Source organism: Passer domesticus, chromosome 6 (genome assembly GCF_036417665.1).
Source record: "Passer domesticus isolate bPasDom1 chromosome 6, bPasDom1.hap1, whole genome shotgun sequence".
Lineage (NCBI taxonomy): Eukaryota > Metazoa > Chordata > Aves > Passeriformes > Passeridae > Passer > Passer domesticus.
Window position 1 is genome coordinate 24,978,634 of NC_087479.1, and position 114,542 is coordinate 25,093,175.

The window sequence follows — 114,542 nt, forward strand, 5'->3', positions numbered from 1 at the left end:
ACAGCGCTGCAAAGACACGAAACTCTGTGTGAATGATGCTAGATAAGAACTGAAGCACCGGTGGTAAAGCATCCTAATTACAAACCTGCGGTGCAGGCGGAATAATGGACAGAGTGGCAGCTCTTGTAGCTGTGTAAAAAGGAGTGGAAGTTTGCATTTTTGTGGCTGTATCTTGAATTGAAAAAGGGGGGAAGGTGAAAGAGAGAGAGAGTAAGAGACTGTATGTGTGTGTGTGTGTGTGTGTGTGTGTGTGTGTGTGTGTAAAGAACTGTTTTTGGGTCATCATCTTACGCTCTTTGTGATGCACATTCTAATTTAGGCAAAAGGGATGCATCTTTCAAATGCAGATCATGTTTGCATTAGAAGAGCAATGAGAACACTTGTCACTTTCAGAACATTTATGTGCTAGAAGTACTGTTAGCAGAAGAGCAGTTTAGATAAATTCAAGACTTTTTTTTGCTGATCACAAACATTAAGCTTCACACCTGAAACCCTCAACCCCCTGCTGTGCTCTAATCCTAGCACCATTCACCCTTAGAGACTCAAAGTGCTGTGCCACTGCTCTCAAACATTTGATTGCCCTTACTTTGAATGCCACCACCTGCAAAAATGCCTTTTTATTCCCTTTGAGCCTCTTGAGAAGGAAGTAAAAATGATAATTCATGACAAACATTAATTAATTGTTTACAAGATGATCTTTTCTTTTTCTAACTTCTGTTCAGCAGACATGTTGAGCTGCAAGACTCCACGCTTGATGCCAGAGCTTGTCAAGAGGTCTGCATTGTTGTTTATCACTCAGGCATAGGATAGACTGCAGGTCATTGTTTCTGCAGTTCAAGTAGGACTGTCTAGCTCTTGTTTGAAGAATGGAAGTGCCATGCATGAGTTACCCAGTATAAAAGAACTACCGGTTCTAAGGAGGAACGGGGATTTAGCTTCCACTGCAGAGTAAATAAACATTTTTCACCATCTCTCGCTCCATGTGATTTTGGAAAGGTCAAGAGGTGCCATTACAGTATTTTAAAAGCTTCAAATTATGTTTAAATAACGTATCACTAAACTCGGAGAAATCTTATCAGAATTTAGGAACCTATTGTCGTACTTTTAGTTCTTGAATTCACCATCAGAGGAAGACGTGTTTTGAAAGGAATGTGCTGTTGTTAGGCAGGCTGAGATTACTCAAGGCTTGGACATAGCTTCTCCCCCAAGCTAAGGCATAAACCCTTCCCCCCCAGCAATGATTTAACTGAGTCCTGAAATTCAAGGTTTAGATTGACCAAAGATGCTACAGTTTTAATAACTGACATGAGTATCCAAACAACAGACTAAAAGAAAAAAAAATACAGTCACTTAAAGTTATTAAAAAATTTAAAACAATGCCACCAAAATATTGAAATCTGGGCAGCAAAATTTCTTCCACAGAATTATACTTATGCTGCTAAAGGTGAGCAAACAGGTTTGGAAAAGAACTAAGCTGCCACAACCTGGCTGAATTAATTATAAAGTGTGGTGACCAGCACCTTTACAGATCAAACCTTTTATTTTTTTTTTTAACATATATAAACATATGTTTATTTACGCACATGTAAGCACACATCTTGAAAATGTTGCTCTAATCCTCTTGAAAAAAAAGCCAATTCCAAGAACTTTAAACCACATCAAAAGTCTGGCAAAAAAAGGTAAAGAGAGTGAAAGGTCTTACTTGTAGGAAGTGTACAGTAATACAGCTTCTCGCTGAACTCTGGTTTCCACATTCCAAATTAGGAGCCCTTAGATCACGGCTGCAAGGCTAAAAATCAATGATATTTTCTGAGTCAATACTAAGGGTTGCACTTAACAGACGTGGAGACTAATAAGGTATGCAGAAGGAGTAAAAGCAGTGCACAAAAAATTCAGGCCTTCGTCTTGGCGATGATCCAGCACAATGATGTTTCAACCAGATTTGAAAAAAAAATAAAAAAAATCAATAACATCTGTGGTATAATGGTTAATTAAAGAAGCTCTTCAGCAAAGCTCAAGATGAGAGGCTCGGCCTGAAATTCAGACAGCTGAAGCTTGATTATCAGGAAAGAATGCTTTTTTAGCTATGAGTGGATAGGCCAAAAGCTGCAATGTGTGGAAATGGGGGAAAAATTGCTTTTATTTTAACTTTCTTTAAGTAATCAATACATGATTTTCACCTGCATTAGGAGCTGTTCAGAGCAAAAGCCTCTTTCTATACATCTATATAAATATAATGCATTCCCTTTAGAATCTATAGCTTTAAAAAAACCCAGCAAAGATAAGCAGATTGTCTGCCCGATCCTAATTCACAAATTCTCCACTTTCCTTCCCCAGCCTCAGCGCTTGTGGCTGTGCGTTATGTACAAAATCTATCTTATGGCAGATCCCTTCAGCTACATTATTTTTTGATTTAGTTTAATTTTAAAGGCCTGAGCCTTTTAAAGATGAGTCCTGAAAGAATACAAAGACCGAATATTAAAGCATAAAATCTGCAGTAACCAGATAATTCTACTGTCAACTTCTGCATCATTCTTTCCTCTTCTTTTTTTTTTGTCATATCTATCTAAAATATATATGCACAGATTTACAGCCAGAAAGGACTCTCTTAATCCATGCCCTGTGTGATACTGGACAGAGGTTTTCAGCTGGTAATTCCTGTGGATATTCTTAGAGAATCTCTTGGTTAGAGATTTCACATTACAGCAAATCTACTCTATCTCTTGGCAAGTTGTTCTGAAAGTTAATTAGCATTATCATAAAACCACCTTTTTGTGGCCTGAATATTTCCTATGTACTGGTGTCTTGGTCTGCAAAGTTCAAGAGTCCTGGGCTATTAGAAATCATTTCTCTGTAGAAATTACAGATTACAGTCATGCCTGGTCTTCATCTTCTTCTGGTAAACTGGAAAAGATGGTACCTCTCACTCTCACAGTAGACAGACTTTCTTAATGTAGACAGATTTCACAGATTTTTTCTTGTGACTCCTTTTAACTTCAGTCTCTTTTTCAAGGGCAAATAGACAAAAACCCTCTCTTCTTTCAGTAGCAATGTCACCAATGCTTAACATCAGGGCTCCGCCTTCTACTTAGTTCTTTCCCATCGATCCATCCAAAAACTTCCCAGCTGTGAACTCCCTCACTAAGAGTTCAATTATTTTAGCTGCAATTATATCTTTTCTCCAAAATGCATGTCACTTCCTTAAAAACATGAGCAACATTCCTTCTTCCACAGGGTGAAATTAACTTGTATTTGACCATGTTATAACAAAACCTGTTAGAGCACAGCACTGAAAATACAGCAACTCTTTCATTCTGCAATGCTAAGCAAAACCTCTCCCACATATTACGACTATTAGGAACATAATTTTCTGTTTTTCAGGAAATTACAAAAAACAATTCAAACAGATGGCAAAAATGTTTTAACTTATCCAACAGATGAAGTTTCAGGCAGAAAAATTTTGTTGCATAAAAATTATTTCTTTGAATAATTTAAACATCTAACTCAAATTTTTATGTTAAAGCAATGAGGTGTCTATTTATGAACTGCTTCTTAAAATGCACATAAATTTAACTATCAAGACCCATTCCAAAACATTTTAAAAAGTTATTTCAACACTAGCACAGGGTTTCCTTTCTTTTTGCGATCTCTTGAAAGTATTACTCTCTCCAGTCTTTACAAATCTAAGGGAAGCAACATCGTTCATTAAAAAATATTATAATAAATTAGCTTAATTCATAATAGTAAGGATCTAAGAAGGCAGGTCATTCTTTTTGAATTTTAAGGCACAATGTAAGCATAAAAATAAAACCAGTAGTTCTGATAACTCAGAATTTTCAGGGCAGGGCTTCCCAAAACAATCAGGATCAATTTACTTACACATCCATTTAAATCAATGTTAGCTTTATGGCTGTTTTCAAAGGGAGCAGACCGAAGTCAAGAGAGAGTGCAAAGTAAAATCCTGCCCCCTTAAACTTTCTGTCAGAATTCTTCAGATTCCTCTGGAGTTCAAGTGGAATTTTCCTCAGCAAACAGCATACCCAGTGCAAAGATCTTTTATGTCATCAGCACTGGAGAAATGAAAACATCAGCAAGTACATATTTGGAAATGTAACTGCATTCACAGTCAAGACCAAAGGAGACAAACATCATTAAAAAATGGCTGCACCTGATTTACTCCATGTAAGATAATGTCCATCGGTGCATTTTGTTGTATGTGCCCAACTTATTTTAGCATGCAAATTCTTCCTGAATTAAGTTTTATTTGATATCTATATATGACATCCAAAAACCATATAATATTATTTTCCTTTTGGGCAAGAAGTTCCCCATCCCCTCAAGACATATTGCAAAGCATCACATTAACTGTTCTCTGCCATGATTACAAGCTCCTGCAGGCACTGGACCAATTCCAATTGCCCTGTCTCACACAAGGTGAGAAGAGCACTGGTGAAGCCTCCTTGTTCTCCCACAGCCTCCAAAAGAGCCAAACACTCCATTAATAAAATAGTTCTGCCTTGTAGACCTCCTCACATGAATTGACAGCTCTCCAATCTACAGCAGCCCCCAGTGAGATCCCTTGCAAGGGTCGTCTGGGCAGGCAGTCTGCCAAGAGATGACACACTGAAATGGTGTCATTTTTAAACCCAGCTTTAATAATGATCTGGCATTCAGCTAGGTCCATCAGCCCTACTTCCCACACTTCCATTTAGGTAATCAAGTAGCTCATTATTATTTGGCATGTGCCGTGCATACTCATTGTTCCAGGCAGAATTCCTCCCAAAAGGATCAGGGCCCTCAGCCAGATGAATGGTGGCTGTGAGGGCTGCAAGAGCAGGCAGTGGGCCCAGCACTGGGTAGGGATTTGAGGCAGCCACATTAGCATTGGTCTTGCCAGTCGTGCTCTCAGGATCATGGAGAAGGCCCAGGAGCCAGATATCCAGCTGAGAAACTGAGTTGGCATAAAGTGTGTATGTCATCACACTGACTGAAGTGTGTCAATAGACAGCCTTGAACTTCCCTGACCTTTGTGCACTCTCCAACAGGACCTCAACACCAAAGTGCCTTTTCCCTCCTTTCTCTCAGAAGGTGCCAGTGGACTTGGTCTACTCAGTACACAGAAAGCATCATCTCCCTCTCACCTTGTAGGAGCCTCTGTGAATCTGAGTCCCATAAATGTCTTTCCTATGATTTGACATCTATGTCTGGCCCAAAACTTAATCAAAGGTAACCTTTGTAAATCTTGGCCCATAAAATCAGAATATTATTCCCTTTTCCCTAAAACTTGTTCCCTCATGAAGGTTTCTGAAATCCACTGGGCATGCAGACACCAGGGGTAGGATGTGCAAAACCTTGGACATGAGACCTGTGCCTAAATTACTGTGTCTGTCCTGCTGGTCCAAACACAGGACTGATATGATTTGGATCTGGTCACAGCACCAGGTTAAACACTTTGCATAGCATTGTTATGCAATGAGTAAACAGACTGTAACCATGCTTCAAATCTGCTCAATTACAATGCCCAGGAGTACAGAGGAAAGCTGAACTGCATTTAACCATAATTTCTGTAGTTCCTTCAGACCACTGAGACCAAACAGGAGCTTGCAGAATGTTCTTGCACCCCTAGGAACCTCAAAAAGACCAATGATATTCTTGACATATGTCTGGGTAAGATACTGAGATAAGGAAAGTCACTTAAATGCCGGCTTTAATGGATCCAGTAATAAGATTTCTAGTAACTTGTTTAATTTGGGGGATTTTTCATCCCTGTCTCTCCTAGAAGGTTGGTTTATAATGTGAAGTGGCAATCTTTGAAACATGGGAAACATACATACTGGAAAACAAGTAGATCACCCGTGTAACTCACATTCTTTAGCCTACAAAAGAGATACCAAAGGTATCTTTGAGTTGTTGCAGAACTGGGGCAGTGATGTAGAAATGTGAAGCCCCATATTTAATGCCTAACTTCTCTGAGACCAAAGAGTAACTACAAATGTGCATTGCAGTGGCTGGCCGAGCCTTCAGGCAGAGATTGCTCTCCTTTGCCTGCTTTGGTCTGAGCAAAGACACGCCTGTGTTTCCTCTTCCTTCTTTGAGCTGCAGATACCACCACAGACTGTTGTATCAAAAGAGGAAATAACTGGCATAGGATGATCATGAAATTCCAATGTGTTGCTGGCTTGATGTTTTTCTCCTGTATGCTAAGGGCAGGTGTGCCAAAGGAACACTTCTCATTGGAATTAACAAAAGAGATCAATTTCAATTACACTCTGCGGTTCAGCCTCTGATGTCTTACCAGCAAAACATGATTCAGTGTGAGATACTCCCACACTGCTTCAAACATGCACACATTGATATGAACACACTTCTGCAAAGTCTGGAGCAACAGAGCAGCTGGCAAAATCAAGAATTAACAGACAAACTGCATTCCAAAAGAGCTCTTGCTCAACAGCCTCTCTAAAAGTACCAAGAGGCACATGCCACACTGATAAAAGATACCTATTTCTTCCTGTTGTTTTCTTACCTCTGTTTTGAATTCTGCAGGTTTTCATGCTTCAGTGTTTTGGAGAAGATTGTACAGTCTGCAGTGCAAAAAGTGACAGGTAAAAGCTGATAGAGGTGATAGAGTTTGAATAAGGTCTACCTGAGTCAGAAGAGCAGTCAAGTAATGGATCTCTTTAAACAAATGAATCCAAAAGGCAGAAGTTTCAGTTTAGAGAATGTCTGATTCATCTATGCACCAATTCATACATCCAGATTTATGATGTCACCCCCCACCAGAGAATAAATACCACAAGAGGCAGATCTCTGGTATCTTTGCAGAAATTCGCTCTTTAAACTTCTGGGAGTTACTCTGGGTTTACAATTAAATAAATGAGAGCAGAATCTAGCCCATGAAACCATAAACTCAGCTGCTATCAGGCAGAGTCTTAGAATTCACTATTAATATCAGCACTGAGAGCTATTCTGATTACAATTGCAAAAGAATATTTTATATCCACTTTTACTATCTTATTCAAATACAGGAAATGAGTCAATCTCCAGCTAACAGAAAAACCAGTCAGAAGAATTGAAGAGTCATATTATTCAGCATCCAGCTTTGAAGTGAAGGAAAGGAAAACTGATTCCTGCAAATAGTCTGCAAGTGGAACTGTTAACATATGCAAAAGGTCATGCCCACAGACTCTCTCGATACAGTGGTTTCAGTTGTTCTCTTCAAAGCACACACTGCCATGTGGATACCCTACTTCACTAAATGCCAAATGAGAGCAAAAAGTACTGAACAAAAAATGTCTATCAAAGTCTTCCTGAGGTAATTCACCATGAAGTAACTTGGATGAAGAAAATTGAAGTTAATACCTGCAGTTTGTGTTCTTAAGTATTTCTGTCCAATGCTAACTATAGTTCTCCTAAATTTGTGATTTTTGAGCACTAGTATGTCTTGTATAGTTCCCACTTAAAGATGCATTTTCTGTAATAAACAGCTAGACCAAATACACTTGTTTCTCACTATAAACAAAGTGTTAAAAATAGAAACCAAATTACTTGTCCTTCCTTGATGTCAAGGCTTGAGCTGGCTTTTCTCTTGGAGCTCAGACTCTCTTCTCCTTTCATGGAGTATTACAGCCAAAAAAAAAACCCCAAAAAAACAAAAAAAAAACCACCAAAAAAAAGAGGCACCAGCTAATTGTACTTTTGTCCCTTTTTAAAATTAAAAGCTAAAAGCATGTGCCTTCTAATGCTTTTAAGAAGTTTAGTTCTTCATATCTACATTATGTCCTAGCTTTCATGAATGAGAGAGTGAAGCCATGGAGGAACAAAACAGACTAAGGACAGGCTGTACAAGAGTATCCAGGACTTTGAATATGAATGTGGGTGCTTGGTTCACTACATGCTTGTAGTGCAATCCACGCAGAGTTTAAATTACTTGAGATACTTGTATAGAACAGCCACAGCATTAAAAGGAAGGGATGCACGAGGCAGGAAATGACAAAGAAAGTCCAAGGAATCATCAGGAAATAACCTTAGTGAAGTTCTAGCTGAGAAATCAGGAACTGTGAAGAGGAGCTCTTCCTCTAGCATTCAGAAATTGCCACAGCAAGGAAAAAAACAAGTTGCCTTACTTGATCATTCACTGTTCTATTTTCTTACAATGACTGCCCTGGGGACATCCCAGGGAGTCAAGTATCTTACCTGTCCTCTGAAAGAGCAATGTTCTTGCTCATTGGACTTATAGAAAGCCATGCTGCCATCTCCCTTCCAGCCAGGCACAGGAAGGCTGCTTCATGAGTTGAGAGTGACGGTGCAGCAGAGCCAAGGTCCCGAGCAAGGTCAGGCACAAAGCTGTGAGCTTCCCATTGGAAAGAGGGGACAAGACTTAAAGGGTGGTCTTTATAAGAGAGAATTTAAGTTGTAGATATTCCATAATGGATAGGAATATTATTTCTAACATATGATTTCATATATTTTAAAGCATTGTCATACGGTATTTTGAGACACTTCAGAAATCCTTTGAAAAAGTGTAAATTACAAACTTGAATTATTCCTCCTAAACATCAATGTTGCAGTTATAGTAGGCTGTGTCTGGGTCCCTTCTGTAGGTCTCACAAATATTTTACTTTTAACAGCAAGAAGACTTAAAAATAACTAACAAATCAAATGAATAGAAAGCATCAACAATGTGTATTGAACAGCCCCCATAGGTAAATTATAAAATCATTTAGTATGTTAATTGTTTTCAAATGACATCTCAAACTCCAATTATTGAAGTCTGCTTTGTCTCAACAAAGCCAGGTTACCAAGGTCATGTTAACTACAGAGATCTTCTGATGCCTGAAGTCATTGAGTGGTGGGTGGGACATATGTCTCCCTTCCTCTTTTTCAATTTTCTTTCTATTTTCTTGTTCAGGATTTGGACATTTTTAACCTAATGGACAATAAAAGCTTTCCTGGTCCATGGGCAGACAGAAGCCCAAACAAGCTCAGGGCTGTTGCAGCTCTTGAGCAGAGATAGGATCATGATTCAGCAGGGGAGGGGAAAGGGACAGGGGGCACCGCCCAGACTAAAGCAGCGAGCATGTGCATCCTCCTTACCCTCTGGAAGCACAGGGCACACCGTGCCTGTGGGCTGGACAGGGGGGAACCTGTGCTTCACCCCTTCAAAGCAGTGACACTGCAGGAGGGCTGAGACTCAAATACCTTCGTCTGGGGGCTGGGTGGGACCTTCACAGTTCTGTCTCCAGAAGCCTTTGGTTAGCCTACACAGAGACACTCAGGAAAGCTGAATTAACTGAAGAGAGAGATTTAAAGAAAATTCATTAAGCTACAAGAGCTCTGCTCTTGTCTGTTTTAATAGTAAAGAAGTGTCTTCTGTTTGTTTTCCATTAAACTTAGATTGTCCAGTAAAGGATATTGCTTCTTCCTTAAAACCTTCCCTGCCTTCTTCACTTCAGCCCTAAGACTCCTTTGTTTATTAATGAATTAGCTCTAGTGTACCTGTATCAAGGCAATGACACAGAATTCACTTTGTAGCAAAATAGGAATATATCATTACCTTAATAGACAAGGATTTTGAATTGTGTATCTCTTTGGCTAAATTAAACCCTTGTTTCTAATAGAATTTAATAGCACATTGATTAGCTATTGCATAAAGCTGAACCCACAAACTGTCTGTGTTGCAGCTGAATTACAGCAAACTTGATCTGGCACACAGGGAGTTGTGTCAGTGCTCTGTGGCTCTGCAGGAGGGGGGTGCTTTCACACAGCAGCCCATCTTCCTGTGCATGTGTGAGGGATCCTCAGTGCAGCGTGTGTTCACCCACACAGCTGGAGGGGTTCGGATCTTTTGCAGCAAGCAACTGATGTGCTGCACACGTGGTCTGAGCACAGCTCGGCTCCCTGAGTTCCCTACCCTTCATCTGTTTATGTCACTGCCCTATTGTCAAAGCCTTTTTTGTTTGCTGATTATTAGTTTATGTGGGGAGGTAAAGGAAATGGGTCTCTGGTTTATTAACATTTTTGAGTCTTTGTTTAAGCATATCCTCTAAAGTTATGGCCTCTCTTTGAAGGTAAATTATATATTTTCCAATTTTAATTAACAGTTCATGAGTGGATAAGCTAAATAGCCATTTAGAACTATGGAAATGTAATTGCTCCACCATCTGGTCAGCTGTAATATTTTATGATGACTATATGAAGGAACAATATTATATTTTTACTACCACAGTAAACCACCATGATGCTTTCAGAGCACAGTTGTGCTGATCTGCATCCTGCCCCAAGGCCATCCTTGAATTAGAAGACCAGCTTCCTGGATGTCATGGCTGATGGCCAGGTAAAGTATTATTTATACTTTCCTTCACTTATTTTGAAGTTAATGCTTTCAGATGCTTTGGTTTAGCTTTGACCTTTGTTATGTTAGCAGGAACACTGAATGAGGTATATGACATTTTAATTTTTTCATATGCAATTCTGATTTCTTCTGCAGTTATACAGAGCAAAGGCAAAGGAGTTGCCATTCCAAGACCAATGTGATATTCTTTGTATTTACTCTGCTACTTCAAAGGGAAGAAAGAAAAATGTCATTACCATAACAATGCAGAATTCATGTGTCACAACTATAATAGAACTCTATTAACTTGCTGGCTACTGAGTCTTGGCAATTTAAATGTAGCAACACAGTTTTGCTGCAAATGTCTGGTCACAGAGGCCATTCCTTAGATGCTATTGTGGAAAGGGTCTACAGCACTGGAAATGCATTTTTTATTTCTGAAAGGAAGGACAATGGTGAGAAAAACAGGAACATTATCTGCAGAAATTGACTTTTTTCTTTTAAGTGGATGACTGAAAAATATGTAGACCATAATAATAAGAATGTGAATTTCAGACACAGCTTTGGCAGATTTAAAACTTTGATGAGGTCTTAGGTAGGGACAAATAGTGAAGGGGTGCCATATGCAGAAATTGATATGGCCAAAATTCTGTGAAAGTCCGTAGGAGCTTCACCAGTGACTTGAAGGATTCCAGACTTCATCCTATACTGGAAAGATCTTAGCAGTATTCAACAATTTGAACCCAGGTTGTTATTTGGAAGTGCAGTGAAACACATTAACAAGAACACTAGACACAGTAACAGGATCAACAGAGGGCTCATATCGTGAACAAACTGCTAGTGAGACACATATGTGAGCTACACAGGTTGTCAAATAATTCGTTCACATAAAGAGTCAAGATATTGAACTCTGAAATGTCATTAAATTTTATGTAGTGAGAGGTAGCACAAAGAAGATATACAACATGGAGTCTGGTGGAATGAACTCCCTTGTGAACTTTCATTCAAGATTTTTTTAATAGCACAGAGAGGATCTTCCTGGTGATTTGCATATGGAATACATACATTCTCTTGCCCATCTGAGGAAAGAATCAGCACTTTCAGAACATTTAATTTTTTATCAGCACTAACAGAAATATCAGATTTTACTGAAGTGTTATGGAGCTGCACCCTGAGCCTCCCATGAAACATGACCCTGTGCAAACAACTGGAAGCGATGCAGAACAAGAGGCCCATGGTTATCTAGGCTCCTAATGCCATGTCTGTGTTAGCATTTGGGTCTGGAGGAGCCCTGAGGTTTTGAAGGCAGTCATCCCCACCTACCGTGTGTTGGTTCAGACAACAGGACAGTTTTGGTGCACACTGGCTGGATTCCCTCCCTTATCACATCCATTGCTACTCAGAGCTTCCTGATGCTGCTAGGCTTTGGGTTTGTCTCCCCATTTCAGACTCTTTTCAGGATGTTTTTTCCTTTCATGAGCAGTGCAGTCCTATGCCACAGCTGGGATCAGTTCCAGGGCTGTGCACTAGAGGGCAATTACAGTCATACATTCGCCCTGCTTCATTACAATAATATTCTTGCAGTAATGCAGAATATGCTGATGCAGATATCCTCAATTACCTGCAGGATCCTGATGACTACAAATCACTCTCTGCAGGCTAGCAAATGGTACTTTTTAGCTGTCTCCATTGTATAAGATAGCTTTGCATTCTGAAAATTACCTGAATATCTTATTTTTATCCACCTAAGAGAGGAGTCTCCTTAAATAATCCCATTTTCCACTGATATCCATTTAGGTATTACTTCTTTATCTATCTTTTTTAACTTCAATTTAAGAACGCAACACAAGTGACTATATGTCTCTGTCGCCAGATATTGGAAAACAATTCAGAGTTAAAATCGCTGTTTTGTTCCATGAGATTTTATTTAAGGTTTTATACATTTCTGAGAGAAATACTCCCAGCTCTGCAGTGAGTAAAGAGATATCTTCTGTAAGAGCCTGATTTAAAACCATTGCTCTCAGTGCATTTTGTTACTTAGTTCAATGAAAACAGAGGAAACTCCAAATGTTGTTTGTTGTTGCCAAGACATTAATCAACTTTTAGTTTCTACAAAAAAAGAAGGGGCGGAGGGGTTCTTTGTTTTGGTTGGTTTGTTTGTTTTATTCCTTCAGATGGTGACCACGTACAGCTTAGGAGTTTGTATGTCACCTGCTTGTGGTGACACTGTGAGTCACCCCTCCCTAGCATTATGAGCCACGGCAGCCTGCGGGCAGCTGTGATGGGAGCACCTTTGATGTGCGTCAGGAGAACACCTGCCTGTGGGGCAGGAGCAAAAGGGGCTAACACTACACTTGGTGAGGCCTCAAGGAAAAGTCTGACTGAGAACAAATCTTCATGTGAATTACTGGAGACTTGGGTAAATGACTGCTGCTGGAGCTGAAGGAGGAGGCAATTGCTAATGGCAGAAAAAGGGCAATAACACAGTTTTCCAGGATTTGGTCAAGCAGAAATCACGTGAGCTTTTAGTGAGGGTGTGAGGACTGAAGATAGATTAGAAGATCTTGAATGAACTAAGAGGCAAGAAAGCAGTTTCTGCTCTGCTATTATTCGAGTAAAGCACTATAATGTCTAAAACAACCAATGTCTGTTCCAGAATCACTGGACCCATGTTTTCCAAAAAAAAAAAAAAAAAAAGAAGCAGATTTACAACTGTGGCCATAATATATATACCTACTTCACCGGAATTAGAACTAGAACAAAAATAAGTGCTGGCCAAAATCCTTATCTCACATACCTCTTCTCACATGAAGATGACATGAAGATGTGAACTAAGCTGTTTCTCACTCAAGGCCCAGCCTACTTGCTGAGCTTCTCCTACCAGAAACTCACCAAGCCTGCAGACTCACACCATGGTCCTGGGGACCACAGCATCACCCTTGTGTCTTTAGGTGATCTTTTTTATGGTGAAATATGTACTTAGTACTGCTAAGAGAAGTCTGGGGACTGTGTTCTGCTCTAGCTTTTAGCTTCCCCACAGCTCAGAGCTCACCTCTAAAGACCAACCCTTAAGCAGCCCACTCCTCTGTTCTGAGCAGGTGTCAGAGGAACCATTCCTGCTGCTGTCTTTTCTAGGAAGTGTGCAATTTGATGCCTCTAGGCCCTGAAGGAGCAGGGTACTCTCCTGTTTCTGTTGGTACTATTCTGTCTGAGCTGAAAATCATCCATCTTTTTCCTTTATACTTAGAGAGCGCTAGAAAAAAGTCTGTGTAAAGTTTTCAGCCTGCTGTTCTTACTGTTGCATTTCCAGCACTTCTCAGATTCAGGGTTGAGCTGCTTGTCAGCTTTCCTTGTGCTGCTTAAGACTATTGTTTTGTCTTTTCTCCAGAAAACAGAACTTTATTTATAGGCACGTTAGTTACAAGAGGCTCAATGGAAAGAAAAGTGAGGGCCTTGAACAAGGCAGAGAAGATGATGGGTGACCAGGACAGGACAAGGAGAAAATGTAAAAGTGGCATAAAGTTTAAAAAACCCAAACAACCAAACACTGAAAATGCAATGCAATATTCAGCCAAATACCAGCAGATGAACACAGACTTATATGGTGCTCCAGATGCTGCAAATACCCCTGCCAGCTGCACTTTGGTGAGTTCCCCTTGCATTTTGCCCTAATAATGGAAATGGCATGGGACAGTACAAAAGAAGGAAATCCTCCCTGGGTCATTATGCTTCTGTGGGGGACAGAGAACAGAGGGGAGTAGAGTGGGGACAAGAAAGACCTTTGCTGTTCTCCAAATGGCTCTGGGTGCAGACTGCTTTCCTGCTAAAAATGTACTAAAATGTGCATAAAAAAAACCCTTGAACAATTTGTGGTGAAGGGGAATACATTAATTTCTAAAGATTATTAGAGCAATATTAATTATGGATGGGAAAGTCAAACATGATAAGCCCAAACACGCAACTCAGATCAGAATATGGCTACTATATGGAAAGAATAAACACAAGAAGCAGGAAGGAAAAATTCAAGTGAAAGAATAAATATACTGTGTAAACATTACCATTTGTTTCACTAACACACCTATCAACCTCCTATTTCTAACTTAAACCAAATGTTTCTTCTTGAGTTCACAAAAGTTCTCAGTTATCATGATTTCTAAATACCAGGGAAAGAGAAATTAAAAAGAAGTGAGATATTTGAACCCCACAAGCCTCCACAGCAATTTAAAGATGACACTCTCCTAAAAAAAACCCACTTTGTTAAAAATGCTCAGTTAAAATCAAGTGTGATGAAGAAGTATGTTTTGAAAACCTCTTATTTGCAATATATCAAAGAGAAAGCAAATATTTTCATGATTTTTGAAGCAATGGGAAGACCAAAGTCAGAGTTTTACCTGGTATGTTTTTTCCAAAGGAAGTAGAAACTATCTATCAAAATGTTGTCTCTTCTCAAGAATAAAAAAGAGAAGAAAGAACAAAGAAAAGAGAATGAGGTTTAAAATAATATCTGTATTGTCCCCAAATGAAATTATTATTTTACCTTAGGTTTCACCCTGGATAATGATGTAGAAGCTGGGAACAAAAGCAACTTTAATAATGAAGAAAGTATCCAGAAATATTTAGAATAAAATTTTATATCTTAACTGGTAGGAGAATTAAAAGAACTAAATATGTTGAAGGAAGGTACACCAGATAACCTTCTTCCCAGACTACTGAAAGGACTGACATAGGAAATTTTGATCCCTATAGAAAGGAGTTAAAATAAAAATCTATCAAGTCAGAGAGGGATTGTGTGAGTGAAAAACAGTAAGCATAACACCTGCATCCAAAAGAGAAAAAAAAAGAAGACATGGGCTAGACCAGTTCTAGCCTGACCTCAGTAGCACAAAAAGGTTACCAGTGTATAAATTATATAAATTATATACCCCCTCCTTTTTTTTTTTTTTTTCCTATGGAACATCCCCCTTGGGTTGTGCATAAGTGCAAGCAAACAAAGTGCTTGTTTATTTGAAGTAAATAGGCCAAAAGACAGGCTTCTGTAATAAATGTCCTCTTTACAACCTTCTGGGAATATTCCTTCCCTGTTCCTTATTTCTGTCTTTGCCAGGCTCTGACCCCTCTTCCCATATTGTTGTCTTCTACCCAGGACCTCCCTTCCCCTCCCTTCCCTTCCTTTCCTTTCCTCTTTGGCTTACAAAAGCAGTTGATGCTGTGTTTTCAACTATATGAACTGACATATTACTTATGGGATTGCATTACCTGGGCACCAGTGTTGAAGCACAACATTTTAAAAAGCTGACATATGGGTCATCCCCGTGAAAAGACAGTAGTTAGATGTATGACATTTAAAAACATTTGAAACCACAACTTTATTAATAATAGGCCATATCTTCTATTTTTTACTAATAATTCCCTTCTGTATAGCATAAGTGGATAAAGTAAAAATGCGACTGCATTATTCAAAAAGCTTTTGGGCTGGCTGCACGTTATTGACCGAATTCCTCCAGAAATAGCACTTCAAGTATTACATGTAATTTTTCCTTTAATGATGTGTGAAATCCAAAGAATCAGTCATGCTCTGCAGAGCTAATAAAGTTAATTTTTGGCATAAGTGGCACATGGAACCAGCACAGCACACCCACACAGCCCACTCCCTCCCCACTCCCTTCTTCACTGGGACTGGCAGGGAAACAGACCAGACCAGGGATCTGTTTACATGTCTGTGGGGGAGGAAAAGGACAGTATTTCCACCTCAAGAGCAGATGTATTACAGTGTTAGCCCCCACACTCAGCATCAGCATGGCAGCAGCCACCTCTATCAGCTCCTGATTTATCTTTTGCTTTCTCAGGGATTTGCAAGGGGACCATAAGTCTGGTTTGCTCCTTCCAAATGCCTTCAATTCTTTTATTTGTGACAGCTCTCTTATTCTTCTGATTTGATGTATCAGCACATATTTTTATGTCCTCTTTAAATTTTTTTTAAAAAAACCTCAACACATCTTGGGGACTTCTTCTGTGAGCCACACATCTCCTGAGCAGGCACCTGCCTCTGCCTTTACAGTTCTCCTAAAGATTCAGAGTTTCAAATTCAATAGGCCACCTTAAGCATACACCAGCCTGCACAAACAGATGGAGGCTTTGCTGTCCCATTTCTAGTGGAAAGAAGCCCCACTTCCATATGAGGGATCTTCTTTCTGTGCCTCCCCTTACAGGTGCCTGAGGATATTTCATGGGCTGGAGAGTCTGAAGAAGAGCAAGGAGGCATGACCTTTCATGAAAAGCAAAAAAATTAAAGAAGAAGACAAACCCCAGATCCTCTAGTGTACTCAATAGGCAAGCAGGAGAAAGCCAGGTACAGAAACAACAGTACAGGTATAAGAGAAGGGGACAGATCCAAGGTCAACAGGATGCCAAGGCAAGCATGGTAGCTTGCTGTACAAGCCTGATGATGGCCCCAGCCTTGCTCCAGCATCCTCTGGATTAATGTGTTCTCTCTCCCCAGTCTCCAGGCTATGTAGGGCTGACCTGAGTTTGTCTTCAACACAATCTCTATACTCTTAATCTCTGCAGTTTCCCCCTTTCTATCTTACTCCTAAAGTTTCTGCTAAGATTTACTGCTATCACCCAGATTAATTCTAATCTCTCCAACACCCCACTCAATTTAATCTAAATGGTGTCCAGCAAACAATCTAGCCTAATTTGCCTCTATGCCTCTTTGTAGCACTGATATCTACAGCTCCAAGATGAGTATGATGGGCTTTAATGCTTTTATGTTGAGATATGAGCTCATTACCAGTCTGGGAACTTTATTTCCAAAAAGCCTGAGCTCAACTGCACTGCAGGTGTTTTTGGTGGTGGTGGCAGGTTTTAGATGACTGCACAAAAGAGATGGTCAGCACGAGTATCTGAATAAAATGCAATCATCTCAGAGAGCAAGAAGCAAAGAGTTTTGTACATGTACAAAACAAGAAGCATATGGGTTAAGGATCGCTATCTCTAGCTGAGTGCAGAGTTCTGATATGAAGCTGGTGCTCAGAATCTGGTGGGCAAGTGGCAGAGTAGTAGAAGTTAACAGCCTAAAACCTCTTGTACTGCTAACATAGGGAGATGATGCCAGCATGTGATGATCACTGCATGTAAAGCCCTGCTCAGCTTTGCTGTTAGCTTGTGTTCTAACCCAATGTACTGTGCATGGCCTGTGCCAGGCATGCAGCAATCTCTCTGCCGTGTGTGGTGGAGGACCTGTAAGGAACACTGATGGCTGTGCCAAGCGAAGATTTGCAGCTGGTAGGAAAACCCCTGGCTTTCATGTTTGCAATGGCTTAAGGCTCCTTTATACAAGTTCAAAGGGCTTCAAGGAAGGGCAGGGGCTTGCCTAATCATTTTTTAGACAGTGATTTTAATTGTGCAATAAAAAACTAATAATTCCACATGACATCTTATCTAAAGTTGTCTGCAAGATTTCCCCAGAAGTCATCAAGGGCATGAAGGCATGACAGAGTATAAAGGCAGTTTTGGCTACAGCAGTGGGTAGTATAGAAAGGACTGGCCAAATGACTCAGCTCTACAGCATCACTATCAGATAAACCACCTGGAAACATTCAGGGTTTTGTGCTCACTGCTGTTTTCAAACTGTTAAAATGCCTCCTGGCTATCCCCAAATACCTCAGCATTTTAAAACAGCAGCTTCTCTTCATCCCAGTGCCTAAAACCATAAACTGCTCTCAACAGTAGAAATCACAGACTCATTTGTCAGCAACTGCAGCCAAAGTTTTCTTCATCCCTTTCCTATAAAGGAAATACCAGAACTTCTGCCATGTAATTGGGAGCTTATACGAGGAGGCTATTAGCAGAATGCTAAATTTGGGGATTTCAGAGAAGTGTATCGTTATGTCTGTCGCTTGATTTGTGGCACATGTACAGTTGCAGTTCAAGTTTCCCTGGAACTGGAATAGAAGTCTGCATAAAATGCCATGATAAATTTTAGAGTGATTACTAATATACAGAAGGCGTTGGTTTAAAAACAACAAGCCATGACTTCTAATCAATGCTTGACATGTGTCCAGTTTCCTAAAATTGAAGTGAAAGGTGAGGCTGGTTATTCATAACACAATCCAGTCTTATTTATTTGCATCCACGCATTTGAAAATCCAAGTTTACATTTTTAAAGCTAAATAAAGTTGCCTTGTGACACTCATATTGTATCTATTACATATTTCACTTCAAAACCTCATCTCTCCTAAAGCCTCTTCAGTGTGCTTGAAGTAGCACAGCAAAAGAAAAGGAATTTTCAGTTTAACTAGAGCACTGACATTCTGTTACACAATTCGATCTTGTCTATTTACCAGCTCTCAAAAAACAGAAGACACTAAACAAAACAAAACAAAAAAATAATGCTGAATACATCCAGCCAGCAGTGCCATAGGTGTCTGAATGCATCTGTAGCTTCCCTCTCACTCATCAGTGTAATTGTTGTCATCTTATTCCATTTTTTGATTAGGCTGGTCCGCCAAGCTCCCAGCTTTTCCTGGCCAAACGTTCTTCTGCTGGTTGTCATGGTGACTGCATTGTTAGCGGGGAGAAAGGCTCTGTTGTCTGCCATTGTTCTGTTGTGCTTTAGGTAATGCACGAGGCATCACAAGTGAAGTGGATGGACCTTTTTTGCTCGGCATCATTGCCGAGTATTGAAAATCTCACATAAAAAAGGAGCAAATAGGCCCTGACCAAAGAAATAACCAACTTCTTTTTTTTTTTCTTTTTTTTTTTTTTTAAAGAAAGCACGCATTATTATAAAGAGGTAAAACAGCACTGGCGGTTAACTGAATAATCAAAGAAAATGCTATAGAAATCATATTTATTAGAAGAACAATTGCCATGATTTGGATGTTACTATACAAGAGTAACCATTTGGCAATTTAGCTTGAATATAGTTTTTAAATATTCATTTCTCCAGCTTGCAATGTCATTTAACCTCAGATTCCATTTAGGTTAAAACACCACACTCTAGGAGTTGAATGCAATAATTTGGTTTTGTAAATTTTAATCCACAAATAGCTACTTTCAAAGTAAGCTACCACAGTTTATTCCATTGTCAGAGTCTGTAGTCACTGGTTTTCTTTTTTTCCCCGGAAAATGAGGTTTTACTCCAATTTTAATTAAATTGTCTGAAAAACAAATTATAATATCAGGCACTACTCATAGGTTTGACTTTGACACTCAGAAAATTTCTTTAAGAGACAGAGAAATTACATAAAAAGCTTGCAGAAAGTTCTTCAAAGAACCTTATTTAAATGGATTGCCAGACAAGATTGTGCCTTGATACTGTGATTAATTAACATATTTTCAACAACAAATACACATTAAATATTGAAAAGACTAATGCAAATCCCAACTGCAAGTATATGGTTTAGGAGCCTGATTTCCAGCCTCTGTCCAAATTCATTTGCTGATCCCATTAAGGGAAATCAGCAGGGCACCAGCATTTCTCTCCCATCATTCCAGTAGACAAAACACCTTCCAGCAGAACCTGTCACTGGATGTCACCAAAGTTCCATGAATTTGCAGGAAAAACAGCACTATTTTATCAGAAACACTCAAGAGTCATAAAGAAGGCAAGTGGAAATAAGTATGACAGCCAACCCAGCTTACCTGCAAAGCTGGCAAGGCCAGAGCCTGCGCTCCAGCAGCTGTGGATGTGCTCCCTGTCTCTAGTGGAGCCCCTGAGGCTCACATGCTGGGGCTTTCAGCTGCCCAATACCTCACACACCTGCAGTGACAAGTGGTTTACAGCTGCAGGCACATGCAGCTGAAAAAGTGCCCAGAGCGGCTTAATTTGGGTTGTAATACATACTGACATACATTTTTCCCCCTTCAAGTCTGTAAAGTGAGAATGATGTTTTTCCTTTTCTTCCTTATTTAGTGAGGTTTTTTTCCTGATGGGTTTTTGAGACCAGCAGACTGGAGCCATTGCATATCCCATGTGTCTCTTGTACTGGGGATTGCTGATGGAATGCACAGCACCTAAAGGAAGTTTTTGCCTCTCAGGTGCTCAGCTCATCCATGTGTCAGATTGAGAATCTAAAAAGAAATGGTAGGACATGCAGATTGCCTTGCAGGGGAAGCAATACAAACATATAATCTAAAGATTAGTTCTTTGACTAATGCTAAAATAATTGAGTCAAAGATGAAAAAAAATATTTGCCATGAATATCAAACTTTTTAATAACTACTATGTGTTTCAGGGAAATGGTGTGTCCTTTAGGGAAAAAAAAAAAAAGTTGTCATATCACAAAGTTTTTCTGTTTTTAAACCTCAAGAGTGGGGATTCCAGAATAACAAAATTACTTGGGCATCTATGCCACAATGACTTCCCATGAGTACTACCTCCCCAAATCCCCTGTCATTTCTAGTTTTCTAAGAAATTACTTTTTAAAGCTAGAGAAATTGGCAGCCTTCATACAAGATGCCAAGGAACATCAAAGTACAGTGACTCTTACTTTGAGTTTGCTGTGGACTCAAGCTGGCCCCAGAGCTTGCTGGACACAGCAGCAATCCTGCTGTCCTCACTGCTCTGCTCCAGGATGCTCTGGACATGTGCCCAGGACCATGCACACAAACCCCTCTGAGACTGGGCAGCATTTCTCATGCTCGCATACATGCACACAGATTATTCACTTGCACAGCAGCAGCAGGTCTGTACACAGCCTTGCATCAGCTAATGCCAGCTTCATCTATGGCAGAGGTATAATTCCTGCTGAATTCCTAATTCTCTTTTAATTCTATGAAATCACTATATAGCCCAGTTCATTTTACCCTTATTAAATTCAGAAGGGCTTTTCCATAAGGGATAGCTTCAGAAACACTAATATAGGACAATTGCTGTTTTTTGGAGAGCTCTATTGCAAGTGTATTGCCTTCTCAGCTGGAAAGGATGATTACTGATGTCTGAAAAAGGTACTTACAGCTTAGTACACAGTAAACATGTATTCTGTTTTTCTTTTGCTCTGTTAAACAATATAATACATAGCAAAAATCTACAGAAAAAGCAATCAAAACAGACACACTTAAAGAAGAATCCCAAAGCTTCTTAATTTGTACTTCATTCTTTCCGTCAGCATTTCCACCCGCACTCATCACTGAATATTCATTCCTACTTCTGTCTTTGGGTTGAGTGTGGCAGCAGCCCAGCAGAGTCACACAGGTATTTCCGTGAGAAGGGTGACAAGACATCCCTCCCCCATTGCTGCTGCATCGCAGGAGGGTCCCCAGCCCCTCGCTGGTTTGGGAGAGCGGAGCTCCCCATCCACCCCCTTTCCCCCGCCTGATGCGCTGAGAGCTCCCCCTCCTGTTACAGCCAATCTTAACTGCAGTCGACAGATTAATATTATTACCTCATTTTAATTAATTCCTCTCCTCAATTCAAAAAAGCACATCTGGTGCTTTTCAGAGCCAGACAAAGCTTCTTTCCTCCCATCCTCTCCTGAACATCAATTAATAACTTGGCAACAAAAAGAAAAGAAGGGTTTGTTCTCTGTACCTAACAGTCACAAGTGACAGAGAGAAAGAAAAGGGACTTGCTACAGACAGAGGTCAAGGGAAATGACAGAACTGCCAAATCTTCTGTGTTTCTGCAACTCAGCAGAGCTTATTAGTGACACAGCTACTGTGGCTGTGCAGTTTCCAGACCAGGAATTGTCTCACATCTCTCCAACTTGAAGTGCACGAAAAATGATGTGTAACTGGTCTCACCAATTGAGGCAAGTGGTTAACCATCGGCTCCCAGGCAACTGCTCAAGCCCAGAAGGTGATTTCAGACCTCACTGAAAACATTTCAACTCTCAAATCTACAGTTCAATTTATAAATAGAAGAGATTCCCCTTCCAGAATTTCTCAAATCTCTAAAATCTCCTAATACAAGTAGAAGACACACAGCATCCTGAGCCCCTAGTCATACACAGCTCTGTGCCTTGCAAACACAACACAGTAACCAGTGGCACAGAAGACAGTGAGGATGAAAACCAATTCCCAGTTCTCCAGAGCAGGTGGAGTTCTCTTTGACTGGGGAGATAAAAATAAGAGATGTTACCATTAAAAAAAGAAAGAAAAAAAAAAAGGTAGGAATTTGGTAAAAGAAAGGGCAAAAGTTTGTTACAACCATTTGTGCAACATTAAGAGAAGCAGCACTAAACTCTGATGCTGGGTATGTCCTCACTGGCCTATGGTCTCCCACAAGACCAGATCTGCAAGCAGGGAGATGTCAAGCCCCGAGCTGAGCCCAGGATGAGCCCATCTGGCTGGCAGGGTGGGTCATCCATAGTGTGGGCAACCACTGGTGCTCTGCACGTCTGGTGGCCATCAAAGCCTGCTCACCTCAAAGTCACCATTGGACACACATTCAAACACAGCTCTGCGTTTGCCTCTGAATTTTGTGAGTGTTTCCTCTTTTCCAGCCTGACCTCAAGAAAGATACTTGACGCCAAAAAAAGCACATGAAACTTTCCAGGATGATAAACATGCATCATAACTAAGGAGAAATGTCACTGATGTGACAAAATTGGAGGTAGGAATTAAAGGAATAATTCATTAGTTTTTCACAAGGAAACTGGTGTCATATTGTTCTGTTGCTGTCTACAAGCAACTCCAGACTCTCAGTTTTTCAGTTCTCATTGCAGAGATAGGCTTTGAAGTTACTGTCCACACTGGCTTTCTTCTTTCAAACTCAGCATTATTGCTTAACTCGGTAATTGAGGTTTGTGACTTGTTTTGGAGCTTGGCTTTAGCTTGGAATTTCGTTTTGTTGATGCCTTTATCCCAGCTTTGTAGGAGCTACTTTCTTCCTTTCCTCCTCCTTTTTATTTTATCTTCTTTTTTTAACCACTCAAGGACATTTAGTGTGCATCACTGTCATGTGATTTCAGTTCCTCTTGGGAATCTGATTTTTAATGCCCAAATACCTTGGGTACTACTTAAAGTGCTAGCACACGAAGTTACACATATTGAAAATTCAAATAAGCATGAAAACAAGATAAAAACTGTATTTATGCATAGTTTATATCAAACACAAATATGCATTTTGTATCAGATGAAATGTCTTCTCACAGGCTGGAATTTTATTAGATATGGGGTGAATTTTATTACAACTAAAAAAAAAATCCCCCCCAAAAAAAGGTGGGGGGGGGGAATAGCCAACTGCTGATAAACACAAATTTTAAAAATGCAAAATTTAAATCAACTGTACTGAAACATAAGTTTCAGCATACTAGCAGTATGCTCACTGTTAAAACATGCTTTAAAATTTCTGTTTTATTTTTATTATAGAACTGACTCCCACACAAAACAGGATAAGGGAAGGAGCTGTGTTAGCTAATCTGCTGTAATCCTTTCAAATCTCTGAAAGAACAACAAGCGCTTGATAAGCAGGGTCAGGCTGGGGCAGGATTTTGATAGGAGACATCTAAGGAATGTCTAGGTGCTCCAGGAAGGGGATGTGGGCGATTTAGCAAGATGGCTAAATCAGCAAGCCTTCTCCCCCTCCACTTTGGTAAGGAGAAAAGGGAGCAGACCATGTGCTGCAGGCAGAGCCTTTCAGGGGAGACAGGTGTAATACAAGAAATCCCATCGAGGTATTATTTTATCAGGCAGTGGTTCTAACAGACACCAGTTCAGGTAAGTACATTTTGCCTTGTTACTGATGGATAAACTATTTCCCACATCCAGTCCTAAAAATTGCAGGGTGTTGTCAGGTGCTGTTAAGCCGTGCCATAAACCATGCTGTTCACCCATTGTCTCGAGCCACTTCTCTCTTACACACTTTGTACATGTTAAAAATGTGTTTCTGCAAAGTGCTTATAAATTGCAGGAATGCCAGCTGCGCCCATTACAGCTATCACCCATAGCAGTTCTAGTGTTGGTTTTAACAGCTGATTATATGTACAATCACCAAAAGCAGATGATATGAAATACCAGAAAATATTTTTAATTAACTCCCCACAAAGTTCTCATCTGAACCAGAAAAATAAATAAGGTAGAATTATTTTAGAAGGACGTACCTTGCACTTCTGAAATATTATACAGGCTGTGCTGGCAAAAACAACTGCTCTCCAAAAAAAATACTTGATTGAAAAGTCAGTACCTGTGACTTACTGAAAGAAATGCAGCAGTTTCAATGAAAAGAGTAAAAACCTCTCAGACCTCATTTTATGCTTTTTTGTTTCCACTGAGCATATTTTAAGACTAATCAGCCTTATAAAAGGTACCACTGTTAATCTACTGTTTGTCTTCATCTTCACTGCAGCTGCTTAGGAGATAGAGAGCAAACAAAACCAGAATAAAGGTCATTCCATTTAAATCCTTCAGAGTGGAAGACAAGGACTAAATTATTGCTGAGAATTACATCAAGGAAAGCCCAGGATAAGATACATATTGTTTATTATTTGCCAGACCCATAGTGGTACTGCATTTACGTATTTGTGGAGGGATTACATTAACATTTTATGAGATTAACTGGGATAGCATGGGGAGATTCTCTGATATAATGTCCACACAAATTAAAAGTACAGACTGTATGTGATATATATGGATAGATAGAAATAACCCAAACTTTCCAGCTACCAATCAGTTGTAATGCATGAAATATAATTACATTTTTTTCACATTAAAAAAGTAAAGAATTTTATTATTTCTTATCATGTAGAACACGTCTGAATCACACAGGATCATTAAGGCAAAAACCTTAATGATTCATTTTGTTTCCTTTCATAAGACACCTTAAACTCATACTTTGACATTTTTAAGGCAGACGGAGCAATAGCACAAAAGATCACTTTTATGCTAATAATAGGAAATAATTTCACAGTAGTCAAATATGACTAGAAAACCCACAAGCTTTTTCTTCAAATTAAGAAATATTCCCTGCAAGTTACTCTATAAATAATACATGGTAGGTTTAGTGTAATCTTTAGTATGAGAACATGCGTTCTTTAGAGCCAACAGTAACACCACTTCAAGAAGGAAATGCTGTGTGAAGAGAGGATCTTGCAGCTCTCTCCCACTTTAAAATCAAGTACACCGGCTCCAGAATATCGGCAGCTCCCAGGAGCCTGATGGCTACAAGGTGTGAGCCAGCCCCACCACTCCGAGCTCTCAAGTGCCAGAGGAATGTCCCGGCTTGGTTCCCTGGCTGCCTCGGGCTTCCCGCGCCTCCGGAGGCTCGCTCACACCGAGCCTGGGCAGAAATCAAATATTAGCAGTAGACATCCACAAAGGAAAAAAAGAGAAGAGGAGCATTTCAGGAGCTTGAAAAGGACCTCGGCTCCCATGCGATGCAGGTGGCAGTGAGATGCTCACGGTGTTGTGATCTGCCCTGGGGAACGGGCTCTGGTGAGGGGTACCCACTCACACCAACACAAAGTTTGTATCCTTCTTTTTTCAAACAACAATTTTCACAGGAGGTAAGTCTCAAACACCAAATCACTACAGATTTACAGACAGCCTCAAAAAAATCCTCTTTTCCCCCATCCCTTTTTCCCTCTCTCCTTTTTCCTCACTATACATGAGATTTTTTTTTTGCTTATCCTGTTTCATTTGGTTTCCCAAAACTCCTTCACCCTTTCAAGCTGAGTACAGTGCAAAGATCCTTTAACCACAGCCATGCATTGGCTGTGTCTGGGTTCTGTGAGAGGTGACAGCAGGGACCCAGACCAGGGACGTGCCCCCCCTCCAGGGGACAGGAGTGATTCCTTCAGCTTGTAAGGAGCCAGCAAACCTTTGTGAGGGAGTTTTGCCCCAGTCCCTCAGATATCTTAGCAGCACACTGAGTCAACTGGATCATGTTCTTTTGGTCACATCCCTTCTTCTAACAATTCACCTGCATGTGTTTAATTTTATGTGGCTCTCGTGGGCTTCTGTATCATGAACTGGATGAATTACAAAAGCAAATGAAAAGCTGGTGGGTCATAAATCTCTCAAGTGTCAATCACTAGCAGAAGAATTTCTAGGAATATCCACAAACAGAAGATTCAGGGTGAGGCAAGACTAAGTGTGGGGTTTTTTTCTCCCCTTTTTAAGGAGTACAAAATAAAAAACACTGCTTTATGTTCTACTCTTTGTAGAGTATGGCTGTTTGCATTGGGGAACCCAACGTGGGTCTGCATTCCACATACAAAACACTCTTCATTTATCCATTTAGGACATACATCGCTTTAGTGTCATAGTGCTAAGGACCTTCACTAAGGAAATAATGGCTATATGCAGTCAGCTATTGGGTACAATAATACTGAAGATAACAGTCATTACTAGAGCCACTGAAGAAACACATAAAATTCTAAAACTGCCAGAGGTGATATCTGCAAATTATGTCACTTGCACTCTTACATCTGTGAAATGTCTTGAAACACTTACACAAAAATGTCACTAACATAATTCACCACAGAAGTGTTACAAGGATGACAAGGAAGACAGGGTTATATAAGAAAATTGTTAGAAATACTTAATATAAGGAAAACATTTTTCTTTATGTGCATGTAGAAAAGGGGGGGAAAGGATGCTTAGTCACATGCTGACATGCTGAAAGCAGTCTGAATTTACCTTAGCGTGAAAAAAAAAACCCAAGTCCCCAAACATGTATTTTTTTTTAGACCATTGGAAATCTAACTAGAGCTCAGGATTTAACACCCTCTGTATCTGGAAACACATGAACACATGTGTGTGTATTTTCTTGTATGCACATGAGGTCAGAAATCCTTTCCTCCTCATTCCCTGTTCTTTCTGTGAAATGCTGCTACTATTTTGTTTATTGTCATAATCATCTGCAATCACTACATTTATGTGTCATTTCAAGTACTAGAATAATAAGAAGACACAGAGGTCTGTGGAGAAAAACAAAAAGTCCTAGGAGGCACAAATGGAGAATGTTGCTTCTAGCCCTCATTTGCTGGAAATTCTAGCCCTCAATTGTTGGAAAGCAATTATCAAGAAACAAGTCACCAACGGACATATGTCATTTAATGCATCCACATGCATTTCCATCAGTATGACACCTGCCAGTGGTGCTCCTATAAGCTTGAACTTTAATTCTTGGATGATGGCAGACTAAGTTGATAGCATATAGCATTAACAGCAAATTTGGGAAACCTATGTAACACCACACAAGAGCTGTTTGTTTTGATGACATTTTCAAAAAAATACATTGTATGGCAACACATCAAAAATGGCTTTATGTATTTGTAAAACACTCTTTAATGTTTCTTTAAAGTTTACCTAGTAGTTGGGATAAAAAAAAAAAAAGAAAGGAAGAAAAGGATGGTATTCAGCTTGTAATTATAATTACGGAACTAAAAAGTTATTTATTTGCAAATGTTAGTCTCTTGAAAGGAAGTTTCATAGAGATTGAATTAAATAATTTATCTAACAAAGAAGGCATTATATTTTTAACATGTAAATATTGACTGACTTAGCTAATGAGTGCCTGTGTATAAACAGACTCCCTTTTTTTATTTCCACTGGAGTCTAGAGCAGACAGCTTTGTATATTTTACAGTCTCTTGTACCTGAGCCAACAATTGATAGTGGAAGAGATCAAAGCCTTGATACAGAGATGCCAAGCAATTTGTGTATAAATGTGCTCCTTAAAAAAATGATAAGAACACAAAAGAAGTTTTAAGATACTTTTGTCATGGTTTAAATGGTAAATAGCTAATTACTGATGAGTTGTGTTAAAGTTGTATACAGTGTACCAACAGGATAGAAGTTTAAAAAAAGCTTTCTATTTTCTCCAGGTTTGTAAATAAGAAGATATTTTACATTAAAACAACCATGACACTTTCTCTTCTCAAAATTAATATTTCTTTTGACCACCCAATTATTTCTTCAGAGTTTATGCAACAGGCTAGGATGTAATTTTTTTCTGCATAATTTAACTAAGGTATTTAAGGAGACAACAAGGAAAAAAATACCTTCAGTGTCCATAAGACACTCACTAATAATGTCTGCTCAATTAAAGTAGTTTTTAACACATTAAAGTATATACTGGCACATAGATTGAGAATGGTCAGTTCAAGACTTGAGCCTCTTCATGGTTTCTATTAAAGTTAGGCTGCCTAATTTATGAGCAGGCTGAGCATGTTACGCTTCCATAAATTGTTGTGTAAAGAAAAGTCAGTTAAAAGTATAACAGCAACAAGATATATTTCACAACCAGCTTGCTGAGATTGTAGAACTATTGAGAGTACTACAATGTACTACAATTGTACTACAATGCCTTCAATAATTTGAAAAACTCCATGCATTATGCTTTGGTTCCTATATATTGTTTGAAGGGTTAAATTGTGGGCACAAGTATTTTGTACTTATATAACAAAGTACTTGGCTTCTTCACTTTTTATTATGCAATAGAAGATAACAAGTCAGAAGTAAAAATGTAACACTTAACTATGGCTCTTGGAAATGAACATTATAACCCTATCTCTTGAGTTGTTTTCTCACACTGTATCAACAAAATTGGCTAGAACAAAAGGGAAAGGTGAATAATATCTGAACAACAGACACTTATTTACTGCTGTGTAGTACTAGGAGACACGCCGACTGGAGAGGAACTGAGAGAGAAAGGCACCTCTCCATGCAGATGTGTTTTAAAAAGAAAAACAAGAAAATGCTCTGAGTGCAGTGTGTGTATGTGTGCACATGTGTGTTTGTGTATGTCTGCAGAGCAACAGGGAGGGAGTGTAGGAGTGACTGGAAATACACCCACTCCAGCCTTAAACCAGCCAGCTCCAGCATCAAAACACCGTGAGCATGCAGTCCAGGAACCACAACACGTCCCAGCCTCTGTGATCTGAGCAGCCCTGCAGGAGCTGTGCTTGAGCTCCTGCTGCCTCCAAGACAGACTGACCTTCTGCAGCAGCAGCTTCCCAAGCATGGGCAGAAACCTTCAACACTGCAGCCACCGCCTCCCTCTTGTCTCACACCTTTCCTTTTTCTGTGCTTTGGGGGAAATCTGAACAGGGATTTCTCTCTCCAGCCACCGCTTATTTTACCTAGGTGTAAAGATACAGGCCTAGAAAGCTAATTTTAATATTTTTTACTCCATTTGCTCTAATTAAAAAAGTTGCAGAAGTTGAAAATAAATACTGAGTGGGACTAAGTCCCTTTACTGTTATATACATAAATAGCTGTGCTCATACTTACTGTACTGCAATCCAATCCCAGGCCAGCAACAGATGAAAAATAAACACCATCAATCATAAAACTAACAGTAAGGTAGAACTGGGGGCTTGCTGCCGGTTAAACCTTGGTTTGACAAGCGACCCTGGTAAGGCACTCTGAGATTTCCAGATGGAAATATAGAAGTTGGGCATGAGTTGAGCAGCCATGTTGCTGCTACAGGACTATTTTCATCTCTCACCAAGGGAAGAGAAAGCCCTAACATAACAGTGGGAATGGGACAGGGGTCCCACACCACAGTGTGGGTACCACAGCTGGGATGTGGGATACTCTCCACTGCCAGGGGATGTCTACCCGCTGAGAGGACATATTGCACAGGGCATTCCCAATTCCATTCAACCTCCATCTCCAACACAGCAGAAGCAAACCTGACACTGAATGCAGATCCAAGGCAGTGGTTTTGTTCTTCCTTGCCACTGCTGCAGGGCCAGATTTAACTCTCCCCTAGTATCAGCTCCTATTCCCCATTCCTCTGCCTTGACACAGCTCTGGGAACATGAGTGGAGCCAGCACTGCTGAAGGATTCAGGAGAGCAACCCCCACAAATACAAATACACAAATACAGCAAGTCTCTCCTGCTGCATCAAGATGAGCATGTTTTCTTTTATGCAGTCTATCTCCTAGTTTCCTGTGCAAGCCCTTAATTTCTGATGGAGAGTTGTAATGTCCTTCTCTCATCTCGAAGAGAAAAGGAGACCCGATAAGTCAAAAATAATAACAGTAATATAACAATTAAAATAAATAAATCTATTAACATCTCAAATTCAGGGTGTATTCAGTTCTGGCCTCAACAGTGTCTGCACATTCAGACGCACTCAGAAAATCCCCCAATAAAATAAAAGTGAATAATAGAGGGAGGCTCCTTGGATCTCTGTGGGCCCGCCCCTAGGTGGGATGGCCCACCCTGGCCAAACAGAGGATGGGCTAGCTCCACCCAGTGTGTGATTGATGGGTGGCTCTGCCAATCAAGTGCTGGGTTAGCCCCACCCAGTGTGTGATTGATGGGTGGCTCTGCCAATCAAGTGCTGGGTTGATCCCACCCATGTGTGATTGATGGCCGGGCTGGCAGTGGGGGCGGGGCTGTGCCTCAGCAGGCAGCGAGGCCTGGCCAGGCCACAGCCGCCGCTCGGCGTTGTCTGGGGACGCCGAACACCTTCAGCCCCTGACAGGCCTTGAGTACCGAACTTCATAGGGTTCCTGGAAACCACCCAGACCACTGTCTTCACAGCATTATTTTCCCATTGTCAATATTTGGTCACTTTATTTTACCCGTTTCCAAAAGTATTGCTGCATAGAAGAAGTAATGATTTTTGTTCGCCATTGCCGTGTTCTCTGAGGCCTCTGACATCAGGCACCTTTCTCATTTACATAATGATTGCAGGTTCTTTCCTAGTTGTTATGGTTGATACATTTGTCACATGTAAAGTTCATCCCTTATCAGATTTTAAACCCGATCCCGAAGTGCTGTTACCTCTGTAACTTCGTGAATGTCTTGGAAATACATTGAAATGCCAGGTACTATGAGAGTTTCCCAGTTCATTTAGAAGTTGCCAATCTAGAGAAATAAAAATCCTTCTTGCAGGGTATCACCCAAAGCTGGATTTATCACCAACTGTGATTGAGAAATCTAATAATTTATCGTTTAAATACTGAATCAGAACCATAGCAAGTTTTAAAAACCTAAACAAACTATACTTTCAAAAAATTTACTTGAGTTTGTGATCCTTCTCCTTATGGATTCTAGCTTCTTAGAAGCTGCTGATATCTTTCTCCAGGTTAATTGTTCTCCAAACTTTGGCAGGCAAACCTTGGAAATTTCTCAACTTTGTAGATATCCTGGGTTTTACTGTTTAGGATTATCACAACTATTTCAAGCAGGTTCCCCAAAAAATGCTTATTCCATCCTTTGTATTCCTGTTCATCAGTATCTCATTTTCTGTGGTTAGTCCTGGGAAATCATCTGGACATGCAGAGGCTTAAATAATTTTAAATGATTTCTCCATTCTCAGGCTATCTGCATAGATTCCTATCAGTGGATAGGACTTAGACTTAGAATGCAAAATCTCTGGTTTAGCACAGCACACCACAACCTTAAAGGTGGAATGGCAAAATGTGGTGTTGTAGAGCAGTTCACATGTATGTTCAACACCACAGAAAACAAAAAGCAAAACACCTGTAGATGATGAAGGTGCTTGGTTTGGGATCTTCCTCTCCTGTTAATGAAAGGACATGTCTGCACGGGGTGTTACACACCCCCTGTGTCCCCTGTGCCCCAGCTAACCCCCCTGCAGCCAGCCTGGCTTGTTCATGGACCTGACTGCAGCACCAGCTCACAGCCCATTCCGAAGAGGAATTCAGCCGTGCTTTCACTACAGGTCACTCTGTCTGTGCCCTGCACACACTAAGCCTGGTGTTGGCTTCTCCCAGCAAAAGACAGAGGAGACAGAATGGGCACAAACATTTCTGTATCTATGCCTGAAGGGCCAGAGGCCACCCCTGTCCTTGAGCAGTCTTTTCCATCTTGATAAGGTAAGTCCACAATTCTTGAAAAACTGCTTTTTCACTATTAGAAAGACTGAAATTATTTATTGTTTGCCCAACAATTACAGTTTATGCAGATTGAAGGCCAGAAGGTGTTTCTGCTAGGATTTCACCATTATCCAAGTCTGCAGATTTGATGATGTGGTTGAGTTACATTAGCTTTGAAATTATTGACCTGTTCATTACCCAGGTAGTAATTTACATCCCATGAAAATTCACAGACGCCAAGTTTCCTCTCACTTTCAATTTCTCAAAGATATGAAAGCAAGTCAAATCTAACTTGACGTCTGCTCCTGATGTCACATCTTATTAGTCCAAGACAGAGTTATTCCTGAAACTATCATGCACTTATTTTCAGGCTAATATCTCATTTTCCTTAAGCAATTTTCTATTGAAAAGCCTATATGTCAATGTGTGACACTGCACACGCAAACAACAGGATGTAGATTCATCTGTATTAGATATTGGAGGATAACGTGGTTTCTTTCTGAGCACCTGAACAGCTGATCTGTTTCTGTATTTGTATCTATATGTCTCACTGCATAGAACTCCAAAATTATTAAAATAATGTGAAAATATATACATTAAGGATCTCGTGCCCATCACCATTATCAGAGAGTCTCCTATTTCTTTAAGTGTAAGACTTAAAGTAGTTTGGTTTTTTCTTTTTTTTTTTTCTTTTTTTTTTTGCATAGCAAACTTATGGGTTTTTTAGACTGCTGTTTGTGGTGTTCCAGTATGGGGAACAGCGATGAGTTCTAATGGATGGTCAGGAATGAAATTAAGCCAAACAAGGTAAACGTTGTATCTAAGAACTGTTTATTGGTAATGAAAATGAGAAGAAAAAGGAGTTGCCCAGATAAAAGAGGCCTCGAAGAGACAGAAGAGAAGGAGGGAAAATGGAAATGTATTATTATTATTCCTGCACCAAATAGGGAATATGAAAATAAGATCAAAGAATCACACTTTAAAATTTAAGGACACTCAGTTAACCCTGAATTTTTGCAAAAGGTGAATTTCCATACTGTTACATAATTCTACAGGTTGTCAATAGTCCTTGCAATCGGATTACTTACATAACTGCCTGGGGAGTAAATGTCTCTCTTCTAATTTCCTTGCAAAATTAAAGGGAGGAAGATAATTAGAAAATTCAAACTAAACACTGATACCGATACCAATTTTTAAATTTCTAACCACAGTGAAATAGGCTGTGTTTTACCATGTAAGGCATAGAAGCAACATGCAATGATTTGACATTTTAAAATAAATATTTTCAAAGAAAAATGCTAAAAATAGCTCTTTCTGTATTTAAAGGTTCAATTCAACCATAGATAACCACTAAAACATAAATTCCAATTGCAATCCAGTTACAATGCGCACCAAGCACAAAAGCCCTCTAATGATCTTTGATTAGTTCTTTATTAAATTCATCAAGGGAGCAAAGAAAATTTAATAGTCTTCACCATTTCTCATCTTTCTGATTACAGTTTTGATTAGAACTTTCAGCTCTTTTTTTCTTCTTTCCTAGGCATGGCTATTACTGTGATAGCGCTTCTTTCCTCTAGTTTAAGAAGTATGAGATAGGACAAATGGAACACATTTGTAATTAAATTTTAAAAATATATATGTATTTAACTAGGTGTGTTAATGCCCCAAAAAAAGCCTAGTTAAGAATATAAGATCTCAAAAATGCAAATAGTCCTTAATAGAATGTTTCTACATTCACACCATAAAAATTTTCATAGTCTCAGGTAAGTAGTATCTTGCTTAATTAATCAAATACCAAGAAAAATTTTTTCCACATTTGAAGAGTAATTTTAAATTTTTAGAAACATTTTAAATTGTGTTCTACTGTTTTGGTATTCAGTGTTAGGATTCACTCATTCAATACAAACAAAGAGTTGGTTTATTTGCATTAGTGATACCTCTATAATAAAAAATTGGAATGAAACAAATTGAAATGTTCTTAATAGATGAAACAATTTTCACAAAACTAAGCACTATGTCAGTAAAAAATGTGTGCATTTCAATCTCTGTTACAAATGTTGAAACTTTTATATTCCCAATGCAATTCCTGCTCTGTCACCTGCTGTATGAAGCAGGCCCTGGTTGACCGTGAATGGTGAAGGGAGTTACAGTTTTCTTATTTACAAGTATTACTGAAACAAAACCTTCAGCAGCAAGTATGGTTTCATCAACATGCAAAGGACACATTAAATAGTCACTGGGTAAAATCCTGAAACACTCCTGAACCAAGGGATAAAATCAGGAAGCCCACCTTTAGCCCGAGGAGGTCCCAAGCACTGGGCTGAAGAGCCATTATTTCTCTCCATTCTTATATCCGCAGACCAGGGAATCTTTAGATCTTAGATCTGAATATCTCAGAAGAGCCAGAAGGTTTGAGCTGTTCCCCACCCCTTGTATAGCCTGGTATCTTTGCATTTTCAGGATGGTTTTTAACATTGTGTCATAATAGGAACTGCTCTACAAAACCAAAATGCTTGTGATATGTATAATTTGACTTATTGCAATTCCACTGAATATTAAGCTCTGTATTTTCCAAATCTCTGCATTTCCAAGTGCATAAGTGAGAACTTCCACTAGCTAAATCAGAGCTCTTTTTCTTCCTCCCTGGCTGTTTACAATCTTATATTACCCAAACAATCAGGTGATACTGCAAATGCAAGATGTTATTTTGGAGCATTTCCTTGTGTATTGTGGTGTATTTGTCATGTGGGCCCAAAGGCAGGAGTCATTTGTTTGTATCACATTTGGCTTAATAGTCGTAGCAAGGGGAAAAATTAGGAGAAAGGCTAGAAATAATGGAAGCATTTAACATTGGTGTTTACAGTAAAATTGGTACATCTTCAGTGCAGAAGATTCATGATGTGACTTTGTCACTAGGATATCAAAGGCTTCATTGTAAAATAAAGCTTTTTGGTCATGAAAAAGCATAATCTTAGCACACAGAGCTTGCAGAGAGCCAGAAGTGGTAAAATCTGCAGAGGGGCTGATAGCATCATTGAGAAGTCAGTTTTACACCTCCTAACTGTTCTTTATTAGAAAATGATTTATTCATTATAAAATAGGGTTTCAAAATGATGATGGGATTAATCAATATGTTAGAAGAGAAAGTATTGAAATAACTTCACGGTTGGCACAGCCAGTTGTCGGATCAGCTCTCCCTTTCATAGGCACTTGTTATAACAGGCAGGGGGCTAACCCTCTCAGACATGGAGCTAATCAGTCCTTGAAAGTCACTTCATCCAGTGGAGTGGAATAATGTACTCTAGCATCGTTTGTCCACCTCTACCATTTGGAACAATGTTATTTAGACTGTCCATTTTTGCCTCATCAGCTTCCATTTAAAAGAATTTTTTTTTCCCACTGTCATCTTTTATCAGAACATCAGGTTAAATGTATTGTCTCCTACTATCCCCTTTGTAGTGGGCATTGTAAAGACCAATCTGTGAATATATAGCAAGATAAAGAAAAAGCAGCTGCATAGCTGGAATGGGTATTCTTTAAGCTTGATTAAGTTCTCACAGAAAAGAAAAAAATCTGGGCAAGAAGTAAGATCACAATTAATGATCAAAAACAATATTTCCAGCAAAAAGTAAACTTAATCAGCTTGCTGAACTGCAGGGTCCATTTAGAATTACCATACAGATGCGGGTAGCTTTCATCCTTCAGGCAGCGCACGTGCCTGCCCACCCTCTGCAAACAGATGTTCTTTGTCTCATTTTGCAATATTTGTTTCTGCCTTCCTCACCACAGCTGGCTGCTTGCCCTGCCTGCAAGAATTGGTTCTTTTCCCGAGTCTGGGCTGGGCCTAATTGAACATGAATAGATTCCCTGGCCCCAAACAGGATCACTGAACTTGAAGAAGACAAAAGCTGATGGACAAGGACAACAGAATCAACTTTTCTTCACAACCAGCTATTCCTCACTGTCACTCAGTGTGTTACCAGTAAATTAAATGTTCACAAGGAAAGTTTTTTTATAAAAGAGGTATGTCTTTTTCCTAATATTTGGATATTCCTCCTTGGGAAGTTCCAGGAAATTAATAAAAGTAGGACTAGATGAAACTATGTTGACAATATGATTATATTATACGCAGAATTCACCTCTCACGGAAATCTTCTTAGTGTGTTAATTCTACTATTTTATTACATTTATTTTGTTTATAAGGCAAATGTGTTTTGCTCTTGTTATACTACTGTCATTTTAGAAGATCTTTTCTCATGTCTGGAGGAAGCTGGTATCAGCAAGGAAATAGACATCTTTTGACATTTGTTCATCCAAATTGATTCCTAAAATGAGCACTTAGATGTTTCCTCTTTGTAATGCAGTAACAGCATGCAAGTGGCTACTTCGAAACATTTCTTACTCAATGGCCACCACAGGGCTTCTGGTGACTCCAGCTGTGTCCCTGTGTCTTCCAGTGTTTCCCATTATGTGTTATAGGTATAAAAGATCACGAAAATCAATTTTATTTTGCATAAATGATTGCCACTTAAATATCAATAACACAAAATATGGTGCATGGATTTAAGAGTTAGCACTACCTTCCCTGAGCTGGGAAGAGTCTTGCTGTCATGCAGAGGGGAATATTGATGCCAGCAGGATGTTTTCAAGAGGTTTCTGTGTTTGGGCCACAGAGTAAAATCTTGCTCAATTAGCTTTTTCTTTTTTCAATGTCACTGTGTTCGTAATCACAGTGCATAATATACTTATTCCTGACCAAACAGTTGGAACAGAAAGGAAGCTAATTTGAAAACAATGGCAATTAATTGTGCATTTTTTTAATTAAAGGGTTTGTTTTTTAAAATTAAAAAAAATGGTCTTGTATTGAAAAGCAGTGAGCTTTATTTTAAGAAGACAAATAAAATTAAAAAATCAACAATCCCCTCTCACCTTTTCCTGTATAAGCAGAAATTTTTCCATGGACTTTTTATAACTGAATCTATTTTTTTTTTTACTTTTATGATATTTAATTCACTTATTTCATCACAGTGTAGGTAACACATCTGCTAGAGCTTCATACAGAGCTTGGTTCTCTGCTGTCCTCCCAGCCAGTTAAGTGTAAGCAAAAGTCATTACACTAAAATTAAAACAAAATGGGGAGGAGGAAGAGGAAGAAAGATAACCATCCCGAGTCACATTTGCTGCTTCCCTCCAGGAATGGTTCCTGATACCACTCATTTGAATAGAAAAATGAATCGTGTTTTTTGCTGACCTTTTCCATCTAGTTACAAATGGTGTTACTTGAAAGGCTAACTCAAGTCTTTTGCACTGTGAGAGTAATAATGTATAATGGTACTTATGTGTTATAAATTAGGCCCTTGCCAATAAACATCCTTTTTAACCAGATACTTATTTTCTTGAATTTCATAATACAGAAAAAATAACCTGTGTGAAACAGGAAATAATCTATGTGGAACAGAAAAATTAAGTTAAGGAAAAGTAACTTTGCTATTCAGCAAAAATTATTGGGTAGTAATCAGCTTGATTCAACATAACTTTCTAAATCAGAACTGGGAAAATAGAGTAAATTAATTTAAATAGTCTTCACATCACAAATCACAATGATGATAAAGAAGATATGTGCAGATAATGAGATGTGTTGCTTTCAAATATGCCACGTGATATTTATATACAGCTAATGTTCTTTGTTTATCCCTTTGTTATGATTCTGCCAGATTTTCGTTTTCTATCTTGTCTGCTATGGTTCTTCATCATTATATGTATTTCTCTCACATGAGAAATCCTGCTAAAATCATTAGTGCTTCTGCATTTGAGTCTGTAAGCAACTGTTCACTGAATCATCTACTTTACATCTACATGGAAGAACAAATTGATGCTTAATTGTTTTATGGGAGTAATTGATGCTTCAAAGGAGAGCGGGGGACATTTCTGCAACTCTCCTGTAAAAATTGTTTAAAAGCATTCTAAATTCAATATCTTGATAATTTCTGCCTTAATACATCAGGTGAGATCTTAATAAGTCAGTGGAAGTTGTAAGATGAAATAAATCCTGATAATAGCTGAACACTAAATTGAATGTATTGCATATTACCTGTAATTTTTATTAAAATTAATGAAATTGTTTAAATTAACAAAGTATATTTAGAAAAGGAAAGCACAGTTATCTTTCCAAAATGGATATGGCATCCTGAGACTTGGCTCTTGAAGGAGGGACACAGACCAGTGCCCACCAACTGCCTGTGCTTCAGTGCTCTTCTGCAGTGCTTGCAGTGTCCTGAGGGAACAGACACTACTCCCTTGCTGTCTTTGCCTACAAATAGCAAATCTCTCCAGTGTCCTCTCCTGTGACTCCCCATCCTAAATGCACTGTATTTCAAATCCTAGTACAATTATGGGTAGCTTCATGCCACATTACCTGCTAAGATAGGTGCTTCATGCTGAAGTTGGGGGATATCTGGCTGTCACTATTTTTCTGCAGTCTAACATTACAGTGCAATTGGAGCAATGCTTCTGAAAGAGCAGTTCAGTACATTAGCTCTCAAATATGAAAAAATACACTTTCATCATGGAAATTATTCACTTATAGCAGCACTTCAGCAAAACATTGTCCACACTGACCTTGCAATTATATCACATCTAGTGTGTACTGATTTACATACTGTATGCTTTTCCACCTGTAATTGAGGCTATTAAGCAGAATGCAGAGGCTGAGCTCCACCCTCTGTATCTACCAGATTACATAGAAGGTGCAAACTCAACAAAACGTGCTGGGGATGCTGCTGAAGCTGCAGCACGAGGGTTCATTGCCCAGCACAGGAACACTCCTGCCTGGCAGGTGCCTCTCAGAATCTTTTGTTCAGTAAAGGTTATTCCATTCCCAGTGCAAATCACACATGCTCTTTAGTAAAAATCATTCTAAAACAAACTAATCTGGAAAAAAAGGAGACACAGTGATGAGGCAGTCTCATTTTTAGAATTAGACTGGAATCAAAATTTTAGATTAGATCAGAATTTTTTCAGTAATTTTAATGCTGCTGTTTGAATTGCTCCTTGGAAAAGTATTTCTTTGTATTTTTGGTGTTTCATCAACTGAGTGAGGAACTTCTAAAAATGCTGAATTTTTAGACACCAAATTCCTTTTAGATTTAAATAATCATTTGCCCACAAACTTTTCAGGATTTGGGAATTAATATGTCAGGTTCATCTGGCTCCTGAAAATACCATCAAATTAAATCATTACTTTCATTCATATAAAAATACCTTTAAATATTTTATTTTACAACACTTTTTGTTTTGCACACTGTTTGGTTATTAATGTACTGTGAGCTGAGAATAGTAATGGCCTAATTTGCTTCTGAAACGTGAAAAATGTCTAAATCAGAAATGTCCTGAGGGGAAGGCCCAGGGGAAATAATAATATAAATGTAAAGCCATCTTGAGATCTTAATCTGGAATAGTATTTTACATTGTTCTTGCCATATAAAGTAATTATGGGATCAACTATTAGAAGATGTTGAATTAGAGCCTTGGATGGCACCAAAAATCACTGTTGTGAAGGACGGGACAGGACATTTGCATGTGAAAGGATTGTGAATAGTATCTGTAAAGAACTGTGAAATTACTTCCATATTTATTATTATAATTTTGTATCATCACAGTCTCATTTCAGCATGACCTGCAAGAATAGATTAAATTAATGTCATTTTCTCTTCTTGTTAACATCTTTATCACAAGAGCAAGCTGTCACAATTTTAGTGTCTAGAATAGTCTGCGAATTACGGAGGGCAGGAGCAGGACCATTTCCCCATTCTGCGCCTTGGTTTGCTCACCTCTCCCAGTTCCTTCTTCCTTCCCCACCACGCAGAGTGACAATCAACATAAAAGCTCTTTGTATTCTCCCCTCCAGTAATAAACAGAAGACAGCATTCACTATTTTAAACCTCAAGGTAAGTTAAAAATATAGAAGAACAGAACTGAATGAAAAAAAGAGTGAAGAAAGAGGAGATTTGAATGGAGGCAAAGTTTAGAATGGATTGCACAAGAAAATAAAAGCAAGTGTATACATATATCTTTAATGTACATACAACACACATAGCTAGAACACACACTGTCAAAATAATTGTTTTTGCAATGATGACAAGAGAAAAATCTGTCTCTAGAACTTCACTGACAGTTTTCATTAGCAAGTATTTTGAACCTTTAAAAGACCAAATTTCATAAGGAAAAGAAAAAGGGCTTTGGAAATGTTGTCTTTTTATATAAGCATATTGTGAGAAATGAGAAGTTACAGTTGGTAAGTTTTGTCTTATTTTTGCTTTCCATTTGCCCCATTTCCTTTTTCTTCATCAAATTCAAGTAAATGGACAGGAAAGGAATTTCACATCAAGGAATGGACATCAAGGAATTTCAGAATTGAAATTCTGAGACATTTTCAGAATATTTTCCAAAAAATGAAAAAATCTTTCATTTGGATACCCATTGAACAAAGGGTTCGGGGCTTTGAAGCTAGTCAGTGAACAACTGTGTGGAAATGAACATGGATTCAGGAGAAGCAGTATGAGCCACATCTGGTTATTTAAATCTACTCAACATTCAAGGCTTTTGGAAGACCCCATGTCTGCTCCCTTTACTTTTATTCTGCTTGATAATGAGCAGTAAGGTGAAACCAATGATTTAAACAAGCAGACAAATTGTTTTAACTGCTAGTGAATGGACTGGGGGTGGCAGTGTGCCTTCTTCACCTAAACATGGTTTTCAGTGCTGACAGTGCAGATGATCTCCCTTTCTGACTGTTCATGTAACCATTCCTTAACCTCAATCTGCCAAGCTGTCTTGGTTAAAAAGAATACCACAATTTAATACCAAGAGAGCAGCTGAACAACAAAGCTGACAGAACTGGGAGTACAGTGATGAAGTTTTGGGCAACCTGCTGTTCCTGCTTAGCAGCAAATAAAGTGGTCTGGAGTATTATTTGCATGCATAATTCAGAAGGGTGCTTCTTAGAGGAAAGTAAAACCAAACCTTTGTGGAGTTCCAAAATAATCTCTAATTTCTCTTTGATATGCTGAATATGGTTGATTTTTATTAGAGATTCTTGGTCTACGAATGTCCAAGGGTTATAACTGCAGACTAGTTTCCAGAAGGATTAGAAGAATAAAGCATGATTTGATGTAGGTCATGTTGTTGTCAAATGATGGCCTTTTAACATGGTATATTTATATACTAATTCCATTGTATATAAAGGGTGATTACTTATTTAATGAAGAGTCTTCACTGGAACAGAGTTTTGTCACAAGATAATGGTCTCATGCTGTTAACTAAATGGGAAATCATTTACTGTAAAATATATACACTCTAATTTATGAGATTACCTTGTACAAGCAAAGATCCAGCAATGGGATGTGGGCAAACATAAGAAAATACATTATGAGAGAAAGAGTATTTGCTTGTCCATAAAACAAATATAGTAACACACAAAACCCCCCCTACTTTGTTTTATCCTTGTCTCCAAATACATATACATGTCAAAAGCTAGTTAAATCAATGCACGTTATATGTATTTGTGGAAAAAAAATCCCTCAATGGTGAGGGATTGCTACAGAACTGCAGAATTCAACCCTTCTGCCACTTGACACTGATAAATAACAAAAGGTTATTTTCCATGAGTTTCTATGCCTCTTGGCGTAGGTACCTTCCACCCCTAAGTACACATGTTCTGCATTCAGCACGTGTTCAAGGAGTGCTCCCAACTCCTCTTTAAGTTCCTCTGTTTCTATTATCAATATAAATTAATTTGCATATGGGAGTTTCCTAATATTCCTGAATGTGGTGTTAATATACAGCTATAAACTCAAAGTGTTAATCAGGACTAGTGAGACAAATAATCTCCTCTAAGGGGAAAGTGTCAGTTACATAATCAGAATACATTAAAATCTGGTAAACTGCATGTTTTTAATAAAAAAGAACAAAATGAAGGGCTGAATTTATAGCCAGCAGACAAAGGTCCCTTAAAAATAGACCTATTAATGCTTCCTGCAAGGTCAGATCAAGGATGATGAAATGAGAATTGACCAAACACAAGAGCAATTCCCAGCTAAATAAAAAGCCAGATATTATTTTCTTCACTGACAACAGAAAATGAACATAGAGACAAGAAAGGTTGATCACTGATGCCAAAAATGTGTTTTCCATTCTCTGAGCTTTCTAAAGTCTCTTCTTTTATCCATTTTCTATTTTTCATCATATTGCCATTCTCCCTTTTTTGTCAATGACCTTTCTTCTGTCCAACTCGGCTTCTGTCTAATGACCTGAAGAGGCCTTCTTCACAGCCTGGAAAGCTTTATATTTAAGATCCCCCTCCTTCATTAGAGTGAAAAGTGAACAGCCTCTATGTGCTGGGTGTTAATGAATGTGAAGAAAGATTTTTTTTGTATGTGTTTTACACATTATGTTCTTGACTCCTTGAGGTGCTACAATAAATTGCTGCGCTTCATTTACAAGGAGTGATAACAGAAGCAAAATGAGGATCTGGCAGCAAATTACTTCTCAGTTCACCCTGGGTCAGGCTGCTGGGGCTAATGAGAAGAGGTGCTCTAATTTTAAACTCCTCCTCAACCAAGCTATTCTTGCATTAATGTTCACTGCTATAAATTGTAAAGTCAAATGAAGGAGCACTGTTGAAAATTAACCAGTATTTTTATCTTTTGAGTACCCAATAGAACATATTTTGGCTTCTAAGCCTGGTGGTTATCAAAAGCAGCACAGCTACACCAGCCGCTCCCGCCTCACCACGGCAGGATGCTCCCCGCACACACACACACCACTGTTTCTGCCTTTTCTTTACTTGAGAGGCAGAAATGGTATGGCTTTACAACCAGATTATAATTTAACTCAAAGAAGAAGGTGTTTAAAGCCAGCCTTTTTGTGTTGCTTTAACAGGACACTGCACACAGACATTAAAATCATGCAGAATTACTCCATCCATTTAATGCTGCCACATGTTTAATGAATTGTAATTGTGTATATGGAAAGACCTTGTAAATCACTGACCCATTTATGTCTATGAACTCCTTGTTGCTATAACCCAGAGCAGGATTTGAGTAGCTAATGAGAAACTAATGCAGCACCTGCTTCTCTCATGAAATATCTTCCTAAGCCTGTATTTTGTCAATTCGATAAAATCAAATACAATACAAATAGGAAAAAATAAATAAACAGAATAAACCCCCAAACAAATAAACCCCAAACCAAAACCATAGTGCAGGGTTCATAGTCAGGGAGTTATGCATCTTTGAAGAACATGATTCCCGATTTTCATCACTACATTTTTATTGATAACTTGGCACTGACTACAATGACATTAATATATTTGAAATATATATCAATGGTATGGCATTCATTTTTTGTGAGATGTGTCTGTCCTGGTACATTCTTCCATGAAATTACTACATAACATACAAATTAACCACACTACCCTACTCTAATCATTGTAATCAGTTATGTTTTCATGTGTACATTACTAATATATAAGGTTGTTGTAGTTCTTGTGTGTGGTTTAATTGCTTGTTTTTGCATATCTTGTGTGATTGATGATGTTCTAGAAATCTTTTCCCCGAAAGGAGACTTTCTAAATTACTTTGTTTAGATGCTAATGATTGTATTTCATTAGTGGCCCTCTCATCCAGAATCATCTTTAAATGAATGAATATGCCATAATTAAAAATCTGAATTATGAATTACTTTGAAAGGAGACAACATTGTCCCGATTTCCCACTGCGACTCAGTGTTATTTCAATTATGTAAATATGTTTAATCATTCCCCTTTTGTTTTTCTAATTATTTAATATTAATGTTGCTTTACCCCTTTATTGCTACAAGAAGGGATATGGCATCTTAAATGAGAGTACTTAGACAAGTGATACACAGATGACTAGATTCAAGCAGACATTTACCAGAATGCATAACCCATTTCAAAAACAAACATGCTATTAACATTCATACTAATATAGCAACACTAGCAGTAATTGCCCTTCATGCATGTTTTGTCTTTATAAACCTAATGTATTCACAATGTACAATCTCCAATCAATTTTCCTATCAAACTTAAAATCCATTTGTACAACTTCAAATTCTCTTGAAGTGCAGATTTTAAGTAATGAGATTTCTCTGCCCACAGGCTGCACTTTTTCAGTAATTTAAAAAACAGATATAAATGATGAAGCAGCTGGACATAAGGCCTTCTTTTCTCACTGAAAAAGGCCATTGTATTTTATAGGATAAGCAAGCAGATTATTTCCTGTGAATCTAAGCAACCCGAAAAAGTTAATGTTCCTGAAAATTATGCATAACACTGCATTTCTACTGAAATTCACAAAAGGAAAGGACTGTGAGGTTAATATCTGTAAAACTGTCAAAATCATAAATCCACATTAGTCATTACACATGCTACATAACATAAAATGGAAATTAATTATAAATATTTACACATCATGGAAATGTTATATGAGTTTCTAAATAGAAAATAGTGTCTAAAATAGAATAATTTGGCATTTGCTTTGAAACATCCTGAAGTAGAATTCCTAGAAATAAAGGTATCTCACTCCTCAGTAAGAGTAGCAACACAAGTTCAGAGCATCGTTTAAAGTATCTAGTTTTAAATAATTTGATGTATATAACCAGAATAGGAGACAGAGAGAAATGTGAGTTTTATTTCTATATTCTTTAAACAACACCACACTGCTGTGAAAAAGTGAGAACTCATTAGTGGAAGCTAATGCATCTGTTGCAGTTTTTATCAATAATAACTTTTTTAATATTTAAAAAATCTTTCTTTTTAATCATAGGTCTTACATTTTGCCAGCGACCAGGGGTCAAAAAGGGTAATGAAATGTGCATGAGTATTATCAGTGAAATCATTCTGCCACTTCCAGTATGAGTTTATTATTCTCTGCTTTGCAGTTTTTGCAGAGAGAATACTTCCAATTAGCACTGCTGCTCTTTTAGCCTCTGAATTACCCTTGGATTATTCAATACAAAGGAAAAAATTGCTAACACATTCTTGTTTGGATTCTTTAAAAATAAAATGTTCCATAGGCAAGGATAGGGTAGTCATTTTCCATGGACTTCCCTGTATTGATACAGCCAAAGTGGTGAACTTTATTCATCACATCACCCTTGCCATTGGATGGAGGTCTGCCTGCAAGCAGGTCTGTGCATTTGGTCAAAAACACACACGTGTACAACCAGTTCGGCAAGCACTATTACAACATGTATTTTTACGTAGATGTATTTTTTGGCAGTAATTCTTCCAGAGTCATCTTTAGTGGTGCTGACATTTTCAACCAAAAAAATGGCACAAGGTAGCAGCTGCAATTTCTATTCTATTACTATTTTGTGTGTGTGTGTGTTTGTGAAACACTTAATTCCTCTAACTAATTAAAAAAAATAATTATAGAAGCAATCCCTTGGTATTTCTGCGTTAGAGTTCCAGTGAACTACCTTTTCTTTGCAGACCACATCTCTTGAGAGACAATGCTTTGTAAAAACAGTCAGAGGAGAAGAGAGAAGCAGATATAAAACTTTAATGGCCTGGTATGTTAAAAATGAAGAAAGCAAACAGCAGGAAGCTTAGCCTAGCAGGATCCATTTTATATGTTACATTTTTCACAAGCCAGTTTCATTACAAAAATTAGGAATGGTAATTGCTACATATAAATGTAAAGTGTCTCTCTCGGCCCAGCACAGGGGATAAAAACCCCCAACCAAATCCCAAACTATAATGCCACTCTCTGTTCTCAGGATTCTTAAGTATGCAAATAGTTTTTCCACTTAAGATCTCCCAGACACAGATCTGGTCAAAGCAAATTACCCAAACAGTTTGCATTCATCAGAGAGGAAAAGAGATGATAAGGCAGATAAAACCAATGATTGTAGACATTTTGATCAAAAGCCTGCCATTTTACAGGGGAGATTATCTTGTACTCTAATTCTCTAGTTATATTAGTAGCAGAATCTTATTTTCATATTATAAGATAATGTGAGGTGAAATGGTAGATAAAACCTGCCTTCACTGAAGTGAATGACAAGATTTTAATTGACACAAACTGAGTACTTTTGTTCCAGGGGCTTTATGCCATGTGCAATTTCTTCAGTGTTTTTTTGTGCAAATATTAGCCTTTCTAACCGAGTTCTTTAGCATTCAGTATTATTTGTGCAGCCTGTGTTTCGCCTGCTACCATGGAATTATTCATCTCAAAAAAAAAAATCATCTAGCAAATCAGCTGTAATTCAACTTTCTCATATTAATTTTGTGAATAAAATGTTCTTTTTCTTTTATATTTTAGGTAAGATGGCCATAATGCATGGAATTATGATGCGGAATGTTACTCCATGAAATGTTATGTATGACTTATCTTCTAACAAAATACAAAGGTACATAAGAACTTACTTTTTGTATAAATGCTTACAATCCTTGTCCCATGGATGTCCCTTAAAATCTATGACTTTATTACAAACTTCTTTTTGTGAAATCTCTCACTGCTTAACATTTAGGACCAGTTCTTCTGTACCTCTTGAGCACCCATGCTCTGCACAGCAGGATGTTGAGCATGCACCTCTTCTCAGCAGAATACAAGGAGTAAGAATGATGGTGCCATGAAGCTCTGGTTCACGTGTTAAACCACCATCCACCATGCAGTGACCAGTTTTAGTGCCATCCCAAAACAGACATAATGGCACAGTTGTCAGTTATCTGGGTGAGTCTAAAAAAATTTTATAACATGTCTTAGGTGAGAACAAATACTCATATTAGGAACAACAGTACAAATACTTGATGAAATTATAAATAATGCTGTTTTTTACAAAAGTAAGGAAGATTAAACAGTAAGACCATAAAATAACATTATTAACACAACACACAGAAGCTGAAAAATCAGGTAAATTTATTGTAAATAGTGTTTGGGTTATGCTTCAGGCTTCTGGATTTATACAAATATTAGTGACCCATTTGAAGAAAACCCAATAAATTCCTTGTCCTCCCTGCAGGGGACATAAGGAATAATGGATTATTATCCTCTTCATAACCATTTGAGACATACTGAAAGAGTTGTGTCCTGTTCCCTTTTGTATTTCCCATAAATTGATATAGACACATCATTCTTTCCATACAGTTTAGCAAATATTTAGCAAATTCTTTATAAATTTTGTGGCTCCTCTCTCCAGAGACCTGCTTTATTCTGGAAGTGCCATGTCCAAAGCCGGACACAGCACTAAACAGGAATATCCATCTCTCACATCCATAACCTCAAGCTCCCATTAACACCTCTCAGAATGAAGTCTGCCTCTTTTTCTGCAAGAATTCCTCCAAATCTTTTCTAGTTCTGATGCTTTTTACAATCTTTCCTTAATGATCACCACTGGGATCACTTCTGATGCAGTGGATAAAGCTAGTCTGACTCTTACTTGTAAATGGATTTTTCTCAGATCAAAGTCTTAGATTAACCTTTACGAAAAAATGAGATATTTGTAATCTCTAGTTCATGTTAGAACAAACTAATTATTCCAGACCATAACGAGTGACTGGCAGTGTCATTAGTAAAGACTGCCACCACTAGCAAAGCCCATTTTATGACAAAAAGCACTTTATGACAAAAAGCATAAAAACTGAACATTATCACAAAGTTCTTTTTACCTGGTTCTGAAATAAAAACATTAACAGGCATCTAAGAGGTTTTAGTGGAATCAGTTTTTAATTGCTTACAGATTTTTCAACAGCAGATGAGAATATTAAACTCATCAAAACAACAAAATCTATAATTTGAATAACACAAAAGATCTAATTTAACTTTACTTGTCTCCCCAGAGCAAGTGCTTACATCACCAAAATAGTTCTGGATATGTCCCCATAATTGCACAAAACACTTAAAGAAGCAGAATCAGAAACAGTTTTATTTTAAGTAAAAGAGTTGGAGGAAACACTTCCTTAACTGAAGCCATAGGTCAGGGAAAATCAGAGAATCCCAGGACAAACAGAAAGCAGATGCCAGGTCAAGGAAGGGCTCCCCTTGTCCAGGCTTGGGGTGGTCTGGTCATGGCAATGATGAGCCAGGAGCCCAGAAAATGAATCACAGAACTGTTAGGGTTGGAAGGTACCTCTGGAGATCACCTTGTGCATTTGTGGACATGGCTTCTTGTCCTGTCACTGAGCACCACTGAAAAGACTCTGACACCATCCTACTGACATCCATCTTTGAAATATTTATATGCATTGATGAAATTCCCTCTCAGGCTTTTCCTCCTTCTCCTCTCTAGACTGATGAGACCTCACCTATGCTGGCTAAGCTCCTGCCAGGCTGGTGACAAAGGCAGAGACCAAGTGCCAAGCTGGTACAGCCTCACTATTGATTTTAGAGGGTTGAATGTCAGAAGGAATAACCACTAGACATCTAAAATTGCTAGACTCACCATTTCAGATGGTAAGAAATGCTTGCTAGGTTGCACATTGTTTTCAGGGGCAGGAGAACCTGATTCAGACTACCAAAAAGAATTGTGATTTTCTAGTTCAATGGCTGAACTGAAACATGGGGGGAAGTTTTTACATTTTGTTTTTAAAAGCCTGCCTCTTCAAATCTCTTTTTTAAACCCACTTCCAGGTTCAGCATCTTGACTCTGAAATCAATTTTAAAATGAGACAATGAATTATTTACTTTCTAAAATATTGAAAGAATTTCAACTTCTTTTGTCTTTTCTTTGTTCTAACTCATCACCAATTTGGGGCTAATTTTGTAGAAAGTTTTGATTCCTTTCAAGACTATTCCAATTGAAAAGCCATACTTATATATATGTGTGTGTGTGTGTGTGTGTGTGTGTGTGTGTGTGTGTTTATTCTATTGTTTCCTCTTCTAGCAATAAGACAATGTCTAGTAATAAGACAATTTTTGAGACTTGCTGAACTGTTACAATTATGTGGTGAAGCCTGTGATCTGAGGCAGGTATTTCTTTGCTACAGCTGTTTATTTACACAAAGAATCTACATTAAATTCGTTTTCCCAGAATCCAGCAGGAACAGACAAGAAACAGTTCATCTGGGCATGCTTCCAAGCCTGTCTTTTCAGACACCAATCTGCTCAAAAAGAAGCTTGGTCTTGGCTTCTTCTAAGGGGAAATGCTACTCCAAGTTCTCCTGCCTCTTCTGCTGCACCTCTTGTTTTTCTGCTTCCACATCTGTGTTCCACCCACTGCCTGAGCTCTGCATTACCAAACAATGGTAATTTCCACCATCCCCCAAAAATCATCATCTTAGTCTCTCTATATTTCTAGCTATTTTCTGCTTTGGACACAGACTTCTCTTTTTTCCTTGTTCACTTTCATAAAGGAGCTTGACTGCCTTCTTTTATTCAGTTGAAATTAAGTGAAACAGTGTGCCAAATAGCTTGTCTATGATTGCCAAAAATAAGCTTGCTGGAAGCCATTCCTTTCGATGCCATAGACCTGTCCATTGTTCAAGTGGAATACAGAGCAGAGATCTCTTGTGGAACATGTCTCTGATTCATCCCCACTTAACTAACAGTGCTTAGCTGCTTCTTATCCCAAATATGCTCTTAGCCATGACACTGTGCCTTGAATCATATTTCATCTTCCAATGATGCCTTTGAAACCAAAATAAGTCTGAAAACCCCAATATTTTTCAAGATACAAAATCCAGGAAATTTTACCATTGCTTGTAGAAGCTTTTAACAAGACAGCTGAGCAATGGAAGACATATAAATTAAGCTTTTTCTTCAACAAGCCTGAGGAAGAGAAAAGGACAATCCACCACAGTAACTGGTGATGTTGCTGTGAGGGGTTTTGAAAGGTCTTGTAGCATGAGGAAGGCAAAGAGATGCCTTGGCAGAGAAGAAATAGCCCTAAGAATGCTGAGCACCCCTCTGGGGTAGCATGGAGAAGCCAATAGCTTTCAAGGTAGTTGAGATGCTGAAGCAACAACAAAATAATAAAAAGGAGCTTGTTTAAAAACAACCTAAAATGGTGTTCTCTTGTCTTCTATATTTGTACCCATGGTCATAGACCCCAAATTATTTATTTCTTAAGAGATGAAGTAAAGTTACTTTTTTTAAACTGAAATGTTGTGATAAAGCAGGCACATGCTCAGAGGCACATGCATACCTTTCCAAGAATGTGTGTGATGCTCCTGCAAGAACTGAGTCCTGATTTTGCAGATAAAAAAAAAATTTGCTGTCCAAGTTTCCCAAGGAGCTGCTAGCAAGCATTGGAAAAATTAGTGAGATACAATATTTTAGTGACTAAAATGTTTCCAGATTGCTTGAGAAACTCTGCCTAGGATGAAACACTTTGAAGCTTTCTCTCAACAGCTTCTTACCTTAATTAAAAGGGAAAACTAATAGTAAGGAGATCTTTCTCCCCCTTCATCATGAATATCACTCCTATGCACTGGTTGGAGCCACTACTAATGTGCTAAGACAAGACTAGGGTCTTTTATTCTGGGAATATATCTAGTCTGCAGAGGAGAAAATGTATGCCAAGTGTGGAGATAAAGGGAGGTACTGTCCCACTACTCTGCTGAGTAACAGGCACAGGTGAACCAAATTTAAAGACAATAACCATTTTCAGTAACCCCTCAAACCACCATATGAAGTAGGAAATGCAATCACATACCACCTATCACAGAGCAAACAGCAGACATGATCTCATTAAACCCTGATTTGATATTATGCAAATTTTTCTTTTGTACATTTCCATCTAGACTTTGTTAATACAAGTCTGTGTTAGCTCCAAGTGAGAGACACAACTAGGTGGCATTGAGAAGGACAATGCTTTCTGGCAGTAGTGCTAAGAACAACGCCTTCATCAGAAGAGAGCAGCTCAAAGGCCGCAGCAATCTCTGACAACCAGTGTTTTTAATATGAGTCCCTGATCTAGCCCTTCAGATAGGATGGCCTTGACCCCTGACCCTGAGATGTTGTGAAACATCTACAGGCCACACATAGATTTGCAGAGAGAGGGCAAAGAAGCCTCCAGGTCCCTGTGTGCTCTCACACCTTGCTGCTCCAGCCTGGGCAGCTAGGCAGCTTTCAGGTTCAAACTTAAAGTACAATAATTAAACCTGTTGCTTTTTCTGAACTCTGTTCAGAAACAATGTTTCTTCTGTGTTGTATTGGCGACAATAGAATCTGTTTTGCTATCACACAGGAGTGTAGAACCCAGGACATGGCACAGAATGGTAACATGGACAGCAGTGTTAGAGCAATAGTCAAAACTGCTTTTGCCCTGCTTTTGCAAACAATATGCCATGTATAACTGTATTTCACAAGACTTTGCCATTTATGGTGGAGGCATTATTTCTTCTCATCTTTTAAGTAGTTTTGTTATTTTGCTTTTCTTTCAGAGCGATGTCATTTATAGGAATAATTTTCAGAATAATTGAGATCTGGCAATTTGAGCACTTTTCATCAGTGTTAGCAACAGTACAGAAAAATTAAACTTTGGGATAACACCATACTCAGCTTGTTATAACTAAGCTCATGCTATACAGAATCAGCTGCTTAAAATACATGAATAAACAACTAACTAAATCTATGCATTTCAGTATCTTCAAGACATTCTTTGTGGAAATCTACATAGTAGGTTACTTAAAGAGCTTTCATAAGGACAGTGACTGTCATGGCGGGCAGACTAGTTATTTTCTAATGTATAACAGCCTCCAACCAAGCAGAGCTTTCTTAATGGTTGGAAAAATTTTATTAACTGCAAAGGACATTATTACACTAGAGTTGAGAAAGAGAGAGACAATGATCCTAAACCACAAGAAAAAAATAATATTGTTTCTCTCTTATAAAAATGTATAATTATTGTGAGAAGGATAATGGGTAAACTCCCACAAAATATTTGAATAAAACATTTGCATGAAATGCTGGCAATGTTATGCAAATACTGTGATGATTAAATGTCTAATTTATTGTTGTTATTATTATTATTATTATTATTATTATTATTATTATTATTATTATTATTATTATTATTATTATTATTATTATTATTTCCATTACATCCATATTTGAACACTCTAATTAAAGCACAGTTCTGCTGAGTTCAATACTATACAAATATGTCAAGGGAGAATCTCCGTTTCCTTGGTGGATCCAAATAGCAAATGCAAAGTCAAAAGAGAAAGAAATTTAGAGTGACTTATCCATCTAGAACATATAGTAAGTCACTGTCAAGAATGATGGGAAAAAGAAATTCAAAGCAACAAAAACATTCCACCAGTCTTATGATATCAGACCACACTCTCTCAATTTAAATCATGAAACATGAAAGCATGTACTGCTCTGTTCATTCAAAACCACATCTTCATTATCCTTTCCCTATTACATGTCTCTGTCTGTGAGGTTGACTTGGGGGGGAGTGGGTTGGAGACAAAGAGACCACTCACTGTGATGTTCATATGGTGAACAGAGTTCATTCTCAAGCCCTTCCTTATAAAGGAGATTTGAAAAACCTGGTCTGGATACTTTCATTGGTCTGATCTCTACGCCCTTTCAGGTTCTGGCCAGTGAAATGCCTGCAGCCTTGGGAGAGATGTGACTGGGCAAGGCCCCTTTCAGTCAACCCAGGGGCTGCTTAGTTTGCCTAGCACAAACCAGCTAGTATGTGGCAACATCTGTGCCTATTTACAACTGAACCCTCTGAACATAACCAGACATCTGAAAGGCACAGATATGCCTTTCCTACATCACAACATAAACTGGAAGTTTAGCCCTTCCCACACTATGTATGGGACAATATAATTTGTAAACTTCACACACATAAGCCAAAATCAAACAAACCCCAGTAGATCAGGTCAAGCACTCACTGAAAAATACCAAAGGATGAGGTGGGCAAAGATCCCTCAAGCAGAAGAGAGCAATCCTGCAATGATGTTTGAAGAAAAGGCGTTCTTACTAAACGACACTCCCAGATCCAAGGAGGAGCTGATCCTTCCACAAAGCTGGGCTGGTGTTTAAAACAAAGAGCAGAAACAGCCAGCCTCAAAAACAGCCTAAGTAGAAAGACTTTGCCTTTGAGAAATACAATTGTATAAACTGGATCCTCCAAAACTTCTCAGCAGTTCTGTCTTTTTTTATGGTGCTACAAGAGAGCAGCTCTCAGGTTGTGGAACCTTGCACTGGGTCAGTGGTACATGCTGGTTCCAGCTGCAGCATCCTGCTGGTCCCACAGCTCCCAGGCAATTGGCACAGAGCAGCAGCAGCCTGCAGCCAGAGTAGAGTACATCACAACCACGTTTCTAGTGTCTCTACACATTCCTCTACTTTTTAATTCAAGAAGACAGACATTTTAGCTGCATTTATTTTGATAGAGACTGGGAAGCAGAAAGATCCACTAGAACAGCAGGATGAGAAAAAATGAACTTGTGTAGCTGTATTTTCACTAGTGCACTTTTTCAATTTTAATGGAAGAGTAAAAAAGAAACTTTGGTTAAATACTTCTGGCTAAATACAGAAAATTCTGTTTTGGAAATGTTGCCTTTATGACTTGTGTTGCCACCCACCATGGTGGACAAACCTTCCCAAGCTCAATACAAGGTGGTTTCCTTTCCAGCCTTGATAATGTGTGCCCTACAAAATCATCCTTGTATTGGAGTCCAGCTCAGAGAAAAAAGTAGACAAACAAACCACAATTTCCAGGTGGGAATTACTGGGTACATAATTTTGGTGGTAAGCTATGGTTTTTGTTCAACCAATGCTTCAATCTCCTACTTATTTTGGAGGTTTGTTCAACTCCAGCCCCAACAACTTCAGTCAGTAAAAAGGCAACCCTTTCAAACCCCTCATGTGGGTTTGAAATTTCAACATTGTTAAGGAAAGCCTATATTATGAAAAGCGGGGGGAGAAAGGACATAAATTAGTCATTTTCTGCCTTTGCTGATGTTGAAGAAATTTTTCAGGCAGAAGTTTTCAGCCAATCTTATAATGAACATTTATTTCTACTCACTCTGTAATTCACAATTCACATTTATATTTGTACCCAATTGCAGAATTCATGACCCAACCTCTGCAACTGTATTTAGAGATATTTTAAATATGAAACAGAACCCCCCAAGAAACAGCACCTTCTTCTTCCATTTCTTCCCCTCCTGCTGGAACACACCTCAGAAGTCTTTTAAAAGATTGTGTAATAACTTGCAATCAATCCCAACACTAGTTTTACTGCAGTTACAGCCAGGCTATGCTCAGGACCATATCAAGGGATAAGAAAAAGGTAATTTTCTGTCAGCTTTGTTATCCATTCTCATTTCTCACACAGTAAAAAGCAATGAGCTAGTTAAGTTGTCAGGACAATTTAGAGGAGTCTTTCTGAATTAGTTATCTGCAAGGAGCCTCAGACAGCTGTCCCACCAATGGCAGAACTCCACAGTGAAGAAGCAGAATGAAATCACCTCTTCCCACCACAGGACTTCAAATGCAGAAGAAAGCTGGAAAAAAAAAAAAAAGACTAGTGCAATGTCACCACATACAGGACTGGAAATGGTATAAAATCCTGCATAAAGTGTCAAAGATACGCCTAAAACTTCTGAGAAGATCAGACTCCTGTTTCTCTGTGTAATAGGCTATCTGTTACGACTTTTGATCCTCAGACCACTACAATGTTATCTTGAGGATAAACAGTAGGACTTTGCTATTTCTATAGGAAAATGGATATCTGCTGGGATCTGAGGTTCCTCCTCGCTGCCCCTGGTAACGACACCTTCTCCTGCTTATTTGTGACCCCAGCCAACCATTGAAGCTTCCTACAACATTCCAGAAAGCATGAGAGGACAGCAGCAGAAAGGTGAAGCAGTGACTAGCACTTGCAAAAAGCTCTGAAGAGCCCAGAAGTGTTGCAGATCACAGCACACCACAGAGCTGCCCAAGCTCAGCAAAACCTGTCCTACAGCTGATTGCCTCCACAGCCAGAAGGAGGGCTCAAAGCTGAAGTAACAATTCAAGTACCTTGGAAACATCTTGATGGTCCCATGGACTTTATGACTATTAATGACACCAGAAGCAGGGAAGCTGAATCTGTGGTACCCTATTTGGATAAATGCATTAGCTGTGGTCAGTGTGACAATCTAGGAGGAGCTGAGCAGGCAGCAGCCAAGATACAGATCCTTTCCTGACTGGCTTAATCACATGTGTACAACTCTGAAGGGATAAATATCTTAGCAGCTTTTCTGGTAAAGGGCAATTACCAATTCAGCAGCACCAACCGGTTAATGAGGAACTGAATTAAAAGACCTGACAAGAGCTCAGTTCCTCCACACTTCTTAGATTATTTTGACTAGGAAAAGACAGCAGCATATATCCAATACATGAAGGTGTGCACTAGACCCACTTAATCTTGCTGCCCAATTTCCATCCCCTTAAACACCACAAGTCCCATGAGATTTTGCACCTATAAGACATGGAATTTGTTCTACTATAAGTATGATTTAAGTAATTTAAACTTGAATAAAGTATATTATCCAGTTCATAATCTAAATTTTAATGCTGTATGTTAACCAAAGCTAAATTAATCAAAACTACTCCACAAAAAGCCAGATAGAAGAATGGGCACTTTAAGTATGGTTTTAAGCAATTGGTCTCCTTTATCACAACCTGGGGTTTTGCAATCATTATTTCATCTTCTTTGTGCCTGAAGCTGTCGTTCTCCACAATGGTTTGATCCTTTTTGCCAAGCCTCTTCAGCTGTAGAAAGCTTTGGTTTGCTTTCCAGTTCAGGTTCCTGTCTGCTGCTTCTAATCCTCATTTTCATTCTTGCCAGTTAGTCATCTGGTTTCTTTGATCCTTTGTAGCAAACCTTGAACTCTGTTCTTATTCAGATTAGAATACAGCACTGAGAAGTAATGTTTTCTTTTCCTTGTAGTTTTGCAGCCTCTAGCTTGTTAGATCTTATTTTTTTCCAAATCTTCAGCTGCTGTAGTTGAATTTTCTGTGGTTTCAGGCCATGTTTCTGACCTACATGCAGCATCTGTGACAACAGTTATCAGCCTCTAACAATCGCAAGGGGTGAACATCTTCTATGTCTTCTCTCTTTTTCAGTTGTTTATTCTAAATGTTGTTTAGGCAGTATGGCTGGTGTACAGTACTGGGAGAGCAATAAGTTACCCAGCTGTAACAGGCACTGCTTGGACTCTCACAGCCTTGCAGGTGTGTAGGACAATGAGATCTTTCCAGGTCTTTCATTCACTGAGGTGGGGGAAGCACTCTGAGGATCTCCACTGTTGTACAGGAAGTGCCTAAAAACCCTTGAGAACTTAGGGTGTCCAGGCTGGCATCTGAAAGCACCAGCACAGCATAAATGGCAGCTCCACGAGTGTGGCAGAGACAGCCCACTACCGGTGACCAACAAACACAATTAATCCAGCTCATGCAAAAGAGGATGGCACTTGAGTGCAGCACAGGTCGTCTGGATGAAGGTGTTGGTGGACAGTAGGATCCCTTCCTCGGTGTGCCATAATGATCATGACTTCTCAGTAGCCAGAATGGTCATGTGAAACATCATTCCACTGTGATCCAACTGAATTTTCCTGAAGGTTCCTGTCCACAAAGAGGGAGGAAGATTTTTCAGTTGAAACCAGTGGAAGCAGTAAGTTGAGTTGGGTAGCTGAGTTGTGGTCTTATGAGGTGACTCAACTGCTACAAACATCAGTGTTAACTGCTAATTCCTTGTAGAGGGCATTGGTGGACAAGGTGTTTAATCCTCTATTTGGATACACCACTGCTGTTCCTTCAGTATGGCCAGTGCTGTTGCAATTAGAACAAAGGTTCCCTTTGCATAAATCACCTGGCAGTGTATTCTGCATCTCCATGCCTGGGGCAAGAGAGGACATCGAGTCTTTAGCTCTGGAGCAATACAATGTTCTTAGGCCTCTTTTTGAAGAATCCCATGAGGATTTTTGGAACCATGTTTAGTTTTCTCCCTCCTGGAGACTTCAATGCCATGAGTTTAGGAATTTTTCAGACATTGTTAGTACAGCAGTTCTTAGAATTACATGAGATGGTTAGTGTTAAGGATGTTAAACCATGAATATCCAAACTTTTGCATTCTCAGACAGACATAAACATGCCGAACACGTCTCTGGGGCTTGTCTTTGTCTAAGTAGAACAAAACATCATGGATGCAAAACAGTTTGAACAGGCCTTGCAGATATAGACTTTGAAAAAATATTAATTTCAAATAAGAAAAGGAAAAAAGCTCTTCACACCTTTGCAAAAAGGTTTACAGATTTTAAAGTTTGCAAAATGATGAGCTGAGCAGTCACTGGGTTGCATCTGAAGAGTGCTGGGAAGAGCCATTAATTCTGTGTTCTTTATACTCATGCATGGAAGCATGAAAGTCAGAGTTTATATACATGTTCTTGAAAGATCCTGCTATTCAGATTTCTGATTTCTCACACGCATGAAACAAGAGTCCAAACAAACAGTCAACATGAAATAATGCCAAGAAGCCATGAATATATTGATTTAAAACACAAATTTTAAGAACTGCCAAGATAAACAAGATAAACAAGAAATTAAAAGCCAAGGGATCATTGTAGAAGTCCTTCTGAATGGAGCTTTTCTATAGGAGGATCAGTCACCTGTTTGTCCAGTAAGAGCCATTATTTGTCCAATAAACAGCAGTTTATCTTTTTTTTTTTTTTTTTTTTATCATATGTGTGGGAAAAACTGGAGCATTGACTGATTCCTTGACCTCTTTGCTCTGATGTTCTGACCAGCAATGTAACTAAGCATTCATTCTTTACAGTTTTCATGATACACCTGAGACACTGCAGATACAAACCCTGAGTGGGAAAGAGATGTTGCATGAAGTTTTTTTAGTAATTACCCTAAGCAGAGATGATTTTTTGTCTCTTGAACTTACCTATCAGGCATGTCTCTTGATCTTACCTATCAGGCATGGTTCCCTACAGCTGCAGAGTTTTCTTTTCCTAAGCCTCTTTCTCTTCCAAATACATTTCATGCATTTCTTACCTGTATAGAGCTACTGAGCCCTTTGTTGCCATAGTTTCCTTAATTGTTCCCATGTCTGTCCTCTCCCATTTTCCACAACATACAATTCAAAAACTTTTGCCATCCAGGATCTTAATTACTGACACAAATCACCTAAGTTAACAAGAGAGCTGTTAAAGAGGCCTTTAACACTGTGATATTTGCAGTTTATGATTTTGATTTAGCCATTTGCTGAGACTTAACAGAAAATAATTTTCTGTCTTCTAAAGCTTTACTTCATTGTAACCCATAAACAGTGTGAAATAAGAAAGAAGCATTCAAAAGGTAAAACCTACAAATATAAAAGCAAGCTTCACCAAATTCTTAAAACAGTTTTTCAAACAGCTTGTATAACTATGGTCTTCCATGTCCCAATGCTATCTTCACCTCCCCTGGGATCATCATGCTGCTTAGCAAAGTAGGTAAAGCATTTTGTCCAGATGGTAATTTGTGCCCAAAAAATGCATGACTCATAAGGATAGTCAAAGAAGATGCTAAATAAAAAACAAAGGGGTAAAAGTTCATGGTACTTTTCTTCCATCTATTCACACTATGTTCTGGTTCCAAGGCTGGTGGCTGGGGGACAAGCTGGAATAGCCACATTTGCTTGAGTTTCTCTGTCATTGAATTTCACAGATATTTATGCATACATACAAGTCAAATAGTTATTAATTCATAAAAGAAGCAAAGCCAAAACCAAAACACCAAACAACTTGTGATTTATTTGACTCATAACCAGAAGTTACTTCTGACATCTTGTAAAGAGAAAGCATATGAAGGACTAGCAATTCAGTAGCAGCATTCTGGGCAGGAAATTTCACCAATAGATAACGATATCTTTAACAATGACTACAAGATTTAATTTTCATGGAACTTGTGGAAGAAGTACCACATGAGCAATGGGACACGGGGTGCGTGCAGAGGTGTCGCCCGGTGAGCACACCTCACACACCTCCTGCTCCTACATTTCCCACTGATGCACCACCAGCCACACTGACAAGTGTTCCGTACTTTCGGAACGAAAAGCCGAGTGCCTGGGCTGCGAGAAATCGCGGAAGAGAAACGGAGGGTATTTACGCCGCTGCCGGTTTGGAGACACACCGCCACCCCACGTGGCAGCGGCGGGCTGTCCGGGGGGACACCCGCTCCCTCAGCGCGGCCCCGCTCCCTCAGCCCGGCCCCGCTCCCTCAGCCCGGCCCCGCTCCCTCAGCGCGGCCCCGCTCCCTCAGCCCGGCCCCGCTCCCTCAGCCCGGCCCCGCTCCCTCAGCGCGGCCCCGCTCCCTCAGCCCGGCCCCGCTCCCTCAGCCCGGCCCCGCTCCCTCAGGGCGGCCCCGCTCCCGCCGCCGTGTCCCTTGTGCAAGGGCGCCATCTGGCGGGAGCGGCGGGTGCCGCCGCCTGGGCCCCTGTCCCTCCGCCGTATAACCCCCGGCGAGCGGGTGGCCCCGAGAAGCTGGGGAGCCCCGGGTGGCCCCGAGAAGCTGGGGAGCCCCGGGCGGCCCACGGAAGATGGGGAGCCCCGAGCAGCCCATGGAAGCTGGGCTTCCCCGCGGGCAGCCCCGCGGCCTCGGCTCCGCCAGCAGCGCGGCCTTTGAGGCGTCCGGCACCTTAACGGGCCCAAAGCGCAGGAAAGGCGCTGAGGGTGACTCGGCAGCGTATCGCTGGAAATGCCAGGGCTAAGGCAGGAGAAAAGCCTATTTTTTAAAATATTAGTATTTTTTTCTTCAGGGGAAAGAGTAATTTCGAAAGGATTTAGTCAGAAGATACCAGTTTGTCATAATAGACCAGTTATTCCATCGTCAGGGTCGCGCTGGTCTTCCCAAGAATAAAACACAGGGCGCAAGAGGAGGGAGCCGGGCAGGGGCCGGTTTGTGCGAGCCGGGAGTTGGCGGCTTCCAAGTCTCAGCTACTGAAATAACACTTCAGGGACAAATTTAAATGTCCGTATAATCATTCACACTCATGAAAAACATTCAGGGAAAAATTCTTATCAGAGGCTGGCGCTTAAGTGAAGTGTTTTGGGGGCTGGCCTCCCCCTTATTTTCGTCACAGGGATGCTGAATTCCTGTTCCTCTAAGGGGTTTGTTTAAAACGCTCCTCAAAGATTTTATGCCTGAATGTTCATGTTTCATGTTTCTCTGCAGCAAAAATAGAAACATACTTTTCACCTCTTTTTTTTTTTTTTAAGTGCAACCTGCACACACACACAAAAAAAACCCAAACCCAAAAAAACCCACAAAAACTGACCACGTTCTTGGCGAGTCAGAATTTGTAGTAATTTGCAACCCTCTCCTTCAGAACTGCTGCCTCTGAATTTTAAAATTACTCATCTCAAGAGAAATTGGTATGCTGGCAGAAGAATAAATCTCAATAGCTGTATAAGAATCTGTATTCATTCAATCTCTTGTTGAGGACTTTGCTTTGTAAGACAGTATTTTGTAATATGTCAAGTTTTGCTTCTCTGGTTCTTTGTTGCTTAAACTGACGAGCAATAAGCTACCTTTTCTTTTTATTCTCCATCACTAAAAAGTTAGCAATTTTCCACAACAATAGATGGAGCATAGTAAAAAATGTAAAAACTTACAGTGAAAAATGCTTGGAAAAAAATCTTGAAAAATCATACCTACTCTTGTTTGTAATGTGTGAAATTATTACAAGTATGTTCACTATGAGGACTATTGATAGATTACTCACAATTTAGCTAAATTCAATGAACCACATACTGTGCCCATCTCAGTAGGTGACTCATGCATTTTGTATTTCAAGTATCAAATGTTTGCCAAAAACAGTATTTAAAAAAGTAGGAAAATTGTTCAAAAGGGCTTGTGAATAGGTTGGGACTACCCACAGGCAGCTCTTACTTATGTTCTGACCACTTACGTAGGATTTCATGGCACTGCTGTAGTATTCTGCTAGAAGTAGTGCTTAGCCACAGCAGCCCCACCTTATGCACTTCATGTCTTTTTCTCACATATATTGTACATTCTTTAAATACACACACATTAGAATTAATGTGATGCTTTAAAGCAGTTGTGTTCTAAAGAGAAAAGCCTGCAGAGTAAACATTTTCCCTACGGAGTTACTGCTCTGTAATTTTATACACATTTCCTAATTTTCCTAGCACCATGCTTTGCCCTTCTAAATTTCAATGTAAAAAAAAAGAAAACAAATCAGCAATGTCAAAAGAATAATTTAGCTGATCCCTGAATAATGCATAATACTATTTTAAATCAAATATTTCAATGTAAAGCTCCAGAATCAGGTTCACAAGAAGGAATAGGCTTCAGTCTTCCTGGTGTTGACACCTTTTCACAGTTTCAACACCTGCAGTGTGACAAAGGAGGCCACTACATGTTGAAGACTTGGTAGGTTAGCTTAGATTTGGGCAGTTTTCCAAACCCATTCATACAGACCTCAGAATGCATCTGCATCTAATTTTTACCTTCAAGTAAGAGTTACCTGATCCCAGAATATTGTGCATTGCATATGCACAACATCCGTGTATTATAAACACCTTTGTGAAAGCTGACAATCATGTGCCTTCATGGCGTAGGATGAGAGAGGACACGTTTTTTTCACCAGGGCCTGTGAATTGTACACATTTATAGAGGGTGGGCCTTTCAGTGTCTGTTTTCTGGATGCCTTAAAACAGGTGAAATACTTGGTGAAATATTTTTGCATGTTTGGTGACTCCTTTAATTCATCACTGATCATCTCTGCATCTTCTTTCCCAGCATTCCTTTGGCACTTTCCCCTCATGAACTGGCTCTGTTGTACAGAGTCCTTTCTGATCCCTGGAGGAAGCCAGCACAGTGTCATCTAAAAAGTGATCAACCTAGAGTTCACAGAATCGTGGAATGATTTCAGTTGGAAGGGCCCTAGAAGATCACTGATTTCCAACACCCCTGCCATGAGCAGGGACCCCTGCCACTGAACCAGGGTGCCCAGGGCCCCTTCCAGCTGGCCTTGAGTACGCAGGGGGATGGGGCATCCACTGCTTCTCTGGGTAACCCGCTCCAGCATCTTATATCCAGTTCCTAATAGCTAATCTAATCCACCCTCTCTTGCTTTAAAGCCATTACTCCCTTGTCCAATCACTGTGTCTTGGAAAAAGTCTCTCTCCAGCTCTCTGGGAGGGGTCCAGGGAGGCTGCTGTGAGGTCTCTGTGGAGCCTTCTGTACTCTGGCTGAACAGCCCCAACTGTCTCAACCTCTCTTCAGCACCTCTTGAGAGCTGCTCACTCCTTCTGATCATCTTTATGGCCTCCTCCTCCTCCATGGGTTCATGTTGACCAGGGATATATTAAGCTGATGGAGTCACAATTTCCGTATATATGCAGAAGTGCTACAATTAAGCATAATATTGGCCCCTGAACTTTAATAAATTAAAAACCTAGCATGAAGCATGTTTTATTCATTGCTTTGTCAACAACTTCACATTTGTACCCCGTTTTTCTTGCAAAAATTGTCAAAAGAACACACGTGAAAAGTATTGTGGGAAAATATTTTATTTATTTTAGATTCATTTAATGAGATTTAGCAACCAGACAGCAAGTAGGAAAAACGACATCAGTATGCCCAGACAATTCCCTAAAGGCCTTTACCAACTGTTTTGTAGGAGGATCATTAGCATCCTGCCTATGAAATTACCAAAATTGATTTCTTCATATTGACGTGGGTGAAAGTAATGATACTTGAAGGAAACATGAAATTTTAAGCAGAGAATGTGTACGTATTTTGCTGGTAGTATAAACTTGTCAAAGTGTTCTGCATTGGGAGTGAATGCATGCACAATATGGAAAATCTCAAACAACATACAGATTGTATTTTTTAATACTCCAAGATTAAGGCATTGCTCCACTTGGGAAATCATGTTAATTGTTAAATGATGACAGCTGTAATATTAACATTTTTAACAAGGGGCCAGATTATTGCTTTACTATCCATGCATCATGCTAGAAATGCTTTTTAACATCAGAGAGTCAATATTTATCAAGAGAATTTGATTTAGTAATAACCAGTATAACAGTACTCCACAGTTTCCATTAGTTTGATTGAATGTTATATCTGTCTAAGCAAACCAAGCATTAGGCGCTTCAGTGAAAGTCACTTGTCATAGAGAAAAATATAATGCATGAATATTTCATTAGTAGATGAATACCCATAAAAACTTTACTTGAAATGCTTGAAAGCACCTACTGAATGCTTGCCAGTTATCTCATAAAACAGAGATGGTAGTAATGCTGCTGTTGAAACAGGAAAAAATCTATTAGATCATTTAACATACTAAAACAATTATGGTATAATTATAAGGAACATAATTATATGTTCTTGATGTCTTTAACAGTGCAAGCCTCACTAATTAACATTAGAAATTCAATCAAAACAAATTATGCTTTAAAATTTAAGGATGAACTTAAAGAGAAAGATCACGTTTACCAAGTCAAACAAGTCTAACTTTAAATTCCACCTATAGTAGGCAAACTCTTCATATGTATGTTTGCAGTCTCTCTCTCTTTCCATCTTCTAAATGTTACTTAGTGTTTTGGAGATATATTGAGAGAGAAAGAGAGAGAGAGAGAGCGAGAGACTTATACATACACTCAAATTACTTACTATTATAGAGAGCTATAGTGTCAGTTTTGCCTGAGACAAAATCCAATTGGGATTCTTGTGGCCTTTAGTTTAAACTTTAAGGGAAGGGATTCATACTGTTCCTAGTGTATTTGGGTGTTCTCTGCATATACCTCCATTGTGTATAACCTTACCATAACATTTTAATCTCCAATTCTCCTTGGTTTCTATTTTACTGTTCTCTGTTGCTTTTCACGTCTCAGGACTATGAGACTTTTTATAGAACAAAAAACCCACCAGTTTTTGGAGAAAACATTCCGTTCTTTTTAAAAGTTTAGATGTGTCGTGTCATTAGGACAACAAAGAAGATCTGCCCAGACCTTTCCCTGTATTAACTATTCTCTTTGAAAACATCTGTTTTGCAGAACTGGAATTAACCTAACTGCTTCAGTCCTGTGTCATTCTCAGTTTTCCACTGGAAAGGATTTCTCTGAGGCTCAGACTGGTTCCAGTCAAAATATACAGGTTGGGTTTTTTTTTTGTTTCTTCATAAACAAACATTGTGTTTCACATCTAGGCATCTATGCCTCTGTCTCAGTTACCACTGTGCTTCACAGGAGGGATGGGCACTTGCTTGTAGCCCCTGCATCCCTTCAGAGAGGGGACTTCCAGCCAGCTGGGCTGCATTTCTCTGGAGATGTCCAGTGAAGCCCAGCTCTGTGAGCAGCACAGCCAGGCAAGGTGTACAGAGCAGGAGCACTTGAAAACTTTGGAAATATATAGAGTAATATTTAAACCAAAAGAAACAACCATCATTTTTATATTTAGTATTAGAGTGTTAGATACAAAAACAAATTTCAAAACATCTGAATTTCTTATGGAGTGGAAATTACCCAATTTTGGCTAGCTCTTTTCCTAGACTGCTACTGATAGTCTAATAAGCTTTTCTATTTGTTTAATAATCTCACCAATTCAACAAAATACCTACAGGGTATTTTCCTCTCAGACTGTGGAGATTAAAAGGAAAAAGAGGTTCAGTTATTGACATTACATTAAACAGGTGAATGTAAGAAACCTCATGAACAAAAAAAAAAAAAAAAACAAACAAAAAACAAACAAAAAACAAACAAACAAAAAAAACCCACAAAAAAAAAACCAACCAAAATTTTCCATAAAACATAGAGCACTGAAATACTATTCAACATATTTATATTATATTTGTACTGGTACTGGACCCTAGCAGAAATACTTCAAATATGTTCCTGTCCCTTGCATCGAAAAGCTCAGAATGTCAGCATCATTCATAAGAATAGAAAAATGGAATCCTGCAAGACTTGGTTTCTCTCTTTAAAAAAAAAGTAGCATATGGAATAAGCCCTGCATGTACTCCTCTTTCTATATTTTTGCTTTCCATTCATTTTCTCAAATTAACTAAAGCAGAACTATTATCTAATTAATATTTTAGCCATTTTCTGTGCTCCTTTAAGTGGACAGACACATTCAAAAGTCTGATTATGAGTAGTGCTGAACACTGTGGGCACCAGCCAGTTCCCTAAATGTGAGAGAGCAGTGCTGATTGAGAGACCTTCAGATAGCCCAGTCAGTCATCCCAGGGCAGGCAGATGGGGGTGTTTGCACCTTTTGGCACCCCCAGCACCTCCTCTAGGTGACTCCTCAGTCAGCTGGTCCTCACCCATGTCTCTCCAGGTCTGCCAAGCTCCAGTCAAAGGTAGCACCACTTTGGTTAGCTTAACTCCCTGCTCCTGGCTGGCTTGGCACTCCGGGGTGCAAACTCCAACACAGTGTAAGATATCAAAAATACTACAAGAGTTGACATGATTATAGCTTATTTCAGGTTAATCCTCAAGAAAATCTTGGTGTGAGGACTATGAGATTTCAAATTCTTATTGATCATTAAAAAAGCTGGTACTCTAGACCCAAGTATATTCCCAGAAACACTGGACTTTATCAGAGCACATCAGCTACAGCAGTGATCAGTGCCAGTGAAATTGTGCAAATTTTTCACTGAATAATTACATTGGAGCATTTGAATTCTAAGAAGAAAATTCAGACAACTCCTTGCATAATTTGATTAATCAACACCTCCTCAGTGAATAAAGAGTCTCTCATGCTATTAGAGGTTGAATGGATTCAAGAGCTATGCTGGAGAATGACAGCAAAAATTAACTGAATAACACAGAAACAAACTTGTCAAGTCCCCCACATATAAGACTGCTTTCTATTTCAGGTTCTGTTCCATTCTTCCACAGAACTAAAGATGATAGGAAGTCTTGATCCTCCATATAAGCCCTTTAAATATAGCAGTGTAATACTTTTGTTGTTAGATGACAAAATATCCCTGTTGTGGTAGGGCTGCCTGCTCTGGTTTAACCCCTTCTCCACACAGTGTTTCTCAGTGCAGCTGGAGTATGCAGAAACCCTGTACAATTTTACCTAACAATTTCTATACTACACTACACTTCCTTCTGTGAACTGGAGTTTTCAAAACAATTTTATTCACGTTTGATTTTCATATGGTCAGCTGTGCAATACACTTAATAGGCTTCTGTTATTTGGTTTAGTTTGCAAATGTAAGGCTTATAGTAAAATATTTTCCAATGCCTACCCTCATCTTTCCTCTTCTGAAAAACCACCAAAATACCTCTGTGGCTCTGGCATGCATTTTGCTGGTATTTGAAATGGCAGCACACAGTGACAAATAAATAAATTAAAAAATAGTAATAAAGAAAAAAATGTTACATTTATTTCTCTTTGGAACAAATTATTACAAAGCAGCTGATTACAACTGAAGAGAAGATGTAGAAAGGTAAAATGCTAGTAGTATCAATTGGAGTGAATTAACTCAGGGGTATTCAGGCACAGTCTCAAGAAATATACTAATTTCTGATAAATTTTGTTTTAGAAAGGTTTTTTTTTAAACACTTTTGGAAGAAAATAACACTCGTTGATTTGCTTATTTCACAAATAAAGGGAGTAGTAGAAAAACCATTTTGGATGCTGCAGGACACTCAGATTGAATTTCTCATGGAGTTTTCTTTTCCCAATTTTATCTAGCTATTTCAGTAATTTAAAAGGTTAAAATTTTTAACAGAACACATGTACTAGTAATTTTAATTTTTTCGCTTGTGCTCACAGCCTGTTGTGGCGTTAGTTACAGTTGCTTCAATAACTTCCCTTAACATCTTCAGCCATATCACCAAGTTAAATACATCTTGACCAGGTCCAGGAAGGATTTCTGTGGGAATGTGAGGGAGATTTCTTAATCTGCTCTTTTGAAATAGTCTGACTTTCATTTTCAGACTTGAAAATGTTAAACTGTTTTTTTTTTTTCCCAGGGTTACCTGAGATGCACATGTACTGCCCATTTCTTCAGTATTTTAAATCTGTTATTAAATGGGTTTAGCAAACAGAAAATTAGTATAGAAGGTGAATATCCTGGCCTTGAGACCTATACTCTGAACCCATGTCAATTTTTATTTCAGTGCTTCAAATATAGCTGTACCTTTGTCTTAGATGCAAGGATTTCAACACCTTGTCAAAGTATTCTACCACAGCAGAATTAATATTCTTTACCATATTTTATCCAGTGATCAGGAAAAACAAAAAGTAAACTCCCTCCAAAATAAGTTTACTGCATTCATAAATTGTGTCTTATTGCTAAATAGATTTTAATCAATATTATCCATTCAGAAAAATTAGCAGTGTGATGCATAACAAGAACATAATTTGCTGTACTGGGACAGTGACAAAGCAGAGTACTTACTTACCCTGTAAAGGCCATTCACAGCAGAAAAGAAAAGGGGAGGCACACCAAACTGATTAACACACCTCAGCACTCTGACCTCATGACCAGGATCTTGGAAAAGTGGGTGCTAAATTTTCACAGCTGTTAATTCTCACTGTAAGATAACACCAATGAAATGGGGGCAGAGTCAATACTGGTTAAATTAATGGCATGGAGAACATGTAGCTATAATATTTTCACATGTGTCCACTTATGAACTGTAACTTGTGGTGTATCATAAGACTCTGCAGAGAGGTGCACTAGTAATAAAAGGAGAAAGCAGCATCTGTCCTCAGAACTTGCTTTTCCAAGAGACACGCATGAGAGCAGAAGGAGTGGCAGAGGGGTGGCTCAAGAGGCATTTTGCCATCTGAAAGAGAGTAAAAATAGGGAGCTACAGGTAAGATGAGAAGAGATGCCATGTCTGTCATCCTTCAAGGAGTGCTCAGAGAGGATGGGCTCAGCAGGGAAGTGCCAGCCTCCATAAGGGTAAGTTTCCACCCTCAGCAGTTAAAGCGGGGAGCTGTGCTCAGTGTTGTGCATTTACATTCAAGCAGGAAATCTGACATCACTCATTTGTCACACTGATGTAACAGGCTGTGATTCATCTCTCTCTAGAGACACTTTCCTGCTATGGGATATGGAACTATGGCCCTCAAGGGAGAAGCAGCGTGAAATCTGTGGGCTATGGGCTCCTGATGAAATCAGCATTTTCTTCTAACCTTCCTCTGAAGCCCAAAATTTCTGCTACACCTGAATGTTCAGCATTTTTTTAATAGTTACTTAAACAAAAAAAAGATTTCAAGATAAGGATTGCAGCTAAGTAATTTCTGACTTGCCCATCTGGAGGACATCCCAGTTCTCTGCAGTAATACAAGCCTTACCTATTTTAGTAACTATTGTATTGCTGTTTTATTAACCAAGCCAAAAGATACCACAATGGCAGTGCTTCATTTGCCTTGCTGTCCAGGTTTCAGATGGGACAGAGTTAAATTTCTTCCTAGTAGCTAGTAGTGCAGAGTTGTGTTTTTTGGCTTTAGGATGAAAATAATATTGATAACACACTGCTTTGGCTGTTGCTGAGCAGTGTTTATGCTAACTCAAGGACTTATCAGTTTCTCACACCTCTCCAACAGCAAGTCAGCTGGGGGGACACAATAAACTGAGAGGAGACAGCAGACCCAAAATGACCAGAGATATTCCATATCACAGGACATCACAAACCAAGGGGAAGGGTGGCCTGGGGCCACTGCTCAGGACTGGCATCAGTCTTAGGAATCCTAGGAAATGCTGGCTTTCGGAATTCATTGCTTCCTGAGGGCTGACAGGAGGTGGTTTAAGCTGATCTGTTTTACTGGTCATTGCAATATGCAGATATGCAGTTACCAATCCCCAGCAAATGAAGCTGTAACCAGCAACATCACTGAATGTGTTAACAGAATTTTCTGAATTTGTCCTGCAAATGTCAATGTACTGGTTCAATCAGCTGATGGCAGCATCCTTATAAAAATTATATTTATTAATTAGTTCTATATCAAGTTAAAGTAAAGCAACTAAAATTCCCTTACACATCCACAGGAAAAGTAGATTTAAAAACATTCGCTGTGTTGATTAGAAATTTAACAAAGAGTAAGTATTGTTGATTCTAGAAGTCTTTTTTTCCCCTTCAGAGAACAAGCCTTAACGTACTGGGGGTCACATTTTAGATCTAAAATATGGACATAATAAGACTCATTTCTTTTTTACAGTGCTTTAAAATCTCCTGATGAAAAGTGCTATATAAGACCTTGATATTGTTATGATTAATGCTCATAATCACCGTCTTGTCAGTACTTTTTCCCCTTCTGACCTTCTAGTTTCCATGTAGTAAAAGGCACCTCACTGCTTGATCAAGCTCTTAAGACAGCTCAGGCAGCAGGTTTATGCCTCCTTTCCAGGAGGTGGATTCAAGAATCTACCTAGGTGGCTTGATAAAAGGAATGGGATGTTCTGGGGGAAAAAAAAGTTCTAAAAAATCATTGATTCTTATTTATCCAAGGAAGTTTTTCTTCTCCCCAACTCTCAGGCTTTTTTCTCCCTGGGTCACTGTCCCTTTAGGTAGGACATCCATGGAAATCATTCTGAGTGATTTTATTTGAGGGGATGCTTTAAGCATAGTGTTTCAGCAATGAGGAGACCTTTTGTTCAGCAGCACTCATTCCACTGCAACAATTGCAGGCTTGTGGGCAAAAATTGGGATTATCTCCCTCTTTTATTTTGACTATCTGGCATAAGCTGCTGAGTGACAGCCTCATCAGATACAGAATTTGGAGCAATACTGTGAAGAGAAGTTAGAGTTTAAGGAATTGTGTAACTTGTTGCTTTTCTGGTTGTACTGGCACTGGTGTTTCTCACAGGTTTCAAAACAGCAGCCTGGCAGGCAGCAAGTGACTTTCACAGGAGCTGCATCCTTACGTGAGGTCTTAACTCTACAGCCCCACCCTAAAGCAAAATGCAAACTCACTGAATAAAATCCTGGTCTCAGCAGCATTGATGACAAAACCTCCTCTAGTATTGGACAGATGTCATCTATCCTCTGCCTGTGCAAAATATTCTGGAAAGCTTTGTTCCCATGTAGAAGAACATTGTCTAGTTTTCTTTTTAATGCACACATTTCAGTGCTCAACATTATTCATTAACAAAATCATGAATCCAGAGCAATCCAATTTTTTTCTAATAGATGTCTTTGAAAGTTAACCACTGCACACTCTTTTCCCAAGAGAACTCCTATTACCAGCCAGGGCTTATTGGATGTAAATCCATTTCTAATGAGCTTCACTCATACTTTTTTGGAAAACTAAAAAGGGATGGGTTTTTTTTTAATACTGAAAATGTTTAAATATGAGATAAGAGCAAATATAAAACTTCTCCTAATTTACTCACATATCGGTAATTGAACTGTTCCTTAATAAGAACATTAAAGTGTTCCTTTGAGTGAAGGGTGACAAATTTCTTTCCTACTTAATACTATTCCACTGTGTTGGGATATTAAACTTAAATTAATTGTAGCTACTTTAAAATATTTTATTAAATTTATCAATATACAAATCAACATAAATTATCAATGTTTATATTAAATTCATCAATATAAATGTAGTGATGCTGGACAAACTGCTTATATAAAGACATATTATTTCATATCATAGTCCACTGCCATATAACAGTATTAATATATCTCTACACCAGTGGAGATATCCAAACTTACAGGAAACTTTAGGAAATGGATATCCTGAAACAAAGAGATCAAGTTGGGACTTCTCTGTTATTGCAGATTAACTAAATATTGTTTTAGGAACTTGCTTCTTTTCTGTTGCAATGTTTGTTTCTGTGTTTCTAGGTAGCATTTCTCCTTATGAAACAGATCAGAATGCATTAAGAAAACACTTCATGATATTGTAAATAGAATAGCTGAGCAAGGTTATCAAGTAAAGCAACTTGATAAAATCAAGTGAAGTTCATTTATTTTACCCTTCTGTTAGTTCGTGTCTCGCTCCTGTAGGTAGAACATATTTGCATTCTAGGTAACGTGACTGACCTGAGAATGCCAGTTCCCTAAGTTCTGGCAAGAAGAAATTTGTCACATATTTAAAACGAGCAGAGGTCAGCATTTTCAGGCCATAATCTGGCACTGCTAGAGCAGGCTCCCCACCCATGAAACCAATGTACTGCTTGTGTTGGTATATCCATAACTCTGAGGCAAAACTTTAGTTGATATATTTCCATCTGGAAAATTAGAATTCATTTCTAAGTTAATGGTTTTGGCATTAACAAACATGTGACCTACATTTTTCACAAAATGGTAGACAACTACAAGCATTTTTTAAAAAATATAAATCTCTGGAAAAAGTCACTGAAATAAGATCAATCAAATTCTGTTTTAAGGAGGAAAACTCCCTAGATTTAACTGAAATTAAAACTAGGAAACTTACATTTGAAATAACTATATAAGTATTTATGTTTCTTGTCACTGAAATTCAAGACAAATTTCCAGAACTACATACATTCAGATGCTTAATGAGGTCTAAAATAATAGTGGTTACACATATTTATAGTTGTTTTCACCAGCTGGTAAGATAATTAGAAGCACATAAACAGGGAGTAGGCTTTTTGAGCATCAGATTTTCTCTTCATGACAATTTTCCAATGCCAAGGTTCCTACAATAGTCAGAGCATCTAAACATTATAAAGAATTTGTAAAATCCACTTTGATATTTTTCCTCTAAAATTGCCTCTACACAGGCTGATTTCAAACCGGATAGATATTCAACTGGAGGACATGACCTGCAGACCAGCTGGTTGTGTCTTACCTTGCAAGTAGGGGCAGCAGGGGGTTAGGGTCTCATATGTTTGCATATTTTCTTTGAAGCCATCCTTAATGCTGTTTTAACTTGGGTGTTAGAGAAAGAGAGGTGGGCAAAGGGGAGAAGTGAGTTTGATGGTACAAATTTTATTTCTTAAGGTTAACGATCCAAATTAAAAGCAGGGGAGGGGAAGGCCTCTAATTAGCAGTAGCTGCTTAACTGAGACTCAGGAAAGAGGCAAGGAGTTAATGAAAATAATATATGAATTTTCATTCTTCACAATGCCTCCCCCTCAGTAAATGTTTGAGCATATGTGTAGGCCATTGTAGAGGAACTGTCAATAGTGCCATTAGAGCTTGATCTTTGGAAAATTTTGTCATCCAACAAATTTAATAAGTCCCAAATTCACTTTAAAATCTTCCCATTTTCTTGATAGTCACAGGCAGGTGATCAACCCTTTTCCAGGCCAGATCAGTCACTCTCCACTCAAACTCCGAAATAACCTTGACTTATAATATTTTTATATTTCTTTGTACATTTTTTCTCATTGCTTTGCTGAATTAGTTGTGTTTATTTTTACCTCCCTCTGCCAGCTGCACAGATACCACTAGCTGTGAGACAAAAACCTTCACAGCTGGAAACAGCCTAAAATAAGCACTGGGATGATGCCACAGATTCACAGCATCAATTAGCAGTGGGAGCAGCTGTTGCAGCAAGTAAAGACCTTCCTGTGTTTGGTTTGCAGCCTTGTCATTTAGCATCAGATGACACCACTCCTCATCAGGATGCAGTCATTGCACGCGTGCTGCACAGCAGTCATCCCAGCACAGAGGGCCAGAAAAAGTCTTTGGAGCCACTTCTATGCAGCATAAGCTCTATTTTGAGACTGCAAGTGGTGCACGGGGTGTTTTTGCTGGTCCTAACGCATCTAAGCATCCCTTATGGAAGCAAAAGCACAGCGAGAGCTTAGTCACTGAGGAGCTGCCCTTTTATTAGATGGCCCAGATTGATGAGAGCTCCCTGTCATCTCAGTGACACTGTCCCAAGGACAATACATGGCACAGAGGCCTCCAGAGTCACTGATGATGGTGCAAAGCTGAGGGAGTGTTATTTACATGCAGTCATCTTTCACACTGTAGCAAAGATGGTAGCTCAGGCTTCTGCTACTTGTCCATGATTTCACAGGGAGACAGATGGAAAGAGGACAGGGATGATGGGATGAGAAGGAGAAAAAGACAGTGCCAGAGAGAGGAGAGAGAAAAGGACACATTAAACTCAGGTTGTAAATTATGGGCCAGATAATGAGCCTGTTTCAATAAATTAGTGTTGTTAAACCAAGTACAATTATCCTCCCAGTACTGTGTGTGTATTCAGGTTCATATCCTAAATGCTGTTCCACCAGAAATCTAAGACACTGCCATGCATCCATCTGTAATAATCCTGCTGTGGATCATGAACAGAATCACTTGAAATTACTTGTCAGCAAGACTTTCTAAATTATCAAATATACATAGGTACTGTGTACAAAGCATTTGGAGGGACCCATAAGATGAAATGCATTGAAATAAGCTTGGTTAAGACAAATTGCAGCTTGGAATCACACAGAAATTTCAGTGCCCTCTAGGAAAAATTCTTTATAGGTGCGATATTGGTGGACAGGTGACTCACATTAATTCTCTCAAACTCATCTTCTCCCAATTCTTAATATATATTCTTAATATGCTTAAATTAAACATAAAGATTATTACAAGATGCCAGTAGGTCTTTCAGAAGTACAAGCAGAGCATAGAAGAAAATAAGGAAACAGTCAGCCATATTTTTGTGTATCCATTGAAATCACGTCATCACAAAATACAACACTGTTGTAAAATAAGTTCTTTATCATTGAATTGTTGTATTTAATTCTAAACATAGTCAGTTGCACTGAATCCAACCTCAAATTCACTGAGGTTTAATAGTTTTAAATTATTCTTTAAGGGAAATTAGTAATGAAGAGTCAAATCCCTCACAGTTGAATCACCAGGAAAATATGAAGTGAGGCATTTAATCTCAGTTCACAATGGGACAGTTCATCAAGAGAGTCAGTAATCTTTATATTACTCACACAAATATTAAGAGGTTTAGGGGTTTTTTTCCTTAGAAAGTATTCCTCTGAGCTCCAGTAAGTGCCAGTGCCAGACCAGAAGTGCCTTTTCCATGCCAAAGTGTTTCATTCCTCCTGTATTTTAAAGCCTCGGTGAAAATATTAATTACCTCACCATGACTATTTCACAGACCATAATTCATGTAACTTCAGAAATTCTCAACAAGAAGACAAAGTCAAAAATACCACAATTCCTTCTCTTAACTTGCTAAAAACAGTCCACAAAACTCAGCCATAATTTGCAACATACACATTGAAAAATGCTTAAACCTTCAAGATATCTATAAAAAAGCTGTTGTAGATACCCAGAGCTGTGCTAATTTTTATACCTAGAGGTACCATGTCTTTGCTAAACCACCTTCATACTGATTTTCTTGCCTAAGACTGCCTAAAATGCTTGAGCCTCTTTTTCTGCTGAGCCCAGGGTGCTGGGTCTGCTTGGTCCCCCCCACCCTCCCTCACCTTATGGTGGTGGCAATATCTTTTCCCCCCATCCCTTGGCAACACTCCCAGCATTGGGCTGCTCTCTATACATAACCAACCTCCTCTCATTTTGGAGGAAATGGGTGATGTAACCTGCTCAGATCAGGCTGGCCCCAGTGGGACAGTCTGTCCAGCTAATGCAAGAGGGGGTGTGTGTTAAACACAAAACCTCAGTGTCTGTGCAGTCCAATAATCCTGACAGGGCTTCTTGTCTCTAACACCTTTGCTGTCTGGAGTTATAGACTTTGAATACACTGCATGCAGCTTCTGATTTTAATACAAATTTACCCTTACACTTTGTATTACTATTGGTGATGCCAACATAAGCATTTCTATTCTGGTTCTATTATGTAAGGACATTTCCTCTACTACTTTAATCATCACATTTCAGCTGAGCTAAAGAGCTGAATTAAATTAAAGATGTTTTGCTCACTGGAGATTACTGGTGCAAATCCAACTGGTGCAAATCCAATAAAAGGAGACTACCTGGTAGAAGTTATTGTATACCTTGTGAAGAGGAAGGTTATGTGCAGGCATCCACACCACAAAACCACTCCCCAGTCAGAATCTGGCTACAGTCGTGTGGCAGTCCCAGATGGCAGTCAAATAACAGAAGAGCATCAGAGACTACATCAGTCTTTTAACAGGTAATCATGTTTGGGCTGTGAAGAGCATGTGTGAGTATGGAAGGGCAGGAGTGCTGCTACCACCCCTGTCTGCACTGTGAACAAACTTAGGGCCTCTGTTCCTTGGGCTGTCAGTGCAGGGCCTTTCACAAGCACTAAATTCACATAAAAGTGCTGTAAGGTTTTATTAGGGAAAAAACACCCTTTAAACAGTTGGTTCAGTTCTCTGCTGAAGGAAACCTTTCTCCTTGAACAGTCAAAAGTGCTCAGACCAAGACAAAAGTACATTGGCAAAGTTGGGCAGAAACTGGCACCAAGGTAAACAGGAATTTTCACATGCCAAGTGTCACTAGCTCCTAACTTTGGTTATAAATCAGGTGTGCCTGTTATTTTATACACTGAAAACAATGGTCACTGAGTTATGCCTGAGTTTGTGCTTCACTCTCCCACAGTCCAGACTAAGCCAAGACATTATATAGCACCATGTATTAAGTGAAACTGCTCTCAAGAACTTGTCAAATTAAACTAAAAAATGTTACATTGCTCAGTGCGGTTCTTTTCTCTTTTTTTTTCCCCAAAAAATAGTACATGATTTTAACTATTACAACTGAAAACAAAATGAAAATCCCATCACCTTCTCTTTTATTTCTGCATTTCTATTACCACATGGCAGGTAATGCAGCAGTAAAATGCCATTTAAAAAATTAACAAAGATGCATAAGTGCCTTTGGAACTTTGGCCCATAGAGCTTTTGTGGCTAATTTAATATATATTCAGTGTCTGAAAATGTATTAGGGCAGATAGAGAGAGAGAGAGAGAGAGAGAGAGAGATAGATAGATAGATAGATAGATAGATAGATAGATAGATAGATAGAGGTACTGAAGAGCCCAAGAGTGTAATTCTGACTCATTTATGCTGAAAATATGTACATGTCCTGTCCAAATAGTATCAAAAAAAAGTGAATTGCCCATGCACCTTTTTTAGAAAAGTAAAGTGCTTCCATGTGCTTTTACACACTACGTACATTTAAAAAGTTGCCTCCTTGAATTAGATTCCAGAGGAGTATGCAGAATATTGACACCACTTTAAGAACCCAAATCAAAAATACAAAATTGAAATCATCAAAACTTCTGCAAGTTTCCACAAGAGAAACCTAGGAGACTGAGTTTCTGCACAAAGAATGAGCAGAAGTGCTCAGGTCTTGAAAGTACTCAGCAGTTTGATGTCAATCTCACATCTAAATGCACTGACATTCCCAGAACAAGTTTTCTATCACCTGCCTCACACTCAAGAGCTGACACGTCAGATATATCCTGAGGATGTCTAACCTCAGAAGACATTCCCTCATTCCAACCCTTCTTCTCCCAGCCAGTTGTAGTAGTAGTAGTAGTAGTAGTAGTAGTAGTAGTAGTAGTAGTAGTAGTAGTAGTAGCAGTAGTAGTATCACAAGTGTTTCCTTGGGATCAGGCAGGACCAAATCCCCCTTAGACTTCTGTATTTCTGTATTCCATGTGAGCATCTTAACCACCAAACTGCATCAAGCAGAGACATGCCTCACCCTTCACTCATAATTATGGATTTACAAGGTTATAGAGACACTTTTTCCTCTTCTCCAAGATGACTTTGGACAGGGGGCAGAGAGGCAATTCAGGTACTAGCAAGGCATGAGACACTTTTGCCAGTCATGTCCCTAACGCTCCTTGGTATTTCTTCCCAAGGATAATTATGGTTGCTTTTCACCCTGCTCCCTAATTTTTTCATCCAGAGAATGTGGGATTGTTGATGTGTATTCAGTGTGTGGCAAGACGCTTGGAAATTTGATGCTGTCTTGCAAATCCTCCTTGGTAAGTCTCAGCTCAGTTGTTTAAGGAACCAAAACTCTAGTTTTATTTATTTCATTTTCAGTTAACTCACTAGATTTGGTTTATGACTTTCAATAAATAGAACTCAAGGTCCACGTACCTTTAGAAGCTGAGTGTTCAGCCGATTTTTAAGCTGTGGAATAGGGTTCTAAATTAGTACGAATCCATAGGAAATTTTATCAAATATTACTTCCCTCAGTATTTACAAAAGACTAAAATAGCTAGAGATAAAAAACCTAAGACCTCATTAAATATTGTAAGATCTCACTCTTGCCTCTACCCCGAAAACTGTAAAATAGATTATGTAATGTAAGAGCAAGCTATAATTGGATGAAGTGAGACTAAAAAATTGCAGTTTTATGTTCCCCCTAATATTAATTCTCTGCCAAAGCACTTCATTAAATCTCAGTTACAGGTCAGAGTAGCACCATGAAATAGTAGGATATGTTAAATAATTATGTACCAAGCGTGGGTCTCTATTGCCTCACTTCACTTTGTGAAAAAGGTAAATGTGATTTTGTGAGTCAAAAATTCCATATCCACCAGACATTTATAGATCAGGGGAAGGAAATAGATTTGGCCACAGGATCCCCTGGTGTTCTTCCTCCATAAAGTATTTTCTCAGGTTACCTATGAAATCAGTGAAGCAATGGAAAGCTGTTCCTAAAACATGCAGCTAGAAAAAATTTAAGCTAAATATTTCTTCTTAGATGAAAAAACATTTGATATTTCTTTTGTGTTTTCAGTGATTAGACTGAAACAAGTCAGCTGGGCAATGTAAGGTGATAAGGAAGCAGTGAATATCTGGGTCTGTAAGGGCAAACATGATGCTTGACTCTTCCCTAATGCATGGAAGAGCTAGCACCAAAGAAGGGCAGTCGTACCATGCAGTAGTCTCCTGCAACTTGCAGATCTTAGGTATTCAACCTGGATCTGTGCTCTTGACAGAACAAAGGATCCCAGATCAATGACAGTTTTGGTTTCCACTCTGGCCAGTTTGTGTTGGCTTTGTGTTCCTCTTACTCTTGCTAATACAGGGCATGTTCTACCACAGCAACTAGAGCAAGAACTCATTATTTTTTAAGTGAATAGGCTGGTTGTTTTGGTGGTTTTTTTCAATAAACTGTTGGAAAGTTCAAACTACACTATCATTTAGAGTTTATGATTTTTTTTCTCTGATCTACTTTGCTAAAATAAAATTGCATTCTGTAGAGATGGTTTTATTCAGCTTTTCTGCTGCTGAACACTCAGACTGGATAATTGGCTACCTTATACATGTATAGTTGTAAATGAAGCTTAAAATGTGGTCCTTTGCACTCAGCATAATTTGGAGGGAAAAGCATCCTAGACAGATGTCTACTCCATGGTTTATAAGAGTATGTGATACCATCCGCACTTTTCACAGCTAAACCCTTGAAAACTGGGAGATTGACAAAGGGACCCAAACGTGAAGAGCATTCATTAAAAGATGTAAATAGCCAAGATCCGTGCTGTTTTGTTTCAATCTTTTTTATCCTGTTGAAAACAGGAAAGCCTCCTGTCATGCAGGCTCAGGGATTTTCAGGGCCCGATAAAGGTTAGTGACATTTTCAATTCATGTTTGTTTTCATTCTTCTAATCATGAACCTCATGTCAGCCTGAGAAACCAGCTGAGCTTAATCCATAACCTTTTACAAGTGAAACATTAACTCACAGCATGTTCTGTTGTCTTTTTAAAGCAATAGAAAAGCAAAGGGAGGGGGAAAAAAGAGCCACAACATACATGATAAAACATAGCAGCAACCAAATGTGAAGGTTACTTGAAAGCAGTTACAGCTGTGGACAATAGCATATATTTAGGTCATAAGATTCATCATGTTCAGATGTCATAACTGCTGGGTTTTTTCACAAGAGCATTCAGGACAGAAGAATAGAGTCAAAAAACAGGAAGAGCAAAGTAAAGATTATCTAGAATTTTATCCTATATTTTGATAAATAATCTGACACATATCAATACCATCATTTTTGATTGGTATAAACTATGTATAAATTATCCAACTAGTTTCTCCTTTTTCCTCCTGCAGATTAACTCATCTCACTAGTTTGCCCTGCAAGTTTCACCAGGTGAGTGGACAATGCTTTAGGGTTTTATGGCAATACAGTGAAACAGGGTGAATTTTGTGCAAGGGCAGACTACTGGCCACATATGGCAATCTTCCTGCCCCACCAAGCATGTGGAATGACACACACTGAGCAAACCTGGAGAGAAAAACAGCTCTGACTACAAAGCACACAGGGTCAAGGAAGGATAATTATTTCTCCAGCTTGTAAAATCCATCATGGAGAAAACCTGACCTCCCGTGTCTCTGTTGGATAACAAATACAATACGCGTGTGTTAAGGAGGTTCTCAAGTTACAAACTTTTATTACTCAGAACAAGAAACCATGTTAATTCATAGAGAAAAATAAACAGCAGTCAGAAGCTATCTGGAAACAGAACAGTAAGACATAAATAAGAAAGATATCTGATTTAAAAAACCAAACAATCTAGGATGAAAAGGGAGCCCTCAGGAAAAGTGACTATTAAGTTTGAATTAGTGCATGTATCACAGATAGTTCCTGTGACAAAGAAACCCAAACACTGGCTTTGTAAAGTATTGCTGATACATCTGAGATTATAAAGAGATGCAAAATGAAGGGGATTTCACAGGATTTATTTTCCTTACCTGAAAATCTGTGTTCAAAACATCTTTGGATTCTCTATATCTGTGTGATTGGATTTGAAGAATAGGCTGAAAAATTACAGAGGAGAGAGAAAAAGAGAAAGGGAGAAAGGAAATAACTAAAATGTAGGCAGAGAGATGTGTACACACATACACATAAGCAGTAAAATCCTAGAAGGGCCATTTCCTTAACAAACCAGAGACATAATTAGAGAAAGCTGACGTGAAGTCAAAAAGTAGAAGGATGTTACTGCACTGATGATGCACCAGACTTGATGCTGTTGCCCAGCCCAGGCTGCCTGACCATGACAATTTGCCAGTGCCTGTGTGCCTGCTGGCCACCGCAGCACTGAGACTTCCTTGTTTAGCTCAAGGCTAAGAAAATTAAAAACGTTGAAGCTGAGGCTCAGAGAAACAACAAAGTATTACACTACCTGCAACATGTTGCTCTCTTGTGCAGCAAAAAGTTTGGCATGGAGAGCAGGACCCATCACCTGCATGCAAATCAGCAGGGAAATCAGTCACTGTGTCTGCCAAATGCCTTTCCCTCTGGTTTTTCAGACTAAATTACTGGTTAGACTGGAGGCACACAGCCACAATCCAGCCCTGTCTTCAGCAGCAGAGCACAGAGGGAGACCAGAGTTCCAAGTCCTGCTTAATTACCTGACCTGCTCCTGGGACAACATAACTAATTATTGAGGACATAGTGTAGCATTACCATCAAATCCAGAATAAGTAAAAAGAGGCTTGGGAGGATTAAAAAGGCTTTTATGGCCGGGGAAGTACATATGAAAGAAAGTCTATTAAGAGATGAGGGGGATGAAATTAATTGCAACCTAAAAAAATAGGTAAGATATTAGTCTTGCTAAATGAAAAATAGAAAGAAAAAAATGAACTGAAAGGTCCACCAAAAACAACCATTGGTAATCACATGTAAGACTCTACAATTTACTTATACATTTTAAACTTGCAATTTAAATTTACAATTTAATTTACAATTTAATTATTTATACAATTTAAATATTTCATTCATCCTTATGTATTATGAGAATTAGCTAACAAATTTATTCACTCACTGATTATTATAACTTCAAAAAGTACATCTGCATATTCAAGCATGACCTGTGATGATGCTGTAGCAGTTTCCAGAGGCTTCTCTAGCTTGACTCATATCTTTGTGATCTCACCAATCCATCCATCATCTATCTGATCTTCATGTCGACCAACCTTCCCTATGTTATTACTTCCCTAATTTCTTTTCTAAATGTTTTTCAATTCATACAAAGTTTAAGATTCTCAGCTCATTTTTGAGTCCCTCCTCTGACACAAGCTTTCTGTACTATGGTGATATCCTCAGCATTTGTTTCCCATGATCACACAATACAAGGAGATGCATTTTTCTTGAAAGGGATATCAGTGAGATGGCTCAGCTGTAACACTGTTACATCCACATTCTTTGTAATGAATAAAAAAACTACCTTCATCCAGTCACAAATGGCCAATTTAAACATTCATACACAGTTGCAGATTTTCACAAGATCAGCATGAAAGCTGTCTGAAAACCGAATTTTGTAGTTTTGCTGGGGCATTGTCTCTCTACAATGCTTTCCTGAGCTGCATTTTCAGATAAGCACACATCACAAGTAGTAGTAGTGCCCTGGTTGAGCCTATGAGCTGTGTGGCCCTGGCTTTTTTCTGCGTTTCTGTTGTCTTAGACTGTGAGTAGCCCAACAGGTTGGCACAGTAACACTGTGTAAGTGCAAACTATTACCTGTGGTAAGTCTGGCCACACGGACCTTTTTATCAATACTTCTTCTCTCTACTTCTGAAGTTGCATGCTTTTGCTCTCTCTTGTTTTGCCAACCTTAGAGTTTATCTCCCCCCCTTGCTTCTATGGTTCCTTTTTCTGCTCTTTATGTGTGAGTTTATTTTACCATCTCTCACCGGCTCAAACCCTGCATGACAGCATGGTCCAAAGGCCTTAGAGCAGAAAGTGGGCTGTACAGACAATATTTCACAAGTTTTCACTTTTGAATCATTCACAGTGCTCAGACAGTCTGAACATCAAGCTCTTTCACTTTTTAAACTTCAAAAAGTCACTGTCTATAGAACATTCAATTTCTGGCCCTGGTTGGATTTTTTTTTTATTTTATCAGATTATGCTTTTAGGGTGTTAACTGAGGAGGGATTAGAGCTGCTCATGTTACCAGGACCATTACATGAAATTAAATGCCTTTCTGCATTATTGCATAAACCCAGATCAATGTTCTCTATTAATATTGAGAATTCCTATTGTTAATAATCCCAACTCCTGTTACAGGAGTCACTGATGGATTTACTTGAGTTTTAATGGGCTTCTCTTGGTCCCAAGAATTATATCACAGAATCACTAAAACTGGGAATAAGGAAGTGAAACAGAAATGCAGAGCAAAGCTGAAATTTTGGAGGCTGGAAGCCCAGAAGTGGGTAATGTTAGACTTCTAGTTCCATTTGAACTCCTAATATTAGGGCTGAAAGACTGATGATCCCAGTGTTTCCCTCAGCCTCAATGGCAGCTACTGTGTTCTCAGCATCTGTCTGAAAACCTAACCCTCATCATTCAGTCCCCATGTGATTTAGCTGGTTTTGAACAACTTTGGAACAGATTTGGAAGCCATGCGTAAGAGCAAGTGGAAGGAACAGGACTAAGCAAGGGGAGAGGAAGCAGTGTTGGAGCACTATGAGATGGTTCCTGACCACACATTACAAATGTTCAGTTGCAGTAGTTTCCAAAGGAAAAAACAAAAGGTCCAACACATGGTGTCCCCAAGCCAGCCCTTCTCACCCACCACATCACCTGCTCTCACCCACAGCTGTGCTGAAGTTAAGCAATAGCCTTTAATGTCATATCACTACTATTTGTTCACTGCCTCAACCTCCCAGAGGGCTTCCTCCATTTGCCAGATGCAAATTGCAATAATTAAAAAAAAGTCCCCACTACCTGAGCACAGAACCACGTTTCAGGCTGTGCATTAGGCAGAACTTGAAGCAAACTGAGCCCAAAGTCATGAGGTTCTCTCCCTAGTTAGCAGGAGGTGGGGGTTGAAGCCAATGGGTATCCTTGATCTTTAGCATACCATTTATTTCATTACATCTAATTTGGTTGATATTATCAACATTATTACACTGATAGTTGTTTCAACTCAGACTAATTTAATTGATAGAATTCTGTGTCCTTGCTATTATATGAGACAATTAGCTCTCATTAGTTCACATTTCACTCATTTTCCACTGACTGATTGCACTACATACTGATACTTGCTATCAATATGTAATGCAATCAGTCAGAGGAAATGTTGGTATAGTATCTCTAAAAACTATCACACTTAACATTCTGATTGTCTTCAAAGTACCAATATTTTCCTATAACTTAATGGTTTCATAATGCAATGTTTTGTATTAATAACAATCTTTTTAAGGTCACACAGTTAATCACATACTGATTAAACAGTAGTTAACTAATGAGGGTGACAACTTATTAATAAATTGCAGATGATACATTTCCGTTGTTCATTGTAACCTTTAAAGAGCAGAGCTAAGACTGAGGGTTGACTTAAAGGCTTTTTGCCTCTCTTTTCATATATCTTCCTGAGGTTTCTTTTCCTGAATTCTAGGCACTATTGTATGCAATTGCCACAGTCTTGCTGTAACCATATGGACACCTTTAGCAAAGCAAGAACATGCAGCTGATTCTTAGATACAAAGGTGAAGAGGTCACTTGAATTGTACTACTGTTAATTTGTTCTTTAAGCACCTACAGCAGGGAGTCTATAGTGGTAAGGACTGAAGAACAGAGATCTATCACATTATTACATCAGAAATGCAAAAGATTCGAAGGAAAGAAAAGGGTAAAAGGTACAACCACCTTAACATAATCCACTGAGCTTTCACTGAAGTCCATCTGAAAATGCACTAGTAATTTACTCCAAAAATTGCATACCTATATTTCTCTTCTTAAGAATTTGTATACCATTACTCACTGGTGTGAATTTGTAGCTGTGTTTATAAATAATAAACTTCCAGTCCTTACATTTCTATGAAGTATAAAATCCTTCAATATGCCATGAAGCACAGATCATTCTGTGAAAAATAATAGTCCAACATTTTTCAATATGTAATTTGTAAATCTCATCTATTCAATAGCAAACACATTTAACCAGCTCTACAGTGAATCTGAAATGGACTGTTAGTCTTGAAAAGTTAACAGCATAAAAAATCATAAAATAAATGGTTTGCACTTGGGGACTTTAAAAATTCCCTACAAACATATTTTAAAGAGTAAATCCAAATTAGTCTTGCAATGCTAAATTTGATGCTAAATAATGACAGAGGACATTTAAATACCATACTTACTATAATAATCTGTATTTGAATCATGGCTTCCATGAACTGGGCTAAGCCTTTAGACAGAAACTAATTGCTACAAACATTAATTTTCAAGTCCCTTTTGTTTCCTATGGCAGGCACCTCTGGATGCAAAAGGTACCCAATTAGCAGAATTCATGGTTCTGATTGTGCATTGTGGGACTAGTATAAACACTGCTGATTACTATTCCACTGTAATGGTTGATTTTTATTTATTTTTTTTTTCTGATTGCTTAATAAGGCCATCTATTCTGCATCAGACACTGGCGGGGCTGCTGGTGAAATCAGTTAGGTCACTTTTTCTGGTCATAGTAGCAGGAGGAGCCTTGTGATGGTAAGAGATGACTAAAGGCATAATTACAGGCTATTTAACCACATCTGTTTCCCCACTTAACATTGTCTGCTCAAGTTAGTTGTAGTTAAATATATAAAAAGGAAAATAATGGCGAAGACACTAAAAATTACTATTACATGGGTAAAACTCTAGGGTTTGTTATAATTACAGAAAACAGAGTTTACCATGATTTTTAAAAGGCACTAATTTATATTAGAGAGTTTCTATACACACACCCTGGCTGGTTGCTGCTGCTTTTACAGGCTATGTTATTTAGATACCTTTTTGTACAAAATAATTAGTTGAAACTAGAAAAAAAATTAAGATGACTATTCTTACTTGAATTTTGCTGTATGTCTGCATTTGGTATAATTACATGACAAGAATCTTTCTGATTTTGTGTTTAAGAACAAATACCCAGAACACCACCAGTTCCTGTCAATGACAATGGGAGGAGCAGAGAGCTCTGGGTACCTCCATATGTTTCAAACAGGGATACTGTTTTCATCCTTTTATTTATAAAGGTAGATCACTTGTCATTTCTGAATATATTGCTGCTTCATGATGAAAAATAACACATTAATGAATAAGTGCTGTTAAAGTCGAGCTTGCACATGCACATATAGCCTCACCATCTAGAGCAGCAACATGTCTAGCTAACATCAGGACATAGGTTCTGCTAGTTACCTGCACTCTTTTGTTCTGTGTAGATAAATGACATAATGTCATCAAAATATCCACTGTAACATTGACAGAACAAGGGAGAGATCTTGGTTGGTTGTTGTAAAACTTAAGATATTGAAATATCACAGCAAATATTGAGCTTCTCCACATCAGTTGCTACCAACAGGCAGATTTTTTACTACCACCAGTGCAAACCCACTGAAAACAGTCAAAATAAGGCAGGTGTCCTTTCTTGCTCTGACTAGGAGTCCTAGCACAAGATCACGTGCTTTGAAATACACTTAAGGCAATAGAATTAGACAGTCTATGTCAGGTAGGATTATGGTCCTATTCCTTTTATTTGGGTGGGTTTTGGTGGTTTTTGTTTGGTTGGTTGATTGGTTGGTTGGTTGGTTGGGTTGGTTTTCGTGTTTGGTTTGGTTTAGTTTAGTTTGGTTTTCAGGTTTGGTTTGATTTGGCTTTGATGTTCATGCTTTTTTGAGAGGCCATTGGAAATAACATGTGGTATAGAAGGAAAAGTAGGCTGTTTTCTTCAGGTTTCCAAATGCTCAGTTGCTGCGGGACCTGGTTTTTCTGGATACAGTGGAGGGGAATGATGAAGCTCTGCATCCTCAGTTATGCACTAGCACTACATTTGTAACCATACGATCAAAGAGAGTTAGGAATCAAATACTTTAAAAGCAAAAACACAGTACTAGGAAAGAGAGAGTAAATTAGTGGTAACATCCTAATTTCTCAAGTGCATCAGAAACGAATGTCCTTTCGGATCTGAACGTTCCAAGATCAGATGCAAGAGAGAGTATAAGCAGCAATGGCACTGGGGTGCTCTGCTGCCACGAAGCTGTTGCTGCACCTCATGTGCAGTGCAGACAGAACCTGCTGATTCTATTAAATCTGTAGAGGCTTCTGTTAACACAGGGTGTTCCTATTATGCAAAATGATCTTTGCTTGGAAACAAGTTGTTATGACAATTCACATCCCTACTGTGCATGCACATTTGTACATATGCACTCACCTATGCATATACATGACATAAGATCAGAAGTGTGGTTGTGTAGGATTGAGAAATTCACTATTCTGCACCCTGTAGAAGCATCTGTACTTCAATTACATTGCCTGTTACTGGGATTAGACTTCTCATTTTCATCAGATTCTCACTCATGGCAATAGATTCAACTCTGACCTTATTCTTCATTTATTTCCACTATCTGGATAAAGAAAATGAGAGCATTGTTCCTGTTATCATTATTGCCCCATTCCATTATTCTGTTTTCTTCTAATACAGAACTACCCTTCTAGCATGTGTTACTCTTGGCTCCCTCCTCTACATGCTGTCGAGCTGCAAGCAGCTAGGACAATATTTCTCCTGTACCATTCACTCCCACCCTTTGTTAAAATCCAAAGCCTTGCTCTTGAATTGAAGGCCACGTAACAACTTCACTCCTTCTTCTGCACTAGCCAGTCTGGCCTTTTAAAACAATTCTTGCAAAAGAGTAGACTCATTCTGTAACCACTGCTAGTCAGTTGTAACTAAACAGGTTTCCATAGCAGCATTTACCCCCAGTAATTTTGGATGTTGAAGTTCCCAGTGCCACAACATCCATTCTGAGAAAAAAAAAAGGCATTAAGTAAAAGAGACATGAATATGATACAAATAACTGTAAGCTACTTGTACTATCAACTGAATTTCATAACAACTTTCAGGGTAGCCTGAAGTGACTTATGGGAATAGCCAAGGCACTCAAACCCTGCCCATCATATGTCATTGTTATTAAGAAATGGCCAGTCCATGTTCTCCAATTCCTAAATTTCAGGTACCTATCATTATCATTTACCTCTGGCTTTCTTTTTTAGCAGATCCTTGCTGACCTTCATCTCATGAATCAGTTTAGGGGACAGTGCAGCTTCTCCATCTGGAGTACAGCAACGCTACAACATTCTCCTAAGCATGGGTGCTGCAGGGACAGCCAGCATCACACTCACACACAGATGGTGGACCAAGGGGTGAGCATGCATTCTCTGTCAGGAGAGAGAAAAAGGGCTGATTAAATGAATGGTCAGCCATGAAATGGTCATATATTCTCTGTATATGTTCAAATTTCATTACAAGGTCACCATCAAACTGTTCTGCAGCTCATGTCTCCCATTATCAGCAGGTTCAGGATGAATCCAGTGTTCATACAGTGGTAATGTGCTGTAATTTAATCAGTCATAGACACAGTGGGCAATCTGTGTCAGGGCACTATTTAAAATGCAATTTTGTTTGCCATTTTCCCTGGGTAAGAGGGCTGAGAATGGTCAGGAGCACCAATACCTATCTGAGACTGCACAGCTCAGCCAGCTGCTTGACTTCCTGCCCATAATAGTGTGGCTTGCTGGCAGGCCTGTGGATGGCCATGGACAATAGATTTGAGATAGGTAATAATTTCTCTAGCTGCAATTTTTCTAATAAATTTATTTCAGGGAAATTAGGGATAAACAAGCCTTTTTTAAATTTAGAGAAACAGAGGCGTAATCATTTTCATCCAAACTCCAATTCTCTGTTGCAATTATCAAGAAATTTTCTGTGAATTGACCTTTTTTGCAGACAAAGCTCAGCAGCTTTGCATGTGTTACTGTTTATTTCACATAAAAATATTCTAAACCCATTCTCACAGATTTCTTAATCATTCACAAAATTCTTTCATTCAACTTATTTTTTAAATTACTATTATAAGTTATCATCTTAATGTTTTTCAATAGATGCTTGCCTTGTTTGCTGAAATAGTAGAGAGGGCAGGAAATTGTGACATCAACTATTTAGTACTAATAAACATGAAAATTGTTTCTGGCTATCACCAGGAGAGTTTTATAATAGACAAGGAAGTATTGGTTGGTTTGGGCTTGGGGGAAGGGGAAAAGATGCAGTCAGTTTCTTTGAACTACACTAATAAGTAACAAATCTATCTGGCCTTTACTACCTTCAGTTGTTGCAAAGCTTACTCAGATGGTGAATGTGTTCATAGCTGAGTCAGAAATATCTCAATTCTTTGGGGATGTGCTTTTGGAATGATTACTGGGTTTTGGAAATGAATTTATCACTTTTTGAAGCATTTGATGTGGAATCACCTGTCTGCTGGTGAGACAAAAATAACTGCATTCCATTCACAGGATCTTTCTTTAGTGTCTGTATCTGTAATATAAAATAAGGGAATGTATTCTGACTTACTTCCTACTCAGCAACATCCATGAATAAACATCCACTAAAATTATCAGTTTCCACCCCTATTTAGAAAAATCAGATTCTATTTCCTGTAATACTATCCTCACAGCATCTGTCCCTGGTATTACTGTAGATGTTTATTTCTGACCCTCATCTCTCTTTGCATTGTTCCTTGCAGCATCCTTGGTTTTATGGCACCCTGTATCTGCAGACAGTGATGGCAAAATTACCAGATAGTTTTATTTTGCAGAATCCAAAGTGTTTTTCTCGGTATAATGTGCCCAGAAGACATTTTTGTTCCTTAACTTCATCTTGGAAAATTTATATTAATTGTTGAAGCACAGGTATGGTACCTAAGCATTTTTATACATGATTTTGGCTTCTGTCTCATTTTTTGACAATGTTATTCAGTTAAAATCATAAAACCATAAATCATTTTGATATTTTATGGTACTTATCTGATCATTCCGTAATGAAAATTTTATCTGGCATTGTAAATGAAATTTACATTCCTCCTAGTGTTCTTTTACCACTCTGCTGTAGATCTGCATTAAGTTAGTTTTGACTCTTTCTTCCAGGGAGCTGATGACATCATTGTAGCCTTACATGGTTATAGATGTATCTATATCTATATAGATGTATCTATATAGATGTATCTATCTATATCTATATCTATATCTATATCTATATCTATATCTATATCTATATCTATATCTATATCTATCTTATCTGTTTGCCTTCCTTTTCCTGTTCTAAGCTGAACAGTAGGGTTGTTTTTGAAGTTTTGCATGGCACTAATATATGCAAAATATCTCAAGCCCCTCCTATGGTGGGGAATGGTATTCCCCACTATTGTGCTTTTTTCTACCCATTGACTTGACTGACAAAGGTTTACTTTTTCATGAAAGTACATTTTTTTAATAGTATCTAAAGACATTCTGGTTTTGGATGGGGGAGGCAGGGAAGGTCCTCAAAAGCTATAGCATGTTTTTCCTTGCATCAGTAACTTATATCAGCTTATAACCTTAAAAAGGATGGCTCTTAGAGATAAACATTAAAATGGCCATACAACATCAGTACAGGCTTACTGTAGTCTTCTCTCTTACAGCGCTATTGGACATTTGCCATTCTCTTGTGAAGATTTAAGTTTTTTACAGTTGCTAAGCAAGGTTCCTTTCACACCCATGTGATGAGGAGCAGGAATCCAGGGTGCTGCCTTTGCTGCTGTTCAGTGTTGTTTTGTTTGCTTTGTGCTGATGCACGTGTCTCTAGGATAGGAGTCACTTTTGCTGCTATACTCAGGCCTCAAGCTGGAGTCTCCATTTCTCTTCCAGATGGGTTGGTCTCTCTCATAAGCCTTTCCTGGAGTGCCACTTCCCGAAATACAGAATAATCAACACCTTTACTCAGAGATGCCCACATACCCAGTAACTAGAACTCAACCGTAATGTACAAGCACTAAAGATGATCATATAGAATTAATAAAGGCACAGAAATATTTCGTGTGATTCCCACTGATCATAAATCCTTTTACTAAACATTTGAAGACTGAATGCTCAGAAAAAGTTTAGATACATAACAACAAAATATTTTTTAAAAGATACATTTTTGGCTTCATACATTGGCTGGATACATTTTAAGAAACATATGTAAAAATTATTAAACAACAGACAAAGAGTGAATAACATTTTAAAATTAAGGGATGAATTATTGTTAATTTAGGTCTCAATTTCAAACTATATATTTTACAAGAGAAGAGTATGGATACAATTTTTTTTTTTAATTTCCTGTGTCATTTCTGATTCCTTGTGTTATTTAAATCTATTTAAATCTAGCCACTATGCCAAGCAGTGTTACCAAGCAATCAAAATCTGGAAGCATACAAGTGTCACTGAGGACAAAACATATAGATCCTGTATTTTGAAAGGCATGTTACCCTTTTGTGTCAAAAATATTATCCAGCAACTTTGTTCCAACTGGATGTCTAACAAAAAAATAACACAAGTTGAAAATCAGTGGAGTTAAACCCCTTGGAGAGATGTAATACTGTGAGTATAATTGAAATGTTAATAATTACATTCATGCTGATAATTACTAAGAATACTTTGGTATAGTAGTTACAGAGCTCACCTTTCATCTCTGGGTTTGGATTTGATTTCTACCTGGGAGTGCATGAAAAGAGTTCAATTATCTCCATCTGCCTTTTAGTGGAAGGATTTTCCACCCCATTCATACTTTAAAATTAAACAAAAATAAAAATAGATGGACAGAAAGAACATTTTATGCCCCCCAGTCAGCTAATTAGTATGAAATTCTGGGCATTATTTTTAATAAAATTTGAGAGGAAGTATTACATGGTTTAGACCATTTGGAAAAGACACAAAATTACTGAAAATCTGCAAACTGAAAATAAATCTCTATTCCTTCCTCTACCATTTCTTTTAGTATTTTGAATATAACATACAAAAATTACTGTAGTGTCATAATGTAAAGATAAAACACTCGTTGCTGTGCAACAGCCTCATAGCTATGAATCCAACCTTATCAACACAACACACTTTAGCACAACACTTATACTATTCAGTCTAACACATAATGAGAAGAGAAAATAAATTACAGTTTATACGCAGGATTAACAACAGTTCAAAAAATACATTAAACAGACTCAGTATTTCGATGCTGGGTTTTAATTAGCCAATTGCCTCCATCTACCTGCCACATATAGCAGGAAAAGTGTAATGATTGCTGGATTATGTAGGAATCTAAGCACATGGGTCTCTTAACTTTAAGGTTTCAGAGAATTTATAAAGTTCTGCTCACTTTGCAGGACATCTCTTTAACACCATGATAATAAGAGCTGGGCAATACCTGAAGCCCTGATGTTATGAGGCAGTACACCATTGGGAATTGAAGAACCAGTGAAGGTTGTTTTATCATGAAAAATGAAATCTCAGACAGTCCTGCAGTGATAGGCAAAAATTAATAAATAAAGATCAAAATTTAACAGCAATCATTGTTTATGAGACAATGCAATTAGTGTCCATCAGTTACACGCCATTCACTATGGTAAACATTGATTTAATCTGTGAGTTGTGCAAGTCTGAAAAGAAACCACAATCACCAAAATCTGCCATGTTTCCATAATAGGCAAAGCTGCATTCCTTAACTGTATCAAGAAGATAATCCAAAGGGGATTTTATTCCATTCCTATCTGAAAGCAATACCATCATTATCGTCTTTCTTATTGTTCAAGATGCTGAGATAAAACAGGAAATGAAACAATATCTAGGCATCATGAAGAGTGTATTTTAGAAAATTTAGATTCTAGTACTTTAGACAGAAAAATAAATATAGTTAAAGCCTGCAAATGAACAGGAATTCTCCCATGAATTTCAGCAGTATTCAAAAGAAATTTTAAATAAATGGGGCTAATAGCAAGAACTTGAGAGTATTCAGCTCAGCTTGGAATTGAAATATGCAGAAAGTGCTCCAGTTACTGATAGTAAGACACCCCCATTGCTCCATTGCTCTCTCCCTTTCCCTGGTTTTTAGTTACAAGTGCTTTGATTTTAAGTTAAAGGATAAATACTGTGTTTATATATGCTTTGTCCCTTTTCTTTCAGCAGTGTTGTGAGATTTAAGTGGAACAGAAGGTATTGGGGGTAATGCAGTCAAGCATCAGGCCAACATTTTTTGAAATCAGTATTCACTAATGCTGATTCACTAATTCTGCCTGAGGTGCAGGCAGATACATAGGGAGAAAAACCTTGCCTTCTGTAGAATATGTCCATGCAGTTTCCTGTGTTTTTCTAAATTTTTGCTTAGATTATGAATAGTTTTATTTTTCTCAGAATTCCTCTGGGACAAATCAAATATATGTCTTACAATTACGACACCTGCTCCGTTTCTTCTGAGCACCTTACTTGCTTGGTTCCTTCTAGGTGGTAGAGCCAGTTAAAGTCACTTTCTCTAACAAAAGTACTTTTTGATTCTTTAGGTCTCTCTATACTGAGACAAGGTAACTATAACCCTAAGTGGGCAAATTAGCTACTAGAGGTTATTTAGATTAATTTAGGTTATAAAAGACCTCTGAGATCATTGAGTCCGACTGCTAGCTCACCACTGCCAAGTCCACCACTAAACCTTGTCCCTAAGTAGCACATCACACCTTTTAAATACCCTCAGGAGTGGTAACTCACCCACTTGTCTGGGCTGCCCCAAAAAATGTTCCTAATATTTTTTCCTCCCACAGTGCAATTTGAAGCCCGATCCTCTTGTCCTGTTGCTTGTTGTTTGGGAGAAGAGCCTGACACCCACCTGGCTACAGCCTCCTTTCAGGAAGTTGTAGAGACTAGTAAGGTGAGCCCTGAGCTTCCTTTTCTCCAGCCAAAACACTTCCAGCTCCCTCAACCACTCCTCATCAGATCTGTGCTTCAGAGCTGCCACCAGCTCTGTTGCCCTTCTCTGGGCACACTCCAGCACATCAGTGTCTTTCCTGTCAGGAGGGGCCCAGAACTGACCAGGACTCAAGGTGTGGCCTCACCAGTGTCCAGCACAGAGGAATAGACACTCTCTTGGTCCTGCTGGACCCGTTATTTCTCATACAAGTCAGGATGCCATTGACCTTCTTGGCCACCTGGGTACAAGAAGGTCACCCAGCAGCCCCAGGTTCTTTTCCACTTTGCATCCACTCTGGCCCCACTCTGTAGCACTGGCTCTTACAACCCAAGGATAGGGCCGAATGCTTGGACTTATTCAGCCTCATACAACTGGCCTCAGCCCATGGATCCAGCCTGTCCAAATCTGTCTGCAGAGCTTTCCTACCCTCCAGCAGATCAACACCACCATCCAACTTGATGTCATCTGCAGCCTGACTAAGGGTGCACTCAACACCCTCATCCAGATAAAGATACTAAAAAGGACTGAACACAAGACTGAGCCCTGGGGAGCACCAGCAGCAATCATGAGCCAAGTGGATTTAACTCCATTTGCTACCACTCTTTGGCATCACCCATTCAGACCATCCTATACCCAGCAAACACTGCACCTGTCCAAGCCATGAGCAGACAGTTTCTCCAGGAGAATGCTGTGGGTAATACTGTCAAATCCTTTGCTGAAGCCCAAGTAAAAAAAAAATCTTTCCCTCATCTACTACACTTGTCACTTTGACATAGAACATTCATTTATTAGCAGAACAGTCATTTATTTAACAACACTAAAGGTTAGTTTAATACTGCTAGCAGGAAACTTTATGTGTGAGCTATACTTCCATTTGGCAAAAATATGAATTATTCACCATTTACCATGTTTACAGTTTTAAATGCTACAATTATAACACATGAAAACACTAAGTACCTTACTGAAAATGGAGAATTGTGAATTATCCTAGCTTTTCTTTGTAAAGCATCAAGATTGTTCTTTCATCCAGTGGCATTTGAAGGTCTTCCTAAGAAGAAAAATACCAAGTGAGCCTTGCATTTACTGCTGTGAAATAAACACTCTAGCCTCTACATTAAAAAACCAATAATGTTGGTAGTAAAATTGCTAATTACATGGACATAATAATCTGCCTGGTAATAAAAGCAACTGAAAAAAGAGAAGGACAAAGTAATGCTGTGGCTGTGGGAGCTGTAAGATGAATGAAGGAATATGGAAAGCATCCTGCCCCAAGTCTCACCATAAAAAGACCAGAGTCAGAGGAGAGGGGTTGAAAGGCCTTGCTGTGCACATTTATCTTAGGGATGAGCACAGGCACAGCACTGCAGGACTGTGCAGTGTGTGACAATCTGCCCATGCCCTGATTCATTCTCTGGCTGCATTTCACCTGTGGCATTGCCAGTCACATTTTTTAAAAATTACAAACCCACATCAACAAGAGTCTTACAGCAAAAGTTACCTAGCAATTAAATGTATTTTGAAAACCTTGAAGTGATAAAATGCACTAATCTGCAGGGAATGCCTGAGACACAGGAAGGAATAGGGCAGGAAAGAAGAACCCCCTCAGTTTAACATAATCCAAGGCTTTGATATTTAATGTACAGCTGCTGTAATGCACCCACAGAGTTTCAAAACAGTTAATACAAGGTTTTCACTCCTTGGGCTTTAAAACAGGAAAAATACTAAACCCCAAGTGAAACTGTGAAAATGGAGAATCCATTAAAGATATTCTCAGAGTAGGGCACAAGAGCCTTCTATTTAGTGGCTTACAGATCACGGGTTTGCAAAGCATATAGTTATCAAGTCAATGACAGATGAAGGAACCTAAAATGGTGAGTTCAAGTCTGTATTTCTTCAGCCTTGCTCTAATTAAGAGAAGTTTGTCTAAAAAATGTTTAGATACCAAAAGATTCTGGCCTTGAAACTCCTTTCACACCTGTTTTACGTGGTTATCTCATACATTCATGTTCCCTTTCAAAAATATCAACATTTCCACTTCTTCAAGTATAGCTTGACTTATTTGTGTCCCTGAATCCTCTAATTTCTCAAGAAGATAGATGCGGTGCTAGTGGTCACTACACATGTACTCTGCATTATGTTTTTCTCCTCTACTAAATGTCCTTCTTGTTGACTTCATAACCATTTCAGTATATGTGAGGGTACAAGCACACACAGCGTTTCAAGCACAGATGCATTAACACCATATGTCTTGCAAACACTGCTGCTTTCCTTTTGGGCACTTATTCACAATGTTTCACCAATACCAGCCTGTGCTTCAGTTTTCAACTTTAGATTAATTTTTGTTGTCTTTAAAACTCCACCTATTTCTAAACTCGACTTCTAAAGAGCAAGTCCCCAGTTTTTATGCACCCTGTTGATTGTCCTTCCTGTGCCATATATATGGCCTTGCACTTGCTGGTATTTAATCTTATTGTCAGATGCAATTTTTCAGTCATGCATCTTCTAAGCAATTTTTTGTTGTTGGTTTTGTACGATGAATGTTCTAATCCTTGCCCATATCTTTATTTTCTTTGGAATTATCTCACTGCTCTAGACCATCATATGTCCTCACATGTGCAGCCAGCTCCACTGTGAAAGCCGTTGCCTGTTGTGTATTTAACACAAGTTTGTCAAAGGTCTCAGAACAGTCACTTGCTCTGAGACCTGGCATTACAGAAAATAGTGGTCTAAGTCATCATTATGCTCAGGTCCTTTCCTTCCACTTTATCTAGCTCATTTTGACATTTTCATGCTCTAACAGCTGCTTTTCCTATTGGAAAATGTAAAACACTGTGAAGAGGCAGTGGGTGGGCAAATATTTCAGTGGAAGAAAAACAGCTCTGTACTCTTTCATATGTTGCTGTCCTTTGATGATATCACAGGTCTAAAGAAGTACTTTCACACCTGCTTACAGTAGGACTCCTGTAAGTTACTCCTCTGTACTCTCTCTTCTTTCTCCTTTAAGGTGCAAATTTTACACAGTATTTTCTATAGGCATGAGTTGGGAATTAAATACCAATTAGGGCATTGCTTGTCACAGCAGCTGTCAGTGATCCCTCTGCCAGCAGCCCAGCACCACAGTGCAGGCAGCTGCTCAGCCAGGACCGGAGCAGGCTGGCCAGAGGATCCCCAGCCCTGCACAGCCCTCACCTGGGCTCAGCTGCAGCCTCAAACAGGCACATTCCACTTAGCACTGAGCTAGCTACACGAGGGACTAGTAAGTTGGCTCTGAGAGTCTACCTGAACTAGAAATATTCTTCATTTTTGTATTAACTCTTCTTTTTTCTTCTTCTTGATACTGCTGCATTTTTTGCCCTCTGTGGAATGATGCAAACTTCCCACAAATTTTTTCTTCAAACAAAGACAGATTTCTTCCACTTGATCAGCATTTTCCTTGTGTATAGATTATGGTTTAGATTAAAATTGAATTGAAATATTTTATTACATTGAAAGTACTGGATGGCCAAAGGAAAAGAAATCTACCTTGACTTGTCCTTTATCACTCTTGGCAGACCTGTTCCAGTTCATCTGACATTTTGGCATCTCTAACTGATTTCTTTTGGCAAATCATTGACTGAGTTTTTTAGACACCTGGGTTTTTTCACTGTTGGTTTTTTTTGTTTTGTTTTGTTTTTTGGTTTTGGTTTGTTTTTTTTTTGTAAATAAGTATGCATGCTCTACACTACAACATGTTAGCTTGGTTAAAAGAGCTTTCTCTCCATTTTTCCACGAATACTGTTCTGTTGCAAATGAAGTCGTAGGGCATTGGTTTTCTGTGTGTCTTTGTAAATTGACTCTGCTTTTTGTTGTTGATGTTGTTGTGTGCCCTCCCTCTTCCCTCTGTCTTCTTCATATTTCTATGGCTGGAAGACAAAACTGAGCTGGTTATTGAGACAGTATCATTTATTTGTGTTCTTTAAGCAGGCTGTAGCAGAGCCAGAAGATAATGGGCACCTCATTTATTCAGGCTTTGAATGATCATATTTAATTCCCAGTGACAGCTGTCTTCACCATATTAGCATTGCAAATCAGCACTGTTTTGTAATGGCCTTCTATTGAACATGATTCAATTATGTGTGGTCCGTAGCGAGGCAGGATACGGTCTTAGTATCTATAGCAATATTTCTGCAAGCTGCTGCTCTTTACACTGCTCACATTTAAGCTGTCTGTTTATCACAATGCTTTCCTTGAACTACACTGAACTCTCTTCATTTTGCAGTGAAATAAAGAAGAATGAATATAATTTGTTAAAGCAGTTATCTGGTCAGCTATATTACATACCCTATCTCCTCTACACATGCCTGGAATCAGGAAACACTTGTTAAAATAATTGTTATTATACTTAAAACATTTATATTACAAAAGTGATTAAAAGAGATTTAAATTACTATACAGTATTGGGTGGTACTACATACTAAAGGTCAATGCTGGCTTGAAGAAAAATTGTAATAACATATCCAACAGGTAAATTTTGTGTTACTGTCATAGTTTTCCAAGAAAAGGGCAGCTAGGTTTAACTTTTATAAAAGAAGTTAAAAGTCATATTTTTTTAAAAAAATTACAGTTTTAAAAGCTTTCAGAAGTCCTATTTAATGTACTGTGGAATGGCTAAATCCTGTGCCCCATAAATTCTTCTTTTCCTGCATTGTGAGCTGACGTGTGCCTACAACATTTCAGACTATGCTGTTGAAGGTCTGGATTTCAAGACCACTACTTAAAAGGTCTGTGTGTTTATAAATAAGGTCTGTGTCTTTATAAATTCTGATTCTACAACATTTAGCTTTTTTCTTGCAGAAATCTCATTATACACAATACAACTGTCTCTAGCCCCAGGGCTCTTATCCTTCATCTTAGTGACAAAGTGCACCTATAACAGAAATACATTGTTTGTTCCACAAACTGCAGTGCTGGGCCATCATTCTAAAGTATTTGGTAGATCAACAAGATGGAAGGTTTTTTAATCATAGACTGATTTGTACTGTTTAATGATTTTTCTAGGTAATTGCAACAGAGGAGTTGACATTCCCAGTTTGAGGTCGGTCCAGCCAAAGATGTCCCAGGTGGTGTGGAAGGTCACAGAAAGCCATGCTAGCCAGACTATTTCCTCCAGTGACACTGCACTGGATACCACTGTGCTTAGATCACATTCATCCACTTTTTAAAGAACTTCTTAAGGTTTTTTTCTTTTTTTAAGTCTTCCTTCAAAACTTTCCACTGTCTCTTCCAACAGATTCTGTTGTCTTTTTTGCAAAGATTTGATACATGTTAACTTCTTGATTGCATTTCATTTATGAGATTTTACTACATTTTTGAAACCAAAGAGCTTATGTGAAAATAGTGACTGCTTCATCACTCACAGAGAGGGTTCACTGCATTTTTTTAAAGAAAGATCCATTTGTTGCTCATGACTGGGGTTTTTTTTTACATATATCAAATTGTACACTCACCTAACTGGGAAACAAAGTGGGACTTATGGAACAGTTTCATTTATTTTTATCATGCCTACTGCATAAAAAAAAAAACCCAAAACAAACCTATGTATGTACAAGAAAATACCTGTACATGCTATTTTTGCACATGGTCCTTCATGAAGCCACTCCAAGAGCCTAATAAGAGTCAATTACATTAATAGGGTCTCAGGCCCCAGTCCTAAGAGGTATTTAGATATATAGTGCCCATAAATTACATGCAATGTCAAAGTCTGCTCTGGTCAAACATCCAGAAAAGAGAGGTGTCTCCATTTATATTACACTGCTTGAGCCTTTCAACTGGCTAAAAAATGTTGACAAAGGGAATTAAATAATACAAATAATAGATAGTGGAATAAGCCATAAATTTTTAGACTCACAATCTCTAAACTCCTCACAGACAATCAGAGATTTTTAAAAATTAAGAGGAAGTTATTCAGGTTTTTTAATACATTTTTTCTTTTATTTTTGGAATACTGCCTTGAAAGATTTAAATTAAAACTCTTTTTCTTAACACAAAATAACAACAGTGATAAAACTTTGTTTAAGGATGAATAATGGAACAATGTGAAAGAGCAAAGGAAAGCAAAAGCACACATTACAAGCTCCACAGGGAAGAACACAGTTAAAGGCTTTACAAAACAAAGTGAAGGAAGAACAAGGTCTTATCTGTGCTCTTCAGTTCTTTCTGAAGAGAGAAATAGCAAATGGTAAAATGGGTATTTCCCCATTTTGGAAAAATGGGAATTTCTGAATTTTGGTAAAATGGGTGTTTCCATTGTGCTTAGTAAACAGTTCAACTATGTCATCATGAAGAAACTTCTTGTTTCTTCAATCTCTCCTTGGTTTGACTGGGATAGCTGGTAGTCTTTCTAGTAGCTGGTACACTGCTCTGTTTTGGATTCTGTATGAAAATAAAGTTGATAGATACTGATATTTTAGATGTTGCTTTGTGGTGCTTACCCCAAGTCCGGGTCTTTCAGTGTCTCATGCTCTGCCAGTGAGGAGGCACAAAAAGCTGGGAGAGAGCCTGGCCAGGACAGCTGACCAAACTGACCAAAGGAATGTTTGACAATATAGAATGTCATTCCCAATGTAGAAACTGGGTGGAGTTGGGCAGAGGGGACTGAGCACTGCTGAGGGCAGGCTGTACATCTGTCAGTGGATAGTGAGCAATTCTATTGCATATCACTTATTGCTCTTGGGGTTTATTACCCTCTCTTATTTTTTATGTCCCTTTTCCTCCTCTGTCTCCTTCTCCCTATTATTATTGTTGTTGTTGTTGTTATTGTTATTATATTTTACTTTGTTTCAGTTACTAAACTGCTCTTGTCTCACCCCACAGGTTTTACCTTCTTATAATTCTCCCATCCATCCCACTGAGGAAGGGCATGGAGTGAGCAAGCAGCTGCAGGGTACTTAACTGCTGGCTGGGGTTAAAATGCAACAATACCAAAATATGTCCCTTTTTTATCACATGAGGTCTTTCCCCTCAGAAAAAATGCACTGTGACTAAAAAGGAAGAGCGAGAGGAAAGCCTACTCTGTGGGAGATTCTGGTGGGGCTCCTAGTGGAGCATAATGCCATGCTGCACCAGTCTATCACATGGGTCATTCGTGATCATTCTCAGGTGCACATTTTTGGATATTGGCTTTTGCACAAAATATTTATCACTGTTTCTTTGCCTGGGGAAATGTAGTTTCTCTTACCACAGTATCTTCCTCTCATCTAATTTCACACACACACAATCATTGTTAACCCAAATTTGAAACTTACAAACGATTCACTCCTACAGTTTTCCTGAAGACCAACAGTTAGCAATAAATTCTAAAGGCCAGGAATGTATGTCTGCCCCAGAGGAGCACAAATAGCCCTTGCAGCTGCCAATGCAGCTGGCACAAACACTGGCAGGCAGTCCATGTGTGGCACCCACATCACTGCTTGGTTTAGGACGCTAGAGAGGACTTTGAGGGAGGTGGAAAAGGTCTGCTGGACACAGTAGATCTTAATTCATAGGCACCCAGGCTCCATTGGTTTTATCACTCAGGAAAAACTTCTTTACTCTGAAATAAGTAAGCTCTTTCTACATGAAAACTATACAAAAAAAACCATCGCCTCTTGAGGGTTTATTCCTGTTATGTAAGAGTGGTCATGCTTACAGCCAATTACCACAGAAAACCAGGGAGTTTCTTTCTATATTGCTGTATGTAATGGATACTAATGACAACTTCCTCCACCTGTCGTGTAATTTGGTGTAATTAATGTAATTTGTTCTGGTAATTGAAGAAGGTCAGGATCAGAGTTCATGAAATATGAATCACTTCCACGTATTCAATATTTATCATCCTGTGCTACCCACACATGCCGTTATTATACAAATAACTTAATTGAGAAACAATAAAGGTTTCTATAAAATAAAATAAACCTTTCATAGAAGTAAGGAAATGAAAAGTAAATCCCTTAACACCTTATTGTTCAGCCAGAGCTACCTGTTCTGTAGCATTCATATAGCACAGGCCACCATTGCAATATCTCCTAGAAGTGCCAGCCTTCCAAAATCATTACTTATCAACTGCATTGCAGTAAAACTGTTTATCCTACTTGCCCCTGTTTCAGATGACTTATTTTGCAAAGTACAGAGGAAATTAATGCAAGCACCAATGGCGGAGATAAAGCAACCAGCATCGCTCAGCTTGATCTCAGGAGACTGTGCTCATGCTCTCATGTATTAGTCTTAGTTAAGAAGAATATTAAGCAGGGATTTGGAGGATAATGGAGTAGATTGGGTCTGCTTATAGGGATATTCCCGTTTCCCAGCTTAGGGGTAGGTATAGAAGCACTACAGGGGAAAAACAAATGTGTCTGCCTGGAACTTCAACAAGTAGGTGGAGAAGGCTGGGCTTCAATTAGGTTTGCTAAATCTGATCACAGATTTTCTGGCCTTCCTTCTGCATCTGATTTTTTTGATAGTCTTCAGATTTGTTTCTTGATTTGAAAACATGCTTTCTGATCTATTTCCTGCCTGATTGCATGTAGTAGCACTATGTTTTCCTGAAGCTGTTGTTGTTTGTCATGAATAGGAACTACTGGAATAATCTGTAGTGATGCTAATTCACATTCACTTGTAGTGCTGCTGCCTAGATACATGGTAATTGTTCCAGAGCCAACTGGAGCTTGGTGTTCACCCTCAATCTTGAAGATAAGGACCTAAGTATGCTGCAAACTGTTGTGAAAAACCTCGAGAATCAATCAACAGCTTAAGTTTATTGAAGCAAGGGAGGATGGATTTTGCAAAGCAAGGGAATTAAAGGTAATAGAAACACAGAAGGAAGACCTTTGCAGCAATATGAAGAATTATCAGAGGAACAAAATTACAAAAAATATGCCATAATATTGGAGTCACAAGATAATGCCAACTTCTGCTACATGAAAAGAAAGGAAAGATTTGAAATGTTGCAGCAAGAATCATCAAGACAGCCTGAATGGGAAAAATAACACACATAGTAAACCCATCCTGTGTGCCTCATGACAAGTCTAGCAGCATTCATACTCAGAAAATGAAATTGTAGGCTGGAATTAGAATCTAAGGTTAGTAGCTGTCTCTGAATTGAACATGAGTTCACAGGTCTCTTGGAGGCGATACGAGAAAGTTGGTCTAAGACTTCAGTTTGGACAAAGTCAAGATTGGCATAGAGAGACAGGCTTGTGAGACCTCTTCTAACAGACTGTCAAATTCATATTTTCACAGGCAGATATGTAGTGATAAAGTTCACCCAGACCATCACCAAAGGTGTTAAACAGGACTGGCCCCAGCACTGAGCCTGGGGAGCCCCACTGGTGTCCAGCTGCCAGCTGGGTGTAGCTCCTTTCACAGCCACTCCCTGGGCCTGGGCACACAGACAGCTTTTCACCCAGTGAACAGAGCACCTGTCCAAGCTTCTGCAGGAGAATGCTGTGGGACACAGTAGCAAAGGCTTTGCTGGAGGCCGGGTAGACAATATTCAGAGCCTTTCCTTCATGCACAGGGCAGTCGATCATAAAGGTCATAAAGGAAGTCATGGTGACTCGGCCTGGCCTCCAGCTTGTCCTGTAGGTGCCTTGTGATGCACTCCAGGTAATCTGCTCCATAACCTTCCCTGGGACTGAGCTCAGGCTGGCAGGCCTGTACCTCCTCCCAGCTCTTCTTGTAGGCGAGCATCACAATGGCTAACTTCCACTTGTCTGATACCTCCCTGGTTAGCCAGAACTGATGGTAAATGATGGAACAATTTCACCAGGTTTCTCGCTGAACAGTTCCTAGGTGAATCCCATCTGGCCATGCAGACTGCACAGAATCTAGTAAAACCCAAGAATAGTTTGAGAAAGCGCAGTGTGTCCATTTGGAAAAGGTTCTGCAGTTACTCCATCTACAATCTTTTGCAAGTCAATATGTCCAAATATCCTACCCAAATAAATTTATGTCTTTGTGGTCACTGGTTCTGGAGTTTTTGGGAAACCAAAAGCAATAGTTTCTCAACATTTTCTTAATAGGATTTAATGAAGGCTACTGCAATGAACCATCAGCACTTTAAAAGGCACCATTTATCAATGGTAGTTACTGACAAAAATTGAGTTGTTATGAGTAAGGAGGAAATAAATTCCTAGATTTTTAATTGAAAAACATGTGTTTAATTCTTTAGATATACGATAGAGATTTTCTTTGCTAAGAGATAGTACTATTTAGGGAGAGTATTATATTTTTTTAATTAGTTCCTAAAAACAGAAAGTCAGTAGACAAAGTGGTATCCAAGACATTCATACTTTAAATACATTGTGGCATACAAAATTCAAACAATATACATCACATGTTTTCAACTGATTAGCCACAGTATTTTTGGATTAATAAAGCCATACATGTACATCGTTGTATATACCTGTCCTTTTGCTTCTCTTCATCAGGAAAAAATGGTGCAGTTCTGAGCTGAAATAGGAAATTAGTTAAAAATCAGTGATATCTTCATCATGAATATTTGTCCTTGTCAGAGTGGAGGCTCCTGTAACAATTGCTATGTATCTAGGCAGCAGCACTACAAGTGAATTTGAATTAGCATCACTAGATTATTCCAAACAACAGCTTCAGGAAAACACAACAGTACCACATGTGACCAGAGAGAGGATCTAGTAGAAAGCACGTTTTTGAATCAAGAAACAAATCTGAAGACTATCAAAAATGCAGATGCAGAAGGAAGGCCAGAAAACCTGTGCGCAAATTTAGAAAATCTAATAGTGTTTTTTAATAATATCTGACAACTGCACCACAAAATGTGTTACTTGTACGACACAAAAGGCTACAATCAGAAAATCCATTCAGACAGTTGCCTTGCCAGAGTGCTGGCAGTTAAAAAAAACCACCATTCCCTGTCACATTCTCCAGCACTGTTATTGCTCTACTACCCTATAGAAATGTCATGCAATTAATAGAGTATAATGCATGTTAAAGTGTGTCCCATATATGAAAAAGTATGGGAAAACATCATTAGTATTAGCATGAAGAATATTTTGCACTGTAATTTCACTGTTTTAATCCTAGAAAATGAGAAGAAATATGCCTGCTCTCCTCATCCTTCCTGCAGTTATTAATTATCACCAGTATAATTGCATGCAAGCAGCACTAGATCCCAGTTTTATGTTAAACTGTTGAAGTTTCACAACTAAAGACACAAAGAACAAATGCATTGTTTAATGCATTAATTTTGGGTGGATACTTTAGAAGAAAATTTTATCAACTTTGCTTGAAATTTGAAAAATCTTAGTTTTGACAGCAGAAACTGTACTGTTAAGAGAAAGAGAGTGCATATTTTAAAATATTACAGTCTGAATATTGTTACAAGTATTGACAACTATTTTCCAGTATTTTGTTCCTAGGTAGGAGAGGTGCTATTGTTTGTACCTTACTTATATCAGACTCATTTCAGTGGGCCAGCATTTCTGTGACTGCACAAACCATAAAACAGCCTCATTTCTGAAGCCCAAAGCAAACTTGCAGGGATAAGTCACCAAGAAGATAAGTTTCTATTTTACCATTCTCAAATGTTTTGAGGAAATATTTCTTCCCTTCATATTAATTTTTTATTAAAATAATTTCAAAATTGTATTATCAACTCAAAATACAAAATAATTTTCAAGTATGGTCAAGGTTCATGATCTTCTTTTTAACAGCACGAAGAAATGAAGCCTGTGAGTCTTGGATATTTTATTTAAAATTGCAGAGTAACAGCAGGAACTGAATCCTGCTCTTTCTTTTCGCCCAAGACTTTTCACTAGCCCACAGAAAACAAACCTACACTGATACTATCTCACATAGACTACAAATAAGGAATTTTTTCATTTTGAATATTCCTACTTCAGCATAAATGCAGATCCCATTTTTATTCTGGTTTCATCGAACTGTCATTCCAGGAACTCAAGAAGTGAGTTCAGCACAGTTCTGCACATAACTAGTTGATTCCATCAGGTGCAAACATACATCAAACATAATCAGAAAGCAACTGACAGTGACCATGATGCATTAGACATGGCAGAGAAGATGAGAAAAATGTGAAAAGTTCAAGACAGTAATTTTGCAGTCTAATCTTCACTGATACATGCATTCAATTTGCATCTCAATTTTTGACACAAATTCCTCAAAGCACCAAAATGTGGACACTGAAGCACATGTAATGACACCTGAGCTCTGCTCAGGGAGAAATGTTCTCAGAGTCTGTCTGAGTCTCAAAGATTGGGATGTTTATGCAGTGCTCGAGACAGTGCTTCTCTTACAGCACAGGCTTTCAGCCTGGCAGGAGCATTGCCCATTGCATTGTGCAGTATACCCAACACCACCAGCAGCCACCCCCACTTGATGTTTCCAGTCAGCCCAACTTGACACAGCAGACATGCTGCTCTTACAGCTGGAATCTGTCCAGAGGCACACACATCATCACACCAAGCCAGTGCCCTGTCTAATGCTGCCAGACCTCTTACCCTGGAAACAAATGTCAGCCCAAGTCCCATGAGCTTTGTCATTCTTCAGCTTTCAGAAGTGAATATTCCAAAAAATACAACAGTACCTGTTCATAAATTTTAAATTACTATGAGAACACTTGGTCCTTGAAAGTTCAACTCAGTATTTCAGTTGTGGAAAGCAATTTTAACAGCCAACCTTTCCATTTTCTCTCATTTGCCCACCATGGCATGAGCTCTAAGGGCTTCATTCTTCCTCAAATGTTTGGGCCTTTTTGTTTTTTCTTTTTCCTTAGTGTTCTCAACCAGCAGAACAAATCCAACCTGTATCTTTCTCAGCTTTGCAATCAGGAGAATCTCATTTTCCCTCCTTAGAAGAAACCCTCAGGATTTTTCTCTCACTCTCAGTGACAACTCTGCTACCAGAGTTAGCTTTGTATCCAACAGACGTCTCTGCTTTGTTGACCTTCCATGTGCCAATTCCAAAATTGTAGTTTTGTTCACGCTGGGCCTTGACAGAGAAAGGATCATTGTCACATTGGCTTTGAAGATCTGTGAAGACCCCCACGTTCTCCAACCAAGCTGTTTTCTGTTCCCACAGAAATCACACATTTAGTGGGAGTAGCCCTTGAAATTAATGGAAGTCTCCACATTCATACAGTAATAAGGGACAAAAACCACCTGGGTTACTGTTCTTCTGGTACTATTTTGTAAACATAAAGATATTGAGAATACTTAACCATTCATTCCTGCCTAATTTTTCTTCACTAAAGCAAAATTAGAGAAAGCATAGAGAAACTGAATTAGCATCCCTTGCTAGATTGTGGAGATATATCTCTCCCATTTGTCCTTAAGCCATACAATACTTATTGTGTCTCAAGTTGTATATTCTATATTTATTTCTTTTCCTTAGTAACACTGAAAATATTTGCATACCATTACATACATGATAAATGTCTAAAAAATGTCATTTAATAGAAGGTTTTGGTTGAATTATTATTGACATATTATTGATTCAGAAGTGCTCAGTTATATGACATTTAATCATGCTGCCCAAAAGAAACCAGGTTAGCTTTTATATTGACAATAGGCTGGGATAAAGGATAGCAGAATCAGAGCTTGCATACTTAGTATTGAATAAACCATATTTTCTAGGCTGCTTTACATAAAAACAGATATGCTAGATCAAACTAAAAACCAAAAGATTTTTCTCAGCTAGTGGCCCACACCTGATGTTAAGAAAAAAAAGAACATATGAAAGGCAGAATGTAGAACAGTAGCTGCCAGCTATTCTGTTTCAAATAATCCATCTCATGTTTAATAGCTCTTCACGGTCTTTTTTTACAAAATTTGTTTAATCATTTTTTAAACTTATTTGTAATTTTGGCATCCAATGAAAATGAATCTCAACATGTAATATTGTTATGCAGGAAAGAGCTTTCTTTTGTTTGTTTTAAACCTGCTGCCTAATAGTTTCCTTGGGTACCCCACAGTGAGTAATCATTCCCTATTCAGTTTCTTCATGTCATTCATAATTTGCTATTCCTCCCTCACACCCACATTTTGTTGTCTCTTTTCCAAGCTAAGGAGTACTGCTACACAGTTATATCTCACAGAAGTTGTCCCATACCTCTAGCCCTCCCTCTCTGCTCTTCTCTCTGCCCTTTCTAGGTCTGTTTTCCTCTATACTTCCACAAACCATTTATTATGATTCCATCTCATCAATATACATATAATGAAGTTTTCTAGTGCTTTTTTTTATTATTATTTCTATTCTTTCCCAGTGCTTCTTAGTATCCTGTTTTTCTTTTGATAGTGGTGGCTGAGATTTGGGGTAATGTCTTAAAGGAATTAATCAGAAGAGTTTTGAGACCTTTGCTAATTTAGAGACCACCACTATGAGCTTCATCATTAAAACTGTTTTTCCCTCAGGAGGTTTACTTAGAATTAATTTAGTCTTTTCTCAACCAACCACTCAACACTAATTCCTTACACAAATCTTTACAATAAGATTTGGCTATCTTAAATAATTTCATATTTGCCAAAAATGGTCTCATTATTTGCACTGTTTGCTAGATCAATTAAGAATATATTGAGTGGAGTACAGCTCCATCCATTCATCTACAAAATCTTTTAGAAAACAACAAACTATCCTAATCTTTTTTTTCCCGTTTTTTAACCCATTTCTAATTCAGGAATAAATTTATTCCATGTCCCATTTGTGGAAAGATGGCCAGCAGTAAAATCAGAGGAAACTGAGAAGTTATATTCACATCCTAAAAGGAGTCACAACTGTATAGATATTGTAGGGTAAAATATAGCTGCTACTCCCCGGATGGAAAGCAGCTGGCATGCTCCATGAAGACTCCTGATACAGCTGTAAGCACCTGCTGAGGGGCATGGAATGGAGGGTGGAGAAGAGTGGAGATGCCAAAGGCCAGGCTCTGTTGAAATCCTTGCAGGGAGGGGAATTCGATGGCACTTTTCAGCTGATAAACAGCACAGCACCTGTCAGCCGAGGGAGGGGAGGTGTCCTGCTGCTGAGCCAACAGCTCTGGCAAAATCCCTCTCCTTAGGTTCACTGGTTCTCTCCCTTGGCTCATTATAGCCTAATTGTAATGTTGGCACACAACTCCACCCCAAAGTTACTCACCCCCAAGGGACAACCAGTTCAGCCACCCCTCACTGGGTATGGGCTCTATATTGTTGTGACTGTATCTTTAACAGCAAAGCAAGATAATTGTACACAAATCAGTAACAAAGGTATTTTTGACTCGAGTCACTCAAGCTCCACCTAAGCATAAAGAAATGGTATGAAAGTAAGTTGAGAATGGGGGGAAAGTTAGGGAAGTCTCCATTGTAACTGCTGGGATCTGTCAATAGGCTGAATCTGTCTCCCCCCACAGGGATTCTTACTGATTAACAACCACACTCTATGTGTGTGGAATACTTTTACTGGGGATTAGAGATTTTCTGTGTATTGCTTTAAATATGTGTTTGCAGTCAGGTACTGTCACTGACAATCCCTGAACCTTAACCTGTCACAATTTTATATCAACAAAGACTGTTATTCCATAAACTGTTGGTTTGAGTCCTTCACAGGTGCTGGCAGTTGCCAGCTGAGGGTAACACATACAAATAGAGAGGAAAACCCACTGAGGGGTCAAAAAGTGGGAAGACCAGCTATAGAGGTCTCCCTTAAGCTGTTGGCCACTCTCCGATCCTCCAACTCTGCCCCCAGCCTGTGGCACTGCCTGGGGTTGTTGTGGCCGAAGGACGGGACTCAGCACTTCACCTTATAGAATCTAACACACCTGGCCTGGGGCCATGGATCCAGCCTGTTCAGATCCCTCCAGAGCCTTCCTGCCCTCCAGCCTGTTAACACTCCCACTCAACTTGGTGTTGTCTGTGAACTTGCTGAGGGTGCATTTGATCCCCTCGTCCAGACCATCACCAAAGGTGTTAAACAGGACTGGCCCCAGCACTGAGCCTGGGGAGCCCCACTGGTGTCCGGCTGCCAGCTGGGTGTAGCTCCTTTCACAGGGCACACAGACAGCTTTTCACCCAGCAAAAGGACAGAGCACCTGTCCAAGCTTCTGCAGGAGAATGCTGTGGGACACAGTAGCAAAGGCTTTGCTGGAGGCCAGGTAGACAATACTCGGTGGATCAGCTGGTTATAAAAGTTCAGCCAGATCAAGCAGGACGTGTCTTTTCTAAACCCATTCTGGATGGGCCTGGTCCCCAGTTTGTCCTGTGGGTGCCCTGTGATGCACTCCAGGTAACCTGTTCCATAACCTTCCCTGGCACCAAGGCCTGCTCCATAACCTTTGCTGACACAAGGTCAGGCTGGCAGGCCCACAGCTCCCAGATCTTCCTTCCTGCCCTGCTTGTAGATAAGCATCACATTGCCGGACTTCAGTCACCTGAGACCTCCCCAGTTAACCAGGTTCACCCAGATCACAGTGAAATTGTTTCAGGGATACAAATAGTGCTTGATAATTTTTTTCTCAATGGCTTTTTTTTACCCAGATTGGTTTGGGGGTTTTGTTCTAGCACAGTGAGCTCCCTTGAAATAAGATCAGATTGAAGATTTGGTTGTTTAACCCAGAGATAAATTCACCAAGGCCACCCTAGCACAGTGAGGAATAGTCGGTGTGTGGGAAAAGAGGTTCATATCAATGAACACATATTGAATGGTCTAAAACCCCTGTGCCATGAAGCAAATATTGAACACATTTCAAAGGTGAATAAAGGGGACTAAAGACTTTATTTGGGCCTCTTACTTTCTTAAGTGAGTATGAAACCAGGAACAATTTCCAAGACTGCCTGAAATTTAAATAATAGGAGCTGAAGAATGTCAGCACCACTGCCAAGAGGAATTTTCCATCTTGTAATTACATGGATTGCAACCAAAGCCCTCTTCTATGCACTTCACACTAGAAAAGCAATATTTTTCTTTCAAATACACTTAAAATACTGCACACAACCACGTTATGCAAGAATGTAGAAAAATCTGATTTAGTCAATCTAAGATATACACAAGCATCCACAAATCTATGGACACAATATTGAAAATAATTTCAACTACATGTAAATCTGTTTTTGCAACAAACTTTTATTAATAGAAAACAAAAAAGGTCTTTTTTTTTCCTTTACCCTCTTCAAAATTAATACCATTTTTTCCCCATTTCTCTACACCTTGCTCTGTTAATTTTTTCCCTGACATTTTTAGATTATTTTTTCTTCCATAGCCCTGTACATTCTTTTATTTGTCTACCTAACTTTCTTCCTCTTTTTAGCCTCTCTTGATTTATTTTGTTGTGTTCAAATAGCAGTGGAACCTGGAACACAGCCTCTGTCTAAGTCAACCTCAGCTAATTTACATTTCTTTCATAAGAGAGTGCAGGGAATAAAGGCCCTTTTCCCTCAGGATCCAGGTGCAGTCTTGTCATAGAGCCATCTTAAAATAGTAATAATAGGAAACATAATGGCTTGGGATCTGTACACCTACTTGCATTCAAAGTAGACAATAGATAACCTCCTGTGCTGTCTTCTTTCTTCTCTAGTTTTCCATTTGTTTTGTTCAATATTATGTTGTTATAAAAATAACATAAAGCTGGTTGTCTCTTTTCTCCAAGTGACGCTTCTTATCTCCTCCTTCTGTCTCTGTGACACTGGACCGTTCATCTGTAACAGAGGCACTTCCCACACAGCAACTAGGAGAACATGGAGCCAGGAAAGAAGAATGGAAGCCACATTTGCCTTGCAAACCCTATTTTACAATTTCACCACTGAACTTTGTGGTTCTGTAGAATTCTTTTGTAGAAAGATGGCCTGTGGTGGCTATGAAGCCATGCTAACAGCAGTGAAATGCCTGACAACAGTCCTCAGAGAACTTCACACAAATACAGACCCAGGCTCCAGCTGAGACAAAAGCCAAATAAGTTATCCAGGAGTCAAACAATCATTTGCACATCTTTTCTTGCCAACATCATGAGGTTTTCAAGGACAACACTCCACCCTAGTACTCTTGCTCTAATTAACTCACAGTGTAATCAATGGGATGTGTAGCTGTGAAGCTCTGAAGAGATTTTGTCTGTGTGTAAAACATTAGAATGAAAGTTTTTGTTGTTGAATATACATCTATTCACATTAGCTAACAGGTGTTTGCTCCACTTTCTGCAATTTAAATGTTTAACCTTCAATTCTATTGATGAGAAGAGGAGGCTCTTTTAACAGAGTGTTAGCAAAGCATTCATGAAGCCTTCTCAAGCATACTCTGCCAATTATTTCTCCATGAGTTTCTTGTAAAAAAAATCTGCCTTAGCTTGTAACAAGTTCTGCATCCCAGAAGTACCCGAGCTTGAGAAACTCTGCATTTTTCTATATTTCTCTTAGCCAAAAACTACAAATTCATTAATGAATACATCACAATGTATTCTTTTTAGAGTGTGAAATCAGAAGAATATTACAGCTGTCACTTTATCTAATCTTTAGCATTTTTTAAAAAGATTGAATGAAATTCCTGTAAATGAGACATTCCTTCTTCAGAAATGTTTTAATTAATAATAAAAATAACCATGGATTCTACTGGGAATCACTTAATTGTTTACACTTACTAATAAATCAAGCCATCCAATGCAACTGCAAAAATAGAATAATTGGCCCAATCTTATGTAAATAGATTTGCAACCTTCACAGACATCAAAGTCATACCTTAAATAGTAATGCCATAACAAGATTGGTTGTTAGCCTCTTGGGCAATAAAGTGGTAGATAAATCCTTGAACAGAGTTCTTCTTTATATTTCTTCTTTATTTTGTTGGATTGTCACGGATTCCTTTTTTTTATGCACTTCATGGCCTTTATTACTTGTTATTTATGCACTCATAAATAAAGTTCTTTACTAATTGATTAAATAATCACAGTGTGTTTCTTTTTAGGGTTCTTGTTATGTTGTCAAAACAGTTTCACTTTTCCTCTGTGTTGATATAATGTGGTTTTTTTCAGTTATTTTGGAATACTATTGGTAAAGAATCGTCCTGGTGCAGCAGAAAACCTACACACATTTACTTTTGCAATAGGCACCTGTACATATTTTCCACATTTCAAGTCATGCCTCATTGTTCCACCTAGCCATATTTCAAATGTGGCCTATTTTCATTTTTGAGTTGCAGGGGTTTTGGCTGCTCTGCTACTTGCTATGGCATGTTTTCTGTCTAGAGACAAGTGAAGCCACATGCCAGGTCAAAGAAGCAATAACCAACCTCTGTTCAGATGCAGTCTAGCACTAAAAAGAAAAGTACATCATGCTTCGCACAGAGACTTTAATTGCGGATTTATTTTGAGTTTCATGTTTAAGACAAAAATTATGAGGCCTTGAAAGCAGAAGCTACCATGGATTGTGGCAACATAATTTCTAATACAATAATAAAATGTTTCTGAAAAATCTTCTGTTAGTTTCTTGTGCTCTTTATTACCTGGATGCAAGGTGATTTAGATGGCCATGTGCCTATTGTATCCCACCAGACAAGAAAGCAGTGGTGTACCTTGAAGTCCAACAGGAGGCAGGAGGAAAGTTGCCCTGGTCAAGAGTGCCAGGACACACAGAGTCCTGTACCCAGAGGAGCAAGCATGACAGACAAGACATAGACAAACCACATCACATCTTACAAAGGTTTTTAACAGCAAACTACTGAAAACTATGAGAGGAATCCATGACCTAAGAACCACTGTTGGAACATGTATTAGAACTGCCTTGCTCAGTAGCAGTGAGAAATGGTTTGGTGAATGTTAATCATTTTTCCCACAGAGAATGCTAATGCTAATATGAAAAAGGATCTGCTAGTCCACTTTAATGCTTACATGTAGTTTGTCTTGTCTTTTCATAGTGTTCAAGTACACAGACAGTGGGATCAGAGCAGTGACCATTCTCAGTGATAAAGAGACCTTGTATTGACAGACATGCCAGAAAAAAAGGAGACAGCAATTGAAAAATATGTATCTCTTTCATAACAAGTTACAAAACTGGCATGGGCAACTTAAGCTGTAGTTAAAATAGGAAATAGAAGATCAACACAAAAACATTCTCCTTATCTCCAGAGGAAAAAATAAAGTAACAGATCATTTTTAAGGTGCATTAGACAGACAACTGCTCAAAACAAAAATAAATCTCAACACCATAGTCTAAGCCTGCTAATTTTGACATTTTAGCAAGGAAGTCTCTTTGGACTGTCCAAAAATCAGAGAGTTCTAACATGGTGGGATTAGGTAACTACAGGCTTGCTCAAAGTGGCAAAGAGAACATTAAATACTTGCTCTTTGTCTGAGTGTGCCTGGTCACCAGAAGGGCTGGAGAAAGGAATCATTATGAAATTGCACTGGACAGAGTATTAAAATACCCTTAACCACCGGCATGGGATCATGTTGGTAACGGTTTGTGACAGTGACACTGCACAGTTTTGCTGATCAGAATAATAGCATGCTAACGACTTCAGATTTTAATCCCCCTCTGCTTCCCTGTCCGTGATATTTTGTCTTTCCCTCATCTCCCAAGGTAATAATGTTACATAGCAAAATTGCCAAACAGAGTTGGATGGTAGGTGCCTCTTTTCATTTAGAAAAACATCAATAATGTAGGTGAAGGCTATCTGTGATAGATGGTGAGATATTTCTTTGGGAAAACACACCTTTTACAAGTTTCGTGATTAAAAGAAATGTCCTGAGATATCCAAATGGAAATAAATTTATTGGCTGAATATTTCCAGAATTATTAAATGCAGATATATCTTTTTTTTTCATTCCAGTTTGTGCTATAGCAGGTCTCTTGCATGAAATCAGAATTCTGCAGGAACACAGAGAACTGAGTTTTGCTCCCGTGTCTAGGGCTGTGAAAGAGCCACAAGTCTTGCCAAGGCAAGGCTTTCAATGCAACATGTGACACACCACAAAACCACCAAGCAGAACAAAGAGGATTTGAAGAATGGAAACAACCAGCAGCTCTGCAGCAGAAGGGATGCAAAGGGGAACTTGGGAACTTATCTCACCATCTCCCTGCAAAAGCTTTTAATTTTGCAAGCCCAAGGACCATTAATGCCATATTTAAATGCCACACTTGTATTGTTCAGTGGAAAGATGTAATTATAGACAAAGTGTATCCCCAAAGCAAACTGAACTTATGCACTGCAGGAAGTGAGTTTCCCAGCTTTGAAGCCAAGATGTGGGACTGACAGGTGAGGGGGTTTTAACACTCCTGGATCACATTGCTCCCTGCACCACATTTACAGTCACTCAGTGAAAATTAGCCAGCATAACCAACAGTCATCTCTCACTATGGTATCATTTCAAATAGAAAAAGTCCTGGTGCAGATACACACTGCAGATTACTCCAAAGAGTAAATAAAACAAGATTATCATTCTTTTTCTAAAGAAAGGGTATTTTTTTAATAAGAATCTTTTAGTAAACAAGACCATAGCCAGGAAATGGTCTTGTTGTCCTTTTTGGATTTAATCTGAATTGAAATGCAGTAACAAATAATATGCATTTTTTAAAAGACCCTTTCAAACCATACAGCTGTCCTTATGCCTCAGAGTTAATTCTTTAATAATTTGCATGAAAAATACTAAGGGCCAGAAAGTGGAGTAGGGCACAGAGGAAAATGAGATTGAGCTTCACTTTCATTATAATCTCTATTCAACTCAAGGAAAATACAAATTTGTTGAGGCTGGAAATCTTTCCTTTTCTGAAGTACAATTTCCATTTCAATTTTTTAAAAACCTCAAGTGTGCACCAGAAAATGGTGGTGTTTTTCCAACATTATATTTTCGTTATGCTAATTCAGATAGAAAGCAAACACTGATTTTCAAGTCAGATAGATAT

At 38.7% G+C, this 114,542-nt stretch overlaps 1 long non-coding RNA gene across 5 annotated transcripts; it reads left to right on the forward strand.

The window, feature by feature from the left end:
* Positions 1–30,653: 30,653 nt before the first annotated feature.
* On the forward strand, positions 30,654–111,465 carry LOC135302912 (uncharacterized). Of its 5 annotated transcripts, XR_010364467.1 has the most exons (9): positions 30,654–32,073; positions 32,781–32,880; positions 35,863–36,096; positions 39,980–40,019; positions 45,584–46,503; positions 46,624–46,826; positions 64,118–64,217; positions 79,016–79,055; positions 110,303–111,465. It is a non-coding gene; the product is annotated as an uncharacterized LOC135302912 (long non-coding RNA). The 5 variants fall into 5 exon arrangements; XR_010364466.1 differs by lacking the exons at positions 64,118–64,217; positions 79,016–79,055; positions 110,303–111,465 and having other exon boundaries at positions 45,584–45,663; positions 46,416–46,503; positions 46,624–50,217; XR_010364464.1 differs by lacking the exons at positions 64,118–64,217; positions 79,016–79,055; positions 110,303–111,465 and having other exon boundaries at positions 46,624–50,217.
* Positions 111,466–114,542: the final 3,077 nt, after the last annotated feature.